General features: G+C 47.1%; 4 protein-coding genes, 7 long non-coding RNA genes and 1 other non-coding gene across 19 annotated transcripts; 1 reads left to right on the top strand and 11 right to left on the bottom strand.

The window, feature by feature from the left end:
* Window positions 1-8466: 8466 nt before the first annotated feature.
* On the bottom strand, window positions 8467-23294 carry LOC121545162. Its single transcript, XM_045224915.1, has 3 exons — window positions 22581-23294; window positions 21406-22448; window positions 8467-8538 (listed from the first exon to the last, which is right to left on the bottom strand). Exons 1-3 carry the CDS (start codon window positions 23236-23238, stop codon window positions 8467-8469), a joined length of 1773 nt encoding a protein of 590 aa, XP_045080850.1. The 5' UTR covers window positions 23239-23294.
* A 2149-nt stretch (window positions 23295-25443) lies between these two features.
* On the top strand, window positions 25444-25514 carry trnag-gcc. The gene has a single exon. It is a non-coding gene; the product is annotated as a tRNA-Gly (tRNA).
* A 2881-nt stretch (window positions 25515-28395) lies between these two features.
* LOC121581644 lies at window positions 28396-48588 on the bottom strand. The gene is made up of 11 exons (XM_045224914.1): window positions 48457-48588; window positions 48151-48254; window positions 47923-48049; window positions 47555-47768; window positions 46787-47368; window positions 46397-46609; window positions 30457-30737; window positions 29998-30260; window positions 29521-29778; window positions 28775-29342; window positions 28396-28731 (listed from the first exon to the last, which is right to left on the bottom strand). Exons 1-11 carry the CDS (start codon window positions 48586-48588, stop codon window positions 28396-28398), a joined length of 3078 nt encoding a protein of 1025 aa, XP_045080849.1.
* On the bottom strand, window positions 33031-39272 carry LOC121581645. 4 transcript variants are annotated; one of them, XM_045224647.1, is made up of 11 exons: window positions 38664-39272; window positions 38214-38583; window positions 37974-38061; window positions 37319-37887; window positions 36780-37142; window positions 36444-36634; window positions 36016-36352; window positions 35235-35859; window positions 33850-35126; window positions 33373-33468; window positions 33031-33333 (listed from the first exon to the last, which is right to left on the bottom strand). In XM_045224647.1, exons 1-9 carry the CDS (start codon window positions 38975-38977, stop codon window positions 34945-34947), a joined length of 3039 nt encoding a protein of 1012 aa, XP_045080582.1. In that variant the 5' UTR covers window positions 38978-39272; the 3' UTR covers window positions 33031-33333; window positions 33373-33468; window positions 33850-34944. The 4 variants fall into 4 exon arrangements, with proteins under 4 accessions (XP_045080582.1, XP_045080583.1, XP_045080581.1 ...); XM_045224648.1 differs by having other exon boundaries at window positions 33920-35126; XM_045224646.1 differs by having other exon boundaries at window positions 34598-35126.
* LOC121580638 (E3 SUMO-protein ligase KIAA1586-like) lies at window positions 40220-46374 on the bottom strand. 4 transcript variants are annotated; one of them, XM_045224649.1, is made up of 4 exons: window positions 44710-46374; window positions 42150-44670; window positions 41236-41701; window positions 40220-41133 (listed from the first exon to the last, which is right to left on the bottom strand). In XM_045224649.1, the coding sequence occupies exons 2-4, from the start codon at window positions 42157-42159 to the stop codon at window positions 40878-40880; spliced, it is 732 nt and encodes a 243-aa protein (XP_045080584.1). In that variant the 5' UTR covers window positions 42160-44670; window positions 44710-46374; the 3' UTR covers window positions 40220-40877. The 4 variants fall into 4 exon arrangements, with proteins under 4 accessions (XP_045080584.1, XP_041751554.2, XP_041751557.2 ...); XM_041895620.2 differs by lacking the exons at window positions 40220-41133; window positions 41236-41701 and having other exon boundaries at window positions 42523-44670; window positions 44710-44805; window positions 45188-46374; XM_041895623.2 differs by lacking the exons at window positions 40220-41133; window positions 41236-41701 and having other exon boundaries at window positions 42523-44670; window positions 44710-44805; window positions 45258-46374.
* Window positions 48589-51778: 3190 nt separating the features above from the next.
* LOC123492375 lies at window positions 51779-53085 on the bottom strand. Its single transcript, XR_006661748.1, has 2 exons — window positions 52587-53085; window positions 51779-52178 (listed from the first exon to the last, which is right to left on the bottom strand). It is a non-coding gene; the product is annotated as an uncharacterized LOC123492375 (long non-coding RNA).
* A 271-nt stretch (window positions 53086-53356) lies between these two features.
* Window positions 53357-55343, bottom strand: LOC121580640. Its single transcript, XR_006003112.1, has 4 exons — window positions 55096-55343; window positions 54029-54117; window positions 53630-53776; window positions 53357-53509 (listed from the first exon to the last, which is right to left on the bottom strand). It is a non-coding gene; the product is annotated as an uncharacterized LOC121580640 (long non-coding RNA).
* A 20106-nt stretch (window positions 55344-75449) lies between these two features.
* On the bottom strand, window positions 75450-76843 carry LOC123492374. Its single transcript, XR_006661747.1, has 3 exons — window positions 76389-76843; window positions 75717-75914; window positions 75450-75612 (listed from the first exon to the last, which is right to left on the bottom strand). It is a non-coding gene; the product is annotated as an uncharacterized LOC123492374 (long non-coding RNA).
* Window positions 76844-104280: 27437 nt separating this feature from the next.
* Window positions 104281-104955, bottom strand: LOC123492373. Of its 2 annotated transcripts, none has more exons than XR_006661745.1 (3): window positions 104858-104955; window positions 104547-104656; window positions 104281-104383 (listed from the first exon to the last, which is right to left on the bottom strand). It is a non-coding gene; the product is annotated as an uncharacterized LOC123492373 (long non-coding RNA). The 2 variants fall into 2 exon arrangements; XR_006661746.1 differs by having other exon boundaries at window positions 104547-104653; window positions 104858-104907.
* A 7819-nt stretch (window positions 104956-112774) lies between these two features.
* On the bottom strand, window positions 112775-113104 carry LOC123492372. The gene is made up of 2 exons (XR_006661744.1): window positions 113072-113104; window positions 112775-112973 (listed from the first exon to the last, which is right to left on the bottom strand). It is a non-coding gene; the product is annotated as an uncharacterized LOC123492372 (long non-coding RNA).
* Window positions 113105-117756: 4652 nt separating this feature from the next.
* Window positions 117757-118086, bottom strand: LOC123492371. Its single transcript, XR_006661743.1, has 2 exons — window positions 118054-118086; window positions 117757-117955 (listed from the first exon to the last, which is right to left on the bottom strand). It is a non-coding gene; the product is annotated as an uncharacterized LOC123492371 (long non-coding RNA).
* A 19232-nt stretch (window positions 118087-137318) lies between these two features.
* On the bottom strand, window positions 137319-138597 carry LOC121580653. The gene is made up of 3 exons (XR_006661742.1): window positions 138255-138597; window positions 137586-137783; window positions 137319-137481 (listed from the first exon to the last, which is right to left on the bottom strand). It is a non-coding gene; the product is annotated as an uncharacterized LOC121580653 (long non-coding RNA).
* Between the last annotated feature and the right edge of the window lie 3864 nt (window positions 138598-142461).

Here is a 142461-nt window from a genome sequence, read left to right as displayed (position 1 = left end):
GTCGTGCACAAGAGGCCGCCATTGTGAACATGGTTTTGGCCAATAATTGTATCAGGCTACGAGAAATCCAAGCCAATATCATCAATGATGACAATATTTTCAATAACATCCAACGAGTCTCTCTGTCAACATTAGGTCGAATCCTAAAGAAAAATCAAATATACATGAAGCAACTGTATCGGGTACCATTTGACAGAAATTCAGAGAGAGTGAAACATCTGCGCAATGAGTATGTGGAGGTATGCATTGTTCATCTGACTATGGTGTGGTATCATGCACTGCTCACAAAAAAAATACTGTGCTATAGATATTGAATAGCATCCTATTTTCTTTACAGTTTTTTTGGATTGCTTACACACTAAAATTAAAAGTAGTACACTATTAGCAAAACGATTAGTTACCGGAGTGTAACTCCAGTTCTATGAGTGGAGCGGAGCCCCATAGGGGAGCTCTGCTCCTAGTGGTTTACCCTCTGCCCTAGCCTCTTAAGGCCCAAGCTGTTTTTTTACATGCATTTTTTATTTCTCTTTGCTATTTGGGCTTATTGGAACCTAATTAGAATAAAAACTAAGTATCATCTTTTGATATGATGTACTTTTAGAGAAAAATGATGTCCACATATGTGGATTCATGGTCCGAATTTCCATAAAACACAAAGTCACCTTTGTGTAATAGAATGAAAAACTCTTCATTTCTGCCTTGAACACAGCAGTTTTTTTCCTGACTGTTTTTTAATGTATTAATAACACATACACATATTTTTTGAACATAATATGGAAACATTGCATTTTTGCCCATTTTGGACAGTTAAAAATAGTGTTTGGAACATTTGATATGCTGCAAAATAGTTGCAGGATGACATTGTATGTCTGTAACAAAATATAAAACATTCAAAGCATTTTAAATAGTCACTCTTGCATTAGGCTACTAATGTGTTTTGAACATCATAGTGAAAAAAAGAAAAAATAGTAGGTGAGTAGCTCATGTGACATTTTGCATTGGTAATGTAAAAAAGGGAACATGTTAAAGGCTGCGATAACTGAGCACTGAAGGACCAGGCCTGCTTTCAGAGGCCCAGAGGTCACCTGATTGATTGACCTTCACTGAGTCGGAGAACATGGAGGAACCAAGGAACATGTACACACCTTGAGAATCACTGCCATCACTTATGTGTGAAAGGCTGAGTAACAGTTGCGCTCGGTTTGCAAGCACAAGAACACTTTGCAGGTCATACAACGCACTCGGGTTCTTCCAGTGCAGCCTAGTTGTCTGCAGCGCATTGCATTCTTCAGGCCGATCATCTCTGGGAGGTGGGCATTAGCCCTCCTACGGACCGAGACATGGGGCAACTCTGTCACGTGACGTTTCACTCCCTGGTTTGAATCTTCCTCTGACTGTGTCGAAAGGTCTGCATCTGCACCGTGATGCTGGGCCAAGAGGATCTTAACCACTTCCATGCGGAACTGAAGGAACTGGATGGGTCTTGTCTTTGGTCCAGCACATATTGCATGGTCTTTTCGGTAGAGTAGCCAGCTGTTGGCTAAAGCCAGATCCGTGAAGTGCATTACCATCCGCATTGTCCACTTCTTAGTACGGGTGCTCATGCGATAGTAACTTATCATTCTATCCATCAAATCAACTCCACCCATCTTGATGTTGTACTCACGGACAATGCTTGGTCGCGAGACAGTGACATATTGTTTCACTTTCTTGTCCCAGCGCTGGCAGGTGTCTTCAGGCTGTGTACCATGAACAACAGACATCAGCAATACTGGTTTGTTGTCGTACCACTTCACTACACACAACTTTCCATCTTCAGCGGAAACTTCTGATGAGGTACCTCTTCCTGCGTTTTTCATGGCTTTGTCACTGGGTAACTTATGCTTCGCTTCAGCGAGTCGGTTCTTCATTATTGTACCAGTCATGTACAGCTCTTTCTCCATCATTCGTTGCGCACCTTTGATGGTGGTGAAGAACCGGTCACAATACACCTTTGTGTCACGATGCAGAGTTTGGCACAGACGCTCGATGACTAAGCTTCCCAAACTCAGGCCCTCTGGTTCTTCGACCTTCTCAATCAGTGAACCTGTGCCTTGATACAGCTCAAAGTCAAGCACAATGCCATCTGCTGTAGCACAAACAAAGTTCTTTATGCCAACTGGGTTTGGCTTCATTGGCAGATATTGTCTGCACGGACAGGCTCCTGTGAAAGGAATCATCTGCTCATCAATAGATGCGCAATCAGGTCGATTCAGAGACAAGCAGCCTTGCAGAATCCGATCCAGAAAAGGCCTCACCTTCCAGAATTTGTCCAACATTCTCAGGTCTTCTGGCACATCATGATCAATAACCACTTTTATTGCTCCCCTCAGTTTGAAGAATCTGGCACGTGTGAATTTGTCAGTGATGGCAGTGATTTTCAAGGCTTTGGACCAGTACATCCTAATGGTTGGGTATCGGATGCAGGACATCAAAATACAGGCACCAAAAAAGTGGTAAACCTCATCTACTGTCATGTTAAGTGGCTCCCCACTCTTATACAGTGACATATTAGAGCATTCTGCAATCGTCATCATCAAATCTCTATCTATGTACTGTTCAAAATAGTCTAGTGGGGTCCAGCCATGTCTGTCTAGATCAGTTTCGTCCTGATGCTGATACTGTCACGATCGTCTTGTAGCGAAGTAGACCAAGGCGCAGCGTGTGAAACAAACATGACTTTATTTAATTAAAGTTTCTAAATACAAACAAAACACGATTCGTGAAGTCCACGGTTAAACATACCGACACGGAACAAAAACCCACAACACCCAAGGGAAAACATACAGTTTAAATATGGCTCCCAATCAGAGACAACCAGCCGACAGCTGACACTCGTTGCCTCTGATTGGGAGTCACACAGGCAAACAGACATAGAACAACTTAGAATACCCAACATAGAAAACGAACACATAGAATGCACACACCCTGGCTCAACATATAGAGTCCCAGAGCCAGGGTGTGACAGTACCCCCCCCCTAAAGGCGCGGACTGCGACCGCGTCTAAACAAAACCCCAAACAGGGGAGGGCTGGGTGGGCATTCCTCCTCGGAGGCGGCTCCGGCTCCGGCCTTGACCACCACCCCTCCATAATACCCCCCGTAGCGCCCCCTGGTCCGGTCTGACCCCGCTGGCTGGATCTGGACTGGACATTGACGGAGCGGATTGCTTACGCTCCGTTGTGGAGCAGCTGACCGGTCTTACCAGGCTGACGACTCGCACCCCTGGCTTGGTGCGAGTGGCAGGAACGGGGGCAGGAGGGACCAGGCTGACGACTCGCCCCTGGCTGGTGGAGTGGCAGGAACAGGCCGGGCCGGGCTGGCGACGCGCACCGTAGGTTTGGTGCGAGTGGCAGGAACAGGCCGGGCCGGGCTGGCGACGCACACCGTAGGTTTGGTGCGTGGAGCAGGGACAGGCCGGGCTGGGCTGGCGACGCACCCGTAGGCTTGGTGCGTGGAGCAGGGACAGGCCGGGCTGGGCTGGCGACGCACACCGTAGGTTTGGTGCGTGGAGCAGGAACAGGCCGGGCTGGCGACGCACACCGTAGGTTTGGTGCGTGGAGCAGGAACAGGCCGGGCTGGGCTGGCGACGCACACCGTAGGTTTGGTGCGTGAGCAGGAACAGGCCGGGCAGGGCCGTCGACGCACACCGTAGGCTTGGTGCGTGGAGCAGGGACAGGCCGGGCTGGGCTGGCGACGCACCCCGTAGGCTTGGTGCGTGGAGCAGGAACAGGCCGAACCGGGCTGTGGAGACGGATAGGAGACCTGGATTGAAGAGCGGCCACCACCCGTCCTGGCTGAATGCCTACCCTCACACGCTCTGTGTGTGGCATCCGCACAGGACGTACAGGGCTGTGTACCCGTACTGGCATAACAGCACGTGACACTGGAGCAGGAAATCCGGGACCGCGGAGAGGCATTGGAGACCACGAGCGTTGAGCCGGCACACTCCGTCCTGGCTGCATACCCACCTTCGCACGACACGTGCGGGGTGGTCGTACAGGACTATGCCGGACTACTCGTGGCACAGTACGCCGCTCCGCATACCGCGGAACCTGCCCCGTCCCATGCTGCCATGCCTGAGCACGGGAAGTTGGTTCCGCTCTCCATCCAGGCTCCGCGAACCTGCCTTCTGGCCCCCCAAACCCGGTGGCCTCCTCTCCAAATCGCCCTGTGGCAGCCTCCTGCTGCCCAGCCGCCCATGGCGTGTGCCCCCCCCTAAAAATTTTTTTGGGTTGCCTCTCGACTGTCCAACGCTGACACTGCTTACGCCGTTGCTCCTCTCTCCGTCGCCTCTCAATTGTCTCACTCCATGGCCGGCGATCCATCCCGGCCAGGATCTCCTCCCAGGTCCAGGACCCCTGCCCGTCCAAAATCTGTTCCCACGTCCAGGCTGCCGATTCCTGGACACGCTGCTTGGTCCTTTTAAGGTGGGTTTTTCTGTCACGATCGTCTTGTAGCGAAGTAGACCAAGGCGCAGCGTGTGAAACAAACATGACTTTATTTAATTAAAGTTTCTAAATACAAACAAAACACGATTCGTGAAGTCCACGGTTAAACATACCGACACGGAACAAAAACCCACAACACCCAAGGGAAAACATACAGTTTAAATATGGCTCCCAATCAGAGACAACCAGCCGACAGCTGACACTCGTTGCCTCTGATTGGGAGTCACACAGGCAAACATAGACATAGAACAACTTAGAATACGCAACATAGAAAACGAACACATAGAATGCACACACCCTGGCTCAACATATAGAGTCCCAGAGCCAGGGTGTGACAGATACTCTGCCAGGTTTGGCGTCAATGGAGTAGCCTTCCAGCGTAGTCCACGTCCTGCACAACCAGAATCAGAATAAAAATAGTATTTATTGTAGGAAGTTACATTTTTACCCATGTAAGCAATTGAGGTGTATTGGTGCATAAAATACTTGAATCTGTGTGGAAGTTTATATGAAATTTGAAGATTTACCCTCAAGTTGTGAAGGCCAAAACTAATAACAATTACCTTGTTCAGTCTCCCTTTTTTCTTTTTTTTTGTTTGGCTGGTCTTGGTGTTGGCTCTTCCAAGTCATCTTCTGAGCTATCAGCCTCAATCTCTTGACTTTGACGGCGACGTCTGAGAGTGCGGGATGAACCTGTACCTGTGCCTGTACCTGTCTCTGTCCCTGTCCATGAACCTGTCAACAAGTTTTGTAAATAAGCATTTTGCTTCCAATCCTTCACATAGCCCTAAGGCCCTAACTGCATAAAATAAACAAATATCTACTGTGTCTTGGCTAACCATTATCTGCACTGTGGTCAGTGGGCTCAGGAATGGGGTCCTCATCATCACTACTGTGCTCACTGCTGCTTTCCTCCTGTGGTGATGGTTGGTAATTGCCATCCAGGATAGGATCATCGTTGTCAGACACGTCCAAATCTGAGTTGTTTCCATCAATTAACCCAAGTAGCTCCAATGCTCTTTGCAGAGAAAAACGCTCTGGAAATAAAAACATGATAAAATCAAATACAAATTAATTTCATTTATGTATGTAGGTTTGCATTATTAATTTGTTATTTATTCCAATGGGATAATATGCAAGCTAATTTACATGTGCACATTTTTACTAGCATATTACATTTTTACTAACATTTTCAACACAACTAATTTAAGATGTATGTATGTATTTAGTGATTTAATTGTTATTTATTTCATTGGGACCATGTACAGCTTTTTAGCTGCATCAGAGCTAGCTTTTTTCCCATTTTACGTGTGTGCATGTTTACAAGCATATTAGCTGTTTCGAGGAGCCTCAGTCCATAAGTACACTTACGTGTACTTCATGTTTAGCGACCTACAAAGTTGCTAGTTTTACACTTTTTTTTCAAATTTGCATGTCATGACAAATATACAAGGCTTTTATAAATATCTAAATCAGAATAAGCCATGAAATATGACAGAACTTCTTACCTGGTCGACGTTTGTGTATGGAGCTACCACTTGAATCTTCCCTTGTGTTCGCCGCCATTTTGAATTTTGACCGTAGTGTGTTATAAACTTCTGACACCACCAGATGGCAGTGTAAGTACCCCCATACGTGTCCGTAACACCACCAATTCAGCAGTGAACACAATTGTGGACATAAGAGCTAAAAAGTGCTGTCCACGTATGTGACCACTAAGCCCTAGTCACAGCAGAAGGCAGGTGGCCACATCGTGGCCGGCGTTCTCCGCCATTTTTCTTGCCCTCCCAAACGTCATTGGGAATGGAAAGGCATCCCGAGTGGCCAGTTGGTCCACCACTCCCTCCATAGTCATGGAGCCCTTCAGGATCCACCCGTCAGGCTTGGTCAGAGACCTCATTCCTCAAAATGGAATTAATTCCTTTGGCGCTTTCCACAGGTCTCCCAGGAGGACGGTGAACAATTCCACACCAACAAGTGACGGCGCTGCGCCTAAGGTCTCGGTCAGGGGGAAGACCCGCTTGATGTTGGCTTTAAGCAATTCATCTCTTGTCCAGTTTCCCAGTGGTGGAGGTCCGTCTCCCACAGAGGTACTGTTGAAGGGAGCCAAACCCAGGAACCCCCGATAGTGGATGAGGCTTTTGGGGTTCACCGAGCACGTCCCCAAGGAAGCACTGTACTGGTAGTCCAAGGGGGACAGTGGATGTCCATAGACTAGCTCCTCCATGGCCAGTTCAGCCTGGTAGGCCTTCCAGGAGGCAGCATAGCCTCCATCCCCTTGTTTCTGTCAAAACAGTTCCTCAGGACAGTGGTGAGGTGACCCGTCGTTTCTGCCAACACCTTTACCAGCCCCCCACCCCTTGCCTATCAACAAATGGCAGGACCACAGGCTGGGACCGGAGAAGCAGATCAAGGGCTGCAGGGACTAAAAAGTCTGCAGGGACAATGACTTGGGGAAGGGTGTCTTCCTTCCCTAGGTACACGACCTGCTCAATCCTGATCTTGAGCTGGCCCATGTTCTCCATTTTGAACCTGAGGTCATCCATGTGGTCCATGTAGGACAATGCCCTGGAATGCATGGCTTTCTGGGTTTGGTGGTGGGCAAGGCCACATGTTGCTATTGCTCCACTCACTGGGTGTTTGCAGGATATTTTCATGTGGACGTGTGGTGACACCGTGTACAGCTGCACAAATCTCAGTTGGCCAGACTTGAATAAGGCCAGGATGGGGCGTTTCAGGTCCATGGCCTTGCCTTGTTGTCCAAAGTGCTCTGGAAGTTGGTTGCTTCGTGGATGGATAGTGTGGTAAACAAGCGTCCCGCCCACCCTACAAGGTTTTGTAGGCCGTACCTGGACCACAACATGTGGGTGTTGGGGTCCTTTGCCTTTACCATGCATCCGGCATGGATGGTCAATGCGGTCACGTGCTGCATGTCAATGAAGTCCAGTGCCACCGGTGCCTCGTCCGAACTTGGTCAGTGTGACCATAATCAACAGATGGTCATCTGTACTGTGTGCGCTGGCGATGGCAGTGTCCAACAACCCCAACACAAACGGCAGGTCCTGTTGGAGGACATTCATTTTGGCAGTGTTGGCCAAACACTGCTTCTGCATCATCGGCCTTTGGATGTCAGCAGCATCCAACGCTGTAAACCGCATCCTGAACTGGACAGTGACCTCATCCAGTGTCTCTTTGGCCATTTCCAAAAGATTTGGATTGGGCTTGGTGGTGCTCTTAGAAACAGCGGTCAAGTTCAGGACGTAGCCACCGTCCACGTAGGCAATCACGCAGCCAAAACAATTTTTGATTGCCCTCAAGGCGTCCGCACGGAGCACTGCGAGGTTGACATGTTTTTTTATGACGTGGTATTGAGGAATCATGTGATTCTTGAACTCGGGAAGCATGTCTTGATAGCTGTTGTGCTTTCGAGTTTCACCGCAAATGACGCTCCGCAGCTGCTCTGCCTTTTATAGGGGCGGCCAAAGTCTGAAATTTTTTTTTTGAAAGACTATGGAATTTGCATTATAATGCCTCAAGCGTAGGTGGGAAAATTACGGGACCGAGTCCACGGGGGTGGGGTCGCTCCGACATTCCGTTCCGGAGATAGAGCCGGGCTGTAAAACACGCCAATTTTAACAGACTCAACAGACCAGAACGGGGTTTGGAAATTCTATGGGAGGTGTTACAGGCTTTGGTTGGTGTTACACATGTGCTGGCTTGTCATCTTGTTAGTCAGAAGGTGTTTCACCTGTGCTGTCACTGAGGATATTTAAGAGCGGCTGGCCCAGTGCTCCAGTTGATTTCAGAGATGTGGAGGGTTAACACCTTTAGTTGGCTCTCCCTATTTTAAACAGTCCTTTATCTGACCTTCCTTGATTTTTGTTTGCGTCCTATTTTAATTTTATTTCCCTCTTGGGGAAATTTAGTGGGCTCTCATGGTGGGTGTCTTTCAGGTCCCAGTTGTTGGTAGTCAACTATCAGTGGACACCCCCATGAGTGTCTTTCAGAACTCCTTCTAGAACCCCTTTGTTCCCCCTTTTGGTTTCTTGCTGGGGAACGTAACATGGGGGCTTGTTTCACATGAGTATGGTAGTCGCTCTAATCACCTACTCTGAAGCTCTGCTGTGCCCAGATGAGTACTCAAAAGACCCTTGTGGTAGTGGTGTACGACTCTTGGATTTTTGGAGTCGACTCAGACTCGTGGTTGGAGTACTCTTGCTCGACTCCCAAAACACGCTGAAACGGATGCGCACACACACCACCTCATTATTGCGGAGTCCTACTAGGAAGACTACATCATTCTAGAGGACTGACATGAACATGACGCTGCCCATTTGTTCATCAATTTAATCCTAGGTGATTTCTAGGAACTACAATATTTCAGTGTTATTTCTGCTGGGCACAGCCTTAAAAGGATCCCATGGCATGATGCGGCGCAATCTACGCTGATAAGCCTATTCTTTGCCATGGTTCTGGAATTATTATCCGAGCATGTGCATTATTACAGAGGATGATTCACACAGGCTGTCTTTCCAAACTGCCCCCTGTCATTCATTTTTTTCGAATTGAATTGACCCTTATGACGGAAGCCTGGAGGTTTTTATTCTAGGCGTGAAGATATTTCAACGTCATGTCCAGATGAGAATAGGCTACACTGATAACTCGTGCTAGGCTGCCAAATATATATACAGTGGGGGAAAAAAGTATTTAGTCAGCCACCAATTGTGCAAGTTCTCCCACTTAAAAAGATGAGAGAGGCCTGTAATTTTCATCATAGGTACACGTAAACTACGACAGACAAAATTAGAAAAAAAAATCCAGAAAATCACATTGTAGGATTTTTTATGAATTTATTTGCAAATTATGGTGGAAAATAAGTATTTGGTCAATAACAAAAGTTTCTCAATACTTTGTTATATACCCTTTGTTGGCAATGACACAGGTCAAACGTTTTCTGTAAGTCTTCACAAGGTTTTCACTCACTGTTGCTGGTATTTTGGCCCATTCTTCCATGCAGATCTTCTCTAGAGCAGTGATGTTTTGGGGCTGTCGCTGGGCAACACGGACTTTCAACTCCCTCCAAATATTTTCTATGGGGTTGAGATCTGGAGACTGGCTAGGCCACTCCAGGACCTTGAAATGCTTCTTACGAAGCCACTCCTTCGTTGCCCGGGCGGTGTGTTTGGGATCATTGTCATGCTGAAAGACCCAGACACGTTTCATCTTCAATGCCCTTGCTGATGGAAGGAGGTTTTCACTCAAAATCTCACGATACATGGCCCCATTCATTCTTTCCTTTACACGGATCAGTCGTCCTGGTCACTTTGCAGAAAAACAGCACCAAAGCATGATGTTTCCACCCCCATGCTTCACAGTAGGTATGGTGTTCTTTGGATGCAACTCAGGATTCTTTGTCCTCCAAACACGACGAGTTGAGTTTTTACCAAAAAGTTCTATTTTGGTTTCATCTGTGTCAAGGCGTGCTGAAGGTGGGTGTGGTGTATGAATCATGCGCAGGACGCAGAGGCTCAGTCCAAAGGCTTTAGTGCAATATATATCAAAGACGGAAGCACAATAAGCCCGAAGGCGAATACACGGCGCACACAGGCGACAAAACAAACGGCGCACAAACATGTGCAACATAACCTCTCCAAAACACTGGAGGTAAAAAGTAGCTCCAAACACTAAACAGAAGCGCAATCACACACAACGACAAGCACACACAACGAGAACTAAATAGGACACTAACGAGGACTAACAAGACACAGGTGTACAACATCCAGACAAAACCAAACGAACATGAAACAGATCGGTGGCAGCTAGTACTCCGGGGACGACGACCGCCGAAGCCTGCCCGAACCAGGAGGAGGAGCAGCCTCGGCCGAAACCGTGACAATCTGACCATATGACATTCTCCCAATCCTCTTCTGGATCATCCAAATGCACTCTAGTAAACTTCAGACGGGCCTGGACATGTACTGGCTTAAGCAGGGGGACACGTCTGGCACTGCAGGATTTGAGCCCCTGGCGGCGTAGTGTGTTACTGATGGTAGGCTTTGTTACTTTGGTCCCAGCTCTCTGCAGGTCATTCACTAGGTCCCCCCGTGTGGTTCTGGGATTTTTGCTCACCGTTCTTGTGATCATTTTGACCCCACAGGGTGAGATCTTGCGTGGAGCCCCAGATCGAGGGAGATTATCAGTGGTCTTGTATGTCTTCCATTTCCTAATAATTGCTCCCACAGTTGATTTCTTCAAACCAAGCTGCTTACCTATTGCAGATTCAGTCTTCCCAGCCTGGTGCAGGTCTACAATTTTGTTTCTGGTGTCCTTTGACAGCTCTTTGGTCTTGGCCATAGTGGAGTTTGGAGTGTGACTGTTTGAGGTTGTGGACAGGTGTCTTTTATACTGATAAGTTCAAACAGGTGCCATTAATACAGGTAACGAGTGGAGGAGACAAGAGCCTCTTAAAGAAGAAGTTACAGGTCTGTGAGAGCCAGAAATCTTGCTTGTTTGTAGGTGACCAAATACTTATTTTCCACCATAATTTGCAAATAAATTCATTAAAAATCCTACAATATGATTTTCTGGATTTTTTTCCCCTCAATTTGTCTGTCATAATTGACGTGTACCTATGATGAAAATTACAGGCCTCTCTCATCTTTTAAGTGGGAGAACTTGCACAATTGGTGGCTGACTAAATACTTTTTTCCCCCACTGTATATATAGCGACAAAGTCGCTAAGTTGGCAACACTGTATGCATAGATAATAAACAGAGAGTAGCAGCAGCGTAAAAGAGGGAGTGGGGTGACAATGCAAATAGTCAGGGTAGCCATGATTAGCTGTTCAGGAGTATTATGGCTTGGGGGTAGAAGCTGTTAAGAAGCCTTTTGGACCTAGACTTGGCGCTCCGGTACCGCTTACCGTGCGGTAGTAGAGAGAACAGTCTATGACTAGGGTTACAAGTAAAAAGAACACTAGCATAGGCTAGCATTATGCCTGTTGTGACTGTATTATTGACAAGTCCTTCGTGAGCTAGCCAGCTAGTTGACGTTAGCTCACGGTTTGAGTAGTCATACTTTTTCACACGATGACATGCTAGCTAGCTAACGTTAGCCCACCAGGGCAGGAAATTAGCTAGCTACATCTCACCTGGTCGGCTCTAGTTAGGCCCCTTGGTTGGCTACATTAGTTAACGTTGCACCGTAGCTCACCGTGTAATAGTCAGACTTTCCCAACAGGCAGTGACATGCTAGCGAATATGCCTAACGTTAGCGATTAGCGCTAACTAGCGAATGTTAAATATCCCTGCCCTGGTGGGCTAACATTAGCTAGCATGTCACCACGTATAAATTACACGAACGGTGAGCTAACGTTGGCTGGTTAGCTCACAAAGGACTTGAGAGCTAAATGTTTTCCTCATACAAAACACAGAAACGGTTTTGTTCCACGAGTGCATCTTTTGTACATGACTCATCAAATGACCTGTAAAGTAAGTTAGAAATGTCAGCAGGGATGGAAATGAAGCTAGCCCGAGGCTAGTACTTTTCAGACTGGGCTAGTAAGACAATGTGCCAAACTAGCCTGACCCAGCAGTGAAATGTAATTACTGTTTTTAGAAGGGCATTTGGGAATCTGCTACTTAATAGCTACGAAAAAGTGTCTTGCTTCTGACCAGCAGCTTTAATGTCTTCTGACCAGCAGCTTTAATTGTCTTCTGACCAGCGCTTTCGGTTTGGAGAAGGGCGGGTTGGCTGTGTGAGAAAAACGTCCACTAGAACGGCGCTTGATAAAGCAGAATATCACGGCTGCCCAGTGAATGAGGCGATTGGCAAAAAAGCTCTAGAGGTTGTTGCAGAGAAAAAGGTCACAATGTAGAACTGGCGCCAGCGCAGGATGCAGCGTTGTCTTTTCCCTTTCATGTGGCTCTTCGACGCCGATTCACCCATGCTTGCAATGTCAAAATCTGACGCATTTTATAAGTATAACTTATATTACATGACTTTTCTATTGTCTGAAATTGCATTATCACATTGACAGTCCTGTTTGCTCGCTGGAGGAATCTTGTTAGTAAATTAGAATAACACATTTCACATTGAAAGGATATTATGCGTGTCCCAATCACAAATTAGATAGGGACCATAAATCACATTTCTATAGCTGCATGGATTATTTGGAACAGGGGAATTATTTTCCAAGGGTATAATAGCTGTCAAGTGTTCCCTTGCGGTGGGAAAGATAGACTAATGAAAAATAGGTGTAAACTATGTGTCATCCTATGAAGTGAACGTTATGTTGCATATCCCTATCTGATATAATTTATTTTAGCGCAGAGTTTTTAAACCCAGAGGCCCAACATGCCGATACATCCAGGAACGCATAGCGCAACAGGCGAAACAGGCGAAACAGACCAGACCAGGGTTTGGAAATTCTATGGGAGGTGTTACAGGCTTTGGTTGGTGTTACACCTGTGCTGCCTTGTCATCTCGTTAGTCAGAAGGTGTTTTCACCTGTGCTGGCACTGAGGATATTTAAGAGCGGCTGGCCCAGTGCTCCAGTTGACTTGAGAGATGTGGAGGGTTAACACCTTTAGTTGGCTCTCCCTATTTTAAACAGTCCTTTATCTGACCTTCCTTGACTTTGTTTTACTCAACTTTTTGGTTTGCGTCCTATTTTTAAGTTTGGTGTGGGTTTTTATTTTATTTCCCTCTTGGGGAAATTTAGTGGGCTCTCATGGTGGGTGTCTTTCAGGTCCCAGTTGTTGGTAGTCAACTATCAGTGGACACCCCCATGAGTGTCTTTCAGAACTCCTTCTAGAACCCCTTTGTTCCCCCTTCTGGTTTATTGCTGGGGAACGTAACAAAATAGGGGCTTGTTTCACATGAGTATGGTAGTCACTCTAATCACCTACTCTGAAGCTCTGCTGTGCCCAGATGAGTACTCAAAAGACCCTTGTGGTAGTGGTGTACGACTCTTGGATCTTTGGAGTCGACTCAGACTCGTGGTTGGAGTTGAAAGGAATTTTACTCTTGCTCGACTCCCAAAACACGCTGAAACGGATGCTCACACACACCACCTCATTATTGCGGAGTCCTACTAGGAAGACTACATCTGTGTTCTAGAGGACTGACATGAACATGACGCTGCCCATTTGTTCATCAATTTAATCCTAGGTGATTTGTAGGACCTACAATATTTCAGTGTTATTTCTGCTGGGCACAGCCTTAAAAGGATCCCATGGCATGATGCGGCGCAATCTACGCTGATAAGCCTATTTTTTTGCCATGTAGCCCTATTCAGACGGGTATTACTAGAGACATTGTTTCTGGAATTATTATCCGAGCATGTGCATTATTACAGAGGATGATTCACACAGGCTGTCTTTCCAAACTGCCCCGTCATTCATTTTTTCCGAATTGAATTGACCCTTATGACGGAAGCCTGGAGGTTTTTATTCTAGGCGTGAAGATATTTCAACGTCATGTCCAGACGATAATAGGCTACACTGATAACTCGTGCTAGGCTGCCAAATGTACAGGTCTCCCCATAATATTTAAATTGATGTGCGATAATCATTATTTTAGCAATCCGTGGTAGATGTCCTTCCTAATAACAATGCCCCCCCACCCTGCAGATTTTGATTTGCTGAACTGTATTTGCACTTGACTGTTTATGGATGAGAAGGTGAACTTGCCACTTCCAGAAAGTTTAGTGGGGATGCTGCTTTGCCATTTATTGCTTAGATCCTATAGGTTCACTCCAACCCTAATCTAGTGCATCTGTTTTAATAATTAGCTGGTTGATAAGCAAATCCGGTTAGGTACAGCTGGGGTTGGAGAGAACCTACAGGAAGGTAACTAAGTACAGGGTTGGAGAGCCCTGACCTAGGACATCAACAGCCAGCCAGGGTTTTATTAAATAAGCTTATAGATGGGCACAATACTTTTTCTTGCACGTTTAGGGCTAATTAAACTGACACATTTGGCGACGTTAAACTTCACTGGCGCCAGGAAGAATAGCTTAGCGATACTCATTGATAGCCTGCCTAATACTGTAGTTTCCTTACAAGTTTTGCACGTTATTTGATACTAAAAACAAGCGTAAGCACATGGAATTTGTGTCAATGAGGCATTCACCCATAGGCTTTAAACCGTGAACATGCTTGAACTAAACTGAATGGAAAATAACTCATTACATAGTACATTTACAGAAGCCAATAACAATTAGCCTAGACGTCAATTAAAGTAAAGTTATCATCAGGGTGAGAAAAGGGTAAACAGTGAAATGTATGCAGGGCTGTGTCACGCTCGTTTTTAGACTGCTCGGACCAAGGTGCAGCATGGTATGCGAACATTTTAATATAACTGAATACAGATCAAAACAAACTAACGTAAAGTTCTGCACGCTACACAGCTGCTAACCAGAAACAAGAGCCCACAAACTAAGGTAGGAAACTAAGGTAGGAAAATGGCTGCCTAAGTATGATCCCAATCAGAGACAATGATCGACAGCTGCCTCTGATTGGGAACCACACCCGGCCAACATAGAAACACAAAACCTAGAATGGACACCCCAAATCACACCCTGACCTAACCAACTAGAGAATAACAGGGATCTCCAAGGTCAGGGCGTGACAGGGTGTGAGGATTGTCCGACTGATTAAAAATGGTAAGATGACAGACTACTACAGTCAGGATAGTATAGCTGTTATCCTAACATACCTAAGACATTTAGCACAGTCTTCAATACATTCGATTAATCAAGAGTCAATGACTTGACACCATTATGGTAATTGAAACTGCCATTACCTATCAGGAAAAGCTGCAGAGTAAGGCTTTGTCTTAATGCCACTGATGATAAACACCAACGTTTTGTGTCAATTCCTTTGTCGTCAATATAATTGTTAACATTGTCTGTAGAAGTTGCAGAAACTAAGACCTACTGTAGCTATGTAGGCTACCAATTGTCACTCATCAAATAACAAAAAAACAGACTGACGGTATGAGAATACATTGGTCATATTATAAATTAAACTACCAGATACATTTCTCTAAGAAATGTGAAAACAAAGATATAGAGTTAGGCTGCAAATGGGCTTGACAGGCCTGGAGTTACATTTCAACAGTCAGACCACCTACAACAAAAGAAACCCCAACCAAACATAATGATAGTTACCGGAGTTGTAACTCCAGTTCTATGAGTGGAGCTCTGCTCCTATTGGTTTACCCCACTGCCTAGGCAGTGAACAGCCTGAGACCACACTATGCACACACCTGCAGCCAATAGGAGTACAGGTGTCCCTATAAGAGGGGACGCTTCCCCTCCAGTGTTGCCAATTTAGCGACTTTGTCGCTATATTTAGCGAGTATTCAGACCCCTCTTGTGACACATTTTTCAAAAAATCGACTAGCACCATAACTTTTTCTGGTGTTTATAGGAGACTTTTGGAGACTGTGACATGAAAGCACGTATCGTTCTTACTCTTCTCAACGAGCAGCCGGTGCTGCCGTGGGCCCCGCCCCCGTCCCAAAGCACTCACAGGCGGCCCAGTCCTCGTGCTGCAGTCGGAGCAGGAGACGTTCACCCCTCCGCGTCCAGACTGCAAATTAAATTAATTAAATTAATTGTACATGCGGGAAGTCGCCACTGGCTGATCCAGCCCTGGCTTACATTCAGGGCGGGATGTAAATGTAAAATGTGGTCTAAAATAAATAATTGCGCAAAAATAAATCACTGCATTTGACTCACACAGCCTCAGTCACTTACTCACCTCGTCCACTGTGTATGTGTGTGTCTCTCTGTGACATAAGCTAAACATCTAGCTGGCTAGCTCATCCTGTCTCAGTCTAAACTAACTAAGTCGCTCTGACTAAACTGTACACTCAAATACAGAAAGTTGGAATCAAACCCTGAATTCAAAGGCTGGTTGAAGCCATTTATTGGAGATGATACACGGGCATACTGCCTGTATTGTAAGGCTGATTTCTATGCCAAACTTAGTGATGTAAAAAAACATGACAACTCAAAAACATACTCAAAAGGCAAAGCCTTATAACGATAGTTACCGGAGTGTAACTCCAGTTCTATGAGTGGAGCGGAGCCCCATAGGGGAGCTACGTTCCAATTGGTTTACCCACTGCCCTAAGGCAGCATCAGCCTGAGACAAAATTATGCACACACCTGCAGCCAATAGGAGTACAGGTGTCCCTATAAGAGGGGATGCCTCCCCTCAATCAGCCTCCAGAGATATTTATCTTCACCGAGACTACACAGCAAAAAGTCCAGTGTTGAATTAACTCCCACAGAGTTGATTTCAACACTTTTTGAGGGTTTATATAGGTCCACACTCTCCAGAGTTAAATTAACACTTTCAAAATAGTTACATTTAACACTCTGCAGAGTTCCCCTTTTATCTTGCAAAAGAGTAAAAAAGTATCGCTAAGGGATAAAAAAATAAATAAAATAAAAAACTAACACTGTTCAGAGTTCATTTTTAAAAACAATTTGTGTAGTGTTAATTTAGTGTCAGTTATCAACACTGAAATTTTTTTTTAATTATTTTTTAATTTATTCAATATTATTTATTAATTTAATATATACTTATATTAATAAGAATTAATCACAAACAATCGTTGTCAAACATTTATTTGTGCCTTTTCTCCCTTGCAGTCAGTTGAATTAAAACATTGTGAATGAAGGTATAATGTACATACTTTCATCTGAAACATTGTATGAGCTTTGAATATCAAACGGTTTATGAAATTTAAGCTCACATTTTTAGTAGACGTCTTTCCGCACTTCGTAATACTCTGAATGCATGATGATGGTCATCAAAATTCTCTGTAAATAGCTTGTTTGTAAAAAAAATTTTTTATCTTCAACCAAAAGTAGACTTGCATGTCTTCTTCCATTACACTGCAAATAACTAGTCCAGCTTTATACTCTACACCATCTACTTTAACCCAACTAGTTGAGAAAACATATTTTGACAAGATCGTTTCAAGCATTTCATTGTTGACGACGTTCTCATCTCTGAAGAGAAAATATTTTAATTGGCCCATACTCATTTTGTTTGAGGGTGAAGGTTTCCCAGTGATAAGCAATGGCCATCTGATGCTTTTTTAGCAAGTGATTTGGTTATGTTTTTGAAATGTTTAAAACAATCTTTAAACAGCTTGTGTTTGGCCTCAAACCTCATACACCACGTATATAATAAGGGGCCAATTTCCCTTATAGAAGATGGGTAATGGATCATAAAATGATGCTTAGGTATCAAGTTTCTATGTGGATACAAGTGCTTAAATAGTTTGTGGTGGTCAACAATCAAATGCTTTAAATATATTGTCATACCTAGAGTGAGAGCAACCGTAACAAATTCCAGGTTTCGTTTCCTGCAGGGGATGTTTTTCACAAATAATAATAATAATATGCCATTTAGCAGACGCTTTTATCCAAAGCGACTTACAGTCACAAGACACAATGTCTGAATAGAATTCAAACCAATGCCATTGCCAACACTCTCATTTACATTTACGTCATTTAGCAGACACTCTTATCCAGAGCGACTTACAAATAGGTGCATTCACCTTATAGCCAGTGGGATAACCACTTTACAATTTTTTTGTTTTTTGTAGGATGATTTTTTTTCATTCTAAAAATCCACAATCAAAACCATAAATCCTGGAAAGCAAGTCCTGTTCTGACAAAGTGTTGTGTGAGATATCCAAAAAGCAATTTGATCTCATACTGAACCACACCCTGTCACAAGCCGGGCTTGAACTTCGGTCTCAGATGTGGAGAGCTGGGGGTTCTACCCCTTAGCCACAGAGGAGGTGTTGTAGGACCCAAATGAAACACCCAAGGCAATACTCCAGGCAAGTAGATTTAATGTACCAAAACAGGAGGCAAAACAAAACAACTCCACGAGGGGAGAAAAACAAACTAAAGATAACTTCGAACAGCTTACTAGGACAGACACGGTGGGACAAAGCAGGAGACACATAGCCAGGACTCAATAACCAAGTGACACACAAGGGGAAAACACACAGCTAAAATACTAAAGGGGAAACAAGGCACAGGTGACCTGGATCAAACTAATGAGGACACACGAGGAAGAACTAAGGCAGAGGGGAACACAGCTGACCTCTAGAGGCCCGGAGACAAACAGGAGGCAGGAAGCTGACACACCCTCAAGAAGATCATGCATGATATCAAATGAATAGTTATTACAAACATGGAAATACTTCAATGAATTAAGTGTAGATCTTTTTTTCAAACCATAAAGTGACTTCAATTGTGTGTTTTCCTGGAGAGACTGGCAATGCATTTCAAACATATATTTTCCACGAAGGATCACCTTAGGATCATCCTCACTGTATACCGTTTGTTTGATTGTGAAGAATGATTGTCAAAGGCGACAGAAATGACGGCTACTGAATGACTCATTAAATCCAAGAATTGTGTGCATCCCTAGATTATCTCCAGTGATCTGACAGATTGTACCATATACCTGCTCATCTGAAAATGGAAGACTTAGCCCTTGGCTTTCTAGTTTTTTCAAATCATTTATCAACGGTTCTAGTATAACATCAAAACGACTAGTTACCGGAGTGTAACTCCAGTTCTATGAGTGGAGCGGAGCCCCATAGGGGAGCTCTGCTCCTAGTGGTTTACCCTCTGCCCTAGGGCAGAACAGCCTGAAGCAAAATTATGCACACACCTGTCAGCCAATGGGAGCACAGGTGCCCCTATATAAAGGGACCCGTTCCCTCAATCTGCCTCCCGAGATATTATCTTCAGCGAGACTAGAGAGGGTCGGCAGGGCCTTAAGTCCTATGGGGCTCCGCTCCACTCATAGAACTGGAGTTACACTCCGGTAACTAGTCGTTCTATATCGTGGAGCTCCGCCCCCATAGGGGAGCTCTGCTCCTAGTGGTTTAAGGCGGAGCGAAACGCTCCAAAATGTACTCCCTGCCGAGCCTAACACTTCCCATTAAAAAATGAAAAAAGGTCAAGCCCAGCAATGGCTGCAACCAATTCCCGCAGTACTGCGACTAAGAAACCCATCAGGGCGTCACAATATACCGCGTCATCGGTTATAGACCCGCCCCATCTAGCTCAATGGCAATGCCAATGGCTATTGGGCAGATCATCAGAATAGAAGCCATGCTAATCTGTACTAGCAGATAGCCGTGCCTCAATATTCTGTGACAACGCTATCGTCCACTAATGGAATAACATAAATGTCATTCTACATTATGTGTCCAATAGACCGCCTTACTTATTCAATGAATTCCATAGAATAGTAGGCAGGGACAAAAAATATCAGTCATACTAAACTGAACCTCAGATAGATGACCTCACATTCTGTCCACTCAATACATGTCTCTACCATACTGACACGGTCAGTCAGGAGACATGCCGCAAAATATGCCTTTTCATCCAAAGCGGACCTGATAGAGACCTGTCTATCGTCCTGCTTCTCTCTCCTCCATCTCAAGATTCTCTTTCAGCTGCGCTGAGTGCAATCGAGCTTGAGAGTTAAAAAAGCTTATTCTTGCCATAACAAGTTTTCCTCACCAAAGCGGACCTGATTGGAGCCTGTCCAAGGTCCTGCTTTTGACCTCTCTTTCCATCTCAAAATCGCCTTTCAGCTCTACTGAATGCCGACCGAGCTAAAGAGTTAGGAAACATGTCCATCCAAAATATGTTACTTCTAATAAAAGCGGATTTATGAACATGGTCACAATCCTGCTTTCCTTCTCTGTGGCCAGTCGCGTATAGCTGTAACAGCCGTTTTGTCGAAACAGCGCCACTGAATCAGTGTGTGGCCGAAAATATATTACATCCGTAGTGGTTTAGGACTACCATAGAGAATGAATGGGAAACGCTTTAGGGCTCTTTTTATTTTTTTCAGGCTGCCTTTTTCTTGAAACGCTTTTATTGGGGGTTCAATTCTAAACAAGGAAACTGTATTCTGATATTTTTTCCCCATGTATTGGGGAATTGAATGATAGATTATAATTAGATTTTGTCACTATTGGTTTTATTTGATCATGCAGTGTATTTTCCCAAGCCCAAAACACAGTGTACTTGAAGTGTATTACTTGGAACGTTTATATTGTACCTTTGTACACTAAATAGTTATATTTACTATACTATTTAGTATAAGTATAATTCAGTGTTTTAATATAGACCCACTTTTACTTGCTATTTTTGTATACTGATAACATATGATTGATGAATAATATTTCAGAACATTGATAATATACTCCAAATGTATTCAAAATATTATACATTCCCCATCTTATTTCAGGTGTACTAGTTTATATCCAGTGTATTAAAATAATAGTATTTTGTAATGGGATTTTCTGCTTTTGTGAAAGTGTTATTTTAAAGACCAAATTACTTCATTCATTTATGCTGATGTGAAATTAATTTAAAGATAACACCTTTCAAAATAATTAACACATTTATGTACTGCACATATTCTACCATAAGATTTTCCTCTTCAGTTAAAGATTGCAGTGGATTATTCTTACTTATCAGCCCTACCTGTTGAGGAAACAAAAGTACTTCATCCGATGACCTGGTAAAAACCTTCTTCAGCCCTGCAGTCGACTTGAATGCACAGACCAGCCTTTGACCTCCTTGCCAATCTTAACTTAGATTTAGGGTTACACAAACCAAACTTTTCTGTCAGTTGATTTTTCATGTACCTTGTGCCACAATGTAATTATAAGCAACCCTGTCTGACTTCATGTACAGTATGTTCAATATGTAAACATGAATTAAAGGCAAGAGAATTGTATTGAACTTCAAAATTGTTTTATTAAAAGATTATGGCCATTTTGTTTGTTTGTGTGTGTGTGTGTGTGTGTGTGTGTGTGTGGATGCGTGTGTGTGTGTGTAAATCAACATTTCCTCTTTTCATCCATCTTTTCTTTTCATCATGATAAAAAGCAGATGCCTGGAACTCCTTCCAGGTCATTTCTTTCTCCATACCCTTGGCCTGGTAGAGGGAGAACAGCTTGGCAGGACAATAAATATATTTCCCTGCCACTCCGGGGAACCCTGTGTGAATGTGAGGACTATTAGGGCCCTGTTTTAGTTCCAAATGGCAGAACCTGCACAAACGGCCAGAGGGTACCACATCTGCTGACTTCCTCTTTTGTTTGTCCTTCTGTTGTTCCACTTTCTGTTTTATGGATTCAAGTTCTTGTTGAAAGAAGGGTGTTGACATGAAATCCTCAAAAGACATTTTGGGGTTTGTGAGGCCCTCTGCTCCATATGTTTTAAATACTTTTGTGGAGCAGTAGAAGTACCTAACATGCCCACTCTGATAAAAATAATGAATTGAGGAGCCATCATTCATGTAACGGGACTTGGGTTGGCCACATGAAAGGCAGGTTTTTGTCATTTTTTTCTTTTGCTGCTGTTGTTGCTCTGACTGTTGCTGCTTTTCCATCAGTCCCAAAACAATTTTCTCTATGGCAGCTTCAGTAAGAGGAGCATTTTGTGTGGGCAGTGCGGGTGGGTTCACAACTGCAGGTGGGAGTGCTGTTACAGGGACACAGGTTGTGTCACTACCCATGGTTAAGTGCTGCCACAGTTGTTGGGTCTCCAAGAGCTTTTCAGGACTGGTGTTAAGGGAGGAACTGGTGTTTTTTAATTTGGCCAGGTGTTTAATATACCTTCCAATGTGGTGTTTGGTGGTTGGGTGAAGCAGGCTGTTGGGGTCTGCACATGAACTTTGCACCATGGAAGCATAGTCAAAGTCCACCAGTTTCAGCATGTCCTTCTGTCCATGATGCCTGGCAAGCAGACCATCAATAGCCACCCTCATTGGGCCAGGCCACCGATTGTGGTCCAACACAAAGACCCGGCCACCAGTCTTGATAGGCCCCGTGCGTGCACTTCTTGGTGAGGCGGTCATAGGCAGTGGAGGTGTGCAGGGCAGATCTGAAAGAGAGGAACAGTTCTTCAGTGAAAGTAATTATGCAGAATGCATGTGTCTGCAAGCATATTTAGGTGCGTGTGACTGAGTTAGTGTGAGAGAGATATGCCTATGTTTGTGGTATTATTCTGAATTACCTATGTCCATCTGGGGCTCCTCAGTGCTTTCTCTCTTTAAAGCCTCAGTAGCAGGAGCTGCAGAATCAGGAAATCTGACAGTCGGCGGCAGCTGTGTTGCTGAGGGTTGACATTTCTCAACAGGGAGAGGGGTCAGGAATACGGACATGTCTGTCCTCTTCTGAGATCTGTGCTTTTCCCAGTCGAGAGGAACAGCACGGCACCCTTGCTCAACGTACTCGAGTCCAAACCTCTCTCCCGTGTCCCTGTTGGAGACTTGTAGTGCTGGATATTTGGCGCTCCCCGTCACATTCACAGAGGCCATGTTCAAGTCTGTGATCAGTAGTGGGTCAAACACTGCAGGCAAAACCACACCCGGCTGTTTGAGATCCACCAATCTCTGGAAATTCCAGCGTGCCACACCAGTCATACCCTGGGCCTGAAATAACTCTGGGGAGACTTTGTTCCCAGTCACCCACTGAGCCTGGTGGAAGTGGTAGCCCTCTTGCTGTGAAGTGCCTCTGATTGGAATCCACACGGGCACAGATGCCCCTTCACCCTGGACATGGTTGAGTTGCAGCGTGCCACCGTATCTGTACAGAATCCCATCCTCCCGTTCTGGGTCACTGAGACAGCCCCTCAGCATGTGGACTCGCTGGATCCTCCAGGCTTTCAGCATGGACGGTTTGAAGAGAGGGATGTCATTTACATCTTTTAACAGGTGGAAGTGAAGGAGAACTTTAAAAACATTAAAAACATTAAAATGTTCACCTCCCCGTCGGGGAATTGAACCCCGGTCTCCCGCGTTTGGCAGTCCTTACGAATTAGAAGCTGTTGTGTGTCTGACGTAGCTAAAACCGCTAATGTAACAAAACGTAAAATGCTCGGATCAAATGCTGAAATGTAAAAGAAATTCACCAATCAGAAAAAGTAAATAAGGCTCAGATGAGTTGTTCCCGGGTGTTTGTTGTGGTTCGTTGTAATTCGGCTATTATCTTCGCCACCTCTTGCGTAAAACCTGCCACAGCGCCTTCGGAGGGCATACGTGGCCATACATATATTGCATCCGTAGTGGTTTAGCACTACCATAGGGAATGAATGGGAAACGCTTTAGGGCACTTTAGTTATAGAATCCTCGGCTCCCGCGCGGGAGGCCCGGGTTCGATTCCCGGCCAATGCATGTTCCATTTTAGGGCGGCAGGTAGTGTTGCCAATTACAATCCCGAGTCTTGACTGGAAGAATCTGTCGGCAAGTGAGCTTGCAATCGGAGGGTTGCTGGTATCAAGTTCTAGGTGCCATTGCTCCCTTGAGCAAGGCACCTACCCCCCCCCACAACAACTACTCCACGGGCACCTAGTGCAACAGCCCCCTGCTCCACCCTCTCCCAACTGTATATACAGTCTCTCTTTGGGCTAGAGCGGAAGCCAAATTCTCTTTGGACCTTGTGTACACGGTAGTGTTGCACGGTGTACCCGAAACATAGTTTTTTTCCCCGATACTAGACAACAGTTTGTTCATCGGATTTTTGTTACTTTCGGTACTTCTGTCAATTGTGTCTCGTGGATCAAGGCTCCCTGTCTTTCCTCCTGAATGATGTCATCACTGGTTAAAGAGACAGTGCGCAGTTTGATAAAATAAGCTACTTCTATGCAAATGTTGTTGATCAGTACAATAAGTCCCAAATGGAAGGTAACCAGACTGTTTGTCATCTGTAGCCCCATGAAATCTGCCAAAACAAGCTCAATAACTCAATGCATGCATGCACTACTATTGAATATGCATTCACCTGTATTTTGAATAGGCCTAAGCTACATAGCGGTTTACCATTCAAATAAATGATTACAATTATTTGATGTAGTTAGATTGGTAAAAACAAAGTCAAATTGACTGTATCTTTGATTCATTAATGCATACATGGCTGCCTCTGACAAATGTTGATGTAAAAAAGTATAATGTAATGTGATGTTGAGCTCAAACAATGTATAAAGATTGAAGCGCATTAGCTGAGTTTATCTGTCAGGATCAAGTGCCATTCTGTGACTTTGACTAATATGCCTTTTTTTTGCCGTGGTATTGAGTATCGTGATACTAAACGTACAATTCTGGTATCGTGACAACACTCGTACAAGGAACTTCAGGTATACACAGATAGTTTCTAGTCTACTCTTAAAGCTAGTGTTTTGTTTGCAAGTGTATACATAGTTGCTGTTTTTATTATTCTTAACCAAGCAAACCCTGCAATGTTTCAAAAGGATCTATGCACTGGTCGGGAATAGAACCCGGGCCCTGCGTGGCAGGCGAGAATTCTACCACTCAACCACCCATGCTTGAGATGGGCTATATTTTGAACATTGCACATGTGCCCCTGCATATCCTTCACATCACAGGAGGGGTGAAATGAACAGAAATAGAATCTAGAGCCGAGTGTTAACAATTTAGCAACTATTTGGCAAGTTTTCAGTTTTCTCCAGCAACTGTTTGTGAAAGAGCCTAATGACAAATTCAGCTACTATCAAGCTGCCTTCCAGTTGTCTCTAACGTTTTATAGCATTTAGGGACTTTTCACACAGCTGTCTGTGCAATAGTCACAGCAACGGTGCACACACAGGCAGAGAAGCACAAGGGGAGAGGGGAGGAGGGTAAGATGGAATCTAGCAACTTTAGCGACAGATCAAGCAGCCAATAGCACTTTTTGCTGCTAAATAGTTGGCAACATAGAGTGGAATGAAGAGAAGAGGGAAGAAGATTGAAGGGTAGGAAAAACAGGCACAATGGAGCTTGATTGTTGTCTGATAATTGGAGTCTTCTGTATTGTTCAGTCACTCCATCAACTTGTTTAGTCACTCCATTGAGTCGGGTAACCCCCTTTGAATTGCTATCAAAGCATTGGTGGTTCAGTGGTAGAATTCTCGCCTGCCACGCGGGAGGCCCGGGTTCGATTCCCGGCCAATGCATGTTCCATTTTAGGGCGGCAGGTAGTGTTGCCAATTACAATCCCGAGTCTTGACTGGAAGAATCTGTCGGCAAGTGAGCTTGCAATCGGAGGGTTGCTGGTATCAAGTTCTAGGTGCCATTGCTCCCTTGAGCAAGGCACCTACCCCCCCCACAACAACTACTCCACGGGCACCTAGTGCAACAGCCCCCTGCTCCACCCTCTCCCAACTGTATATACAGTCTCTCTTTGGGCTAGAGCGGAAGCCAAATTCTCTTTGGACCTTGTGTACACGGTAGTGTTGCACGGTGTACCCGAAACATAGTTTTTTTCCCGATACTAGACAACAGTTTGTTCATCGGATTTTTGTTACTTTCGGTACTTCTGTCAATTGTGTCTCGTGGATCAAGGCTCCCTGTCTTTCCTCCTGAATGATGTCATCACTGGTTAAAGAGACAGTGCGCAGTTTGATAAAATAAGCTACTTCTATGCAAATGTTGTTGATCAGTACAATAAGTCCCAAATGGAAGGTAACCAGACTGTTTGTCATCTGTAGCCCCATGAAATCTGCCAAAACAAGCTCAATAACTCAATGCATGCATGCACTACTATTGAATATGCATTCACCTGTATTTTGAATAGGCCTAAGCTACATAGCGGTTTACCATTCAAATAAATGATTACAATTATTTGATGTAGTTAGATTGGTAAAAACAAAGTCAAATTGACTGTATCTTTGATTCATTAATGCATACATGGGTGCCTCTGACAAATGTTGATGTAAAAAAGTATAATGTAATGTGATGTTGAGCTCAAACAATGTATAAAGATTGAACCGCATTAGCTGAGTTTATCTGTCAGGATCAAGTGCCATTCTGGAACTTTGACTAATATGCCTTTTTTTTACCGTGGTATTGAGTATCGTGATACTAAACGTACAATTCTGGTATCGTGACAACACTCGTACAAGGAACTTCAGGTATACACAGATAGTTTCTAGTCTACTCTTAAAGCTAGTGTTTTGTTTGCAAGTGTATACATAGTTGCTGTTTTTATTATTCTTAACCAAGCAAACCCTGCAATGTTTCAAAAGGATCTATGCACTGGTCGGGAATAGAACCCGGGCCCTGCGTGGCAGGCGAGAATTCTACCACTCAACCACCCATGCTTGAGATGGGCTATATTTTGAACATTGCACATGTTGCCCTGCATATCCTTCACATCACAGGAGGGGTGAAATGTACAGAAATAGAATCTAGAGCCGAGTGTTAACAATTTAGCAACTATTTGGCAAGTTTTCAGTTTTCTCCAGCAACTGTTTGTGAAAGAGCCTAATGACAAATTCAGCTACTATCAAGCTGCCTTCCAGTTGTCTCTAACGTTTTATAGCATTTAGGGACTTTTCACACAGCTGTCTGTGCAATAGTCACAGCAACGGTGCACACACAGGCAGAGAAGCACAAGGGGAGAGGGGAGGAGGGTAAGATGGAATCTAGCAACTTTAGCGACAGATCAAGCAGCCAATAGCACTTTTTTCTGCTAAATAGTTGGCAACATAGAGTGGAATGAAGAGAAGAGGGAAGAAGATTGAAGGGTAGGAAAAACAGGCACAATGGAGCTTGATTGTTGTCTGATAATTGGAGTCTTCTGTATAAAAATGGGGCAAAAGGGACTGCTAGGGGGGAGAAGGAAAAAGAGGGGGGGGGGGGGGGGAAAGAGAAAAAACGGAAAGAGAAAAGGAGAAAAACAAACAATTTGTCATGTTTTTTTCTCCACTCACAACGCCTTTAAAGTTATTTTCACACGCATGTGCGCTTATTTTTATCACTTTTATCGACAACATTGACACTTTGTCTCCTGCGGGATTCGATCCGACGACGCTGTGCACCGTGGCAGCATGCACCAATACCATGCATTAACATAATTTTTCTTTCGTATAACGTGTATATTGCTTGTATTAAGTGAGTTGTGTGAATATTGCATGTATTGTTTAAAAGCAGCCAGAACCAAAATCATTGTGTGTGTGTTAACATACTTGGCCAATAAATCTGATTTTGATGTAATTAAAGTGCTATGTGTCATTCATCCTGATTAGGGGGTTAGTTGTCCCAGATATATATATATATATTTAGCAACTGTCCCAGACTGCGGGGGACCAGAAGTGGGTGAACAACCTGAACTTGTTCTTCAACAGGTTTGATCAGCCCCTACCCCGGCTGCTGCACACCTCAGGTGCACCCCCAGAACACTGCCCTACCCCCATCTCCACAGCACTCAGGTCACAGACCCCCACCGCTTTGGCTTCTCCTGCCCCATCCCTTTCATCTCACCTCTTACCCTCAGCTCCACCCCCTCTCAACACCCCCTACAACATCAAACACTGGTGAGAAAAGAGGTCAGGAAGATCAAAGCAAGAAAGTATGTATTTTCATTGGCAGAGGGCTTTCCAGGAGTGCTGATATTTAATAACAGCACTGGTAGCCTACTTAGTTACTTTGCAAGAGTTCTAGGAATAAAGTATAGGAGGTATGGCAGAAAAACAATCCAGAAGTCAAAATTTGAGAAACTTTGGTCAGTTTATTAAACCTGAAAGTATATATTTAGCAAATATATACATCTTTATTTTTTTGTTGTTTTCTTTTTTAGAACACCATGCAATGCACAAACACAGAAATGAAAAACATAACTATATACAATACTTTACTATCTACACATTATTATACAATTTGACAAACTTTGGTCACTTTATTAAACCTGAAAGTATATATTTAACAAATATATACATCTATTTTTTTTTTATTGAATTTTTTAGAACACAGAAATGAAAAACTTAACTATATACAATACTTAACTATTTACACATAACTATTATATACAGTATTTATTTATTCATACATTTTCCTTTATTTCCCACTGGCAAGACTGGTCAACTGGTCCTTCCACTCTGCCAGGGTGAGTCCTGAGGCTGGACAGTACCACCGCCCCTTCAGCTGGGTGTGACCCGTACTTTTGTTTTTCCCCTGCCCACACTGCTTGCAAATGTACTGGTAGGTATCCCTGAACTTCTTGCGTGGAGGTTCACCCCTAGCCATCAGCTCCTCGTTCTCCTGGGCAGCTTTTTTCTGTCTCCACGTACGTTGCCTTGGCTGAACAGAGGTGCCAGGTGGTGGAGGGGCCAGGTACAGTGGATGGTCAGCAGGTGGCTGGAAGGGGGGAGGTGGCTGGAAGGGGGGAGGTGGCTGGAAGGAGAGAGGTGGCTGGAAGGGGGGAGGTGGCTGGTACGAAGGCCAGGCAGGAGATGGTGGTGGTGGCAGGTAATCCTGCTGGTACGAAGGCCAGGCAGGAGATGGTGGTGGTGGCAGGTAATCCTGCTGGTACGAGGGCCAGGCAGGAGATGGTGGTGGTGGCATGTAATCCTGCTGGTACGAGTCCCAGGCAGGAGATGGTGGTGGTGGCAGGTGACCCTGCTGGTACGAGGCCCAGGCAGGAGATGGGGGTGGTGGTGGTGGCAGGTGACCCTGCTGGTACGAGGCCCAGGCAGGAGATGGGGGGTGGTGGCAGGTTACCATGCTCATACGAGGCTGAGCCAGCAGAACCAGGCCATACGTATGACCCAGGCTGGTAGTGCTGTGCCAAGGCAGAACGAACACTATGCCGAGGGCGTATCACTGCCTCACCCTCCCGGTTCTCTGGCTCCTCAAACACCATAGCCTCATGCCCATGCTGCACAGGAGCAGCCGGAAGAGTCTGGGCTTCAGGGAGTGAGTCCTTGGCCAGTTCAAACCGTTTGGGGAGTATGGTGCCCTGCAGCAGCATGTCCCTGTCCTTCCTCTTATCCCTCCTAAGCAGCCTAAAAGACAAAAATGCATACAGTAGCTTCAGTTAGTTCTTTTATACATAGTAGCCTATCCTCCTATGTTTAGTATTTTCTAACAAGCAAGCAGTTGAAGGTTTTTCTTGCAGTTTAAAAATATAATAATATAATGTCATTGTATAGGAAAGGTGCACACGTAAAAAACAAGACTCACCAAGAAGAGATTGTTGTGTTGTTTACTGGTATCAGAACCACGTTGGTCTTCTCCAGAACAACCCTGCTGTCCTCCAGCAGCTGTTTAAGATGGCTGTAGGCCACCACAATGGACTGTGGGATGGGCAGAGTTCTACTCCTTGTGTCCTTGGGCCTGTTTGGTGCTTGCTGAAACTCTTTTAAAAGTCTCAGGCAAACACATTCGCTGACCCTGTGGACTTCGGGGTCCTGGGCTGCCTGCCCGTGAGTCATGAACAGTCTGTGGGAAAGAAGGATGATATGGTCCGGACTTTAAACAAGGCTGTAAACAAAAAATAATAATAATAGCAACAACCTGTCACCTGTGAACAGCCCAATTTACCCCCCACAAACTAATATAATCACAAAATATTTTTTTCAATCCTGGTTTGACGCAGTACAGCCTTCTGATTCAATGATTTGTAATGAACCAAAATGATTAAGAATTGTGTCAAATCACCTCTCTGCCGCCTGCTGTCCAGGAGCAGAGCCACTCGGCTTCCTGGGCGCTCTCCAAGGTCCTGCCACGGTCTTCTTCCTCGCTTTCTGGCCGAACCTCAAAGGTTCCTTGTCCATAGCAGGGAGAGCCATGTAAAGATGGACTATGTCAGCCTCCTCTTTTGATGACAAGGCAGTGATGGTTCGGTTCAGGCCAACCAGGTAGGCTGCCAGGTCATCAACCGCATCCCAGCCCAAGACACCTCTGGAATCACATCGGCTATTCTGAAAAGTGAAAATCATGAAAAAAACACATGTAAATAAATGTGTAAATTTCTTTGAACTATTTGAGCAATGTTGACCTTTTTCTCTCTCCATAAAACGTAATACTTGACGTTTTACTTGACAAACGTATGATACTTGTGGCATATCATTAGCGAACTTGTTACATATCTTGTTTTTGAGAAAGGTGTTACATTACCTGGTCTGATGTGCTGTCTTGTGTGTCGTCTTCCTCCACAATGATGTCCTCATCCAGGGATCTGGGTCCACTGTCACCCTCCAGTGTCACCTGGGCCTCCACGGCACATATTGGAGGATCAGGATCACCTACCCTAAGGTCAGCTACCTGGCACACCGTGACGTCAGGTTCACCCCCGTCGTCCTCGAGCTCCTCTGTGGGGATCTCTGGCAGCTGCTGTGGAACCAGCAGGTCGCCTCTATTGGACTGGGCCAACAGGTACTCCACAGCAATGCGCTCGCCTGTAACACATAGTGTTTAAACACATAGTTAAAGAAGAGGAAAGGACACAAACACAGACACAGACACATCTCCTACATGTAGAGCCCGATCTTCACTCCCACGTCCTCTGAGGAGGGGTGGAGGTGGCAGAGAAAAGAAAAGTGGGAGAGGAAGTAATACTCAAATGCTCAGTGCTGATCTGAGAGCAGTGGTGTAGTGGTCCCTGGAGAAGTGGGTATACTCTCAGTATTCACCTTTTTTTTTTTAAGTAGTCCAGAAAAAAGCCCTGTTTTAGAAACAGTGACATGTAAGACTATGATTTAGTTTACCCAAAAATATGTAATTTCTACTTGCACACTATTATAAAATGATCATGACTTGATTAGGAGCAGTTTGTAGTTACTACTGGTCACAAGAGCAGCCTGGATGAATGTAAAATGTATTTATCATGAGGCAAACAGGAAATGGTGTTTCGATTATTTTTGCACATTTATTTAAATAAAATACTTCAAATCTGAAGGTGACAATGCATCCTTGTTCATATTGCTATATGCTTTGTTTTGAACATGTTCATTTACCGGTAAATCATTCAACAAAATATGTTACAACAATATTTAGTTAACAATTAACAAAAATATATGCATTAACAACACATCAACAGTGATATACTCTCTCAACCCAGCACTGGGTTTCTGACCTTGCTCATACTACAGTATATTCCAGACAAATTTGCTTTCTGCAGGAGCTTTCACACTGCACTGTCTAGAACGCACCGAAGAGGCAGCACGATGGCTCTTCAACCAGGTCCTTGTATATTTTCTAGGATCAAACTTGGAAGTTGGTGGGCCGTTGATATTAATCATCATCAAGTTTGATATGTTTGAGATCAGAAGGACAGCCCTCTTGTCTGAGCTTATATTGTTCATAAGGCTAAAATTCCTCTCACACTCTGCTGTACCGACAGGGAATGTTTTCATACAGTTCATAAGTGGTTTTAGGTCCTTGGGCTCACTACTGGGCTCTTCCAGTAGGTCCCGCATCCCATTCAGTGCTTGGTCTGTGCACAAGTTAAATCGCTTGCACAGTCGCTTAACTTGTTCTTCACCATGGCGGATGCTGGGCTTTGATGGCCACTTACTCTGATCAAGGATGCTGAGGTCCATGATGGTCTCATCTTCAAAAGACAAGCGTTTCTCCAGATTGTTCACAAGGCTTTGTAAGAACTGGCCTGGATTGATAGACTTCAGCTTTGCATTTGTTTTCAGGGCTATAGACCGATACTCCCCAGTCTGTTTTGCTTCTAAAGCCTCACTATATTTCTCACCTGGACTCTCTTTGAATGACTGGATCACTCTGATTGAGCGTTTCAGCAGATGCTCTGCTCTGAGGAGCGTTATAGAACGAGACTGAAGCTCCTGTGACAGGAGACTTAGTTCATGGAGAGTGTCGTACATGAGGCCAAGGTCACAAATGAATTCTGGACTTTGAACACGGTCTAACAAACCTCTGTACATCTGCCTCTCTTTGGTGGACCTCATCTCATCACTGCAAGCATTTTTAAAGTGCTGCACAAGAGCTCCCAGGGATGTCCAAACAGCACGAACAGTCCGAAAGCTACTGGCCACCCAGCGTACATCCAAGATTCTGCCAATGCGAAGAAGTTGTGAGCCTACTTCAGCTGCTGCATTAACAAGTTCACGTTCATTTTTGTTTGACACACTATACAGAGAGTATAGCTTCTGGATAAAAGTTTTAAAGTGATTGACAGAGTTTACCTCATCAACTGCATCTGACACAGCAAGTTCAAGTCTATGGTTCATGCAGTGCCATACAAAAAGCTTTGGGAATCTCAAAGTCAGTCTGGTTGCTACTCCTGACTTCTTTCCTAGCATGACACTGGCTCCATCAGATACAAATGTTACCCAGTTTTCATGAAGCCACTCTTCTGTAAAGCCAGCATTAGTTAAACAGGTGAGTAACGCCTGTAATATGCCATCTGCTCTCTGATTTTCCAGTTCAACAAGTTCCAGGAATATGAACTCAGGGCTTTCTTCTTGAATTGATGCTTTAATAGAAACTGTCATGACAGCTTTGTGACTTAAAGAAGATGCCTCGTCAATTAGGACAGCTAACTTACTGGATGATGCTATAATGCTACTGATGATTTTGCTCTGCATCTCACTAGCAACATGTTGTATTATTTGTGTTGCACTGTAACGTGAATGAAGTATTGAGCCCATTTTTACACCATTCAGTTCCTGCAGCTCAATGAGGCTCTCATGGTCAGAAAAGGGTCGGTTCTTTTTGGCCAGATGGCCAGATGGTAGGCTGTTCGAAACACAGCTTCAGTTTCCTTCATGTAGGACTCAGTCATAGTCTCCACTGCATTCTCAATGGCAGCTTCTTTCTGTTGCTCTGCCACCTTCACAGCCTGAGTGTGGGCCTTGGACAACGCATGTTTCCTCACCTTATTTCTCAAGATTGACAAACTTGTTGTTCTACTTCCCTGGCCAGACACTTGAATTTCAAAGTTCATCCATTCTCTTGAGAGCGATACACCTTGTCCTTGCTCCTTGTCGATCCCAATGGAGTTCACACTGCTACAGACCAGACATCCTGCGAAGTTACCCAAACTAGCAATCTACCTAAACTTACCCAATTTTTTGTTTTTGGATCCCAACCAGGGGTTCTTGGATTTGAAGTCTTCTGTTTGTTTAGCACTCCACAGGTCTGGCCAGTCATTATTGATGTCTACAGACAACAACAAAACTAATTATGCATCTCCCTGTCTCTCTCTCTCTCACACACTTACACACACACACACACACACACACACACACTACTGTGATCACAATAGTCATCAGCAAGACATGGGTCCCCCTCTTTACATTAACAATCTGCATAACCAAGTGGAAATATTTTCAGCAAGTGAAGCTGAAGCATACAGGAGATTAGTGAGTGAAATACTTGGGAGAGTTTATTTAACAAAAAAACAACAAATTTAACACAAAATGTTATATAACAGTAGCATTGTAAAAAACAAACATGGATACAGACAAAATAAATAGAAGGGCAATAAAATAAATAACATCACACAGAAATTCAAAATGAGGCTTAATCTGTCAAAATCACCTTTTGTTACAGTGTGAGGCTTCACTTTTCAATAAACTGGAGATGCAATTTACTGCCTGTGTGTTCTGACCTGGTGGTGGTAGACTGGATCCTTCTCTATGCTCACACTGACTTGCCTGGCTAGCTCCCGGTTGAGAGCTGCCAGGGCTGCTGGTTTTAGGGGTGGGGTCTGCCTGGGCCTGATCTGGGCCTGATTTGTGCCTCTTTACAAAAAAAGTCTGCAATATCTCCCTTCCTTTTCATGGTTACCTGTCCCTATACAAAATAAGACAGCCTGATTAGACCTCAATATTGTTTTAGGCTGAATCTTAAACTATTTGTCCCCATTCTTGTGTTTTAACTTACTTAAAAATCAACTACCAGCTTAGCTACTATGCAATTAAACTAGATCATATAGGTTAGTTAGGGCTAAGTAACTTGGCTAATGTTATAATTTAGGGCTTAGTAACTTGGCTAACGTTATAATTTAGACCTTTACAATAATAAACAAGCTTCATAAACATTGAGATAATCAGTTTCATCAGTCTGGTATGAAATTCTTATGAACTGGGTTGATTAAACACTTACTGAAAACCAACAATGCCCCGGTTTCCCCACATTATCCCAATCTACGTAGCTAGCTTCATAACGTTAGCCGACTCGCACTAACTATTGGCGGCAACATCTCTTCTCCTCTAAATGTGCAGTCACTGGCAATTTGCCAGTAGTTTAAAATAATGATTCATTTGGAAACCACCTTAAAACTTACCTCAGAATGATGTCTTCCATCAACTGGGGTGGCACACCGCCGCTTGTGTCCTTTCTTCATCCGTTGTTTGGTCTGCTGCCGTTATCGTAGTCAAGTGGCACCGGCACCTGAGTTTTTTTTTTTTTTTTCACTGGCACCTGAGGTATTAGCGATATTTTCCTCGGCATGACCCGCCCTACTCTGCCTCTGATTGGCTCATCAGTCCTCATGCCTAAAGTTAACCAATCTAATCAGTGAAAGCAGCGAGTACCAGCCAATTAGAGGCAGAGGAGGGTGGGTCATGGCTTCACTATCCCCGAGGAAGAAAATAGGCAATCTGACTCACAGATATTACTGAATGATGCGCATCAGGGGGGATTTAGAAGTGGGTATACGCAATGCTGACTGAAAAATAAGTAGGTATACGCCGTATACCAGCGTATACCCTGGACTACACCTCTGCGCGCCACCCTATACATGTTCATGTCTGGTGGATCCTGGATGCACTCCAGGTGTCGCTGCTGGCCTGCCCACATCTCATCAATGGCCTCTGTAAATACATACATACATGCATGCATACAGTGAGTTATGTTCACTTTGTATGCAACTCTATCCGTATCAATGTTGTAATAACTTTTTTGAATGAGGTCTTTTATACCAGGTGTTTTGAAAAGGCTCACTCCGCTCTCGTCCAGCCCTGCGGGACCTTTCAGCTCCTCAATGGCCAGATGGATGAGCCGGAATGTTTCCTGAGCTCCCAGTGTGACCCTTCGCACGTGGTGTTTGAGGTGCTCCCTGGTAATGTAGAGGCGGACAATATCCTCATCTGACACAGTCATCAGCGTTGCCGGGTCCTTGGCTCTCATGGCCTTGATGAGCAGCTCCAGGTCTGAGCGGTTATAGGCCAGCACTCCCCCAGCTAGCGCAGACTTGAATGCAGCATACTTCGAGTGGGACTCTGTGCGTATGGCTGCATCAAACCGGTGGATCCAGTGAAAGATGTCCAGACGCACAACCATCCCGTTGTCCACCCAAGGCTGGAACAAAATCCCCAGCGCTGTTGGGCCCTGCGCACGGCAACACCCACGGTCCACGTATATAATTTTTGGGACTGGTTGATTGGCCAGCCGGAACCTCTCCATGACCCCAAGGCACATCGGTTTCAGCTTCTCTGTGGACTCCTCACAGGTCAGCACAAATGAAACTATCTGGGAGTGCTCGTTTCCGATGCTGGTGAACCACTCAGCTGAGCCTCCACCCTCCCCAGACAGCTTCTTCACCACCTAAAACATGTCAAGTGTGCATAATGAGATAACCTGTTAGATTTTATTGATATGTGATTTTTCTTAATCACTTTACAACAATGTGAAAATGGGTTCAATTTAAAACTTAATAAAAAACCAAACAATACTGCAAGATGTTTTGCATGATTTACATACTTTCTTGGTGGAATCCATTTTCAGCACAGTGCCAAAAGTGGAGAGGATCTGGCTCCGGTAATCCTGCACGTTGTTGGCCTCCGCCAGCAGGAAGGCGTGGCGCAGGAGCCGCGCGGAGGGGAGCTCTCTTGGAGGAGGTGGAGCCTGGAAAGTGTGCCTTAGTGCAGAAACGATCCCTCCAGGTTTCACGACAGTCATGAGGAGTGTGGTGTACAGGTCCTTACGCTGAAGGTACTCTTCAACGTGGTTCTCCTGTATCTGCCGCCACACCTTGACCATGGTGTTCCCTTCCGTCCGGTCCCTCAGAAGGCGCACAACAGTCCTATCCACGCCACGCCTATAAGTAGAGTCACAATCAATATGTTCAGGTGGATTTGAGTGACACTTCCAGGTCTGTCAAACGCACACATTATGTTCAGTATACTCACTTGCTGGTGAGGATGGCAGGGAACATAGCTTGGTGAGCCTCGCTAAGCTGGGACAAAATAGCGGCATCCCACGCAAGCCACCGACCCATTGTGCCACCTTCTCCGCTTCTGGCCGCTTTTGTACATGGTCCACAGCACAGGACCTCAGTGAGCATGGTGTACCAGGTGGACACGTCACAGATGTGACGTACCTAAAGTACATATGGGGAGAAAATCTTATTAAAAAAAAGGCCAATAGCAGGATATGGCTTTCTGTGCTCTTTTTTTGTCTTGCATGTTTACATACATAGTAATAAACTAATGTAAAAACTCTAACAAAGGTGAAGTGAGTTATACCCGGTGGTGATAGCCAGACTTGTAGAGGTGCACGTTCCGTCCTCTACCCAGACACTGATCCCCTCGAGGACACTTCAGGGAGTACCTCCACACTCCAACAGGACGCCACACAAAAACACGACTCCGAAAAAACTGTTGTGGAGTTGGCGGGGCACCCCTGACGTAGCCGGGAGGTTCTTCTGGGTAAAACCACATGCGGTCCGATTTCATCACCCGTCGCCTCCTGAACAGACCACTTTTGTCCTTATAGATTTGAACGGGTGTGAACAGCCCTCTTTCATTGTGGTCTTTGAGCCAGGAAATGTCTGCAGATGGGATGCCATTGGGGTTTTCCCACAGACGCACCCAACCCTCTAGCTCCACCTGCAACACACAACACATACAAAACACACTTAGTTATTACTTATTATTTTACATTACTTTGGTTAGTACAAATGAATGTCAAAACATACAACCAATTAAAAAAAAAAAAAAAAACCAACATGTTAAACAAATTGTTCTCCTTGACATTGTTTGCATATAATGTGAATTTTACTTACAGGGGAGTCACTCAGAGGTGATTCCGTGGGAAAAGGCTGACCCTCATGATCCTGTGCTGTGGACGGGGACTCTGTGAGTTGGCCAGGGGGCTCGGGCTGTTTGGGCCGGACAGGGGGCTCGGGCTGTTTGGGCCGGACAGCGGGCTCGGTCTGCTTGGGCCGGACAGGGGGCTCGAGCTTCTTGGGCCGGACAGCGGGTTCGAGCTTCTTGGGCCGGACAGCGGGTTCAAGCTTCTTGGGCCGGACAGGGGGCTCGGGCTGCTTGGGCCGGACAGCGGGCTCGGGCTTCTTGGGCCGGACAGCGGGCTCGAGCTTCTTGGGCCGGACAGCGGGTTCAAGCTTCTTGGGCCGGACAGGCGGCTCGGGCTGCTTGGGCCGGACAGCGGGCTCGGGCTTCTTGGGCCGGACAGCGGGCTCGGGCTGCTTGGGCCGGACAGCGGGCTCGGGCTTCTTGGGCCGGACAGCGGGCTCGGGCTGCTTGGGCCGGACAGGGGGCTCGGGCTTCTTGGGCCGGACAGGGGGCTCGGGCTGCTTGGGCCGGACAGGGGGCTCGAACTGTTTGATTGTGTCTGTGGGAATTTTCCAAACAAAGTTGTTTTGTATAATTTTTAAATTTTTTACGGTTTCATGTCTGTTTACTCTGTAACTCCCCTACCTTCAACAGCCTGGCTTGCAGCTAACAGTTCACTGTCGTCCCCTGGCCATGATGAAGGATCACACTTGGAGGTGCTTGCCTGCGGTTGCTGGACAACAAAATTTATTGTAACTATATAGATTTTATGATGTACCAGCTTTTAATTATCAAAAGCAAACAAAAACATTTAGTGATTAAAATATCTCTAATATGAAAATAATTTACCATGCTATTCTGCTCTTCCCATTACATACAACTTACTTGCTCCTTGTCAACAATATATTTCCTGAACCGCTTCATCTGCACACTTGTGATGTGGGTCACTGGTGTGTGCAGCCACCTCCTCACAGAACTGTATGCTTTCTTTATTATCTCCTTCTCCTCCTCACTGAATAGCTCTGGCCTGTCCTTTTGGGTGGGGTACTTGCTGTAGAGAGTCCACATCTCCTGAAAGGTGCTTTCCTCAAACCCTCTCTGACCGTAAATACACCTGTCGATGTTGGCCTCCAGGAGAATGCAGACTTGTGGGAAACTCTCTGCATATTCATTGAGGTAGTCTTTCACTCCCTGGTTCACTCTCTCTCCCTCCCTATGTTGAGTGGTCTCCTCTGATCTGTGCTTGTCAAGTATACTGCCATTTATTATAAGCATGCCATTAAAATTGTATAATAAATGCATTGCCTCCAATGGTATTAAATATAATATACTTACTACTTCAAGTAGCCCACATCGTTTTCCACAAGCCAGTGAAAAGATGCGTTTTCATACTGGCCAAATGGTATCACCAGCTTTCCCAGGCACAGCTGACGCGAAGGAGTGTGGATACCCTCCGCTCGAAGGAGCTTCTCTGCATGAGCCAAGGCTGTAGCCTGGTTCCGCAGCTCCTGTGGAGGTTTGGGAAAGAGCATCCTTTTCTCCCGATAGTAACGGGCCTCTTTTGTCGCCACCAATACGGCCTGCTGACGATATGGAGGGGCATCTGGGTTGATTACGCGGATTACTGGGCTCGCCATCTTCATTGACATACAAAACTGACAGTGACAGTAAACTCAGCAAGATCGTAACAGTGGGTCTCCGAAATGGCTCGATCAAGAGAAAAACTAGACCAATTCGCACAAAACAAAAACGTTGGTTAAGGTCTCCAAGGGTCTCAGATAACTTCCACCAAATCCCAAGACAATGAATGATATACGAATAAAGTAATGAGCGAAAGTCGGGTCCAAATACGGGGCTAATGCGATTTTTGCGAGGCTGCTAATGAGATTTTTTTTCAAGTGACGCAAGCGACTGTAAACAGTTACGCGTTCTGATTGGTCTAGAGTCTACAGTGACTGTAGACTCTAGACCAAACAGAACGCGTAACTGTCTACAGTCGTTGCGCTACTGTAGACTCGACCCCTATGGGGGGGGATGCGCCGTAGAGTAGTGCAATTGCCCCTGATCGTGATTGGCTGGAAGTTTGGAGCGTGGGCTAAGTAATTATATGGTGTTTGTCAGTGTGTGAGTTAAACAGAATTAATTGAACTTCAGGACAGATTGAACTGATAGATGGCAATAACTGCTTCCATGCCTCCTATTTAGTTTTTTCCCAAGGAATTTAATGTTGTTTTGTGGCTTTACCTTTTCTACTAAAATATGTGCAAAATGATCTGATTTCATTGTGCTATTGGCACATTTCCTTACCTCAGTTACTTTATCTGTGTCTTTATGTTTTGATACATACAAATATAACCCCATTGTTCAATTCATTAATTGATATTCCACAACTGTTACTGTAGCACTGACCACTTTAATGAATAAAGTGCATGTATATTGGGGAACACTTATAAAAAACACAGCACTACAGTGTAGACAATATAAGTTAGACAATATAAAATGTCATAAAATCAAAGCCTATTTACCATATGTACAATGCAACCGTCCCATATTTACAGATTTATTACAACATATTTATATTACTACAACTTGTCAACAACAGAGGTGAAGTGTTCGTAGCTGCTGTACACTTTGTTGTCCAGACCTTTTGATGGGGACATCATATTTGTAGGGCAGAAACTGTTTTTTTTGTATTTTTATGTCCCTGGGTTGTTTGGCCACAGAGTGTACAGACAGGGAGATTTTGCACCCTTGACACTTTGGCTCCTACTTCTGAGGAGTGTTCCTTATGCTTCCGCTTGAATTGCGTAGCTCTTGCCCAGAATGAAGTACTACTGTGTGCTGTGCCAATTGTAGTAGGCATTTTGGGCAGAGTTGGAGGGACTGATTTAGGTGGACCATCAATCCCTGGATTTGCCTCACTAGCAGGCATTATGGGCCATGTGGAGGGGCCAGCAATTCCTGGGGTTGCTGTAGATGCAGAGAGGGAGGGCACAGGTCTGTTGATGGTAGAGGGGGCGTTGGGTTTTCTCACTGGTGGTGGCAGTAGCAAATGTGGCATCGGTGGCTGAGGCCGGGAGAGTGGTGCCATCATATCTGTCCTTCCCTTTAACACCTTGGTCCCTGCTGTGCTGGGTGTGGGCACATATTCCATCAGGGGGTAGTCTGGTGGAGGGAGGACTGCAGGCTGATGTGGTGCTGGTGGAAGGTCTGCAGATGAGATGGAGGTGGTCTTAGTGATGGTGGAGGGCTGTTTTGTGGCGTGCAAGTTGAGGAGCCTCTCTTGGCGACGGATAAAGTCCTGCACAGTCTTGCTGTTAATCTTGGGTAGAGGAATGCCTGCTTTGCACAGGACTGGATCCTCCACTAAAATCCGGTGCTGGACTCGCTCGTACGCCTTCAAGAGGGTTCTCTTCTCAGGACTGTTGCGAGAGCCTTGAGGTGAGCGCAACCACAACAGTTTCACCAGCGTGTACATCAGCCTGTTGTGCTGAGCACTGATGTCCTGTTGCGCTGGTGCGTAGCGCTTGGCCATCTTTACCCTCTGTATCAGAGCAGCGTCAACAAGATCGTCCCTTTTTGTGCGGCAGTAGAGGGTGTTGCCCCAGTGTGTTCTGTACAACTGGTTGAACTTTTGTGGCTGCTTGTCATGCTCCTCCACGGCATTCCAGGCTTTAAGGACCTGGTTTCTCTGCTCGGTGGTGAGTGACAGCTTTTCTTCTGCCAGGCCAATCTCCACCAGCACAGAGCAGAACATTTCCAACTTAGGAAAGCCAGGAAGAGGGTTTGGACTGCAGGCATCCTCCTGTAAAAGAAAAAGCCATATGAATGTGGTAAGTTCAAATATGTTGTCTTTTTCAGTAACTGGTGCATTGTATTTCATTCTAGCAGACACACGGCTACTCACAAAGGCCGGAGGGTGAACAGTGGCGGTTTCGTCGCTGGTGAGTGTGATGTGGGGCAGGACGGCATCCAGCGCACGGTCGTGTGCCTCCACATCGCTCTGGTACGCCTCGTCTGCGTCATCTGGATCAGGCTGCCCAGGTCGGAGCACCTCCTCTTCTGGACCAGGTCCATCGTTGACAATGTCCTGAAGAGAGAAGGGCCCAGATTCCCCGTGCTCTGGCTGAACAGGTACTCCAACCCGAGCAGCTCGTTGGAAGAGACATCAGCAGGGGCCCGGAAATTCTCCTCCACAGTCTCTCCGAACAGCTGCTGACAGCGAGCGTTGAGGCGATCAATCAGCGGCGCCGAATAGGTCCTGTGGTGCCGTCCTTTGCCACCAAACACGGCATCCCCGCTCCTGTCAGAGTTCCACCGTGCAATGCCACTGATCAGGTAAACCTGATAGGGCCGTGCTGCACAGTGGGGACCTGAAAATCAAAATTGAAGGTATTATACAACAGTTAGTTCCACTTTTTCAACTAATTAGTTTGATTGGACAATGGGCATTCCATGAGTTCCTATATTGAGCGTTACTGCACGGGGACTTTTAACTACATGTATCACTCCGCTTTACAGGTGTTCTAATAAATGTTTTGTTTGTGTTGCTTGGCAAAAGTCAAGTCCGAAGTCCAGTTGCAGATCTTTTTGTGTTGGCGGAGGAAAATAAATGATTAAAAAAAAGAAACAAATCATAATCTGTTGTGGCTTATTACTGTTAACTAATAAATGGCAATTGTAGAATGGTTGTATTAAAGCTATATCCAAATCACAGCTGTGATATATTCAGTACAATCGCACCCCCTCTCCTGTCATTATTGCTTAATGACAGGGTCACATATTTAATTTGTTACAAGTATAGAGAATACACCTGTGTACCTGGAATCATGTTCGGCAGAGCTTTGTGGAATCCTTCCAGGCTGTTGCTTCCACGCAGACATTTGTAGTAGGGTAGGTCCACATTGTTAATGGTTGTGGTACGCGCCACCAGTGGTGTAGTGGTCCCTGGAGAAGTGGGTATACTCTCAGTATTCACCTTTTTTTTTTTAAGTAGTCCAGAAAAAAGCCCTGTTTTAGAAACAGTGACATGTAAGACTATGATTTAGTTTACCCAAAAATATGTAATTTCTACTTGCACACTATTATAAAATGATCATGACTTGATTAGGAGCAGTTTGTAGTTACTACTGGTCACAAGAGCAGCCTGGATGAATGTAAAATGTATTTATCATGAGGCAAACAGGAAATGGTGTTTCGATTATTTTTTGCACATTTATTTAAATAAAATACTTCAAATCTGAAGGTGACAATGCATCCTTGTTCATATTGCTATATGCTTTGTTTTGAACATGTTCATTTACCAGTAAATCATTCAACAAAATATGTTACAACAATATTTAGTTAACAATTAACAAAAATATATGCATTAACAACACATCAACAGTGATATACTCTCTCAACCCAGCACTGGGTTTCTGACCTTTGCTCATACTACAGTATATTCCAGACAAATTTGCTTTCTGCAGGAGCTTTCACACTGCACTGTCTAGAACGCACCGAAGAGGCAGCACGATGGCTCTTCAACCAGGTCCTTGTATATTTTCTAGGATCAAACTTGGAAGTTGGTGGGCCGTTGATATTAATCATCATCAAGTTTGATATGTTTGAGATCAGAAGGACAGCCCTCTTGTCTGAGCTTATATTGTTCATAAGGCTAAAATTCCTCTCACACTCTGCTGTACCGACAGGGAATGTTTTCATACAGTTCATAAGTGGTTTTAGGTCCTTGGGCTCACTACTGGGCTCTTCCAGTAGGTCCCGCATCCCATTCAGTGCTTGGTCTGTGCACAAGTTAAATCGCTTGCACAGTCGCTTAACTTGTTCTTCACCATGGCGGATGCTGGGCTTTGATGGCCACTTACTCTGATCAAGGATGCTGAGGTCCATGATGGTCTCATCTTCAAAAGACAAGCGTTTCTCCAGATTGTTCACAAGGCTTTGTAAGAACTGGCCTGGATTGATAGACTTCAGCTTTGCATTTGTTTTCAGGGCTATAGACCGATACTCCCCAGTCTGTTTTGCTTCTAAAGCCTCACTATATTTCTCACCTGGACTCTCTTTGAATGACTGGATCACTCTGATTGAGCGTTTCAGCAGATGCTCTGCTCTGAGGAGCGTTATAGAACGAGACTGAAGCTCCTGTGACAGGAGACTTAGTTCATGGAGAGTGTCGTACATGAGGCCAAGGTCACAAATGAATTCTGGACTTTGAACACGGTCTAACAAACCTCTGTACATCTGCCTCTCTTTGGTGGACCTCATCTCATCACTGCAAGCATTTTTAAAGTGCTGCACAAGAGCTCCCAGGGATGTCCAAACAGCACGAACAGTCCGAAAGCTACTGGCCACCCAGCGTACATCCAAGATTCTGCCAATGCGAAGAAGTTGTGAGCCTACTTCAGCTGCTGCATTAACAAGTTCACGTTCATTTTTGTTTGACACACTATACAGAGAGTATAGCTTCTGGATAAAAGTTTTAAAGTGATTGACAGAGTTTACCTCATCAACTGCATCTGACACAGCAAGTTCAAGTCTATGGTTCATGCAGTGCCATACAAAAAGCTTTGGGAATCTCAAAGTCAGTCTGGTTGCTACTCCTGACTTCTTTCCTAGCATGACACTGGCTCCATCAGATACAAATGTTACCCAGTTTTCATGAAGCCACTCTTCTGTAAAGCCAGCATTAGTTAAACAGGTGAGTAACGCCTGTAATATGCCATCTGCTCTCTGATTTTCCAGTTCAACAAGTTCCAGGAATATGAACTCAGGGCTTTCTTCTTGAATTGATGCTTTAATAGAAACTGTCATGACAGCTTTGTGACTTAAAGAAGATGCCTCGTCAATTAGGACAGCTAACTTACTGGATGATGCTATAATGCTACTGATGATTTTGCTCTGCATCTCACTAGCAACATGTTGTATTATTTGTGTTGCACTGTAACGTGAATGAAGTATTGAGCCCATTTTTACACCATTCAGTTCCTGCAGCTCAATGAGGCTCTCATGGTCAGAAAAGGGTCGGTTCTTTTTGGCCAGATGGCCAGATGGTAGGCTGTTCGAAACACAGCTTCAGTTTCCTTCATGTAGGACTCAGTCATAGTCTCCACTGCATTCTCAATGGCAGCTTCTTTCTGTTGCTCTGCCACCTTCACAGCCTGAGTGTGGGCCTTGGACAACGCATGTTTCCTCACCTTATTTCTCAAGATTGACAAACTTGTTGTTCTACTTCCCTGGCCAGACACTTGAATTTCAAAGTTCATCCATTCTCTTGAGAGCGATACACCTTGTCCTTGCTCCTTGTCGATCCCAATGGAGTTCACACTGCTACAGACCAGACATCCTGCGAAGTTACCCAAACTAGCAATCTACCTAAACTTACCCAATTTTTTGTTTTTGGATCCCAACCAGGGGTTCTTGGATTTGAAGTCTTCTGTTTGTTTAGCACTCCACAGGTCTGGCCAGTCATTATTGATGTCTACAGACAACAACAAAACTAATTATGCATCTCCCTGTCTCTCTCTCTCTCACACACTTACACACACACACACACACACACACACACACTACTGTGATCACAATAGTCATCAGCAAGACATGGGTCCCCCTCTTTACATTAACAATCTGCATAACCAAGTGGAAATATTTTCAGCAAGTGAAGCTGAAGCATACAGGAGATTAGTGAGTGAAATACTTGGGAGAGTTTATTTAACAAAAAAACAACAAATTTAACACAAAATGTTATATAACAGTAGCATTGTAAAAAAACAAACATGGATACAGACAAAATAAATAGAAGGGCAATAAAATAAATAACATCACACAGAAATTCAAAATGAGGCTTAATCTGTCAAAATCACCTTTTGTTACAGTGTGAGGCTTCACTTTTCAATAAACTGGAGATGCAATTTACTGCCTGTGTGTTCTGACCTGGTGGTGGTAGACTGGATCCTTCTCTATGCTCACACTGACTTGCCTGGCTAGCTCCCGGTTGAGAGCTGCCAGGGCTGCTGGTTTTAGGGGTGGGGTCTGCCTGGGCCTGATCTGGGCCTGATTTGTGCCTCTTTACAAAAAAAGTCTGCAATATCTCCCTTCCTTTTCATGGTTACCTGTCCCTATACAAAATAAGACAGCCTGATTAGACCTCAATATTGTTTTAGGCTGAATCTTAAACTATTTGTCCCCATTCTTGTGTTTTAACTTACTTAAAAATCAACTACCAGCTTAGCTACTATGCAATTAAACTAGATCATATAGGTTAGTTAGGGCTAAGTAACTTGGCTAATGTTATAATTTAGGGCTTAGTAACTTGGCTAACGTTATAATTTAGACCTTTACAATAATAAACAAGCTTCATAAACATTGAGATAATCAGTTTCATCAGTCTGGTATGAAATTCTTATGAACTGGGTTGATTAAACACTTACTGAAAACCAACAATGCCCCGGTTTCCCCACATTATCCCAATCTACGTAGCTAGCTTCATAACGTTAGCCGACTCGCACTAACTATTGGCGGCAACATCTCTTCTCCTCTAAATGTGCAGTCACTGGCAATTTGCCAGTAGTTTAAAATAATGATTCATTTGGAAACCACCTTAAAACTTACCTCAGAATGATGTCTTCCATCAACTGGGGTGGCACACCGCCGCTTGTGTCCTTTCTTCATCCGTTGTTTGGTCTGCTGCCGTTATCGTAGTCAAGTGGCACCGGCACCTGAGTTTTTTTTTTTTTTTTTTTCACTGGCACCTGAGGTATTAGCGATATTTTCCTCGGCATGACCCGCCCTACTCTGCCTCTGATTGGCTCATCAGTCCTCATGCCTAAAGTTAACCAATCTAATCAGTGAAAGCAGCGAGTACCAGCCAATTAGAGGCAGAGGAGGGTGGGTCATGGCTTCACTATCCCCGAGGAAGAAAATAGGCAATCTGACTCACAGATATTACTGAATGATGCGCATCAGGGGGGATTTAGAAGTGGGTATACGCAATGCTGACTGAAAAATAAGTAGGTATACGCCGTATACCAGCGTATACCCTGGACTACACCTCTGTCTGAGAGCTATCTCACCAGTAGGTTTTCCAGGTGGGGTGAATTCTGGAACCAGAGAACAACCAAGGACCCGCTGGCTCATGCTGTTTAGGTGAGACATCAAGCGAACATCAAATGTCCTCAGGGTTGATGCCCCCACCACAGCTACAGCTTCCTTTGCCCGGTTCATGTTCCACCTCGATACCCCCTCCAGCATGTACATTTGTGTGTGCAATGCATTGCATCGAAAGCCTAAGAAACAAAATACTCAGGTTAGGTCAACCATTATTATGAAGTCAATACATATTAACACCTATTAAATACAAAGTGACAATTACATTGTTATTTGAATAATTCAAGTGCATACTATGTCATAACACAGACTTTTTTTTAAGATCAGCATACGGCAAGTTAACATTTTGAATTTACCTGGAACAAAAGCACACTGGTGGCGGTGAAAACTCTCGAGGGAGGAGGACCCCCTCCCACACCTGAGGACGTCAAGGACTTTGCCACCCTTCTGCAGTGTCCCTGTCTTTGTGTACAACTCCACCCCTGCAGGGTCCTGGATGCACTCCAGGTGCTTCTGCTGCACCTCCCACACATGGTGCATGCTGTCAGGGTTCACTAGACGCAGCCCCGTGGTGTCAGTCAGCTCCCACATCGATTCGAGCAGCCCCGAAATCATGACCCGGATTTCCTCCACTGCACGGGTCCTCCGCCTGCAGTGCTTTGCCATTTCACCAGTGCTGATACTGGCCAAGAGCAGTGCCTCAGTGGGAGCATTTCCGCCATGGCTGCTCTTCCACTCCCCTTTCTTGGCCTCCTTAAGCCGTTGCACATCCTCCTGATCCCACTCAAAGATACAGGCGGAAAGTTTGGAGCAAAAGGTACCGTAGAGAGGGTGGTGCTCAGTAGTGAGGCCGCAGTTAAACCTTCGCATGAAGTGGAAGACGTCTAAACGGACGACAAACTTCCATGGTCGAAAGAGTCTCAGCACTGACGACACACCTGTGAAAGACAAACATTGATTATTACAGACGTGATCATCTATTTTTTGGGCAATTACATTACATTGTTAGTTTATAGATTACTATCACCATTTTTCTCTTTTTTTAACATCATAATTAACTTTAGTTAATTACATACTGTAATCTGCAATGTATATTTCATAAAGTAACAATTTCAGCATCCCACCTGACTGGCTGCAGCAGTCCCGGTCAACATAGATAGCCTCAGGCTCAGCTTGTCCAGCATTCTCATAACGTGTGACGATGCCCTGGCACAACTCTTCCAGCCCTGCACCTTCACCTGTCGTCAGAACACTGTTCAGAACCTGGCCAAGCTCGTTGCCGATGTTGGACATCCATGCAGCGGTGTCCCCTATACTGCCAGCCAGCTTCTTGGTGATCTGAAAAACAAACAAAAACAGAACGTTCTAAAAAAAACTGTACAAACTTACTAAAATTAATACTATTTCATCATTAGGATGATAAAGTAAACTATTTATATCCATTCCAATTGGTTAACATCAGAGTAAATAAAATTAATGCTAAAACCCTCACCTTCTTTGTAGAGTCCATCTTCAGAATTCTACCATAGGTAGAGGTGATCACCCCCTTCATCTCTTCCAGGTGGCTGAGGATGTCGTTGGAGTGGACCGTCTCAAACCACTGGGCAAGTGGAAGGGGCCTGAAGGGTGGAGGAGGAAGGTGGACAGCTGCAGAAGAGACGAAGGTAGCCATCTTCAAATGAAGCTCACAGTCAGACAGGTAGCGGATGGTCTGACGTGCCCACTCTCGCTGTGTGCTTCCTCTACTGCAGACTGGAGGTAGGAGGAACTGTTCCCACTGGTCCTTGGCTTCAGGAAAGTCATACACTTCCTATCCAGGGCTAGCTGTGTAGTGAGGACAGCGGGAAACAGGCTCCTATGTGCCACATCCAGTTGAGCAAGGATTTCCTGGCTCCATGGGCAGACCGGCAGCATACACTTGCTGCAACGTGGATAGTCCCCTCCCACAAGGTAGTAGCGGGTATCCACATCTATCACCTCCCTCACCTTCGGGTAGATCCCTGAGTGGTGCATTTTCCGGTCACACCGCGTGCATTTCAGAGGAATCCCCCACATCCTCATTGGTGCCCAGAGGAACATCCTCTGCCGGAAGTGCCACCCGGGCTCGGGGAGGAGACGGTTTGTGCTGCAGTGGTGGATGAAACCAGCACGCCTCCATTTTCTGCCTCAGCTGACCTGTAGGCTCATAGAGGACCTTGGCAATCCACACCCGATCTGCTGGCTGTATAACCTTTTTGAATTGATTGGGGAGAAAAGCTTCCCAATCAATGGAAGCTGGCCTAAGTGGAGTTTGAGGAGTGTGGCGTGGCGTGCTGGAGCAACCTGTTGGAGGAGGGAGCAGAGACGTAGTTGTCGGCGGAGATGGTGTGGGCTGTAGAGATGGTGTGGCCGTTAGCCGTGGAGATGGTGTGGGCCGCGGAGATGGTGTGGTCCACGGAGATGGCGTGGCCGTTAGCCGTGGAGATGGTGTGGGCCTTGGAGATCTTGGAGATGGTGTGGGCCTTGGAGATGGTGTGGGCCTTGGAGATGGTGTGGGCCCTGGAGATGGTGTGGGCCGCGGAGATGGTGTGGGCCGCGGAGATGGTGTGGGCCATGGAGATGGTGTGGGCCCTGGAGATGGTGTGGGCCCTGGAGATGGTGTGGGCCGCGGAGATGGTGTGGGCCGCGGAGATGGTGTGGGCCCTGGAGATGGTGTGGGCCCTGGAGATGGTGTGGGCCGCGGAGTTGGTGTGGGCCGCGGAGATGGTGTGGCCGTTAGCCGCGGAGATGGTGTTGGCCGTGGGGATGGTGTGGTGGAGCTACCTGTTGAAGTTGGCGATGGAGGTTGAGCCAACCAGGATAAATAATGGAACTGTTCTATATGCTCCAACAGGCCAACAGAACCTTGGACCTTGGCCCCACAGGTGTCACATGTCTCCTCTACATGGCGGTCAGAAAGGTGCATGGAGAATTTTTCTGCCTTCACAACCTGATTGCACTGACAGCACTTTACTGTTCTGTCTGCACTGGTGCCTCCGCCTGCCTGCCTTGAGCCTCCACCTGCCTCATAGGAGCCTCCACCTGCCTGACTGGAGCCTTCTCCTGCCTGACTGGAGCCTTCTCCTGCCTGACTGGAGCCTTCTCCTGCCTGACTGGAGCCTTCTCCTGCCTGACTGGAGCCTTCTCCTGCCTGACTGGAGCCTTCTCCTGCCTGACTGGAGCCTTCACCTGCCTCACAGGAGCCTTCTCCTGCCTGCCTGGAGCCTCCACCTGCCTCACAGGAGCCTTCTCTTGCCTGCCTGGAGCCTCCACCTGCCTGCCTGGAGCCTCCACCTGCCTCATAGGAGCCTCCACCTGCCTCATAGGAGCCTCCACCTGCCTCTGATGCATCTGACTGAAGGGGGGAGGCAGGATTTCAAGTACAAAAGAGGCTCATGCTACTTGTAATAAATAATTTCACCAATGATCCTACACTGTTAGTTTTATCCAAATTTGTGCACATAGGGTATGATCCATCAAATAATCGACTTCATGCTACAGCAACTTATCATCACTTAAATGAAATAAATCATCATATAACCTACCTTATGGAACCCACAAGAGCATTTTAGGTGTCTCCCGAACAGATCCACCTTACTCTTGCTCTGCAGCGGGCAAGCATCTATACACTCCAGGGCTCTTTTCCATTTCTTACCACCGGGCCTTTTGCCTGTGGAAAACTGGTAGCTACCCTGGGCATACTTTTGGCAGATGTCTCTCCAGTATGAGTCTGGCTTCCCCGTCTTGGTCATATCTGCAAACATGAGCTAAGTTAGACTAAACGACCAAGTTCTCTGTTGTGATTACATTCTCAATCAATTTAGCATAGATGTACAGTCGTGATAGTTTGCTCTGGCTATGGTACAGTAATACCAGGTCCATACCATTTTATAAAATTAATACTTCCATAGAATAATATGCTTGTACTCCAACACGTCAACTTAATTTTGTTATCTCAACAACCTGGTCAAAGTATCATCAATGTAGTCATATTTTGTACTTCTGAGGTCAAATTAAAGTCAGCGGAAAAGTTGCATCTCACAGAGGGGACTGTACTATGGGGGGCAGCGAGTCTACATCGACAATTTAAATACCAGGACCGACATAAAAACATGTACATTCAAATCGTACGTCCATGGAATAATTTGCCTGTACATATCGATATTATTTTTTTTGTTACGCTGACAAAGACCAAGTAACTACTCAATTTAGCATTGATGTATCTACTGTCTACTGTACGCGTACTGTACCACTACGTTCAGCGGATAAGTTACAGACAATAAGAATACGTTTATCGAGACAGTTAGTCTACATCGGTCAATCAACATAATTCAGAAATACATGTCGCTTATACATATAATTTGCATTTACATACCTATTTTTCTGTTGTTCTTTTCTTTTGTACGTCTTAAAAAAAGTTCTGTGCAGTACTGGCTCTTTCACTCAGCGCGCTGATTTGTAGTCTTCTGCAGTTTTACGTCACGTCAAAATGGGGCAAAAGGGTCACGTGACCCCTAGACCCACCTCTGTTCAGAATGGTTCGAAATGTGTTCGGAATTAGCAGTTGTTCAGAATATTTTCCTAATGTGGTTCGGATATTGTTAAGATGTATTTGCAGTCCAATTCTTGGCGGGTACGGCCACAAGCGAGTCTGCTTGGCGCTTAACAGCCGCACCAATTCCATCAGCTGGGCCCTTCCCATGTCCGGCCTCCAGAAAATTCCAGGTCACCTTTTTGAATCCTAGCTCATATGGTACTTTGCTCAGGAAAAAAAAGTTCTTTTTTGACCTATACTGAGTGGTTGGGCCATCACTTATGACATGCAGGGTGGTTGCAGCTGTGTTTTGTTGTTTGAGGTAGGGAAGCACTTTTTTGTAGTGGCCCTACTGTTATCGTCGCGTTCTAAAAACTTTATCTTTTCCTTCACTTCTTGGCTGACTCTGTTTCGTTGTGTTTTGCGGGTGTATTTGAGTTTGTCGGCCCTTGTCATGTTTGTCCTGATTAGTTTTGTAGAGAATCCAAACTCCTTCTTGGCCATGGTGACCAGGCGGTATTTTTTTAAGATCTTGCCAGCCACAAGTTTGGAGATCAGTTGCCGAGCTTTACGATTGTCAACATTCTGATACTTTTTTCTTATTTCTGACATAATGGTGTTATGGAATAGGAGTGTCTTCTTTAATTGCTTGCTTTCTTGCTGCATCTGTTGCTTTGTTTTCATTTTAGGTGACTCTAGGATCCCCAGGTTCTTCAGTCGATTACTTATTTTTTTGTATTTTTCAACTTTTCTGAGGGCATCCTCAAGCTTTTGTTTAATGTCATTAAGATCTCTGTACACCTTTGCTTTTGCCTTCGCAACCTTTTTTCTCCCTCTTTTCCTCTGTGGAGTTCTCTCTGGTGTAGGCTCACACAGCTGAGGTGTTTCAGGGATGTCTTCTGCATTAACACTCATGTTGTCTGGTGATGGTGGTGGTGTTGTATGTGCCATGAAACTATTCACTGCTGAGACCATTTTCCATTTCCTACGTCTGTTTCGTTGAGAAATTCGCCACGGTCTTCTCATTTTTCGTTGTTCTCTTTTCGCATTTCTGTCACAGATTTAACAACACCTTGTTGCTTTTTCTTCAGGTATCTTTCTCTGTCCTTCTTGAGGGACTCTGCATATTTAAGTGGATCTGATTTTATTCTTTCTCTGTATGATCTTGACCTCTGTGCTGTGGTATTGCTTGCCATCTTAAAGAAAGAGCCAAGACATCATGTCAAACCTACTTATCTATTGTTCTCTTATTTACCAACAATATTGTAATATTGTTAAAACTGTTTTTGAATTTAGTATCAGTATTATAGCCCAAATAATTTGCTGTTTAGCACGAACAATGTCATTTCCACCACAACCTGTCTTTACCACCACAATGAACACCGTGGTGGAAATGACTGTGGTGGAAATGACATTTCCCCAATTTCCCTCTAAAATCTCATGCTATGTTAGCCTGCTAATATTAGTTTTAGAGTTAGCATTAAATATACACAAATTACACATTATTAAATTAAATGTATCCAGTTATTTTTACGTCCATGTGAAATATGAGCTGTTTGGAAATGACGACCAATAAACATACTCTCAGTTTTACTCATATTTACCTTGATTTTTCTTCTTTTCATTACCCCCTGTAGAGGACACCATTTCATCCAGCCATGTGTTCCACTGTGGAGTTTCTGTTGCTATGGTTACTAAATATACAAACCTAAAACACTGATCCCAGGATTCTATTTTGTACAGTGTGGTGGAAATGACAGTGACCCCAAGGGACAAGGGTTCTATTTATGAAAAATATAGGAAAATGTGAATATGTATCACAATATATAATATGTAGAATTGAAATAAATGGTATTTTATCATTTGTACTTGAAATCTACATTATTTAAATATTTAATTTAGAATTAAGCGAGGTTGAAGATACAAAGTCTGGCTTAGGGACAGAGGGAAAACAGTAAAAACCATGCATAAAAGGCCTCATATTATATAATAAAAAGAATGATTGAGCCATGATACATTTTTTATAAGTTCCCCTTAGGGTGGAGTAAGTATGACAAAAACAAAAAAGAAGAAATGTTTTTTAGTTTTTATTATTTCATCCAGGGACAAGAAATGTACCATAGTTAAAGAATCACCCCTATATGCTTAATGCTTACCCATGTGTTTCTGTCATCTCAGCAGCAAGTATGTTGATCATCTGTCTTCTGGTGGCATCTGTCAGAGATTTGGTTTTTCCATACTCTTGCATAATGCGTTCACCACCAGGCTTTGATGTTAGGATTTTTTCAAATGTGCTTTCCGTAATTGTAAAACAATATGTAATGCTGTCACATGATGAAACAACATTCAGATTGGACTTAACAGCAATGTTCACCACTTACTGCTTTTGCCTCATAGTTTATGTGGCATGGCCTTTTAGGCTGGCTTCCTTCGCCAGCCGCTACTTCTTCAACATCGTCACACACAGTGAAATTCAGAATGATGGTGTCATCAGATGTACCCGAGCATGATGATGAATGAGAGGTATCTGTTCATTATGAAATTTGTGCAAAACATAGAAACATATTACAATAAACTGTTATTTTTAAGACAATAAAGGTTCTCATTCTGGCCTTCAAACTAAAAAACTAATTGAATGAATGAATACCAAGTCCATTGCCCAGCATGATTCTGAAAGTTCCAGGTGACTCCTTTACTAATTCTTCAAAAACATCTGAGTCAACTTCTGTGTCAGACTGGTCATACACCTTAATGTCTGGCTTTCTGCTTTCTGGTATGTTGAATTTTAGACACACTGTTAAAAAAAGAAGAAAAAAAAGAAAAACATGCATTCCCTTCTCACAAGAATCCAAGTTCATACTTAAGGTTGCCTCATGTGTTCACAAAATGATGAAAGACAAGGATCTGCACCTGGTTTTATGTTACTGAAAATATAAAGCACAGCAGAAATGACTATAGACCTAAATAGATATCATAAGATAATAGCTTAATGCTGTATTATTTTGTCATTAGGGTGATATGTATTGCTTTAACCTATTATACCTACCTTCTTTCAAGAAAGCATTGAATGTCAGCTCAGACAGCTTGACGTATTTCTGCTCTTCCCCGAGCTGAACACGCAACAGCATTTTGCCTCTGTTAACAAAGAAAATATATATTCAAAATCATCATTTAGTGCTGGTTCAACTAAGCGTTAGCTAACTATCCATTTATCTCAGTAGTACTAGCTACGCAATGCACTATGCATTACTTAGACGTTACACTGCAATTACAAAGGCTGAAGTAGACAAAGTTGTGCTGGTTGAATATAACGTTAAGCTGCCATTTTCTGCAGCAAATGGGTGTAGGCTAGTTCAAGTTTAGAGGCACATTGTCCCATTAGCTACCAAATAACTAGCTATGTGTCAAAGTTAGCTAGCTCATTAGCCATTTTAGTTCGAACAGTAGCTAACCATTAAAATGGTTAAGCAATGTTAAACAAACCCGTCATGCAAATCAGTGATCTAAGTTATCGTTTTATAACACCAACATTAGCTGGCTAACTATCAGAAGCATGCTAACATTACCGTTATATATAGCTTTATAAAAAACAGTTAACGTTAGTGTAAGGAAGCCTGGGAAGCTATACAATAACGTTAGCTAACAATACTATCTGTATAAATGTTTTGTTGTTAGCGAACGTTATTTTACGTATTTACCATTCTGACAAACTTCATTCGTGAAAATATTGCAACACAAAGAAAGACAGTTACCGATACTGATTGCAAGCTAGCTAACCGCATGACAAGCACAATCTGCGCTCATGCCAAACGGTGGTGTCCTTCAAACGAACTGATTAGCTAAGTTAACGTTACCTATTTTTAGCCATATGAAACAGCAAGCCATTCACAAAAATATCAAACATATTCCATGGGTATATCATATAACAGTTATTACTGTCAACCATCTGAACTTACAAGCTAATTTAGCTGGCTGATGACGAGGTCACTGCAAGGGGGACCGCCGCATGGAACTCGTGAACTTAAAATATGACCTTGACATCAGCACAACTCTAAAATTATGTAAAGTTAAAAAATACCGGTTTGGTGTTGAAAAAACGGGGATGTAACTTACCTAGCAATATCTGTGGCCTAGCTACTCCTTCGCAATCTTCCTCCACCAACGTACGTGCCAAACTTCAGCAAAGCAGAGTGGCGGGTATTCATCACTGCTGTAGAGTTGAAATTGTCACTGCGTATCTGCAGATTTTTACACTCACTTTTAACTCCACTGATAGAGCAACTTTACTCTCAAAAATGTTGAAAATACTCTATCTGGGTTAAAATAACTTTACTCTGAAATATTAACACCCCATTTTTTACTGTGTATAATGTACATACTTTCATCTGAAACATTATATGAGCTTTGAATATCAAACGGTTTATGAAATTTAAGCTCACATTTTTTGTAAACATCTTTCCGCACTTCGTAATACTCTGAATGCATGATGATGGTCATCAAAATTCTCTGTAAATAGCTTGTTTGTCCAAAAAAAACATCTTCAACCAAAAGTAGACTTGCATGTCTTCTTCCATTACACTGCAAATAACTAGTCCAGCTTTATACTCTACACCATAGGTCACTAACAGGCGGACCGCGGTCCGGATCCGGACCCAGAAGCCGTCCCATACGGAATATGCACAGCTTTTGTAGTCTTTACGGTACTCGTTTTGTGAATGAGGAAACTCACCGACCAATTGCATGTGAGTTAAGCGATCCCACGTGATACCACTCAGCCAATGAAGTCTTTGCATTCCTGCCGGTAAACATTGGGACTCTACAGTGCAGACAGATGAGAGTTTTAGAGGCAAGTTACCAAGGAAAAGAAAGTCGGATTAAAAAGATAGCGATATATGTAGAAAACAAAGGGAGCGAAAACAGACGAATGAGACGGAGAAAGGGAACGAAACAGACGAGTGAGAAACAGACGAATGAGACGGAGAAAGGGAGAGATACAGACGAGTGTGCCGGAGAAAGCTGAGGAAAATACGAGTGAGACGGAGAAAGTTGACGAAAATATGAGTGAGACGGAGAAAGGGAGCGAAACAGACGAGTGAGGCAGAAAAAGGGTAACAGTTAGAGAAAATAAGGAACAAATGGCACTCTCTAAAAAAAGAAAAGTGGACAATGAACACAGAGCATTTAATCCAGAATGGACAGACTCATTTCTGTTCATACTTCCCAATGGGAGCACTAAACCAGTGTGTCTCATATGTGCAGAAACCGTGGCACTTATTAAAAGTGGCAATGTGAAACGCCATTATGAGACAAAACATAAAGGTTTTGAACAAACGTACCCACTCAAATCTGAATTGAGATCACAGAAAGTAAGTAGTCTCAGAGCCCAATATGACCAGTCCACCAGGATCCTGAGCAACACATTCACTGCCCAACAACGTGCTCTTGAGTGTTCCCTCAGAGTTTCTTGGATTTTGGGTAAACACAAAAAGCCATTTACAGATGGAGGGGTTGTCAAAGAATGCATGAGTGCAGTAGCTGAAACACTACTTGAGGGAAAACAAAAAAATGAGCTTTGTGATAAAATAAAGCAAATTCCCATGTCAGCATCATCTGCCACAAAGAAAAGTGAAATATTAACTCAGGATGTGCTAACCCAGCTAGATGAAGCCATGCATAAGGCACCATGTGTAGGCTTAGCTGTGGATGAGTCCACTGACATATGTGACAATGCTCAGCTGTTAGTGTTTGCCAGGTTTTTCAACACAGCCCAGAAAACGATTAGTTACCGGAGTGTAACTCCAGTTCTATGAGTGGAGCGGAGCCCCATAGGGGAGCTCTGCTCCTAGTGGTTTACCCTCTGCCCTAGGGCAGAACAGCCTGAAGCAAAATTATGCACACACCTGTCAGCCAATGGGAGCACAGGTGCCCCTATATAAAGGGACCCGTTCCCTCAATCTGCCTCCCGAGATATTATCTTCAGCGAGACTAGAGAGGGTCGGCAGGGCCTTCAGTTCTATGAGTGGAGCGGAGCCCCATAGGACTTGAGTTACACTCCGGTAACTAATCGTTCTATATCGTGGAGCTCCGCCCCATAGGGGAGCTCTGCTCCTAGTGGTTTAAGGCGGAGCGAAACGCTCCAAAATGTACTCCCTGCCGAGCCTAACACTTCTCATTAAAAAATGAAAAAGGTCAAGCCCAGCAATGGCTGCAACCAATTCCCGCAGTACTGCGACTAAAAAACCCATCAAGGCGTCACAATATACCGCGTCATCGGTTATAGACCCGCCCCACCTAGCTCAATGACAATGTCAATGGCTATTGGGCAGATCAATAGAATAGACGCCATGCTAATCTGTACTAGCAGATAGCTGTGCCTCAATATTCTATGACAACACTATTATCCACTAATGGAATGACATAAAATGTCACTCTACATTATGTGTCCAATAGCCCGCCTTACTCACTCAATGGAACCCAGAGATTAGTAGGCAGGGACAAAATATACCAGTCATACTAAACTGAACCCTCAGATAGATGACCTCACATTCTGTCCACTCAATACATGTCTCTACATGCTGACACTGTCAGCCAGAAGAGATGCCACAGACAAAAGAGTTAGAAAACATGCCCATAATATGTTACTTCTAATAAAAGCGGACTTATGAACATGGTCACAATCCTGCTTTTTTTCTCTGTCCTGCTCATGATCTCCCTTCAGCCACGCTGAGTACAGACCGAGCCAAAGAGTTAGAAGACATATCCAACAGATAGAAACGGATAAAAGGAGACGGTGTCGACCATGACGCTGCTCTACAAATATCCTCTACCTCTGTTCCTCTGAAGAGGGCAGTAGAAGCTGCCACTCCACGAGTGGAGTGCGCTCTAATACCCTGAGGCGGTTGTTGCCCCGCCGCCTCGTACGCCGTCTCAATGCCTTCACAAAGCCAATGAGACAATCGCTGTTTTGAAAGTGGTCTACCCAATGCAGCCGCACCGTGACACACAAACAGCTGAGGCGATGACCTAACCGCCGCTGTGCGCCTAACGTAACACGCCAAAGCGCGTACTGGGCACAAACAATGAAGCTTTTCCTCACTCCTCTCCCCATGGGGAGGGGGATGAAAAGCCCACAATTCCACGATCTGTGATCTATATGCACTGTTAATAACCTTCGGCACAAATGCCGGGTTAGGACGTAACACCGCTCTGCTCAGATCGCCATTAATGGCAAGGCAGTCAGGTCTCGTCGACAGTGCACACAAATCACTGACTCGTTTAGCGGTAGTCAAGGCGAGCAACAGCGCCGTCTTGATAGACAGCATCTTGAGGGGTATTTGATTCAATGGCTCGAACGGCGACTTACATAGCGCTTCGAGAACCAGTGCCAAATCCCATTTGGGCAGCGTAGCTCTAGGCCTTGGCCTAAGCCGTTGCGTTCCCAATAGGAAACGTTTCACTAATGGGTGACTGAACACACTTTTTCCGTTAAACCCTTCATGACCAGCTGAAATTGCCGCTGCAAACACTCGGATGGTGGAGGGCGATTTCTGCTTATCAAACAGACTGTAGGAATGAGAGCACACTCTCTACCTGACAGCTCATGGGGTCTACGTCCTGTGTATCACACCATCGTGAGAAAACGTTCCATCTGTTGGTATACACCCTAGAAGTGGAACTGGCTCTTGCGCCCTGTATTGTTCTGATCACTGCATCAGACAACCCACGGCGCTTCAAACTGTCCCATTCAGGAACCAAGCCTTCAGTGGTTGGCCGATTATGGGCCATTGCCCTATCGAGCCTCCCGCCTGAGTCAACGCGTCTCGTCGATGTGGAATTGGCCAGGGTGGCGCAATCAACATCTGACTCATCTCTGCAAACCACGGAGCCCCCGGGCGATCGGGCGCTATCAGTATCACTGACAGCTCCTCTGACCTCACCCTGGCTAACAGTGGGAGAATGCAAGACAGCGGAGGGAATGCATACAGGAGAACTTTCGGCCACGGGTAGTGCGCGAATGCGTCTCTTCCCAATGGCGGTTCGTCCTGGTTTCTCAGAGAGAACCATAGGAGACACTGCGCGTTCATACGTGACGCGAACAGGTCCACCTCGGCTCTCCCGAATTGTTCCCAAATTTGTAGAACAATGTCCGGGTGCAGACACCACTCGTCGTCTCGAGGACCCCCTCTTGACATGAGGTCTGCCCCTACGTTCAAGTAGCACGGAATGTGTGCTGCTCTCAACGAGCGAAGGTGCTTGTGAGCCCACAGCCACAATTCCACTGCCGCCCGATGAAGGGCAGGAGACCTGACCCCTCCCTGGCGGTTTATGTGAGCCACTGTGGTTCGGTTGTCTGACCAGACCAACACATCGCGACCCCGAAGGGTAGACGCGAAGTGGGTCAAGACCAGTCGCACCGTTTCCAACTCTAGGAGGTTGATGTGACGACCTGATTGAGGCCATGCACCTCCTATCGCTTGAGACTGACATGTCCCTCCCCATCCAGTCAGAGAGGCATCTGTAAACACTGGAATGTAGGATGACACCTTGCCCATCGGGACTCCGTGCGTGAGAACGCACGGATTCCGCCAATAGTCCAGGTCTGCTCTTAGCGAGAGAGGAACCACCACCAACCGATGACGTTGACGCACTGGGTCTAGTCTTAGTTGGGCGAACCACCGCTGTGTTCTGCGCATATGCAGAAGCCCTAGCGGGACCACAGAGTGAGCTGCCGACATGAGACCCAAAAGTGACATGATCGATAGCGCCGTTACTGTGTGATTCGGACGACACTTCCTCAGGGCTAGTAACAATGCTGCCCTTCGAGGGTCCGAAATTCGCGCCCTCATCATTAGTGTCTAGCTGTAGTCCCAGGTAGACAATCTGATGACTGGGCCAGGGTGCGCTCTTTTTCCAATTCACAGCGAACCCCAGACGCGTGAGATGAGTCACTGTCTGTGTCGTGTGTGTGAACGCCAGCTCTGCTGACGGGGCGAGAACCAGCAGGTCGTCTAGGTAGGCTAATATCCTTATCCCCTGACGACGCAGCGGTTCCAATGCCGCCTCCACACATTTGGAAAATGTTCGAGGTGCCAGGGCGTACCCAAACGGCATCCTCGTGAACTCGTACGCCACCCCTTGAAAGGCGAACCGCAGAAACTTTCTGTGACGTGATTGTATCGGCACATGAAAGTACGCGTCCTTTAGGTCTATGCTTGTACAAAAATCTCCCTTCTGGACACATTCCAGTAGGCGTTTTGTCGTCAGCATTCGGAAGGGCCGTTTGGTTATGCTCTCGTTGAGAATGCGTAAATCCAAAATCGGCCTCACTCCCCCCGTCTTTTTGGGCACTAGGAAATAGGGCGAGTACAGCCCCTTGTTCCTTTGCTCTTGGGGAACTACTGTGACCGCCTCCTTCGCCAAAAGTTCCGTAATCTCTGACCTTTAACCGAACCGAACTTTCATGTAACCCAAACCGAACCTTCTTGGAACTCAGACCGAACCGTCAGTAAACTGTGGTCACTTCCTCCTAACCAAAGTCAGGGCTTCGTTCAAACAGTATGGCTCACCAATGGCGCTACCTCCAAGCTTAACTTAGAGGCGCTTCTACCATCATACTGCCCCATTAGACCATAGGTCCAACTGGGTCTCCTCGCCGAGGCCAGGGGTTTCGTTCAATGGTGGGGGTTCTGGGATTCTCCTGATCAAGGTCAGGGCAGCGTTAGGGACAAGTGGTGAAAGTACCTCTATACCAGCAGGCACTCCTCAATAGTCGCCTACTGAGCCTAAGGATGATCATCTTCGCTCTCCTCATCCGAGCTCACCACCTTCCCATCAATTCTATAGAAGTCCCTGAGGACATCTAGGGAGTACAGGAGAGCCCTCCTGCTGAATAGCTTGGCCAATCGCTCCCTCCGCGAACGATTCACCCCCAAGTTCTCCAGCAGCCTCTCATTTCTGGTTGGCCACTTCCCTCGGGCTCCCAGTGGAAAGCCAAACACTTTAACCTTCCTCACCTTCAGGGCAACCATGATGTATCGAGCAATCGGGGTGTACCTAGCGACTTTCTCAGCAGCCGCGAACTCTAAGGTTTTAGAGTCCATCTCGTACCGCACTGTAACATCCACCACCAAAGCAGTACCATTTTTCACGAACACCAGGTCTGGACGTCGCAAAGCCCCGGCATGGGTTCTACAACACATTTCTCTGGTGACGATCCATCCGGCGCTTTCGGCTTCATTTGTTAACAGGTCACACAGTTTGTTATGTCGCGAGATGCGACTATCCTTCACTGCAGGACACTTTCCGAGAACGTGCGAGCAAGACTCAGTACCAGATAGACAGTGGCGGCAGACAGTTGGAATGTCTTTCCTCCCCCTGGCCAGTGCCTCTCGGGTTGGGTATACATTGGCTCTCAGCTGGAGACCTGCAATATAGTATCTCTGCTTAAATCCAACCTTAGCTGGATTTTTCAACCAGTGATTGCTGTTTCTGTCTCCTGCGAATGCCTGTACTCCCTGCGCTGTCAGGTTCTGCCATCTCTGAAACTCTCCTTGCCTCCAGTCTGGCTGACTGGGTTCTTCCTTGTTGGCGTCACTAAGCTGGCGGGGTCTGTACTCCGGACAGCACCCTCCTTCGATGTTTCTAGGGGAGGCAAACTTGCCTTGTCCCCGCCAGCTCTCAGCTCTCAGCCACATCCCGAGGTACTTTTCCGGTTTTACCACCCTGCGGGTGACTATCCGAGTAATGTCATCCTGCGAATGCCATAATCGGTAGACCCTTCTGGCCTGGATAGATGGGATCTGACAGGCTAACTTTACGATATCCAGCCCTCCGTCCTGGCATCTCGAGTAAAGAAGCCCATCACAAGTAGACTGTGGAAGGTGTAACCATACCTTCACCGCCTTCCTGATCATCCCATCAAGTACATGAAGGATTTTTGGCCCTGACCCGCCGTTGTCCGCCTGATAAACCATCCTCGGGACCGCATAGTTGTTTAACATCCTCACCTTCTGTGAAGGCTTCAGCGGAGACCGCCCAATCGAGCTAATCCAGTCACGAAGTCGCTCGACAGGTTCTGGTTCTATAATGCCTTGCCATGGACCCACTCTCAACCCAAGGTACTCGACCGACTCTGCTGGCCCGACCATGTGTAGCTCAACGCCACTCATTATCCAGGGCCTACAAGAGTTTATCGAGAACACTCCTCGAATTTTCTGAGTAAGGAAACCGTGACACTTGTTGGGCTGGACCCTCAGCCCCGTCAGTCGGCAGAATTTTTCCAGAATTTTGATGTTTTTCGCCATGCCATCCCACGAACTGCTCACCAAGACAAGATCATCAGCAAAAGCCAGGGTTGTGATCTGACGATCATCCAACTTGTACCCCGAGCCGATACGTTCGAGCGTTTCTATCATTGGATCAAGGGCTAAGTTGAACAGCAGCGGCGACAACGGATCGCCCTGCTTCACCCCTATCCTCACGTCGATGGGAGGGGACTGCTCCCCATCGACCGTAATCATTGTCGTAACGTCGGTGTACGAGTCACCTATGATTCTGACGATGTGTTCATCCAGTCCTCTCTGCCTCAGCACCTCCAAGATGTGCAGATGACTGATAAAGTCAAATGCACGCGCAAAGTCCACCAACACCACGGCCAACATCTCGCCACTCGCCCTACTTTCCTTCAACAACCCTCCCAGGATCATTAAGTTTTCCGAACATCCAGGTGAGGAAGTAAATCCTCTCTGTCGCGGGTTGATGGGACACGCCCGCGCCAGCCTGTTTGTAAGGATGCGAGAGTATAGCCTCAATACCAATGACCCGATGGTAAGTGGCCTCCACCCAGACGCCTGGGTGCGCAAAGCTGGGTCAGAGGTTTTGGGTATCAAAGTGGTCCTGCACTTCTTGAATGGCTCAGGCAGGGTACCCGATGTCAACCATACAGAAAAAGTACGACCAAGTTTCGCACCGGTGGGATCCCACTTCTGTAATGCCGTCTTAGTGATCCCATCTGGCCCTGCTGCCGTTCCAGTTTTAATATTCCCAAGGTTTTCGCATACCTCAGCCGCTGAAATGAGTGACCCGAAGACACCATTGTCCGCTTTTCCCTCCGAGCAAAACTGACCAAGACCATGGAACTTTTCAGTCACTCTCCACCGATTTTTGAATGCCGAAGCAATCTCAACCGGCGGGCGAGCATCCGACCTGTCCCCACTGCCATCTAGAATAATTTTTGCCAAAGTGGATCTTTTGTACTTATACAATTCCTGTATCCTTCGGTATTCTATTGTCCTTGGCACTATCCTTCTTTCACTTGGCAGTGTGGCCTTGGGCTTCACCGAACGGTCCAGTAGACTCCGGCACCCGGGTTTCCTTCCCAACAACTGTTGCAGCTCCAGGGCGGACGAATTGAGCAAGGCAGGATCTTGCTCCACCCCCCTTAGGGATAGGGTGACTTCTCCAATTCTTACACCATCATCGGTACCACCGCTCAGAAGCTCCTTCCGAAGGATATCACGTATCCCGCTTTGGGGTGTTGATGGTGTAGTCGGCTTGGACAGCATACTGATGGGATTTCTCCCACCAGCTGCTTCCTGAAGAATGCCACTTGGCGGCCCTCTCAGCCCCAGTTTTCGTCTTTTATGCCTCACCTGTTCTAGAGATTTACCCAACTTCATCGCCATCTTACTGTTCATGTACTTATCCCCAGCCAACTCGTAGCTCATTCGAGTTAATTCGTTTAACTCCCATGCCTTCCATCCTCTACCATCATCCACTTTCACCTTTTGGATTGCTGCCTTCTCCCCCTCATTTTCTTGGCAATAAAGAGCTACGTGTTTGTGTCGTTTGTGTTGGGTCAGCCCCATTGCAGTCGTGAACCCTCTTTCACATAGACCACAGACCCAGTCATAGCCAGCCTCCAAACGGGTCTCTACCGGTCCCTTGCACTTAGGGACATGGCAGGAAATGGAGTGGCAGTTGTTATTTGACTTGCCACACTTTCGACACACATACACAACCGAGACGCTTGAGTGTTTCACCGCGAAATGCTTCACCACTTCGCCGACCGTCTTAAGTTGTGTTCCACATAACTCGCAGCTCAGTTCTACGACAGGGAGTGATATCAGCAGGGTACTAGTGGTTGATGGCCTCTCCGATCCTTCAGCTGGGGTAGCACATTTTTCTCTCCCAAAATCTCCATTGACAGGCTGTGGTGGCGTCACGACACTGCTGCCCCCATCCCGCGATGCTAGAGCAGGTGTCTTTAATTTGCCGACACACTGAGGCGCCAGTGAGCCCACGTCCCCCCTCGCGTCCGCGGTATCGGGGGGATCTGGGTCCACGGTCTGAGGTTTACTGTGGAGGGCCACGGGTCGAATAGATGTTTTCTTAGGGTAGGGAGCACCCCTGTGGTGCTCCTCTCCCAGCGGTTCGGAGCCCCGAAACCGCCATTTTGCCGCCTTAGCTTTTCGATTCGTACTCTCGTTATTCTCACATCGCTCCTCCAAGCTTTGCTGCTCACATCCATGCCCTTGGGGTAGCACGGATGGATCCATGGTTGATAACCCAGTCTGGACCCTCTGGGGTGGGAAAGCCTTCGAACTCATTCCCTGGTCTTCTAGTGGTTAGGATTCGGCCACCACTAGATAAATATGAATTCGTTTTTCCCACTAACCCAGTTTCTTGGGTTTATTCTTTGAGACAAGCATATGCTACTGGCAGGATCAACCAGGTAGCCCCTCACAACGTAGAAGTTGTACCTGGGTGCGCTAAGCGGAAGACGGCCCGGGCACGGCCCTATCCCGTCAGGGGAGGAGGCCCGGTCGCAATCCACCGCACACCCAGCGGGAGGCCCTGAACTGCCCGCGGCCGGGGGCCGCGAGTGCCTGGGCGCCGCTCGAGAGGTCTCTTTTCTAGCTGGAGGGTTTAGTAGGAACCGCACAACCGAGCCAACATCAGGGTGTGAGAAGCACGTGTCTCTGGCGCCGGTACGTTGCAGGGTGGACATCACTCCTGGCATCGCTGCCTGGGTGAGCCACTCCCCGCACCGGAACACCAACGTAGGGCCACTGGGTCAGACGGGTCGTCTTGGTATCGCTCAGCGAGGCTCGGCTGGAGCATATCGGGGAAGCGGGGTGAACCGTCTCCGAAAGGGGCTCCACCGATAGAGGCGAATCCACATGGGGCTACTTTGTCTGGCGTTTTCATCACCGTTTCCACCACTCCCCTGAACGGGGGTGGGGTCCGATGGAATTGGAGGGCATAACCCTTCTCTAACGTCTGTTCTAGCCAGCGTGAGAGGGTACAGCTTCGTTGCCACTGCCAGCAATGCAGAGAAAGCGGGTGCGCACGAAGCTGTGGTGCGTCCAGTAGGAAGGACCTGTATTCCTCTATGGCCCTCGCCGCCGCTATTCCCCAGCACTGGGTTGGTGGAATAGCCCAAGGCGGGCCCCCCTTGAAAGGGAGAGGACACATCAGCTCGTTCTGGGTGAGTCGGGGGCTTTGATACGTTAGTTACGACCGTAACTCCAGTAATCTTGCCCTCCGTGAACGCAGCACGGTTCTGAACTGCACTGGCTGAGGCATTGGCCTGAGACAGAGCGCTCTCACCGGAAAGCGATTGCGTCATCGTGTCATTGTCTGACTGAGACTGCTGCTTGGAATGAGACTCATCCTTTACAGAACTCAACAGGATCTGAAAGGTGTGATCTCTGGCTGATACCACACGGTGGTGCCACAATGCCTCTTTACTGGTCTTAGGCTGCTGTTCAACGTGTGGTGAGCTGCGCTCAGAGCCATGGGCATTGATACGTTCAGAATAAGCCGGAGGCGTCCATACCTTGGTTATACCTGTAACCCCGGTATTCCCGCTCTCCGTGAACGTCGCACGGGTCTGATCTGCGCTGACTGAGGTATTAGCCTGCAGCAAGGCGTCATTCCCGGCTAGCGGCTGCGCCTTTATGTCGCATTGGGACAGAGACGACTGCCTGCTATGTGAGACCTTTACTACAGAGCTCCTAGGAGTCTGTAGTAAGAGATCTTTATTAGGTGAGCTAAGGCTGCGCCTTGCTACCTTTACCCTTTTCCTCTCCTGAACGCGCTCAGCTACGCACTCTTGGTGGGTTGAGCTACACTCAGGATGGTGAGGGAGAAACATAGAACGTGAAGTGTTCTGTACCTTATGGAATAAATGTCCTTCTTTGACAATGTCAGTGAGAACCAGCTCTTTATTCACATAATCAAAAACACCCTCCACGCCCTGAACAGTGGGGTGGGGGGGAACAGTAGGCTCATCTGCGTCACACGCCGGGCCATCTTCCGTTCTCTCCCCCTCGCCTCGTCATAGATGCCGCCTTTTGTGGGAGACCTTCTGGTGCTGCCAGGCTGGCTTGGTGACGACCTCTGTTGCCAGCGGGACCTTCGCTGCCACCGTCGCTGCTGGAGGGGCCGAGCCCGCTCTCCTGCCGCCTGTGGTGGGCGCCTGTCGCCTGGCCCGTCGCCTCCCAGTAGCCCTACTGGGGGCGTTCGAGGTGGATGGATTGGCTGGGGCTCTGCTGGCCTTCATCGCTAAAGGCAGATGTTTTGCCAGGTGCCTCCTCTCCTCGTCCAACCTGGCGATACGCTCGGTTGCGTCCTTCACTGCGAGGCCAAATAGGCCCTCGCTGGAGACGGGGGCGTTGAGCAGTGATGCCCTATCGGTCTCCTTCATGGCTGTCATTGACAGCCAGAGGTGCCGCTCTGTGACCACCGAGGTGGCCATGGTCCTGCCCGCGCATATGGCTACCGCCTGCGTCAGGTGGAGGATGGCTCCGGAAATCCTAGAGGCCTCCTCCACTTCCTCGCTGGTCATCTCAGACCTTCCCGTTGTGAGACGGGATAGGGAGGCCGCGAGGAGGGCGATGTTGTTCGCCGCTGCTACGCTCTGGGCTCCCAGCGTAAAGGATTTCTCAGCCAATTGTGCTGTGAACCTGTCCTTTTGCGCTGGCAGAGTGGCCTTCTTGGAGGCTGCCCAGGGACTCGAACCCGGCACTAAGAACGCCGTCATGGCGCCTTCGAGCCTAGGGATTCCCTTAGCTGCCCACTCATAACCGTTCACTCTGGTGAAAGGAGTATACGCTCTGGCCGGCGAACGCGCCGCCAGAGGTGTTCCCCACGAGCCCTCGACATACTTGCCAAGAGAGGGCAAGGCTGGAGCCATTGGCTCAGCTGCTCTCCTCGGCTTGGAGTAAGGGCCGCCTTCCATCTGGTCCACCTCCATAGGGAGGGGAACTGGAGGCAGCGCAATCTCGAGTCGGGTGGCCGCCTTCTCAATGAGTTCGGGAAAGTCCGAACGCAGAGAGGCTGCCGCGAGGACAGGGCTTCTGACCTAACAGAGCCCATGTCGTCATCGCACAAAGACCCTTCGGACCTCGCGCTCTCCGATGGAAAGGGGGTCTTGAAGGCAGGCGCCAGAGGTCTGGATTGTCCCACTGGGATATCCATCTCGGCGCCCTCTTTGTCATCCTCCGATTCCGCACTGTCCGACGATGCCTCTGAAGCAGAGGCGAGTGTGGACAGTACATCATCAAGAGGGACGTCCTCCTTAAAAACGCCCATCGCTGCTTCCTCTCCTTCACAGGAAGGAGGGCGCAGGAGGCGCAATTAGGAGGGTTGTCGAGACCGTCCTTGGCATGCTGCGGCCCCAAACACACGAAACAAAGGTCGTGGGGGTCCGTGGTAGCCATGGTGGTGCACCGACACAGGGCCCTTAAAAGGGCCTTTGGGGGTGGGAAATTCCCTGGTGTGCTCATCTTAGAAGACGTTGACGGCTGGCAGTCAACGACGAAATTCTTCCTGAGTCTTCGTAGGCTTCTTCACTCTAGTCTTCGTAGGCTTCTTCACTCAAGATAATGGGAGGCAGATTGAGGGAACGGGTCCCTTTATATAGGGGCACCTGTGCTCCCATTGGCTGACAGGTGTGTGCATAATTTTGCTTCAGGCTGTTCTGCCCTAGGGCAGAGGGTAAACCACTAGGAGCAGAGCTCCCCTATGGGGCGGAGCTCCACGATATAGAACCAGCTCTTTATTCACATAATCACAAAACACTCCCTCCACGCCCTGAACAGTGGGGTGGGGGGGAACAGTGGGCTCAATTGCGTCTTGCGCCGAGCCGTCCTCCGTCCTCTCCCCCTCGCCTCGTCATTGGTGCCGCCTCTTCTGGGAGACCTTCTGGTGCTGCCAGGTCGGCTTGACGGTGACCTCCCTCGCCGGCGGAACCGTCGCTACCACTGTCGCTGCCGGAGGGGCCGAGCCCGCTCGCTTGCCGCCTGTGGTGGACGCCTGTCGCCTGGCCCGTCGCCTCCCTGTAGACCTACTGGGGGCGTTGGAGGTGGACGGAATAGCTGGGGCTCTGCTAGCCTTCATCGCCAGCGGCAGATGTTTGGCTAGGTGCTTCCTCTCCTCATCCATTTTAGCGAAACGCTCTGTTGCATCCTTCACAGCGACCCCAAATAGGCCCTCGCTGGAGACAGGAGCGTTGAGCAGCGAGGCCCTGTCAGTCTCCTTCATGGCCGTCATGGAAAGCCAAAGGTGACGCTCTGTGACCACCAAGGTGGCCATGGTTCTGCCTGCGCATATTGCTACAGCCTGTGTCAGGTGAAGGATGGCTCCGGAAATCCTGGACGCCTCCTCAATTTCCTCACCGGTCAACTCCGACCTACCCGTTGTGAGACGGGATAGGGAGGCCGCGAGGAGGGCGATATTGTTCGCCGCTGACACGCCCTGGGCTCCCAGCGTGAAGGACTTCTCGGCCAGCTGTGCTGTAAGCCTGTCCTTTTGCGCCGGTAGGGTGGCCTTCTTGGAGGCTGCCCAGGGACTCGAACCCGGCACTAGGTACGCCGTCATTGCGCCTTCGAGCCTAGGGATTCCCTTTGCTGCCCACTCATGACTGGCCACTCTGGTGAATGGGATGTACGCTCTGGCCGGCGAACGCGCCGCCAGAGGTGAGTCCCATGAGCCCTCGACATATTTGCCAAGGGAAGGCATGGCTGGAGCCATCGGCTCAGCCGCCTTCCTTGGCTTGGAGTAGGGGCCGCCTTCCATCAGATCCACTTCCACAGGGAGGGGAACTGGGGGCAGCGCTATCTCCAGTCGATTGGCAGCCTTCTCAATGAGTTCGGGAAAGTCCGAACGCAGAGAGGCCGCCGCGAAGGACAGGGCTTCTGATCTAACAGAGCCCGTGTCGTCATCGCCCAAGGAGCCCTCAGACCTCGCGCTCTCCAAAGGAAAGGGGGTCTTGAATGTCGGCGCCAGAGCTCCGGATTGTCCCACTGGGATATCCATCTCTGTGCCCTCCTTGTCGTCCCCCGAGCCAGCACTGTCCGAAGACGCCTCTGAAGCAGAGGCGAGAATGGACAATACATCCTCTAGGGGGATGTCCTCTCTAAAAAACGCCCAACGCCGCTTCCTCTCCTTCATAGGGAAGGAGGCGCAGGAGGCGCAGTTAGGAGGGTTGTCGAGACCTTCCTTGGCATGCTGCGGTCCCAAGCACACGAAACAAAGGTCGTGGGGTCCGTAGATGCCATGTCAGTACATAAATGCCATGTCAGGGTAAACCACTAGGAGCAGAGCTCCCCTATGGGGCGGAGCTCCACGATATAGAACCATACTTGTGCAGATATTGTGTGTGAAAAAGTGTTACCAAATGAATGTTCATCAAAACCTAATTAAATTTTGGGGGAAAGTTTCTTACAACAAAAATAAAGAGCCAATTTTGTGAATTCCACGTTTGGAGCCAGTCGCTTTTTTGAAAATGTGTTGCCAGAGGAGTCTGAATACTCGCTAAATATAGCGACAAAGTCGCTAAGTTGGCAACACTGTATGCATAGATAATAAACAGAGAGTAGCAGCAGCATAAAAGAGGGAGTGGGGTGACAATGCAAATAGTCAGGGTAGCCATGATTAGCTGTTCAGGAGTCTTATGGCTTGGGGGTAGAAGCTGTTAAGAAGCCTTTTGGACCTAGACTTGGCGCTCCGGTACCGCTTACCGTGCGGTAGCAGAGAGAACGATTAGTTACCGGAGTGTAACTCCAGTTCTATGAGTGGAGCGGAGCCCCATAGGGGATCTCTGCTCCTAGTGGTTTACCCTCTGCCCTAAGGCAGCAACAGCCTGAGACAAAATTATGCACACACCTGCAGCCAAGAGGAGTACAGGTGTCCCTATAAGAGGGGATGCCTCCCCTCAATCAGCCTCCCGAGATATTTATCTTCAGCGAGACTAGAGAGGGTCGGCAGGGCCTTAAGTCCTATGTTTAGTCGTGCACAAGAGGCCGCCATTGTGAACATGGTTTTGGCCAATAATTGTATCAGGCTACGAGAAATCCAAGCCAATATCATCAATGATGACAATATTTTCAATAACATCCAACGAGTCTCTCTGTCAACATTAGGTCGAATCCTAAAGAAAAATCAAATATACATGAAGCAACTGTATCGGGTACCATTTGACAGAAATTCAGAGAGTGAAACATCTGCGCAATGAGTATGTGGAGGTATGCATTGTTCATCTGACTATGGTGTGGTATCATGCACTGCTCATAATGTTCTGTCACAAAAAAAATACTGTGCTATAGATATTGAATAGCATCCTATTTTCTTTACAGTTTTTTTGGATTGCTTACACACTAAAATTAAAAGTAGTACACTATTAGCAAAACGATTAGTTACCGGAGTGTAACTCCAGTTCTATGAGTGGAGCGGAGCCCCATAGGGGAGCTCTGCTCCTAGTGGTTTACCCTCTGCCCTAGCCTCTTAAGGCCCAAGCTGTTTTTTTACATGCATTTTTTATTTCTCTTTGCTATTTGGGCTTATTGGAACCTAATTAGAATAAAAACTAAGTATCATCTTTTGATACGATGTACTTTTAGAGAAAAATGATGTCCACATATGTGGATTCATGGTCCGAATTTCCATAAAACACAAAGTCACCTTTGTGTAATAGAATGAAAAACTCTTCATTTCTGCCTTGAACACAGCAGTTTTTTTCCTGACTGTTTTTTAATGTATTAATAACACATACACATATTTTTTGAACATGTTTTGACTATCGGAGAGTAAAAATAATATGGAAACATTGCATTTTTGCCCATTTTGGACAGTTAAAAATAGTGTTTGGAACATTTGATATGCTGCAAAATAGTTGCAGGATGACATTGTATGTCTGTAACAAAATATAAAACATTCAAAGCATTTTAAATAGTCACTCTTGCATTAGGCTACTAATGTGTTTTGAACATCATAGTGAAAAAAATAAAAAATAGTAGGTGAGTAGCTCATGTGACATTTTGCATTGGTAATGTAAAAAAGGGAACATGTTAAAGGCTGCGATAACTGAGCACTGAAGGACCAGGCCTGCTTTCAGAGGCCCAGAGGTCACCTGATTGATTGACCTTCACTGAGTCGGAGAACATGGAGGAACCAAGGAACATGTACACACCTTGAGAATCACTGCCATCACTTATGTGTGAAAGGCTGAGTAACAGTTGCGCTCGGTTTACAAGCACAAGAACACTTTGCAGGTCACTACAACGCACTCGGGTTCTTCCAGTGCAGCCTAGTTGTCTGCAGCGCATTGCATTCTTCAGGCCGATCATCTCTGGGAGGTGGGCATTAGCCCTCCTACGGACCGAGACATGGGGCAACTCTGTCACGTGACGTTTCACTCCCTGGTTTGAATCTTCCTCTGACTGTGTCGAAAGGTCTGCATCTGCACCGTGATGCTGGGCCAAGAGGATCTTAGCCACTTCCATGCGGAACTGAAGGAACTGGATGGGTCTTGTCTTTGGTCCAGCACATATTGCATGGTCTTTTCGGTAGAGTAGCCAGCTGTTGGCTAAAGCCAGATCCGTGAAGTGCATTACCATCCGCATTGTCCACTTCTTAGTACGGGTGCTCATGCGATAGTAACTTATCATTCTATCCATCAAATCAACTCCACCCATCTTGATGTTGTACTCACGGACAATGCTTGGTCGCGAGACAGTGACATATTGTTTCACTTTCTTGTCCCAGCGCTGGCAGGTGTCTTCAGGCTGTGTACCATGAACAACAGACATCAGCAATACTGGTTTGTTGTCGTACCACTTCACTACACACAACTTTCCATCTTCAGCGGAAACTTCTGATGAGGTACCTCTTCCTGCGTTTTTCATGGCTTTGTCACTGGGTAACTTATGCTTCGCTTCAGCGAGTCGGTTCTTCATTATTGTACCAGTCATGTACAGCTCTTTCTCCATCATTCGTTACGCACCTTTGATGGTGGTGAAGAACCGGTCACAATACACCTTTGTGTCACGATGCAGAGTTTGGCACAGACGCTCGATGACTAAGCTTCCCAAACTCAGGCCCTCTGGTTCTTCGACCTTCTCAATCAGTGAACCTGTGCCTTGATACAGCTCAAAGTCAAGCACAATGCCATCTGCTGTAGCACAAACAAAGTTCTTTATGCCAACTGGGTTTGGCTTCATTGGCAGATATTGTCTGCACGGACAGGCTCCTGTGAAAGGAATCATCTGCTCATCAATAGATGCGCAATCAGGTCGATTCAGAGACAAGCAGCCTTGCAGAATCCGATCCAGAAAAGGCCTCACCTTCCAGAATTTGTCCAACATTCTCAGGTCTTCTGGCACATCATGATCAATAACCACTTTTATTGCTCCCCTCAGTTTGAAGAATCTGGCACGTGTGAATTTGTCAGTGATGGCAGTGATTTTCAAGGCTTTGGACCAGTACATCCTAATGGTTGGGTATCGGATGCAGGACATCAAAATACAGGCACCAAAAAAGTGGTAAACCTCATCTACTGTCATGTTAAGTGGCTCCCCACTCTTATACAGTGACATATTAGAGCATTCTGCAATCGTCATCATCAAATCTCTATCTATGTACTGTTCAAAATAGTCTAGTGGGGTCCAGCCATGTCTGTCTAGATCAGTTTGGTCCTGATGCTGATACTGTCACGATCGTCTTGTAGCGAAGTAGACCAAGGCGCAGCGTGTGAAACAAACATGACTTTATTTAATTAAAGTTTCTAAATACAAACAAAACACGATTCGTGAAGTCCACGGTTAAACATACCGACACGGAACAAAACCCACAACACCCAAGGGAAAACATACAGTTTAAATATGGCTCCCAATCAGAGACAACCAGCCGACAGCTGACACTCGTTGCCTCTGATTGGGAGTCACACAGGCAAACATAGACATAGAACAACTTAGAATACCCAACATAGAAAACGAACACATAGAATGCACACACCTGGCTCAACATATAGAGTCCCAGAGCCAGGGTGTGACAGTACCCCCTAAAGGCGCGGACTGCGACGTCGTCTAAACAAAACCCCAAACAGGGAGGGCTGGGTGGGCATTCCTCCTCGGAGGCGGCTCCGGCTCCGGCCTTGACCACCACCCCTCCATAATACCCCCGTAGCGCCCCTGGTCCGGTCTGACCCCGCTGGCTGGATCTGGACTGGACATTGACGGAGCGGATTGCTTACGCTCCGTTGTGGAGCAGCTGACCGGTCTTACCAGGCTGACGACTCGCACCCCTGGCTTGGTGCGAGTGGCAGGAACGGGGCTGAACCAGGCTTACGACTCGCACCCTGGCTTGGTGCGAGTGGCAGGAACAGGCTGGACCAGGCTGGCGACTCGCACCCCTGGCTTGGTGCGAGTGGCAGGAACAGACCGGGCCGGGCTGGTGACTCGCACCCCTGGCTTGGTGCGAGTGGCAGGAACAGGCCGGGCCGGGCTGGCGACGCGCACCGTAGGTTTGGTGCGAGTGGCAGGAACAGGCCGGGCCGGGCTGGCGACGGAGCAGGGACAGGCCGGGCTGGGCTGGCGACGCACCCCGTAGGCTTGGTGCGTGGAGCAGGGACAGGCCGGGCTGGGCTGGCGACGCACACCGTAGGTTTGGTGCGTGGAGCAGGAACAGGCCGGGCTGGCGACGCACACCGTAGGTTTGGTGCGTGGAGCAGGAACAGGCCGGGCTGGGCTGGCGACGCACACCGTAGGTTTGGTGCGTGGAGCAGGAACAGGCCGGGCAGGGCCGTCGACGCACACCGTAGGCTTGGTGCGTGGAGCAGGGACAGGCCGGGCTGGGCTGGCGACGCACCCGTAGGCTTGGTGCGTGGAGCAGGAACAGGCCGAACCGGGCTGTGGAGACGGATAGGAGACCTGGATTGAAGAGCGGCCACCACCCGTCCTGGCTGAATGCCTACCCTCACACGCTCTGTGTGTGGCATCCGCACAGGACGTACAGGGCTGTGTACCCGTACTGGCATAACAGCACGTGACACTGGAGCAGGAAATCCGGGACCGCGGAGAGGCATTGGAGACCACGAGCGTTGAGCCGGCACACTCCGTCCTGGCTGCATACCCACCCTCGCACGACACGTGCGGGGTGGTCGTACAGGACTATGCCGGACTACTCGTGGCACAGTACGCCGCTCCGCATACCGCGGAACCTGCCCCGTCCCATGCTGCCATGCCTGAGCACGGGAAGTTGGTTCCGCTCTCCATCCAGGCTCCGCGAACCTGCCTTCTGGCCCCCCAAACCCGGTGGCCTCCTCTCCAAATCGCCCTGTGGCAGCCTCCTGCTGCCCAGCCGCCCATGGCGTGTGCCCCCCCCTAAAAATTTTTTTGGGTTGCCTCTCGACTGTCCAACGCTGACACTGCTTACGCCGTTGCTCCTCTCTCCGTCGCCTCTCAATTGTCTCACTCCATGGCCGGCGATCCATCCCGGCCAGGATCTCCTCCCAGGTCCAGGACCCCTGCCCGTCCAAAATCTGTTCCCACGTCCAGGCTGCCGATTCCTGGACACGCTGCTTGGTCCTTTTAAGGTGGGTTTTTCTGTCACGATCGTCTTGTAGCGAAGTAGACCAAGGCGCAGCGTGTGAAACAAACATGACTTTATTTAATTAAAGTTTCTAAATACAAACAAAACACGATTCGTGAAGTCCACGGTTAAACATACCGACACGGAACAAAAACCCACAACACCCAAGGGAAAACATACAGTTTAAATATGGCTCCCAATCAGAGACAACCAGCCGACAGCTGACACTCGTTGCCTCTGATTGGGAGTCACACAGGCAAACATAGACATAGAACAACTTAGAATACCCAACATAGAAAACGAACACATAGAATGCACACACCCTGGCTCAACATATAGAGTCCCAGAGCCAGGGTGTGACAGATACTCTGCCAGGTTTGGCGTCAATGGAGTAGCCTTCCAGCGTAGTCCACGTCCTGCACAACCAGAATCAGAATAAAAATAGTATTTATTGTAGGAAGTTACATTTTTACCCATGTAAGCAATTGAGGTGTATTGGTGCATAAAATACTTGAATCTGTGTGGAAGTTTATATGAAATTTGAAGATTTACCCTCAAGTTGTGAAGGCCAAAACTAATAACAATTACCTTGTTCAGTCTCCCTTTTTCTTTTTTTTGTTTGGCTTGGTCTTGGTGTTGGCTCTTCCAAGTCATCTTCTGAGCTATCAGCCTCAATCTCTTGACTTTGACGGCGACGTCTGAGAGTGCGGGATGAACCTGTACCTGTGCCTGTACCTGTCTCTGTCCCTGTCCATGAACCTGTCAACAAGTTTTGTAAATAAGCATTTTGCTTCCAATCCTTCACATAGCCCTAAGGCCCTAACTGCATAAAATAAACAAATATCTACTGGGTCTTGGCTAACCATTATCTGCACTGTGGTCAGTGGGCTCAGGAATGGGGTCCTCATCATCACTACTGTGCTCACTGCTGCTTTCCTCCTGTGGTGATGGTTGGTAATTGCCATCCAGGATAGGATCATCGTTGTCAGACACGTCCAAATCTGAGTTGTTTCCATCAATTAACCCAAGTAGCTCCAATGCTCTTTGCAGAGAAAAACGCTCTGGAAATAAAAACATGATAAAATCAAATACAAATTAATTTCATTTATGTATGTAGGTTTGCATTATTAATTTGTTATTTATTCCAATGGGATAATATGCAAGCTAATTTACATGTGCACATTTTTACTAGCATATTACATTTTTACTAACATTTTCAACACAACTAATTTAAGTATGTATGTATGTATTTAGTGATTTAATTGTTATTTATTTCATTGGGACCATGTACAGCTTTTTAGCTGCATCAGAGCTAGCTTTTTTTCCCATTTTACGTGTGTGCATGTTTACAAGCATATTAGCTGTTTCGAGGAGCCTCAGTCCATAAGTACACTTACGTGTACTTCATGTTTAGCGACCTACAAAGTTGCTAGTTTTACACTTTTTTTTCCAAATTTGCATGTCATGACAAATATACAAGGCTTTTATAAATATCTAAATCAGAATAAGCCATGAAATATGACAGAACTTCTTACCTGGTCGACGTTTGTGTATGGAGCTACCACTTGAATCTTCCCTTGTGTTCGCCGCCATTTTGAATTTTGACCGTAGTGTGTTATAAACTTCTGACACCACCAGATGGCAGTGTAAGTACCCCCATACGTGTCCGTAACACCACCAATTCAGCAGTGAACACAATTGTGGACATAAGAGCTAAAAAGTGCTGTCCACGTATGTGACCACTAAGCCCTAGTCACAGCAGAAGGCAGGTGGCCACATCGTGGCCGGCGTTCTCCGCCATTTTTCTTGCCCTCCCAAACGTCATTGGGAATGGAAAGGCATCCCGAGTGGCCAGTTGGTCCACCACTCCCTCCATAGTCATGGAGCCCTTCAGGATCCACCCGTCAGGCTTGGTCAGAGACCTCATTCCTCAAAATGGAATTAATTCCTTTGGCGCTTTCCACAGGTCTCCCAGGAGGACGGTGAACAATTCCACACCAACAAGTGACGGCGCTGCGCCTAAGGTCTCGGTCAGGGGGAAGACCCGCTTGATGTTGGCTTTAAGCAATTCATCTCTTGTCCAGTTTCCCAGTGGTGGAGGTCCGTCTCCCACAGAGGTACTGTTGAAGGGAGCCAAACCCAGGAACCCCCGATAGTGGGTGAGGCTTTTGGGGTTCACCGAGCACGTCCCCAAGGAAGCACTGTACTGGTAGTCCAAGGGGGACAGTGGATGTCCATAGACTAGCTCCTCCATGGCCAGTTCAGCCTGGTAGGCCTTCCAGGAGGCAGCATAGCCTCCATCCCCTTGTTTCTGTCAAAACAGTTCCTCAGGACAGTGGTGAGGTGACCCGTCGTTTCTGCCAACACCTTTACCAGCCCCCCACCCCTTGCCTATCAACAAATGGCAGGACCACAGGCTGGGTCCGGAGAAGCAGATCAAGGGCTGCAGGGACTAAAAAGTCTGCAGGGACAATGACTTGGGGAAGGGTGTCTTCCTTCCCTAGGTACACGACCTGCTCAATCCTGATCTTGAGCTGGCCCATGTTCTCCATTTTGAACCTGAGGTCATCCATGTGGTCCATGTAGGACAATGCCCTGGAATGCATGGCTTTCTGGGTTTGGTGGTGAGCAAGGCCACATGTTGCTATTGCTCCACTCACTGGGTGTTTGCAGGATATTTTCATGTGGACGTGTGGTGACACCGTGTACAGCTGCACAAATCTCAGTTGGCCAGACTTGAATAAGGCCAGGATGGGGCGTTTCAGGTCCATGGCCTTGCCTTGTTGTCCAAAGTGCTCTGGAAGTTGGTTGCTTCGTGGATGGATAGTGTGGTAAACAAGCGTCCCGCCCACCCTACAAGGTTTTGTAGGCCGTACCTGGACCACAACATGTGGGTGTTGGGGTCCTTTGCCTTTACCATGCATCCGGCATGGATGGTCAATGCGGTCACGTGCTGCATGTCAATGAAGTCCAGTGCCACCGGTGCCTGCGTCCTTTTGTCCGAACTTGGTCAGTGTGACCATAATCAACAGATGGTCATCTGTACTGTGTGCGCTGGCGATGGCAGTGTCCAACAACCCCAACACAAACGGCAGGTCCTGTTGGAGGACATTCATTTTGGCAGTGTTGGCCAAACACTGCTTCTGCATCATCGGCCTTTGGATGTCAGCAGCATCCAACGCTGTAAACCGCATCCTGAACTGGACAGTGACCTCATCCAGTGTCTCTTTGGCCAATTCTTTGTATTTGGCCATTTCCAAAAGATTTGGATTGGGCTTGGTGGTGCTCTTAGAAACAGCGGTCAAGTTCAGGACGTAGCCATCGTCCACGTAGGCAATCACGCAGCCAAAACAATTTTTGATTGCCCTCAAGGCGTCCGCACGGAGCACTGCGAGGTTGACATGTTTTTTTATGACGTGGTATTGAGGAATCATGTGATTCTTGAACTCGGGAAGCATGTCTTGAGTAGTGCGCTATAGCTGTTGTGCCTTCGAGTTTCACCGCAAATGAAGCTCCGTAGCTGCTCTGCCTTTTATAGGGGCGGCCAAAGTCAGAAAAAAAAAATTGAAAGACTATGGAATTTGCATTATAATGCCTCAAGCGTAGGTGGGAAAATTACGGGACCGAGTCCACGGGGGTGGGGTCGCTCCGACATTCCGTTCCGGAGATAGAGCCGGGCTGTAAAACACGCCAATTTTAACTTCTCAGGGGTAGGTGGGAAAATTACGGGACCGAGTCCACGGGGAGGGAGGGGTTTAAACAGACTCAACAGACCAGAACGGGGTTTGGAAATTCTATGGGAGGTGTTACAGGCTTTGGTTGGTGTTACACATGTGCTGGCTTGTCATCTTGTTAGTCAGAAGGTGTTTCACCTGTGCTCACTGAGGATATTTAAGAGCGGCTGGCCCAGTGCTCCAGTTGATTTCAGAGATGTGGAGGGTTAACACCTTTAGTTGGCTCTCCCGATTTTAAACAGTCCTTTATCTGACCTTCCTTGATTTTTGTTTGCGTCCTATTTTAATTTTATTTCCCTCTTGGGGAAATTTAGTGGGCTCTCATGGTGGGTGTCTTTCAGGTCCCAGTTATTGGTAGTCAACTATCAGTGGACACCCCCATGAGTGTCTTTCAGAACTCCTTCTAGAACCCCTTTGTTCCCCCTTTTGGTTTCTTGTTGGGGAACGTAACATGGGGGCTTGTTTCACGAGTATGGTAGTCGCTCTAATCACCTACTCTGAAGCTCTGCTGTGCCCAGATGAGTGCTCAAAAGACACTTTTGTGGTAGTGGTGTACGACTCTTGGATTTTTGGAGTCGACTCAGACTCGTGGTTGGAGTACTCTTGCTCGACTCCCAAAACACGCTGAAACGGATGCGCACACACACCACCTCATTATTGCGGAGTCCTACTTGGAAGACTACATTTGTGTTCTAGAGGACTGACATGAACATGACGCTGCCCATTTGTTCATCAATTTAATCCTAGGTGATTTCTAGGAACTACAATATTTCTGTGTTATTTCTGCTGGGCACAGCCTTAAAAGGATCCCATGGCATGATGCGGCGCAATCTACGCTGATAAGCCTATTCTTTGCCATGGTTCTGGAATTATTATCCGAGCATGTGCATTATTACAGAGGATGATTCACACAGGCTGTCTTTCCAAACTGCCCCCTGTCATTCATTTTTTTCGAATTGAATTGACCCTTATGACGGAAGCCTGGAGGTTTTTATTCTAGGCGTGAAGATATTTCAACGTCATGTCCAGATGAGAATAGGCTACACTGATAACTCGTGCTAGGCTGCCAAATATATATACAGTGGGGAAAAAAAGTATTTAGTCAGCCACCAATTGTGCAAGTTCTCCCACTTAAGATGAGAGAGGCCTGTAATTTTCATCATAGGTACACGTAAACTATGACAGACAAAATTAGAAAAAAAAATCCAGAAAATCACATTGTAGGATTTTTTATGAATTTATTTGCAAATTATGGTGGAAAATAAGTATTTGGTCAATAACAAAAGTTTCTCAATATTTTGTTATATACCCTTTGTTGGCAATGACACAGGTCAAACGTTTTCTGTAAGTCTTCACAAGGTTTTCACTCACTGTTGCTGGTATTTTGGCCCATTCTTCCATGCAGATCTTCTCTAGAGCAGTGATGTTTTGGGGCTGTCGCTGGGCAACACGGACTTTCAACTCCCTCCAAATATTTTCTATGGGGTTGAGATCTGGAGACTGGCTAGGCCACTCCAGGACCTTGAAATGCTTCTTATGAAGCCACTCCTTCGTTGCCCGGGCGGTGTGTTTGGGATCATTGTCATGCTGAAAGACCCAGACACGTTTCATCTTCAATGCCCTTGCTGATGGAAGGAGGTTTTCACTCAAAATCTCACGATACATGGCCCCATTCATTCTTTCCTTTACACGGATCAGTCGTCCTGGTCCCTTTGCAGAAAAACAGCACCAAAGCATGATGTTTCCACCCCCATGCTTCACAGTAGGTATGGTGTTCTTTGGATGCAACTCAGCATTCTTTGTCCTCCACGACGAGTTGAGTTTTTACCAAAAAGTTCTATTTTGGTTTCATCTGTGTCAAGGCGTGCTGAAGGTGGGTGTGGTGTATGAATCATGCGCAGGACGCAGAGGCTCAGTCCAAAGGCTTTAGTGCAATATATATCAAAGACGGAAGCACAATAAGCCCGAAGGCGAATACACGGCGCACACAGGCGACAAAACAAACGGCGCACAAACATGTGCAACATAACCTCTCCAAAACACTAGAGGTAAAAAGTAGCTCCAAACACTAAACAGAAGCGCAATCACACACAACGACAAGCACACACGAGAACTAAATAGGACACTAACGAGGACTAACAAGACACAGGTGTACAACATCCAGACAAAACCAAACGAACATGAAACATAGATCGGTGGCAGCTAGTACTCCGGGGACGACGACCACCGAAGCCTGCCCGAACCAGGAGGAGGAGCAGCCTCGGCCGAAACCGTGACAATCTGACCATATGACATTCTCCCAATCCTCTTCTGGATCATCCAAATGCACTCTAGTAAACTTCAGACGGGCCTGGACATGTACTGGCTTAAGCAGGGGGACACGTCTGGCACTGCAGGATTTGAGCCCCTGGCGGCGTAGTGTGTTACTGATGGTAGGCTTTGTTACTTTGGTCCCAGCTCTCTGCAGGTCATTCACTAGGTCCCCCCGTGTGGTTCTGGGATTTTGCTCACCGTTCTTGTGATCATTTTGACCCCCACAGGGTGAGATCTTGCGTGGAGCCCCAGATCGAGGGAGATTATCAGTGGTCTTGTATGTCTTCCATTTCCTAATAATTGCTCCCACAGTTGATTTCTTCAAACCAAGCTGCTTACCTATTGCAGATTCAGTCTTCCCAGCCTGGTGCAGGTCTACAATTTTGTTTCTGGTGTCCTTTGACAGCTCTTTGGTCTTGGCCATAGTGGAGTTTGGAGTGTGACTGTTTGAGGTTGTGGACAGGTGTCTTTTATACTGATAAGTTCAAACAGGTGCCATTAATACAGGTAACGAGTGGAGGAGACAAGAGCCTCTTAAAGAAGAAGTTACAGGTCTGTGAGAGCCAGAAATCTTGCTTGTTTGTAGGTGACCAAATACTTATTTTCCACCATAATTTGCAAATAAATTCATTAAAAAATCCTACAATATGATTTTCTGGATTTTTTTCCCCTCAATTTGTCTGTCATAATTGACGTGTACCTATGATGAAAATTACAGGCCTCTCTCATCTTTTAAGTGGGAGAACTTGCACAATTGGTGGCTGACTAAATACTTTTTTCCCCCACTGTATATATAGCGACAAAGTCGCTAAGTTGGCAACACTGTATGCATAGATAATAAACAGAGAGTAGCAGCAGCGTAAAAGAGGGAGTGGGGTGACAATGCAAATAGTCAGGGTAGCCTAGCTGTTCAGGAGTCTTATGGCTTGGGGGTAGAAGCTGTTAAGAAGCCTTTTGGACCTAGACTTGGCGCTCCGGTACCGCTTACCGTGCGGTACCAGAGAGAACAGTCTATGACTAGGGTTACAAGTAAAAAGAACACTAGCATAGGCTAGCATTATGCCTGTTGTGACTGTATTATTGACAAGTCCTTCGTGAGCTAGCCAGCTAGTTGACGTTAGGTCACGGTTTGAGTAGTCATACTTTTTCACGCGATGACATGCTAGCTAGCTAACGTTAGCCCACCAGGGCAGGAAATTAGCTAGCTACATCTCACCTGGTCGGCTCTAGTTAGGCCCCTTGGTTGGCTACATTAGCTAACGTTGCACCGTAGCTCACCGTGTAATAGTCAGACTTTCCCAACAGGCAGTGACATGCTAGCGAATATGCCTAACGTTAGCGATTAGCACTAACTAGCGAATGTTAAATATCCCTGCCCTGGTGGGCTAACATTAGCTAGCATGTCACCACGTATAAATTACACGAACGGTGAGCTAACGTTGGCTGGTTAGCTCACAAAGGACTTGTGAGCTCAATGTTTTCCTCATACAAAACACAGACACGGTTTTGTTCCACGAGTGCATCTTTTGTACATGACTCATCAAATGACCTGTAAAGTCAGTTAGAAATGTCAGCAGGGATGGAAATGAAGCTAGCCCGAGGCTAGTACTTTTCAGACTGGGCTAGTAAGACAATGTGCCAAACCAGCCTGACCCAGCAGTGAAATGTAATTACTGTTTTTAGAAGGGCATTTGGGAATCTGCTACTTAATAGCTACGAAAAAGCGTCTTCCTTCTGACCAGCAGCTTTAATGTCTTCTGACCAGCAGCTTTAATGTCGCCTTTCGGTTTGGAGAAGGGCGGGTTGGCTGTGTGAGAAAAACGTCCACTAGAACGGCGCTTGATAAAGCAGAATATCACGGCTGCCCAGTGAATGAGGCGATTGGCAAAAAAAGCTCTAGAGGTTGTTGCAGAGAAAAAGGTCACAATGTAGAACTGGCGCCAGCGCAGGATGCAGCGTTGTCTTTTCCCTTTCATGTGGCTCTTCGACGCCGATTCACCCATTCTTGCAATGTCAAAATCTGACGCATTTTATAAGTATAATTTATATTACATGACTTTTCTATTGTCTGAAATTGCATTATCACATTGACAGTCCTGTTTGCTCGCTGGAGGAATCTTGTTAGTAAATTAGAATAACACATTTCACATTGAAAGGATATTATGCGTGTCCCAATCACAAATTAGATAGGGACCATAAATCACATTTCTATAGCTGCATGGATTATTTGGAACAGGGGAATTATTTTCCAAGGGTATAATAGCTGTCAAGTGTTCCCTTGCGGTGGGAAAGATAGACTAATGAAAAATAGGTGTAAACTATGTGTCATCCTATGAAGTGAACGTTATGTTGCATATCCCTATCTGATATAATTTATTTTTGCACAGAGTTTTTAAACCCAGAGGCCCAACAGGCCGATACTTCCAGGAACGCATAGCGAAACAGACTCAACAGACCAGACCAGGGTTTGGAAATTCTATGGGAGGTGTTACAGGCTTTGGTTGGTGTTACACCTGTGCTGCCTTGTCATCTCGTTAGTCAGAAGGTGTTTTCACCTGTGCTGGCACTGAGGATATTTAAGAGCGGCTGGCCCAGTGCTCCAGTTGACTTGAGAGATGTGGAGGGTTAACACCTTTAGTTGGCTCTCCCTATTTTAAACAGTCCTTTATCTGTCCTTCCTATTTTAAACAGTCCTTTATCTGACCTTCCTTGACTTTGTTTTACTCAACTTTTTGGTTTGCGTCCTATTTTTAAGTTTGTGGGTTTTTATTTTATTTCCCTCTTGGGGAAATTTAGTGGGCTCTCATGGTGGGTGTCTTTCAGGTCCCAGTTGTTGGTAGTCAACTATCAGTGGACACCCCCATGAGTGTCTTTCAGAACTCCTTCTAGAACCCCTTTGTTCCCCCTTCTGGTTTCTTGCTGGGGAACGTAACAAAATGGGGGCTTGTTTAACATGAGTATGGTAGTCGCTCTAATCACCTACTCTGAAGCTCTGCTGTGCCCAGATGAGTGCTCAAAAGACACTTGTGGTAGTGGTGTACGACACTTGGATCTTTGGAGTCGTCTCAGACTCGTGGTTGGAGTTGAAAGGAATTTTACTCTTGCTCGACTCCCAAAACACGCTGAAACGGCCTCGCCAGCCTTTCGCCCTTCCGCCACAAGGTCAAGCCCTTCTCCTCCTCACTCGGCTTGACCCAGTCGAGGAGGCGAATGAGATCTGTTAGGGATCTCCTGGCGATGGCTCCTGGACACGCTGCTTGGTCACATCTTGGTGGGATTTTCTGTCACGATCGTTGACACATGATGAAGCGGACCAAGGCGCAGCGTTGAACGTGAACATATTTATTTAATAAATGATCACACGACCAAAACAACAAAACGATGACGTGACAGTCAATGGTCAATAAACAAACCAAACACGAACAAAATCCCACAAACCCGAATGAAAAACAGACAGTTTAAATATGGCTCCCAATCAGAGACAACCAATGAACAGCTGACACTCGTTGCCTCTGATTGGGAGTCACTAAGGCAAACATAGAAAACAACAAACCAGAACCCCCAACATAGAAACACACCACATAGAACAAACACACCCTGGCTCAACAACTTGAGTCCCATAGCCAGGGTGTGACAACTAGGAAGACTACATCATTCTAGAGGACTGACATGAACATGACGCTGCCCATTTGCTCATCAATTTAATCCTAGGTGATTTGTAGGAACTACAATATCTTAAAAGGATCCCATGGCATGATGCGGCGCAATCTACGCTGATAAGCCTATTCTTTGCCATGTAGCCCTATTCAGACGGGTATTACTAGAGACATTGGTTCTGGAATTATTATAGAGGATGATTCACACAGGCTGTCTTTCCAAACTGCCCCCTGTCATTCATTTTTTTCGAATTGAATTGACCCTTATGACGGAAGCCTGGAGGTTTTTATTCTAGGCGTGAAGATATTTCAACGTCATGTCCAGACGATAATAGGCTACACTGATAACTCGTGCTAGGCTGCCAAATGTACCGGTCTCCCCATAATATTTAAATTGATGTGCGATAATCATTATTTTAGCGATCCATGGTAGACGTCCTTCCTAATAACAATGCCCCCCCACCCTGCTGATTTTGATTTGCTGAACTGTATTTGCACTTGACTGTTTATGGATGAGAAGGTGAACTTGCCACTTCCAGAAAGTTTAGTGGGGATGCTGCTTTGCCATTTATTGCTTAGATCCTATAGGTTCACTCCAACCCTAATCTAGTGCATCTGTTTTAATAATTAGCTGGTTGATAAGCAAATCCGGTTAGGTACAGCTGGGGTTGGAGAGAACCTACAGGAAGGTAACTAAGTACAGGGTTGGAGAGCCCTGACCTAGGACATCAACAGCCAGCCAGGGTTTTATTAAATAAGCTTATAGATGGGCACAATACTTTTTCTTGCACGTTTAGGGCTAATTAAACTGACATATTTGGCGACGTTAAACTTCACTGGCGCCAGGAAGAATAGCATAGCGATACTCATTGATAGCCTGCCTAATACTGTAGTTTCCTTACAAGTTTAGCACGTTATTCGATACTAAAAACCAGCGTAAGCACATGGAATTTGTGTCAAGGAGGCATTCACCCATAGGCTTTAAACCGTGAACATGCTTGAACTAAACTGAATGGAAAATAACTCAAATTACATAGTACATTTACAGAAGCCAATAACAATTAGCCTAGACGTGAATTAAAGTAAAGTTATCATCAGGGTGGGAAAAAGGTAAACAGTGAAATGTATGCAGGGCTGTGGGTGTGTCACGCTCGTTTTTAGACCAAGGTGCAGCATGGTATGCGAACATTTTAATATAACTGAATACAGATCAAAACAAACGAACGTAAAGTTCTGCACGCTACACAGCTGCTAACCAGAAACAAGATCCCACAAACTAAGGTAGGAAAATGGCTGCCTAAGTATGATCCCAATCAGAGACAATGATCGACAGCTGCCTCTGATTGGGAACCACACCCGGCCAACATAGAAACACAAAACCTAGAATGGACACCCCAAATCACACCCTGACCTAACCAACTAGAGAATAACAGGGATCTCCAAGGTCAGGGCGTGACAGGGTGTGAGGATTGTCCGACTGATAAAAAATGGTAAGATGACAGACTACTACAGTCAGGATAGTATAGCTGTTATCCTAACATACCTAAGACATTTAGCACAGTCTTCAATACATTAGATTAATCAAGAGTCAATGACTTGACACCATTATGGTAATTGAAACTGCCATTTCCTATCAGGAAAAGCTGCAGAGTAAGGCTTTGTCTTAATGCCACTGATGATAAACACCGTTTTGTGTCAATTCCTTTGTCGTCAATATAATTGTTAACGTTGTCTGTAGAAGTTGCAGAAACAAAGACCTACTGTAGCTATGTAGGCTACCAATTGTCACTCATCAAATAACAAAAAAACAGACTGACGGTATGAGAATACATTGGTCATATTATAAATTAAACTACCAGATGCATTTCTCTAAGAAATGTGAAAACAAAGATATAGAGTTAGGCTGCAAATGGGCTTGACAGGCCTGGAGTTACATTTCAACAGTCAGACCACCTACAACAAAAGAAACCCCACAAAAGAAACCCCAACCAAACATAATGATAGTTACCGGAGTTGTAACTCCAGTTCTATGAGTGTAGGTCTGCTCCTATTGGTTTACCCCGCTGCCTAGGCAGTGAACAGCCTGAGACCACACTATGCACACACCTGCAGCCAATAGGAGTACAGGTGTCCCTATAAGAGGGGACGCTTCCCCTCCAGTGTTGCCAATTTAGCGACTTTGTCGCTATATTTAGCGAGTATTCAGACCCCTGTAGTGACACATTTTTCAAAAAATCGACTAGCACCATAACTTTTTCTGGTGTTTATAGGAGACTTTTGGAGACTGTGACGTGAAAACACGTATCGTTCTTACTCTTCTCAACGAGCAGCCGGTGCTGCCGTGGGCCCCACCCCCGTCCCAAAGCACTCACAGGCGGCCCAGTCCTCGCGCTGCAGTCGGAGCAGGAGATGTTCACCCCTCCGCGTCCAGACTGCAAATTAATTGTACATGCGGGAAACTGCTGCTGGCTGATCCCGCCCTGGCTTACATTCAGAGCAGGATGTAAATGTAAAATGTGGTCTAAAATAAATCACTGCATTTGACTCACACAGCCTCAGTCACTTACTCACCTCGTCCACTGTGTGTGTGTGCCTCTCTGTGACATAAGCTAAACATCTAGCTGGCTAGTTCATCCTGTCTCAGTCTAAACTAACTAAGTCGCTCTGACTAAACTGTACACTCAAATACAGAAAGTTGGCATCAAAACCTGAATTCAAAGGCTGGTTGAAGCCATTTATTGGAGATGATACACGGGCATACTGCCTGTATTGTAAGGCTGATTTCAATGGCAAACTTAGTGATGTAAAAAAACATGACAACTCAAAAACATACTCAAAAGGCAAAGCCTTATAACGATAGTTACCGGAGTGTAAGTCCAGTTCTATGAGTGGAGCGGAGCCCCATAGGGGAGCTACGTTCCAATTGGTTTACCCACTGCCCTAAGGCAGCATCAGCCTGAGACAAAATGATGCACACACCTGCAGCCAATAGGAGTACAGGTGGCCCTATAAGAGGGGATGCCTCCCCTCAATCAGCCTCCAGAGATATTTATCTTCACCTAGACTACACAGCAAAAAGTCCAGTGTTGAATTAACTCCCACAGAGTTGATTTCAACACTTTATGAGGGTTTATATAGGTCCACACTCTACAGAGTTAAATTAACACTTTCAAAATAGTTAAACATTTAACACTCTGCAGAGTTCCCCTTTTAACTTGCAAAATAGTAAAAAAGTAACACTAAGGGATTAGACAACTAACACTGTTCAGAGTTAATTTTTAAAAACAATTTGTGTAGTGTTAATTTCACTCCCTAAAGTGTCAGTTATCAACACTGATTTTTTTTTTAAATTAATTAATTTAATATATACTTATATTAATAAGAATTAATCACAAACAATCGTTGTCAAACATTTATTTGTGCCTTTTCTCCCTTGCAGTCAGTTGAATTAAAACATTGTGAATGAAGGTATAACGTACGTACTTTCATCTGAAACATTGTATGAGCTTTGAATATCAAACGGTTTATGAAATTTAAGCTCACATTTTTAGTAGACGTCTTTACGCACTTCGTAATACTCTGAATGCATGATGGTCATCATAATTCTCTGTAAATAGCTTGTTTGTAAAAAAAAAAAATTGATCTTCAACCAAAAGTAGACTTGCATGTCTTCTTCCATTACACTGCAAATAACTAGTCCAGCTTTATTATCTACACCATCTACTTTAACCCAACTAGTTGAGAACATATTTTGACAAGATCGTTTCAAGCATTTCATTGTTGACGACGTTCTCATCTCTGAAGAGAAAATATTTTAATTGGCCCATACTCATTTTGTTTGAGGGTGAAGGTTTCCCAGTGATAAGCAATGGCCATCTGATGCTTTTTTAGCAAGTGATTTGGTTATGTTTTTGAAATGTTTAAAACAATCTTTAAACAGCTTGTGTTTGGCCTCAAACCTCATACACCACATATCTAATAAGTGGCCAATTTCCCTTATAGAAGATGGGTAATGGATCATAAAATGATGCTTAGGTATCAAGTTTCTATGTGGATACAAGTGCTTAAATAGTTTGTGGTGGTCAACAATCAAATGCTTTAAATAAATTGTCATACCTAGAGTGAGAACAACCGTAACAAATTCCAGGTTTTGTTTCTTGCAGGGGATGTTTTTCACAAGACACAATGTCTGTATAGAATTCAAACCAATGCCATTGCCAACACTCTCCAAAATAATCTGTAGGACGATTTTTTCATTCTAAAAATCCACAATCAAAACCATAAATCCTGGAAAACAAGTCCTGTTCTGACAAGGTGTTGTGTGAGATATCCAAAAAGCAATTTGATCTCATACTGAACCACACCCTCAAGAAGATCATGCATGATATCAAATGAATAGTTATTACAAACATGGAAATACTTCAATGAATTAAGTGTAGATCTTTTTTCAAACCATAAAGTGACTTCAATTGTGGGTTTTCCTGGAGAGACTGGCAATGCATTTCTAACATATCTTTTCCACGAAGGATCACCTTAGGATCATCCTCACTGTATACCGTTTGACAATCATTCTTCACAATCAAACAAAGGCGACAGAAATGACGGCTACTGAATGACTCATTAAATCCAAGAATTGTGTGCATCCCTAGATTATCTCCAGTGATCTGACAGATTGTACCATATACCTGCTCATCTGAAAATGGAGGACTTAGCCCTTGGCTTTCTAGTTTTTTCAAATCATTTATCAACGGTTCTATAACATCAAAACCATACTTGTGCAGATATTGTGTGTGGAAAGTGTTACCAAATGAATGTTCATCAAAACATAATTTAATTTTTTGGGAAAGTTTCTTACAACAAAATAAAGAGCCAATTTTGTGAATTCCACGTTTGGAGCCAGTCGCTTTTTTGAAAATGTGTTGCCAGAGGAGTCTGAATACTGGCTAAATATAGCGACAAAGTCGCTAAGTTAACAACACTGTATGCATAGATCATAAACAGAGAGTAGCAGCAGTGTAAAAGAGGGAGTGGGGTGACAATGCAAATAGTCAGGGTAGCCATGATTAGCTGTTCAGGAGTCTTATGGCTTTGGGGTAGAAACTGTTAAGAAGCCTTTTGGACCTAGACTTGGCGCTCCGGTACCGCTTACCGTGCGGTAGCAGAGAGAACGATTTAGTTACCGGAGTGTAACTCCAGTTCTATGAGTGGAGTGGAGCCTGCTCCTAGTGGTTTACCCTCTGACCTACGGCAGAAACAGCCTGAAGCAAAATTATGCACACACCTACAGCCAATGGGAGCATAGGTGCCCCCTATATACAGGGACCCGTTCCCTCAATCTGCCTCCCGAGATATTATCTTCAGCGAGACTAGAGAGGGTCGGCAGGACTTATCAGCGAGACTAGAGAGGGTCGGCAGGGCCTTAAGTCCTATGGGGCTCCGCTCCACTCATAGAACTGGATTTACACTCCGGTAACTAGTCGTTCTATATCGTGGAGTTCCGCCCCATAGGGGAGCTCTGCTCCTAGTGGTTTAAGGCGGAGCGAAACGCTCCAAAATGTACTCCCTGCCGAGCCTAACACTTCCCATTAAAAAATGAAAAAAGGTCAAGCCCAGCAATGGCTGCAACCAATTCCCGCAGTACTGCGACTAAAAAACCCATCCGGGCGTCACAATATACCGCGTCATCGGTTATAGACCCGCCCCATCTAGCTCAATGGCAATACCAATGGCTAGTGGGCAGACCATCAGAATAGAAGCCATGCTAATCTGTACTAGCAGATAGCCGTGCCTCAATATTCTATAACAACATTATCGTCCACTAATGGAATGACATAAAATGTCACTCTACATTATGTGTCCAATAGACCGCCTTACTCACTCAATGGAACCCAGAGATTAGTAGGCAGGAACAAAATATACTAGTCATACTAACTGAACCATCAGATAGATGACCTCACATTCTGTCCACTCAATACATGTCTCTACCATACTGATACTGTCAGTCAGGAGACATGCCACAAGATATGCTTTTCATCCAAAGCGGACCTGATAGAGACCTGTCTATCATCCTGCTTCTCTCTCCTCCAACTCAAGATTCTCCTTCAGCTGTGCTGAGTACAATCGAGCTTGAGAGTTAAAAGCTTGTCCTAGACATAACAAGTTTTCCTAACCAAAGCGGACCTGATTGGAACCTGTCCGAAGTCCTGCTTTGTCCATTCTTTCCTAGCTCAAAATCGCCTTTCAGCTCTGCTGAATGCCGACCGAACTAAAGAATTAGAAAACATGTCCATCCATAATATGTCTCTTCTAATAAAAAGCGGACTTATGAGCATGGTCACAATCCTGCTTTCTTTCTCTGTTTTTCTCAAGATCTCCCTTCAGCCACGCTGAGTACAGACCGAGCCAAAGAGTTAGAAGACATATCCAAGAGATTAGTAGGCAGGGACAAAATATACCAGTCATACTAAACTGAACCTCAGATAGATGACCTCACATTCTGTCCACTCAATACGTGTTTCTACATGCTGACACTGTCAGCCAGGAGACATGCCACAGAATATGCTCTTCATCCAAAGCGGACCTGATAGAGACCTGTCTATCGTCCTGCTTCTCTCTCCTCTACCTCAAGATTCTCCTTCAGCTGTGCTGAGTGCAATCGAGATTGGAGTTAAAAGGCTTATCCTTGACATAAGTCTTCCTAACCAAAGCGGACCTGATTGGAACCTGTCCAAGGTCCTGCTTTGTCCTCTTTTTCTAGCTCAAGAACGCCTTTCAGCTCTGCTGAAAGTCGACCGAACAAAAGAGTTAGAAAACATGTCCATAATATGTTACTTCTAATAAAAGCGGACTTATGAACATGGTCACAATCCTGCTTTCCTTCTCTATTCTGCTCATGATCTACCTTCAGCCACGCTGAGTACAGACCGAGCCAAAGAGTTAGAAGACATATCCAACAAATAGAAACGGATAAAAGGAGACGGTGTCGACCATGACGCCGCTCTACAAATATCCTCTACCTCTGTTCCTCTGAAGAGGGCAGTAAAAGCTGCAACTCCACGAGTGGAATGTGCTCTAATACCCTGAGGCGGTTGTTGCCCCGCCGCCTCGTACGCCGTCTCAATGCCTTCACAAAGCCAATGAGACAATCGCTGTTTTGAAAGTGGTCTACCCAATGCAGCCGCACCGTGACACACAAACAGCTGAGGCGATGACCTAACCGCCGCTGTGCGCCTCACGTAACACGCCAAAGCGCGTACTGGGCACAGACGAAGCTTTTCCTCACTCCTCTCCCCATGGGGAGGGGGATGAAAAGCCCACAATTCCACGATCTGTGATCTATATGCACTGTTAATAACCTTCGGCACAAATGCCGGGTTAGGACGTAACACCGCTCTGCTCAGATCGCCATTAATGGCAAGGCAGTCGGGTCTCGTCGACAGTGCACACAAATCACTGACTCGTTTAGCGGTAGTCAAGGCGAGCAACAGCGCCGTCTTGATAGACAGCATCTTGAGGGGTATTTGATTCAATGGCTCGAACGGCGACTTACATAGCGCTTCGAGAACCAGTGCAAATCCCATTTTGGCAGCGTAGCTCTAGGCCTTGGCCTAAGCCGTTGCGTTCCCAATAGGAAACGTTTCACTAATGGGTGACTGAACACACTTTTTCCGTTAAACCCTTCATGACCAGCTGAAATTGCCGCTGCAAACACTCGAATGGTGGAGGGCGATTTCTGCTTATCAAACAGACTGTAGGAATGAGAGCACACTCTCTACCTGACAGCTCATGGGGTCTACGTCCTGTGTATTACACCATCGTGAGAAAACGTTCCATCTGCTGGTATACACCCTAGAAGTGGAACCGGCTCTTGCGCCCTGTATTGTTCTGATCACTGCATCAGACAACCCACGGCGCTTCAACCTGTCCCATTCAGGAACCAAGCCTTCAGTGGTTGGCCGATTATGGGCCATTGCCCTATCGAGCCTCCCGCCTGAGTCAACGCGTCTCGTCGATGTGGAATTGGCCAAGGTGGCGCAATCAACATCTGACTCATCTCTGCAAACCACGGAGCCCCCGGGCGATCGGGCGCTATCAGTATCACTGACAGCTCCTCTGACCTCACCCTGGCTAACAGTGGGAGAATGCAAGACAGCGGAGGGAATGCATACAGGAGAACTTTCGGCCACGGGTAGTGCGCGAATGCGTCTCTTCCCAATGGTGGTTCGTCCTGGTTTCTCAGAGAGAACCATAGGAGACACTGCGCGTTCATACGTGACGCGAACAGGTCCACCTCGGCTCTCCCGAATTGTTCCCAAATTTGTAGAACAATGTCCGGGTGCAGACACCACTCGTCGTCTCGAGGACCCCCTCTTGACATGAGGTCTGCCCCTACGTTCAAGTAGCACGGAATGTGTGCTGCTCTCAACGAGCGAAGGTGCTTGTGAGCCCACAGCCACAATTCCACTGCCGCCCGATGAAGGGCAGGAGACCTGACCCCTGCCTGGCGGTTTATGTGAGCCACTGTGGTTCGGTTGTCTGACCAGACCAACACATCGCGACCCCGAAGGGTAGACGCGAAGTGGGCCAAGACCAGTCGCACCGTTTCCAACTCTAGGAGGTTGATGTGACGACCTGATTGAGGCCATGCACCTCCTATCGCTTGAGACTGACATGTCCCTCCCCATCCAGTCAGAGAGGCATCTGTAAACACTGGAATGTAGGATGACACCTCCGCCAATAGTCCAGGTCTGCTCTTAGCGAGAGAGGAACCACCACCAACCGATGACGTTGACGGGCGAACCACCGCTGTGTTCTGCGCATATGCAGAAGCCCTAGCGGAACCACAGAATGAGCTGCCGACATGAGACCCAAAAGTGACATGATCGATAGCGCCGTTACTGTGTGATTCGGACGACACTTCCTCATGGCTAGTAATAATGCTGCCCTTCGAGGGTCCGAAGTTCGCGCCCTAATCATTACAGTGTCTAGCTGTAGTCCCAGGTAGACAATCTGATGACTGGGCCAGGGTGCGCTCTTTTTCCAATTCACAGCAAACCCCAGACGCGTGAGATGAATCACTGTCTGTGTCGTGTGTGTGAACGCCAGCTCTGCTGACGGGGCGAGAACCAGCAGGTCGTCTAGGTAGGCTAATATCCTTATCCCTTGACGACGCAGCGGTTCCAATGCCGCCTCCACACATTTGGAAAATGTTCGAGGTGCCAGGGCGTACCCAAACGGCATCCTCGTGAACTCGTACGCCACCCCTTGAAAGGCGAACCGCAGAAACTTTCTGTGGCGTGATTGTATCGGCACATGAAAGTACGCGTCCTTTAGGTCTATGCTTGTACAAAAATCTCCCTTCTGAACACATTCCAGTAGGCGTTTTGTTGTCAGCATTCGGAAGGGCCGTTTGGTTATGCTCTCGTTGAGAATGCGTAAATCCAAAATCGGCCTCACTCCCCCCGTCTTTTTGGGCACTAGGAAATAGGGCGAGTATAGCCCCTTGTTCCTTTGCTCTTGGGGAACTACTGTGACCGCCTCCTTCGCCAAAAGTTCCGTAATCTCTGACCTCAGAGCGGCTACTTTGTCTGGCGTTTTCATCACCGTTTCCACCACTCCCCTGAACGGGGGTGGGGTCCGATGGAATTGGAGGGCATAACCCTTCTCTAACGTCTGTTCTAGCCAGCGTGAGAGGGTACAGCTTCGACGCCACTGCCAGCAATGCAGAGAAAGCGGGTGCGCACGAAGCTGTGGTGCGTCCAGTAGGAAGGACCTGTATTCCTCTATGGCCCTCGCCGCCGCTATTCCCCAGCACTGGGTTGGTGGAATAGCCCAAGGCGGGCCCCCTTCGAAAGGGAGAGGACACATCAGCTCGTTTTGGGTGAGTCGGGGGCTTTGATACGTTAGTTACGACCGTAACTCCAGTAATCTTGCCCTCCGTGAACGCAGCACGGGTCTGAACTGCACTGGCTGAGAGACAGAGCGCTCTTCCCGGAAAGCGATTGCGTCATCATGTCATTGTCTGACTGAGACTGCCGCTTAGCATGAGACTTATCCTTTACAAAACTCAACAGAATCTGAAAGGTGTGATCTCTGGCTGATACCACACGGTGGTGCCACAATGCCTCTTTACTGGTCTTAAGCGGCTGTTCAACGACACACTCAATGTGTGGTGAGCTGCGCTCAGAGCCATGGGCATTGATACGTTCAGAACAAACCGGAGGCGCCCATACCTTGGTTAAACCTGTAACTCTGGTATTCTCGCTCTCCGTGAACGTCGCACGGGTCTGATCTGCGCTGACTGAGGCATTAGCCTGCAGCAAGGCGTCACTCCCGGCTAGCGGCTGCGCCTTCATGTCACATTGGGACAGAGGCGACTGCCTGCTATGTGAGACCTTTACTACAGAGCTCCTAGGAGTCTGTAGTAAGAGATCTTTATTAGGTGAGCTAAGGCAGTGCCTTGCTACCTTTTCCCTTTTCCTCTCCTGAGCGCGCTCAGCTACACACTCTAGGTGGGTTGGGCTACGCTCAGGATGGTGAGGGTGAAACATAGAACGTGAAGTGTTCTGTACCTTATGGAATAAATGTCCTTTTTTGACAATGTCAATGAGAACCAGCTCTTTATTCACATAATGAAAAAACACTACCCTCCACGCCCTGAACAGTGGGGTGGGGGGGAACAGTAGGCCCTTCTGCGTCACGCGCCGGGCCATCCTCCGTTCTCTCCCCCTCGCCTCGTCAGAGATGCCGCCTCTTGTGGGAGACCTTCTGGTGCTGCCAGGCTGGCTTCGTGACGACCTCTCTCGCCGGCGGAACCGACGCTGTCACCGTCGCTGCTGGAGGAGCCGAGCCCGCTCTCCTGCCGCCTGGGGTGTGCGCCTGCCGCCTGGCCCGTCGCCTCCCAGTAGTTCTGCTGGGGGCGTTCGAGGTGGACGTGCTGGCTGGGGCTCTGCTGGCTTTCATTGCTAACGGCAAATGCTTAGCCAGGTGCCTCCTCTCCTCGTCCAGTTTAGCGATCCTCTCGGTGGCGTCCTTGACGGAGAGGCCAAATAGGCCCTCGCTGGAGACGGGTGCGTTGAGCAGGGACGCCCTATCGGTCTCCTTCATGGCTGTCATGGACAGCCAGAGGTGCCGCTCCGTGACCACTGAGGTGGCCATGGTCCTGCCCGCACATATGGCAACCGCCTGCGTCAGATGGAGGATGGCTCCGGAAATCCTCGAAGCCTCCTCCACTTCCTCGCTGGTCATCTCGGACCTACCCGTTGTGAGACGGGATAGGGAGGCTGCGAGGAGGGCGATGTTGTTCGCCGCCGCTACGCTCTGGGCTCCCAGCGTGAAGGATTTCTCAGCCAATTGGGCTGTGAACCTATCCTTCTGGGCTGGCAGGGTGGCCTTCTTGGAGGCTGCCCAGGGACTCGAACCCGGCACTAGGAACGCCGTCACGGCGCCCTCGAGCCTGAGGATTCCCCTACCTGCCCACTCATAACCAGCCACTCTAGTGAATGGGGTGTACGCCCTGGCTGATGCCTCTGAAGCAGAGGTGAGTACGGACATTGCATCATCAAGAGGGACATCCTCTTTGAAAAACGCCCAGCGCTGCTTTCTCTCCTTCATAGGAAGGAGAGTGTAGGAGGCGCAATTAGGAGGGTTGCCGAGACCATCCTTGGCATGCTGCGGCCCCAAACACACGAAACAAAGGTCGTGGGGGTCCGTGGTTGCCATGGAGGTGCAGCGGCACAGAGCCCTGAAAAGGGCTTTTGGGGGTGGGAAATTCCCTGGTGTGCTCATAGTAGAAGACGTTGACGGCTAGCAGTCAACGGCGAAATTCTTCCTGAGTCTTCGTAGGCTTCTTCACTAGTCCAGTCGCTGAAGATAATGGGAGGCAGATTGAGGGAACGGGGTTCCTTATATAGGGACACCTGTACTCCTATTGGCTGTAGGTGTGTGCATAATTTTGCTACACGCTGTTATGCCCTAGGGCAGAGGGTAAACCACTAGGAGCATAGCTCCCCTATGGGGCGGAGCTCCACGATATAGAACCCCAACCAAACATAATGATAGTTATCGGAGTTGTAACTCCAGTTCTATGAGTGGAGCTCTGCTCCTATTGGTTTACCCCACTGCCTAGGCAGTGAACAGCCTGAGACCACACTATGCACACACCTGCAGCCAATAGGAGTACAGGTGTCCCTATAAGAGGGGACGCTTCCCCTCCAGTGTTGCCAATTTAGCGACTTTGTCGCTATATTTAGCGAGTATTCAGACCCCTCTAGTGACACATTTTTCAAAAAATCGACTAGCACCATAACTTTTTCTGGTGTTTATAGGAGACTTTTGGAGACTGTGACGTGAAAGCACGTATCATTCTTACTCTTCTCAACGAGCAGCTGGTGCTGCCGTGGGCCCCACCCCCGTCCCAAAGCACTCACAGGCGGCCCAGTCCTCGCGCTGCTGTCGGAGCAGGAGATGTTCACCCCTCCGCTTCCAGACTGCAAATTAATTGTACATGCGGGAAGCCGCCGCTGGCTGATCCCGCCCTGGCTTACATTCAGGGCGGGATGTAAATGTAAAATGTGGTCAAAAATAAATCACTGCATTTGACTCACACAGCCTCAGTCACTTACTCACCTCGTCCACTGTGTGTGTGTACCTCTCTGTGACATAAGCTAAACATCTAGCTGGCTAACTGATCCTGTCTCAGTCTAAACTAACTAAGTCGCTCTGACTAAACTGTACACTCAAATACAGAAAGTTGGAATCAAACCCTGAATTCAAAGGCTGGTTGAAGCCATTTATTGGAGATGATACACGGGCATACTGCCTGTATTGTAAGGCTGATTTCTATGCCAAACTTAGTGATGTAAAAAAACATGACAACTCAAAAACATACTCAAAAGGCAAATCCTTATAACGACTAGTTACCGGAGTGTAACTCCAGTTCTATGAGTGGAGCGGAGCCCCATAGGACTTAAGGCCCTACCGATCCTCTCTAGTCTCGCTGAAGATAATATCTCGGGAGGCAGATTGATGGAACGGGGTTCCTTATATAGGGACACCTGTACTCCTATTGGCTGTAGGTGTGTGCATAATTTTGCTTCAGGCTGTTCTGCCCTAGGGCAGAGGGTAAACCACTAGGAGCATAGCTCCCCTATGGGGCTCCGCTCCACTCATAGAACTGGAGTTACACTCCGGTAACTAGTCGTTCTATATCGTGGAGCTCCGCCCCATAGGGGAGCTATGCTCCTAGTGGTTTAAGGCGGAGCGAAACGCTCCAAAATGTACTCCCTGCCGAGCCTAACACTTCCCATTAAAAAATGAAAAAGGTCAAGCCCAGCAATGGCTGCAACCAATTCCCGCCGTACTGTGACTAAAAACCCCTTGGGCGTCACAATATACCGCGTCATTGGTTATAGACCCGCCCCATCTAGCTCAAATGGCAATGCCACTGGCTAGTGGGCAGATCATCAGAATAGACGCCGTGCTAATCTGTACCAACAGATAGCCGTGCCTCAATATTCTGTGATAACACTATCGTCCACTAATGGAATGACATCAGTCATTCTACATTAAGTGTCCAACAGACCGCCTTACTCACTCTATGAATCCATAGATTAGTAGGCAGGAACAAAATATAAAGGTCATACTATCTGAATCAGATAGATGACCTCACATTCTGTCAGTTCAATACATGTCTCTATGTACTGACCCTGAGTCAAGAGACATGCCACCGATAGCCTTTCATCCAAAGCGGACCTGATAGAGACCTGTCTATCGTCCTGCTTCTCTTTCCTCTAGCTCAAGATTCTCCTTCAGCTATGCTGAGTGCAATCGAGCTTGAAAGTTGAAAAGCCTATTCCTGACATAACACGCTTTCCTAACCAAGGCGGACCTGATTGGAACCTGTCCCAGGTCCTGCTCTGTCCTCTCCTTTCTAGCTCAAAATCGCCTTTCAGCTCTGCTGAATGCCGACCGAGCTAAAGAGTTGGAAAAACCGTGCCATAATATGTTCCTTCTAATACAAGCGGACTTATGAACATGGTCACAATCCTGCTTTCTTTCTCTGTTACTTTCTCAAGATCTCCCTTCAGCCACGCTGAGTACAGATCGAGCCAAAGAGTTAGAAGACATATCCAACAGATAGAAGCGAATAAAAGGAGACGGTGTCGACCAAGACGCCGCTCTACAAATATCCACTACCTCTGTACCTCTGAAGAGGGCAGTAGAAGCTGCTACTCCACGAGTGGAATGCGCTTTAATACCCTGAGGCGGTTGTTGCCCCGCCGCCTCGTACGCCGTCTCAATGCCTTCACAAAGCCAATGAGACAAACGCTGTTTAGAAAGTGGTCTACCCAATGCAGCCGCACCGTGACACACAAACAGCTGAGGCGATGACCTAATCGCTGCTGTGCGCTCAACGTAACACGCCAAAGCGCGTACTGGGCACAGACAATGAAGCTTTTTCTCACTCCTCTCCCCATGAGGAGGGGGGATAAAAAGCCCACAATTCCACGGTCTGTGATCTATATGCACTGTTAATAACCTTCGGCACAAATGCCGGGTTAGGACGTAACACCGCTCTGCTCAAATCGCCATTAATGGCAAGGCAGTCGGGTCTCGTCGACAGTGCACTCAAATCACTGACTCGCTTAGCGGTAGTCAAGGCGAGCAACAGCGCCGTCTTGATAGACAGCATCTTGAGGGGTATTTGATTCAATGGCTCGAACGGCGACTTACATAGCGCTTCGAGAACCAAAGCCAAATCCCATCGGGGCAGCGTAGCTCTAGGCATTGGCCTAAGCCGTCAGCGTTCCCAATAAGAAACGTTTCACTAATGGGTGACTGAACAGGTTTTTCCCGTTAAACCCTTCATGACCAGCTGAAATTGCCGCTGCAAACACTCGAATGGTGGCGGGCGATTTCTGCTTATCAAACATAAACTGCAGGAATGAGAGCACACTCTCTACCTGACAGCTCATGGGGTCTACGTCCTGTGTGTTACACCACTGTGAGAAAACATTCCATCTGCTTGTGTACATCCTGGAAGTGGAACTGGCCCTAGCGCTCTGTATGGTTCTGATCACTGCATCAGATAACCCACGGCGCCTCAACCTGTCCCGTTCAGGAACCAAGCCTTCAGTGGTTGGCCGATTATGGGCCACTGCCCTATCGCGCCTCCCGCCTGGCTCAACGCGTCTCGTCGATGTGGAATTGTCCAAGGTGGCACAATCAACATCTGACTCATCTCTGCAAACCACGGAGCCCCCGGGCGATCGGGGCGCTATCAGTATCACTGTTAGCTCCTCTGATCTCACCCTGGCTAGCAGTGGGAGAATGCAAGACAGCGGAGGGAATGCATACAGGAGAACTTTCGGCCACGGGCAGTGCGCGAACGCGTCTCTTCCCAATGGCGGCTCGTCCTGTTGTCTCAGGGAGAACCATAGGGGACACTGCGCGTTCACACGTGACGCGAACAGATCCACCTCGGCTCTCCCGAATTGTTTCCAAATTTGGAGAACAATGTCTGGGTGCAGACACCACTCGTCGTCTCGAGGACCCCCTCTTGACATGAGATCTGCCCCTACGTTCAAGTAGCCCGGAATGTGCGCTGCTCTCAACGAGCGAAGGTGCTTGTGAGCCCACAGCCACAATTCCTCTGCCGCCCTGTGGAGGGCAGGAGACCTGACCCCTCCCTGGCGATTTATGTGAGCTACTGTGGTCCGGTTGTCTGACCAAACCAACACATCGCGACCCCGAAGGGTAGACGCGAAGTGGTTCAAAACCAGTCGAACCGTTTCCAACTCCAAGAGGTTTATGTGCCGACCTGATTGAGGCCATGCACCACCTATCGCTTGAGACTGACATGTCCCTCCCCATCCAGTTAGACAGGCATCTGTATACACTGGAATGTAGGATGACACCTTGCCCATCGGGACTCCGTGCGTGAGAACGCACGGGTTCCCTCCAATAGTCCAGGTCTGCTCTTAGCGAGAGAGGAACCACCACCAACCGATGACGTTGACGCACTGGGTCTAGTCTTAGTTGGGCGAACCACCGCTGTGTTCTGCGCATGTGCAGAAGCCCCAGCGGTACCACAGAGTGGGCTGCCGACATGAGACCCAAAAGTGACATGATCGATAGCGCCGTTACTGTGTGATTCGGACGACACTTCCTCAGGGCTAGTACCAATGCTGCCCTTCGAGGGTCCGAAATTCGCGCCCTCATCATTAGTGTCTAGCTGTAGTCCCAGGTAGACAATCTGATGACTGGGCCAGGGTGCGCTCTTTTTCCAATTCACAGCGAACCCCAGACGCGTGAGATGAATCACTGTCTGTGTCGTGTGCGTGAACGCCAGCTCTGCTGACGGGGCGAGAACCAGCAGGTCGTCTAGGTAGGCTAATATCCTTATCCCTTGACGACGCAGCGGTTCCAATGCCGCCTCCACACATTTGGAAAACGTTCGAGGTGCCAGGGCGTACCCAAACGGCATCCTCGTGAACTCGTACGCCACCCCTTGAAAGGCGAACCGCAGAAACTTTCTGTGGCGAAATTGAATCGGCACATGAAAGTACGCGTCCTTTAGGTCTATGCTTGTACAAAAGTCTCCCTTCTGGACACATTCCAGTAGACGTTTTGTCGTCAGCATTCGGAAGGGCCGTTTGGTTATGCTCTCGTTGAGAATGCGTAAATCCAAAATCGGCCTCACTCCCCCGTCTTTTTGGGCACTAGGAAATAGGGCGAATAGAGCCCTTTGTTCCTTTGCTCTCGGGGAACTACTGTGACCGCCTCCTTCGCCAAAAGTTCCGTGATCTCTGATATCAGAGCGGCTACTTTGTCCGGCGTTTTCATCACCGTTTCCACCACTCCCCGAAACGGGGGTGGGGTCCGATGGAATTGGAGGGCATAACCCTTCTCTAACGTCTGTTCTAACCAGCGTGAGAGGGTACAGCCGTTGCCACTGCCAGCAATGCAGAGAAAGCGGACGTGCACGAAGCTCTTTTACGTCCAGTAGGAAGGACCTGTATTCCTCTATGGCCCTTGCCGCCGCTATTCCCCAGCACTGAGTTGGTGGAATAGCCCAGGGGGGGCCCCCCTCGAAAGGGAGAGGAAACATCAGCTGGTTCGTGAATCGGAGGCCTTGATACGTTAGTTACGCCCGTAACTCCAGTAATCCGGCCCTCCGTGAACGCAGCACGGTTCTGAACTGCGCTGTCTGAGGCATTAACCTGAGACGGCGCGCTCTCCCCGGATAGCGATTGCGTCATCACGTCATTGTCTGACTGAGACTGCCGCTTGCCATGAGACCCATCCATTACAGTACTCATCTGAGTCTGAAAGGTGTAATCTCTGACTGGTACCACACGGTGGTGCCATAACACCTCTTTACTGGTCTCATGCGGCTGCTCAACAACACACTCAGTGAGTGGTGGGCTGCGCTCAGAGCCCTGGGTATTGATACGTTCATGATAGACCGGAGGCGTCCATACCTTGGTTACACTTGTAACTCTGGTATTCCCGCTCTCCGTGAACGTCGCACGGGTCTGAACTGCGCCGGCTGAGGCATTAGCCTGCAGCAAGGCGTTCTTCCCGGCTAGCGGCTGCGCCTTCATGTCACATTGGGACAGAGACAGCTGCCTGCTATGAGAGACCTTTACTACAGAGCTCCTAGGAGTCTGTAGTAAGAGATCTTTGTTAGGTGAGCCAAGGCAGTGCCTTGCTACCTTTACCCTTTTCCTCTCTTGAGCGCGCTCAGCTACACACTCTAAGTGGGTTGAGCTACACTCAAGATGGTGAGGGAGAGACATAGAACGTGAAGTGTTCTTAACCTTATGGAATAAATGTCCTTCTTTGACAATGTCAGTGAGAATCATCTCTTTATTCACATAATTATAAAAACAGCCCTCCACGCCCTGAACAGTGGGGTGGGGGGGAACAGTAGGCCCCTCTGCGTCACGCGCCGGGCCGTCCTCTGCTCTCTCCCCCTCGCCTCGTCAAAGATGCCGCCTCTTTTGGGAGACCTTCTGGTGCTGCCAGGCTGGCTTCTGGACGACCTCTCTTGCCGCGGAACCGACGCCGTCACCGTCGCTGCTGGAGGGGCCGAGCCCGCTCTCCTGCCGCCTGGGGTGTGCGTCTGTCGCCTGGCCCTTCGCCTCCCAGCGGATTTACTGGGGGCGTTAGAGGTGGACGGGTTGGCTGGGGCTCTGCTGGCCTTCATTGCCAGCGGCAAATGCTTCGCCAGGTGCCTCCTCTCCTCGTCCAGCTTGGCGATGCGTTCTGTGGCGTCCTTCACGGCGAGGCCAAACAGGCCTTCGCTGGAGACGGGGGCGTTGAGCAAGGATGCTCTGTCGGTCTCCTTCATAGCCGTCATCGACAGCCAGAGGTGCCGCTCCGTGACCACCGAGGTGGCCATGGTCCTGCCCGCACATATAGCAACCGCTTGCGTCAGGTGGAGGATGGCTCCGGAAATCCTGGAGGCCTCCTCCACTTCCTCGCTGGTCATCTCAGACCTGCCCGTTGTGAGACGGGACAGGGAGGCCGCGAGGAGGGCGATGTTGTTCGCCGCCGCAACGCTCTGGGCTCCCAGCGTGAAGGATTTCTCAGCCAACTGGGCTGTGAACCTGTCCTTCTGTGCTGGCAGGGTGGCCTTCTTGGAGGCTGCCCAGGGACTCGAACCCGGCACTAGGAACGCCGTCATGGCGCCTTCGAGCCTGGGGGATTCCCCTAGCCGCCCACTCATATCCAGCCACTCTGGTGAATGGGGTGTACACTCTGGCCGGCGAACGCGCCGCCAGAGGTGCCCCCCACGAGCCCTCGACATATTTGCCAAGAGAGGGCAAGGCTGGAGCCATTGGCTCAGCCGCCCTTCTCGGCTTGGAGTAGGGGCCGCCCTCCATCAAATCCACCTCCATCGGAGGGGGAGGTGGGGGGCAGCGCAATCTCCAGTCGAGTGGCCGCCTTCTCAATGAGTTCGGGGAAAGTCCGAACGCAGAGAGGCAGCCGCGAAGGACAGAGCCTCTGACCTAACAGAGCTCATGTCTTCCTCGCACAGGGAACCTTCAGACCTCACGCTTCCCGATGGAAAGGGGGTCTTAAAGGCTGGCGCCAGAGCTCTGGATTGCCCCACTGGGACATCCGGCTCGGCGCTCTCCCTGTCATCCTCTGATTCCGCACTGCCCGCTGATGCCTCTGAGCCAGAGGCGAGCACGGACATTGCATCATCAAGAGGGACATCCTCCTTGAAAAACGCCCAGCGCTGCTTTCTCTCCTTCATAGGAAGGAGAGCGCAGGAGGCGCAATTAGGAGGGTCGCCGAGACCATCCTTGGCATGCAGCGGTCCCAAACACACGAAACATAGGTCGTGGGGGTCCGTGGTTGCCATGGAGGTACAGCGGCACAGGGCCCTGAAAAGGGCCTTTGGGGGTGGATAACTTGGCGTGCTCATTTAGAAGACGTTGACGGCTGGCAGTCAACGACGAAATTCTTCTTGAGTCTTCTAGGCTTCTTCACTCTAGTCCAGTCGCTGAAGATAATGGGAGGCAGATTGATGGAACGGGGTTCCTTATATAGGGACACCTGTACTCCTATTGGCTGTAGGTGTGTGCATAATTTTGCTTCAGGCTGTTCTGCCCTAGGGCAGAGGGTAAACCACTAGGAGCATAGCTCCCCTATGGGGCGGAGCTCCACGATATAGAACTAATACCAATGAATTATAACAAATACACTCTATACTTGGTTTTAGCAATGTATTACATTAGTAACACTATTTCATAATACATCCTACCTGAACTGTTAAAAGGATTTCGAGATGATCTCACAACCACACACTTGAGCCTAGGAAGAAATACAAACACAGGCCTGGTTAGCATCATGATAACACACTCACATTATGTTGTTTAGCATTGTTCGTTTCACGCTAGCACACACGTACACACAGCTCGATAACGTATAATATTTACTGTGTAAGGCAGACACTTATTGAAATAAGTATACTCACAGTACGCACTTGCATTACCGGCGAACAGCGAAAACTCATGGACCTTCCTCCACCGTCAATGTCCCGGGCAAACATGCATTATGGGAAATGTAGTTCATCCAGGAAACCTGCTGATAACGTTACACCGTTGTAAGATGAAGTAACGTAACGTATTTGTCACATATTTAACAACTTCTAAAGTTACAATTACTTGGATTTTTAAACTATTTACAACAAATATTCACTGTGCACATTGTACAAATGCATTCCCAGTTCCACATTTAAGACTATCGAAATTCAATTAAAACAAAAACAACATTAGAGTTACTTACCAAATCAGAGGTGATGATAAGATGGCGCTTAAGAAAATGAAGGCAATAAGACTAATGATAAAAACGGAGGTGGTGGTTTCAAGCGGGCAGCATAAAAGTGCGCATTGCAAACAAATTAAAACAAATTAAACTGTGTTCCACATCCCAAACATCCCCGCATCAAGGCAAATTCAAGATGGCTGACTCAGCTTTCCTGAGGGAGAGATGACCCACCCACCAGAACGTCATGACGTCGATAACGTCATGACACTACCTAAACTTTTTGAGCGTTCCACACAAATTACCTATAACATATTGAGCCCTCTTCAATTAAAGTGGCATAAATCTCAACAGAGCTCAATACTTTATAGTTTGGTCAACTGCATAACGACATTTGACTGTTATGACCTTATTACTTATGAGCTAGTACAACTGTTTGGGATTACAGTGTAGGGGAGCTACGTTCCAATTGGTTTACCCACTGCCCTAAGGCAGCATCAGCCTGAGACAAAATGATGCACACACCTGCAGCCAATAGGAGTACAGGTGGCCCTATAAGAGGGGATGCCTCCCCTCAATCAGCCTCCAGAGATATTTATCTTCACCTAGACTACACAGCAAAAAGTCCAGTGTTGAATTAACTCCCACAGAGTTGATTTCAACACTTTATGAGGGTTTATATAGGTCCACACTCTACAGAGTTAAATTAACACTTTCAAAATAGTTAAACATTTAACACTCTGCAGAGTTCCCCTTTTAACTTGCAAAATAGTAAAAAAGTAACACTAAGGGATTAGACAACTAACACTGTTCAGAGTTAATTTTTAAAAACAATTTGTGTAGTGTTAATTTCACTCCCTAAAGTGTCAGTTATCAACACTGAAAACATTTTAAAATTAATTAATTTAATATATACTTATATTAATAAGAATTAATCACAAACAATCGTTGTCAAACATTTATTTGTGCCTTTTCTCCCTTGCAGTCAGTTGAATTAAAACATTGTGAATGAAGGTATAACGTACGTACTTTCATCTGAAACATTGTATGAGCTTTGAATATCAAACGGTTTATGAAATTTAAGCTCACATTTTTAGTAGACGTCTTTACGCACTTCGTAATACTCTGAATGCATGATGATGGTCATCATAATTCTCTGTAAATAGCTTGTTTGTCAAAAAAAAATTGATCTTCAACCAAAAGTAGACTTGCATGTCTTCTTCCATTACACTGCAAATAACTAGTCCAGCTTTATTATCTACACCATCTACTTTAACCCAACTAGTTGAGAAAACATATTTTGACAAGATCGTTTCAAGCATTTCATTGTTGACGACGTTCTCATCTCTGAAGAGAAAATATTTTAATTGGCCCATACTCATTTTGTTTGAGGGTGAAGGTTTCCCAGTGATAAGCAATGGCCATCTGATGCTTTTTTAGCAAGTGATTTGGTTATGTTTTTTAAATGTTTAAAACAATCTTTAAACAGCTTGTGTTTGGCCTCAAACCTCATACACCACATATCTAATAAGTGGCCAATTTCCCTTATAGAAGATGGGTAATGGATCATAAAATGATGCTTAGGTATCAAGTTTCTATGTGGATACAAGTGCTTAAATAGTTTGTGGTGGTCAACAATCAAATGCTTTAAATAAATTGTCATACCTAGAGTGAGAGCAACCGTAACAAATTCCAGGTTTTGTTTCTTGCAGGGGATGTTTTTCACAAGACACAATGTCTGAATAGAATTCAAACCAATGCCATTGCCAACACTCTCCAAAATAATCTGTAGGACGATTTTTTCATTCTAAAAATCCACAATCAAAACCATAAATCCTGGAAAACAAGTCCTGTTCTGACAAGGTGTTGTGTGAGATATCCAAAAAGCAATTTGATCTCATACTGAACCACACCCTCAAGAAGATCATGCATGATATCAAATGAATAGTTATTACAAACATGGAAATACTTCAATGAATTAAGTGTAGATCTTTTTTCAAACCATAAAGTGACTTCAATTGTGGGTTTTCCTGGAGAGACTGGCAATGCATTTCTAACATATCTTTTCCACGAAGGATCACCTTAGGATCATCCTCACTGTATACCGTTTGACAATCATTCTTCACAATCAAACAAAGGCGACAGAAATGACGGCTACTGAATGACTCATTAAATCCAAGAATTGTGTGCATCCCTAGATTATCTCCAGTGATCTGACAGATTGTACCATATACCTGCTCATCTGAAAATGGAAGACTTAGCCCCTTGGCTTTCTAGTTTTTTCAAATCATTTATCAACGGTTCTAGTATAACATCAAAACCATACTTGTGCAGATATTGTGTGTGGAAAGTGTTACCAAATGAATGTTCATCAAAACATAATTTAATTTTTTGGGAAAGTTTCTTACAACAAAATAAAGAGCCAATTTTGTGAATTCCACGTTTGGAGCCAGTCGCTTTTTTGAAAATGTGTTGCCAGAGGAGTCTGAATACTGGCTAAATATAGCGACAAAGTCGCTAAGTTAACAACACTGTATGCATAGATAATGTTGATGAAACAAGTTTACTGGAGAACGGAGACCAAGTAGAGACTTTTGGACAAGGTGGATAATTGTATAATATAAGGCAGTTTATTCAGAGGTAAAGATATCTGAAATCGCGTGCACGGACCCGTTCGTCAACCTCGTAGGGAGATATCTGAGAGCGAGCCCCTAAACATTGTGTGCTGACATTTTATACAATAAAATAAAGTAGGTTGATTCTAGTAGTTCTGATCTTCTGATTGGTCCTGATGAGTTGGTCGAGGTCACCTCCATTGCATTGGCTCTGAGTCGGGTTTTCTGTCTTCAGATGTTCAGCCTAAGAGAAGGGGGTTTTTGTGTGTGTGTCCTTAACAATGATGATGTGTGTGTATGTGTGTGTATGTGTGTGTGTGTGTATGTGTGTGTGTATGTGTGTGTATGTGTGTGTGTGTGTGTGTGTGTGTGTATGTGTATGTGTGTATGTTTAACAATGATGATGTGTGTGTGTGTGTGCGTGTGTGTGTATGTGTGTGTATGTTTAACAATGATGATGTGTGTGTATGTGTGTGTATGTCCTCAGAGCAATAACTCGTGAGTTTGGGAGAACTGAGAGACCTATGGCGTGGGTGTTGTCCATAGCCACCTGCTGATAAGGCCGACAAGATAGAAGTCTTTGTGCATTGTATTAAATCCAAAGGCCCAACACAAGATGGGTTATGCACAAGATTTTAGTCAGACCAAGCTATAACATAATATATTTACTACGACAAATCCCTCTCTTCACGTCTCCCCAGAGACGTGACCAAGTAACAGTAAAGAAGGAAAACTTAAGACGTGACACAAGCTAACAGTGTAATTGGCAAAATAGGGAAAACTTTATCAGAAGATAAAGTTTTGATTCCCCCTCTTCACGTCTCACAAGAGACGTGACAAAAAAGCTTAAATGCTATTCATCATCCAGATATCCTTGGTCAGCATCGTCAATAGCAAGCAAAGGAAACATCTGACCGTTATCTGCAGGATGTGGATCAATAGCGGTGGTTATAATCCTGGTTGTCAGCGTCCGTATGCATGGAATGCAACAGCATCCACAAAGCACTAGAATTGCAGCAAAATTAAGATGGATACAAGTATAGAAGAAACAAGCGTTTTATATTTACCAAACGCATCCATCCAAGAGTCCCACATTGAAGTGTCCACCCCTGAGTGGCTCTTCATCTTACCATTAAGAGTTTGTAACCCTTCCAGGGCAATTATCAAACTGCCATCTGTGGCTGTATTGTTGGGAATAAAGGTACAACATTGTTCACCAAACATAGCACATACTCCTCCTTTTTCAGCCAGGAGCATGTCGACAGCAATACGATTTTGGAAAGCCATGAGAGAGGTTGCAGCCAACTGGCCATGCACCGCCTCAAAACCTTGTTGTGTCCAATTGCCTAATTTTTAACATTAATGTATGCAGTTAATTCTATCAACGTTTTTATTAATAGTACAACAGTCAGCACCCAAAAGGACGAGCCCCCAAAAGCTGTACTCCATGTCAAGGACAGTTTCACAGACAACAAAGAGAGAGTGTTCTTATCAGCCTGTTATGTGAAACAATCCATATCAGTAGTGCTCCTCCTTAATGCATTCCTTCCAAGCTATTCATCACATACAGATCCAAAAAAATAAAACCCAACAATTTTATGGTGTCACTCTAAACTGAGTATAATCACCCTTAAGAATAACAGGATATGGAAATTAAATCACAACATTTAATGTTAATAGAAAATAAAAATAATAATTTTAACCCTCTATTCCTCCCCTACACCTAACATGTACTGAGTTGGCTACCAGCCACCCAGGAATCCTTTACCTTCACATCAGGGAGAATAAACAATCACAGTGGTTAGTAAAAACATAAGGTAATAAATGAGCAAGAACTGAAAATAAATGCGTGTATGTATTTTACTAGGCAAAACATGGATCATCCAGCTTGGTCTCAGAGTCAGTAGCAGAGTCACCTGCATCATCCTGGGCCGGTAACAACAGCATCATACCTGACGCCTGCACCACTCCTACCACTGACCTCCTGAGACAAGGGACGATGCAAGCAGCACAACACATTAACAGCAAAAACACAATTACTAGGGTCAGAAATCCAGTAACCACCATAGAAGAGTACTCACCAAACCAGTCACTCAGCCAGGAAATAAGGCAACATCCACAAAGAACAAGTATACCCATAGAGGCCATAACTTCACCCAGAATAGTCACAACAATAGTTTTCCATTTACCAAATATGTTATCAAACCAATCGTTTATGGAGCTATCAATACCAGAGTTCTCAACCAGTTCGTTCGCCAGCGTGGTGATGGTCACTCAAGCGCTTTGGTCACAGGCCCGTCCGGTGCTATATTGTTGGAGATGAAAGTACAACACATATATCCAAACAGAACACAAACCCCGTCCCGCTCAGCCAAAAGCATATCTAAAGCTATTCTATTCTGCCATGTCATTAAGCTAGTTGCCGCTGTCTGCTCAGCTAATCCCTTTATTGCATCACGAGTGTGGTTTATAAATATTTTGCTGGTTATATTAAATATAATTTATCCAATCTACATTTTTATTAATTGTTGACCATCAGAAAATACTTGATTCAAACTCAGCTGCGATCTGATTGTGGATCCCATCAATATATATCCTTTCATCAAAGGCTCCCGGGAGGAGGTCCTACTTTCTATGTGACAACTCACCAGTCTCTGACACGTTTGATTGTTTGCGTATGTAGGTGAGTTCACAATCAGTTATCACCACACATCCATCAGATGTCAGCACGGGCCTGGTTTTGGCTCCTATAATCCTCTTGCTGCAACAAAGAGGAGAGATTAGACTAGAAAAACAATTTAGAATCCCCTGTGACTTCAAACTGAGGCAACCCAGGTCGGGATGACTTTGTTATCGGGGAAACAGATAGTGCAAGTTACCATAAGACTCTTTCACCACATTCCCAGGTGGCTTGCATGGAGGAAAAACCTGACAGAGAGTTAAAGCCTGTCAAGGGGAACGGAGTAGTTGTTAACCCTGGTTTGGCTGTCCCACAGGCAAAACAGTCTTCTTTAGACATAGTTGTTGCCGTATACTGAATCCATTCCAACCACAGGTTAAGATTTCTATACCCCGTTTCCACCTGTACTACTTCCTCCAGGTCTATAGTTTTGCACTATCTTTATCACAGCCCCGGTCTCACTACCTCCCTCAGAGAGGTTTACTCTAGAATTTCCCCTTTCCCTACGTCTAGCTGTCTCCTATGCTTTTTCAACTTGTGTTAGGTTAACTACCACTTCTGGCTGAAACAGGAGGGTCCGTGTGTGTTAGGAATATGGCCCCCACAATCAGACAGCTACCTACCGTCGGGAGACCTGTGAATCCCCACCCTTGCCCTGAGAACATGTCAGATGCCAGAGGCCAACCCATTGCTTTACCTTCTATCGAACTCACACAGGGATGATCAGACAGGGTAAGGGAATCTTCGTTAAGGAGGCAACCCCGGACCATAGTGGTGATCGGATCTTTCTCCTAACTCTGTGTTTGTTCGTCAGGTGTAGCTGGTTTTGTACAGTGTGTGACATGCACCCAGATGGATCTCTCAGCTATTCTGCTGGCAAAGGCAGTACTTGGTAGGGCCCTTCCCGCCAGGCCTGATTCAGTCTCCTGGTTAGATAGAGTGGGTCACCTTCTCCTTTAGTTCACCTGTGGGGCACAAAACCTCTGACATACAGGTGTGGTTAGTAAACTATCATACATGTTTTTTTAAAAGTATTTTGTCCTCTCCTTCGTATATATTTAATATTTAATCCAACCATCCCCCTCTTTGACACATGATTTGGCCATGTGTCAATATTACCACCTACCTAAACAATCACTTTAGTTAATATCGGTATTTCATTATCCAATTGCCATTCCTCCACTCTCTCTTCTGTTATTTATGGTTCAAATCAAATATATTATTACCAAATTATAATCTTCTGCACAATTTTCACAGTACTATAAATTACCCTCAACTTAGTAAAATAAACTATGCTAAAATCTTCCTCTCATGCCTTTAGAATGTACTAGTGTGGATGATTAATTAACACCAGAATGTTAAAACAGAGTTCAGAGGCCATTGAAGTCATTTAACGAACTATTTAATCCCATAGTATACTAAACAATTACCATTATTCTAAATATTTCATAAATGTTAGTTATCCCAAGTGTTCATTAAGTCCTCATGACATTCATTCTCATAAGAAATCATATATACCCCAAACTCAGCCAAAACCTAAAAAATCCATAAAATTCACTGTGTGCACCTTTAAGACCTATAAGCCTTGACCTGCTGAAAACCCTCCAAAATTGAAACAACAAGACTTTATTAACATCATACTAGGTGTGTTGTTTTCTATTTGTAAATCCCAATTAAAAAACAACAACCAAATAGCCAGGCCTTGATTTGGTAGTTCACTTTTATGACCTAAATACGGCCTAACTTCACTACTGCTCCCCTAGCCCTTGGCAACATTCCAACGAGATGAGCTAATCTCTTTCTCCTGGTTATCCCCAGTCTTAACCCATCAATAATTGTTTGTATCAATCTAATTCCTCATAACTAATCTATAAAACCACTCAAAATTCCTCGAGTATACAATTATTATTTAATTGATTACCCTAACTCTGCTACATGTACCAAACATTTATATTTTCCCGCTAAACCATTTCAGTTCGCTATTCAATTTATTTAACTGTTCTCTCTGATTATGCCCTAATTAATAAAACAAATACTTGCTATCGTTGATTAGCATACATTTAATAATGTTCCTACCATCTGAACTGTACTGTCTCTCACCCTCCCCTTGCTCCTTCGGGGAGAGCGCATGGTAACCTTATAACATATTTTCATAGACTTTTCTAGAATACTTCTATTTAAGCTATCTAATTCAACCTTTCACATCCACATAGTAATCTAGGTATATAGCCCCACTGCGAAAGCTTTGTCTACTGTCCCTACCTGTGTTCGAACCAGGGACATCGCCAGTCACTCCACACCCTCTACGATTCTCACAAAGTAAATACTTTCACGTCGCACATCCAGCCACGTCATCACCCCCGTCTAGCCAGCCCTTCCGTCTCAAACACCCTAGTAGCCTAAATAAAACACACTCTAACAGCGTTCTGCATTTTCCTCTATCATCGGGTTTAAGAACTAACGTAACAACATTAACTATTCTCTATTGCTGTAGTAACGTCTTGTTTGGTTCAGTTTATTTATTACGGAGTGTCCATAATACTATAATAATACATAATCGAATTCCCCTCATGCATACAGATTTCACCTTATGTTAGATTAGGTGGGGACTCAGGCGCAGAGACGGACACACGGACAACGAGGGTGAATATGATGTTGTTTTATTCAGGGGGTTTTGGCAGAGAGGAGTAGTGCAGGGTGGAGCAGCTACAGACCGGGGTAGGAGCTGCGTGGTGAGGAGAGCCAGTAGCACCGAGAGCTGGATGCCGAGGAAAACAGACAACTGGTGAGCGGGTTGCGGCGTGGGAGTGGCAGGCAGGCAGGCAGCAGGAATCGACGGGATCTGGTCGAAGAAGAAAACAGGTTACAAACTTGGCAGAAACAACTATAAAGCTAAGAGAGTAACAACTAAACTGAGACTCCTGTACGGAGCCAAGTTACCACAGGTGGTGAAGGAACGAACTGGCGCTGGAGAGGTGTCCAGCCCGGGTAGATAACTGCTTGTAGATTGGTGACAATGAGCCGCAGCTGGATGTAACTGATCTTGTGAGTGAATGGCCACGCCCCCTGACCTAGATCCTCTGACTGGGCTGCACAGCAGGGGGAGACAGACACAAACAACACACACACAGGGAAAAAGGGAAACAGAAAACAAGAGGGAACAAGAACAACAGTGCCGAACCGTAACAGTACCCCCCCCTCAACGGGCGCCACCCGGCGACCCCCCCGGCTTGTCAGGGTGGTCCCTATGGAAGTCAGCCACCAGCTGCGGGTCCAGTATAAACCGCCGGGGAATCCAGGACCTCTCCTCGGGACCATATCCCTCCCAGTCCACCAGGTACTGAAAACCTCTACCACGCCTCCGGACGTCCAGCAGTCTCCGCACCGTGTAGGCTGGATGGTCGTCAATAATACGCGGTGGCGGAGGGGGATCCACCGGCGGACACAAAGGGCTGGAGGAGACCAGTTTAAGCTGGGACACGTGAAATGTAGGATGGACTCTCATGGCCTGGGGAAGCTTCAACCGAACAGCCGAAGGGTTGATGATGGAGTCGATCACGAAAGGACCCAAATACCGGGCGACAGCTTACGGGAGTCCGTGCGTAGAGGGATGTTGCTGGAGGAGAGCCAGACTCGCTGACCAGGCTGGAACTGGGGAGCGACTATCCGGTGTCTGTCCGCCACTCTCTTGTTGCGCTCTGCTGTCCGTAGAAGGGCCTCACGGGTGTCCACCCACACCTTGCGGCAGCGACGAAGGTTATCCTGAACTGATGGGACGGCTAACTCCTTTTCCTGAGACGGGAACAATGGCGGTTGGTATCCCAAAGCCGCCTCAAATGGTGAGAGACCAGTGGCAGATGAGGTGAGGGAATTGTGGGCATATTCGACCCACGGGAGGTGTTTGGCCCAGGTGGACGGGTTCTGGGATGTCACACAGCGTAGAGCAGCCTCCAGGTCCTGATTGGTCCTCTCAGTCTGGCCATTGGACTGGGGATGGAAACCTGATGAGAGACTGACAGAGGCACCCAGAGCAGAACAAAACTCCTTCCATACCCGAGAAATGAACTGTGGACCTCTATCGGACACTATGTCCACAGGTATTCCATGGGGACGGAATACATGTAGGACCAAGAGGTCGGCCGTCTCACTGGCAGACGGTAATTTTGGTAATGCAACAAAATGGGCAGATTTAGAGAATCTGTCCACGATGGTGAGTATGGTGTCATTACCTTCCGACATAGGAAGTCCAGTGACGAAGTCCAAGGCCACGTGAGACCAAGGACGACTCGGGACTGGGAGAGGCCGCAGCAGGCCCGAAGGAGCCCGGTGGGAGGCCTTATTTTGGGCACAGATGGAACAGGCCGCCACGTACTCCCGGACGTCAGCCTCAACAGATGGCCACCAAAAGTGCCTCTTCAATAGCGACAGTGTACGGTTCATACCAGGGTGGCAGGAGAAGCTCGAGGTGTGGATCCAGTTGAGCACTTGCGGCCGCACGGCTGCGGGAACATAGAGAAGGTCGGAGGGACCATCGGCCGGTCCAGGTTCCGACTCTTGAGCCGATCGGACGAGGGACTCGATTTCCCAGTGAACAGCCGCCACCAAACAGGAAGCGGGCAGAATAGGTTCAGGATTGCTGGAGTCTTCATTGTCTGTAAACTGGCGAGAGAGAGCATCAGGCTTGACATTGCGTGTGCCAGGACGGTATGTTAAAGTAAACTTGAACCTGCTGAAAAACAGGGCCCATCTGGCCTGACGGGAGTTTAGCCTCTTGGATGACTGGATGTAAGCCAGGTTCTTGTGGTCTGTCCAGACTATGAAGGGTTGCTCTGCTCCGTCCAGCCAGTGCCTCCACTCCTCCAATGCCAACTTAACAGCAAGCAACTCCCGGTTACCCACGTCGTAGTTCTTCTCCGCAGGGGTCAACCTCCTCGAGAAAAAGGCCACAGGATGGATCTTCTGGTCCGTGGAGGAACGTTGTGACAGGACAGCCCCCACCCCCGAATCAGAGGCGTCCACTTCCACAATAAACTGCAAACTAGCATCTGGATGAATAAGAACAGGTGAGGTGGTGAATAGTTCCTTCAGTGTACTCACGGCTGACTCGGCCTCCGGTGTCCACAGGAATGGCACCTTAGGGGAGGTGAGCTTGGTCAGGGGGGCAACCACTTGGCTGAAACCCCTGATGAAGCGTCGGTAGAAGTTGGCGAAGCCCAGGAAGCGTTGTAGCTGCTTCCGGGACGTGGGTGTGGGCCACTCCGCAACTGCTCTGATCTTGTCAGGGTCTGGTGACACTTGTCCCCGCTCGATAATAAAACCCAAAAAGGGGACGGACTGCCGGTGGAACTCACACTTTTCTGCCTTCACATATAGTTTATTTTCCATGAGGCGTTGGAGAACCAGACGGACGTGGGAGATGTGTTCATCCTGTGACTTAGAGAATATAAGAATGTCATCCAAATAGACAAACACAAAACGGTGTAGAAAATCCCTCAACACATCGTTAACCATGGCCTGAAACACTGCTGGGGCGTTAGTGAGACCGAATGGCATGACTAGGTATTCAAAATGTCCGAGAGGGGTATTGAACGCAGTTTTCCATTCGTCTCCCTGCTTGATCCTAACGAGGTGGTAAGCGTTACGCAGGTCGAGTTTGGTAAACACGGTAGCTCCATGAAGGGGTTCAAAAGCTGAGTTGATGAGAGGCAGGGGTACGTATTTCTGACTGTGATGTTATTAAGTCCTCTGTAGTCAATGCAGGGGCGTAATGTTTTGTCCTTCTTCTCAACAAAAAGAACCCCGCCCCAACAGCGGAAGATGAGGGACGAATGAGGCCAGAGGCTAGAGAGTCGCCTATGTAGGTTTCCATAGCTTCTCTCTCAGTACGGGACAGATTGAAAAGCCGACTGGATGGCAAAGGGGCTCCAGGCAGTAACTCAATGGCGCAATCGTATGGCCTATGAGGTGGTAGTGAAAGTGCTTTGGACTTGCTGAATACCTCGGCCAGGTCCAGGTACTCGTCAGGGACTGAAGAGAGGTCTGGGGGTTTGACAGGGGATGCAGGGGAACCTACAGAGGGCGGAATAGCCGACCCAAGGCAAGCATAATGGCAGTGAGTGCTCCAACTGTGTATCTTGTGGTTTTGCCAGTCAATATGGGGGTTGTGAAGGCTAAGCCAAGGGAAACCGAGGATAAGAGGGGAGGCAGAGGAGGAGACTACTTTAAACTGGATGGTTTCTTTGTGATTGCCTGACAGTATGAGAGAAACGGGGACAGTTTGGTGGGTGATGTTGGCAAACTGATGACCGTCAATAGCGGTTACTGTAATAGGCTTAGGCAGGGGCTTAACAGGGATCTCAGCCTGAGTAACCAGGTCAATGTCCAGGAAACTATCCTCAGCACCAGAGTCAATGAGAGCAGCTAAAGGGAGAGACAGATTCCTGAACTGGACTGTAGCTGGGATAACTAGACGGGGTGCTGTGGGCATGGAGTCAGGTGTAACACTTGCAAGTACGCCCACGTGTACCTGCAAGCTTTGTCTTTTGGGGCGAACCGGACAGTTAACCAGAAAATGAGTGCGGTCCCCACAGTACACGCACTCACCAGCCCGCATGCGCCGTTCCTTTTCGGCAGGGGACAGACGAGCACGGCCCAGCTGCATGGGCTCGTCCAGTTCCGTGGAGGGATCCGCTGAGGTGTATGGGCGGTGTCCGAGTGGTGGTGTTGCTCGGGTTGCAGAAAGCGAGGGCCCCCCGCCTGCAGTGCGGACCCGACCGCTCCTCTCCTGTCTCCTCTCCCGTAGCCTGTTGTCTATACGGGTAGCAAGAGAAACGAGAGAATGAAGGTTAGCAGGCTCCTCACGAACAGCTAGTTCATCCTTAATTGTGTCACTCAAACCGTTAACAAACGCTCCCTGAAGAGCGTCGTCATTCCACTTGGAATCGGCTGCCAAGGTCCAAAAATCAATGGCGTATTCAGCCACGCAACCCATGCCCTGTCGTAGCTTCAATAGTCTCTTTGTGGCGGTCCCGGCATGGTCCGGGTGATCAAACACAATCTCCAATTGAGAGGAAAAATCGTCAAACGACAGGCTGGCAATCTGCTGAGTAGAATAAGCCGCTTCTGCCCAAATCAAAGCTTTGCCCCTTAGTAACCCCAGAGCGTAATGTACCTTTGAGGATTCCGTGGAGAACGACAGGGGCTTCTGTTTGAACACCAAGCGGCACTGAAGCAGGAAACCACGGCATTTGTTCAGGTCCCCGGTAAAAGGTTCGGGTGAGGTCGTAGGGGGTTCCCCGAAGGGCAGGAGCGAAAACCGAGCCTGGAGCAACTGTAGGAGGAACAGGCGGAGGAGAAGCAGAGGGAGGAAGAGTAGTGAGTGTTACCAGGTTAGCTACCTGAGAGGTGAGCTGAGATACTTGATCCAACAACCGCTGGTTGTTATCCAATAGAGACCCGATGAGTTGGTCGTGTTGTCCCAATAACATTCCCTGTGAATGGAGGGCGCGTTGTACGCCATCACCCGTTGTTTCATGTGGCGTCTCTGCTGAGTCCATGTATGGCCAGTTCGTTCTGTTAGATTAGGTGGGGACTCAGGCGCAGAGACGGACACACGGACAACGAGGGTGAATATGATGTTGTTTTATTCAGGGGGTTTTGGCAGAGAGGAGTAGTGCAGGGTGGAGCAGCTACAGACCGGGGTAGGAGCTGCGTGGTGAGGAGAGCCAGTAGCACCGAGAGCTGGATGCCGAGGAAAACAGACAACTGGTGAGCGGGTTGCGGCGTGGGAGTGGCAGGCAGGCAGGCAGCAGGAATCGACGGGATCTGGTCGAAGAAGAAAACAGGTTACAAACTTGGCAGAAACAACTATAAAGCTAAGAGAGTAACAACTAAACTGAGACTCCTGTACGGAGCCAAGTTACCACAGGTGGTGAAGGAACGAACTGGCGCTGGAGAGGTGTCCAGCCCGGGTAGATAACTGCTTGTAGATTGGTGACAATGAGCCGCAGCTGGATGTAACTGATCTTGTGAGTGAATGGCCACGCCCCCTGACCTAGATCCTCTGACTGGGCTGCACAGCAGGGGGAGACAGACACAAACAACACACACACAGGGAAAAAGGGAAACAGAAAACAAGAGGGAACAAGAACAACAGTGCCGAACCGTAACACCTTATGCCATTGAAATGCCAAATAAACCATAATAGTTCAATGGAGCCCCCTATTGGCTCTCCCCTACCTATACATTACTTCTACAACCACTTTAGTTATGGTCCGATTACAAATTAAACCTTATCACATGATCAAACAACGCCACAACCTTAAACTCATATGGGGCGGCAGGCAGCTTAGTGATCAGTAGCGCCGCGCCAAGAACCGAGAGGTCGCCGGTTCCAATCCCCGAGCCGACCAGGCGAAAAATCTGCCGATGTGCCCTCGAGCAAGGCACTCAACCCCAATCGCTCCTGCAAGTCGCTCTGGACAAGAGCGTCTGCTAAATGACTCAAATGTAATGTAAAAGAACAACACCTCATAAGGAGTGCCCAGCAGGAGTCCAATTCCTATCAGAAAACATACATACAAACATTCAGACACTCCCAATCTCTCCCAGGGGGAAAAGGTTCTTCTTCACCCTGAGTGAGATTGTTGTTCCCATAAGGGTTTCTTCATTGTGTTGTCAGGATTGGTTCTCGCTGCTCAAATCAGCCCTGACTTCTGTCAGTGATCTAGAAGGAGTGGGGGCTGGTGTGCAATGAGTTAGATGGTGTCAGTGTGCGCCTAATTTACCTCTGACCTGGACTGAGTGTGAAGTAACCTCCTTCACTTCGTACGGTCCAGTCCACCTGGGTTCCAGCCACTTTCTCTTGTGGACTTTAACCCTCACCCAGCCTCCCACGTTTACCTTCAGTGTCAGCGTACTTCCCGACAGCTCCCCCTCTTTGGCCTTCTGCGCCTGAGAAGAGAGTGCTGCAGAAAATTCCGTCAATTTCTTCACATAATCAGTCATTTCTATCTGTTGTACATCAAGGGCGGGCATATGACCTCCCTCCCTTGGTGGACCTGGCATTACTCTCCCTGTCATTCGTTGTTCTATGTATTCATTGAATTTGGGTATGGTTATGTTTGGTCCTGCCATCTTGCTTTCTCTATCTTGGATGTATTATCGGTATCAAATACAGACTTATCTCATGTATGACACCCTCATATATAAAGAGGCTAATTTATATAATTTGTAATGCAATTATTATCATAAGAATCAGAATTCCAGTCACATATACCAATGCAGTAATCTCTACACACAGCACACACCACGCTTTAGTTATCTCACGCTTGTTCTAGAATCATGCACAACTTCAATATCAGTCTCCCCAGTCCCCGGTTCCTGAAACCCTAGGTCAAATTCACTCAATTCCACAGATTGGTGTTCGGTCTCATAAGTCTCACTATAACTTCCCATCATCCATTACACGTTATAATACATAAAAACACAGACACGTTAAAATATAAACACAGCAAAACAAAACTGCCAATTAGAATACAATACCTTAAAAAATTTTGGTTACCAGAGCGTCCTAAAACATAGTCTCAGTTCAACTGCCACCCTTCACACAACCTTATACTTATGTGAAGTCACAGAAGCAACTGGATCCCTATCAAAGGATTTTCTTTAGACAACTCAATCACTAGGAAAGACTTAATCTCAGCTTAATTGTACCTTTCACACAACCATTTATATGGAACGTTTTAAGTGTGAAATCACAGAGATAACTGGCATCCCCGGGAATTTAATACCTCTGGTCAATTTTCGGTGATTCTCCCCACCTAATGTCTAGAACTCTGCCACAGTTAAACTTCTACCTCCTCGCAACCTATAGGGTAGGACCTCCCCTAATAGGATTTATGCAAAAGGTCTCAGTTCAAACTGGGTCCCTTTAGGAATCTAGTTGTGGGTCAAATCTTATCCACCAATGCGTCAATCCGTAGTTCGACACATTCTGGATACGTTTATCTTTATTCCTTATTCCTTATTCCTTAATTCCTTAGTATATAACACAGTACCAGATATCTCATGTATGCCTTAATTCATTAGGATGGAAAATTATTTAACAAGTATTCATTCTCACGCTCAGTACTACTGATCATAATTTGGTATTGGTCTATAATACAATATGCAAGATTTCGTTTTAACAGGCTCTGCATACCTTTTTAGAAGAGCGCGCTCTGATCAGGTTTCCTGAGCCAAGACGAATAATTGATTTCTCCAGGATTTTCAGGTCACTCTTCCGTCTGTTTTTAGATCGATGATTTGCCTTTTCCTCTCGCACCAACTTTTAGATCGAATTAAAAACCATTCGGCACCACTCCCGCTCTATCCTGTATTTTTGATCTAGATATTCATTAAACTTGAGTTTTGGGACGGTAGTGGTTGCCATGGTTATACAGTTTTTTTTAGACTATCTTGGTGCACTTAGCCCGTCACTGGCCGAAACCAGCAATGTATTCTTGGCGCTGACTCAGACTTATCTCTGATGTCCCACCCTCGTACACAAAGAATGTTCAATACTTTTTTCTTAGGAATTATTTTGCAAAAGGTATTATTGTTTTTCAATTATTCGAATTATTATATATTTTCCCAAAAGGTATCAGAACCGCCCTTTTGGAACAATACATTAACAAACCCGAGCGCTCCCAAAACAATCATCAATTTAATCCCAGGAATTATTTTGCAAAAGTTATTATTGTCTTTCAGGTACTCGAGCTATTATATACTTTCCCAAAAGGTATCAGAATCGCCCTTTTGGAAGAATACATTAACAAACCCAAGCGCTCCTAAAATAATTATCAATCTAATTCTAGGAATTTATTTAGCAAAAGTTATTATTGTTTTTCAGGTATTCGAGTTATTATATATTTTCCCAAAAGGTATCAGAATCGCCCTTTTGGAAGAATATATTAGCAAACTCGAGCGCTCCTAAAATAATTATCAATCTAATTTTAGGAACTAAGGAAATACCAACTTCCACAAGAGGGAAAAAGTTCAAGTCAGCTTTTAGCGCAGCGGCTACATAACAAGCAAAATAGGACTCCGTGGTCCTCTTAAAAGTTATCAACTAGTTAGTCTCATGAAACGGCCAATCTTACACAACATTCAGGTTATCATTTCAACAATTACATTTTCATTACATATCAGCATCAACACACGAATTCAGTTTAAGTTCCTCACAGTACATATAGTTGAGTGCCACGTCAACCAAATTGCCCGACTATCTGAACTTGTATTTTTATTTTTATTTTTTTGATTCTCCTCAAGGAGACTCCCAGTCGTTTAAACCATTCAACTGGCGTCTAGTCGGGAGAACCTTTTCTGGACTTGGATTCTCACGGAATTAACTCAACCCGACTATCTGAATCTTTTTATCAAGTCACCAGATCCTTCTCTTGTGGATCAAATAAAAGGGTCCATCGCTTGTGGACCAAAACCTCTGTAATAGGCTCCTCACTAGAAAGCCGCATTTCAACAGGAAAAAAACCACTGTAACTAGACTTCTTCTCTTAGAGTCACATTTCAACAGTAAAAACCTAAGATTTCAGATATCGACAGTAAAAATAAAAGGGTCCATTTCTAGTGAACCAAACCTCTGTAAATAGACTCCTCACTAGAGAATCACAATTCAACAGCAAATAAAAGTCGGTCCTCCTCTTGTGAACCACTGTAACTAGACTCCTCTCTAGAGAGTCACATTTCAACAGTAAAAACCTAAAGAATTCAGATATCTTTACATATGTGCCTTTTGAGTCATAATAGATATGTTATAAATTTCACAGTAATCCATACTCACCCCCAGTACTACTGATCATAATTTGGTTTATCCTACAATACAATATGCAGATTTTGTTTTAACAGGTTCTGCTTACCTTTGTATTGACGTCCGTTTAGATCAGTTTCCTGAGGCGAGCTGGATTCCCGGCTGCTCCTGCGGACAGGTCACCCGTCCTTTCAGATCCGTCTCTTACTTGTCTCCTGTCTCTATCAACTTTTATGGACCGAATTCAGAGTTAGAAAACCATCCTCTGCTACCAAGTTTGTTGATGAAACAAGTTTACTGGAGAACGGAGACCAAGTAGAGACTTTTGGACAAGGTGGATAATTGTATAATATAAGGCAGTTTATTCAGAGGTAAAGATATCTGAAATCCGCGTGCACGGACCCGTTCGTCAACCTCGTAGGGAGATATCTGAGAGCGAGCCCCTAAACATTGTGTGCTGACATTTTATACAATAAAATAAAGTAGGTTGATTCTAGTAGTTCTGATCTTCTGATTGGTCCTGATGAGTTGGTCGAGGTCACCTCCATTGCATTGGCTCTGAGTCGGGTTTTCTGTCTTCAGATGTTCAGCCTAAGAGAAGGGGGTTTTTGTGTGTGTGTGCTTAACAATGATGATGTGTGTGTATGTGTGTGTATGTGTGTGTGTGTGTATGTGTGTGTGTATGTGTGTGTGTGTGTATGTGTGTGTATGTGTGTGTGTGTGTGTATGTGTGTATGTGTGTGTGTGTATGTGTGTATGTTTAACAATGATGATGTGTGTGTGTGTGTGTGTATGTGTGTGTATGTTTAACAATGATGATGTGTGTGTATGTGTGTGTATGTCCTCAGAGCAATAACTCGTGAGTTTGGGAGAACTGAGAGACCTATGGCGTGGGTGTTGTCCATAGCCACCTGCTGATAAGGCCGACAAGATAGAAGTCTTTGTGCATTGTATTAAATCCAAAGGCCCAACACAAGATGGGTTATGCACAAGATTTTAGTCAGACCAAGCTATAACATAATATATTTACTACGACAATAATAAACAGAGTAGCAGCAGTGTAAAAGAGGGAGTGGGGTGACAATGCAAATAGTCAGGGTAGCCATGATTAGCTGTTCAGGAGTCTTATGGCTTTGGGGTAGAAGCTGTTAAGAAGCCTTTTGGACCTAGACTTGGCGCTCCGGTACCGCTTACCGTGCGGTAGCAGAGAGAACGATTTAGTTACCGGAGTGTAACTCCAGTTCTATGAGTGGAGTGGAGCCTGCTCCTAGTGGTTTACCCTCTGACCTACGGCAGAAACAGCCTGAAGCAAAATTATGCACACACCTACAGCCAATGGGAGCATAGGTGCCCCCTATATACAGGGACCCGTTCCCTCAATCTGCCTCCCGAGATATTATCTTCAGCGAGACTAGAGAGGGTCGGCAGGACTTATCAGCGAGACTAGAGAGGGTCGGCAGGGGCCTTAAGTCCTATGGGGCTCCGCTCCACTCATAGAACTGGATTTACACTCCGGTAACTAGTCGTTCTATATCGTGGAGTTCCGCCCCATAGGGGAGCTCTGCTCCTAGTGGTTTAAGGCGGAGCGAAACGCTCCAAAATGTACTCCCTGCCGAGCCTAACACTTCCCATTAAAAAATGAAAAAGGTCAAGCCCAGCAATGGCTGCAACCAATTCCCGCAGTACTGCGACTAAAAACCCATCCGGGCGTCACAATATACCGCGTCATCGGTTATAGACCCGCCCCATCTAGCTCAATGGCAATACCAATGGCTAGTGGGCAGACCATCAGAATAGAAGCCATGCTAATCTGTACTAGCAGATAGCCGTGCCTCAATATTCTATAACAACATTATCGTCCACTAATGGAATGACATAAAATGTCACTCTACATTATGTGTCCAATAGACCGCCTTACTCACTCAATGGAACCCAGAGATTAGTAGGCAGGAACAAAATATACTAGTCATACTAACTGAACCATCAGATAGATGACCTCACATTCTGTCCACTCAATACATGTCTCTACCATACTGATACTGTCAGTCAGGAGACATGCCACAAGATATGCTTTTCATCCAAAGCGGACCTGATAGAGACCTGTCTATCATCCTGCTTCTCTCTCCTCCAACTCAAGATTCTCCTTCAGCTGTGCTGAGTACAATCGAGCTTGAGAGTTAAAAGCTTGTCCTAGACATAACAAGTTTTCCTAACCAAAGCGGACCTGATTGGAACCTGTCCGAAGTCCTGCTTTGTCCATTCTTTCCTAGCTCAAAATCGCCTTTCAGCTCTGCTGAATGCCGACCGAACTAAAGAATTAGAAAACATGTCCATCCATAATATGTCTCTTCTAATAAAAAGCGGACTTATGAGCATGGTCACAATCCTGCTTTCTTTCTCTGTTTTTCTCAAGATCTCCCTTCAGCCACGCTGAGTACAGACCGAGCCAAAGAGTTAGATATAGAAACGGATAAAAGGAGACGGTGTCGACCATGACGCTGCTCTACAAATATCCTCTACCTCTGTTCCTCTGAAAAGAGCAGTAGAAGCTGCTACTCCACGAGTGGAGTGCGCTCTAATACCCTGAGGCGGTTGTTGCCCCGCCGCCTCGTACGCCGTCTCAATTCCTTCACAAAGCCAATGAGACAATCGCTGTTTTGAAAGTGGTCTACCTAATGCAGCCGCACCGTGACACACAAACAGCTGAGGCGATGACCTAACCGCTGCTGTGCGCTCAATGTAGCACGCCAAAGCGCGTACTGGGCACAGACAATGACGTTTTTCCTCACTCCTCTCCCCATGGGGAGGGGGATGAAAAGCCCACAATTCCACGATCTGTGATCTATATGCACTGTTAATAACCTTCGGCACAAATGCCGGGTTAGGACGTAACACCGCTCTGCTCAGATCGCCATTAATGGCAAGGCAGTCGGGTCTCGTCGACAGTGCACACAAATCACTGACCCGCTTAGCAGTAGTCAAGGCGAGCAACAGCGCCGTCTTGATAGACAGCATCTTGAGGGGTATTTGATTCAATGGCTCGAACGGCGACTTACATAGCGCTTCGAGAACCAAGGCCAAATCCCACTTGGGCAGCGTAGCTCTAGGCCTTGGCCTAAGCCGTTGCGTTCCCAATAAGAAACGTTTCACTAATGGATGACTGAACACGTTTTTCCCGTTAAACCCTTCATGACCAGCTGAAATTGCCGCTGCAAACACTCGAATGGTGGAGGGCGATTTCTGCTTATCAAACAGACTGCAGGAACGAGAGCGCTCATGGGGTCCACGTTCTGTGTGTCACACCATCGTGAGAAAACGTTCCATCTGCTGGTATACATCCTAGAAGTGGAACTGGCTCTTGCGCCCTGTATTGTTCTGATCACTGCATCAGACAACCCACGGCGCTTCAACCTGTCCCATTCAGGAACCAAGCCTTCAGTGGTTGGCCGATTATGGGCCATTGCCCTATCGAGCCTCCCGCCTGAGTCAACGCGTCCCGTCGATGTGGAATTGGCCAAGGTGGCGCAACCAACATCTGACTCATCTCCGCAAACCACGGAGCCCCCGGGCGATCGTCCTCTGACCTCACCCTGGCTAGCAGTGGGAGAATGCAAGACAGCGGAGGGAATGCATACAGGAGAACTTTCGGCCACGGATAGTGCGCAAATGCGTCTCTTCCTAGTAGCGGTTCGTCCTGTTCCCTCAGAGAGAACCATAGGAGACACTGCGCGTTCACACGTGACGCGAACAGGTCCACCTCGGCTCTCCCGAATTGTTCCCAAATTCTTAGAACAATGTCCGGGTGCAGACACCACTCGTCGTCTCGAGGACCCCCTCTTGACATGAGGTCTGCCCCTACGTTCAAGTAGCCCGGAATGTGCGCTGCTCTCAACGAGCGAAGGTGCTTGTGAGCCCACAGCCACAATTCCACTGCCGCCCGATGGAGGGCAGGAGACCTGACCCCTCCTGGCGGTTTATGTGAGCCACTGTGGTTCGGTTGTCTGACCAAACCAACACATCGCGACCCCGAAGGGTAGACGCGAAGTGGGTCAGGACCAGTCGAACCGTTTCCAACTCTAGGAGGTTGATGTGACGACCTGATTGAGGCCATGCACCTCCTATCGCTTGAGACTGACATGTCCCTCCCCATCCAGTCAGAGATGCATCTGTAAACACTGGAATGTAGGATGACACCTTGCCCATCGGGACTCCGTGCGTGAGAACGCTCGGGTTCCGCCAATAGTCCAGGTCTGCTCTTAGCGAGAGAGGAACCACCACCAACCGATGACGTTGACGCACTGGGTCTAGTCTTAGTTGGGCGAACCACCGCTGTGTTCTGCGCATGTGCAGAAGCCCCAGCGGGACCACAGAGTGGGCTGCCGACATGAGACCCAAAAGTGACATGATCAATAGCGCCGTTACTGTGTGATTCGGACGACACTTCCTCAGGGCTAGTAACAATGCTGCCCTTCGAGGGTCCGAAATTCGCGCCCTCATCATTACAGTGTCTAGCTGTAGTCCCAGGTAGACAATCTGATGACTGGGCCAGGGTGCGCTCTTTTTCCAATTCACAGCAAACCCCAGACGCGTGAGATGAGTCACTGTCTGTGTCGTGTGTGTGAACGCCAGCTCTGCTGACGGGGCGAGAACCAGCAGGTCGTCTAGGTAGGCTAATAGCCTTATCCCCTGACGGCGCAGCGGTTCCAATGCCGCCTCCACACATTTGGAAAATGTTCGAGGTGCCAGGGCGTACCCAAACGGCATCCTCGTGAACTCGTACGCCACCCCTTGAAAGGCGAACCGCAGAAACTTTCTGTGGCGTGATTGTATCGGCACATGAAAGTACGCGTCCTTTAGGTCTATGCTTTTACAAAAGTCCCCCTTCTGAACACATTCCAGTAGGCGTTTTGTCGTCAGCATTCGGAAGGGCCGTTTGGTTATGCTCTCGTTGAGAATGCGTAAATCCAAAATCGGCCTCACTCCCCCCGTCTTTTTGGGCACTAGGAAATAGGGCGAGTATAGCCCCTTGTTCCTTTGCTCTCGGGGCACTACTGTGACCGCCTCCTTCGCCAAAAGTTCCGTAATCTCTGACCTCAGAGCGGCTACTTTGTCTGGCGTTTTCATCACCGTTTCCACCACTCCCCTGAACCGGGGTGGGGTCCGATGGAATTGGAGGGCATAACCCTTCTCTAACGTCTGTTCTAGCCAGCGTGAGAGGGTACAGCTTCGTCGCCACTGCCAGCAATGCAGAGAAAGCGGGTGCGCACGAAGCAGTGGTGCGTCTAGTAGGAAAGACCTGTATTCCTCTATGGCCCTCGCCGCCGCTATTCCCAAGCACTGGGTTGGTGGAATAGCCCAAGGCGGGCCCCCCTTGAAAGGGAGAGGAAACATCAGCTCGTTCTGGGTGAGTCGGGGGCTTTGATACGTTAGTTACGACCGTAACTCCAGTAATCCTGCCCTCCGTGAACGCAGCACGGGTCTGAACTGCGCTGGCTGAGGTACTGGCCTGAGACAGAGCGCTCTCCCCGGAAAGCGATTGCGTCATGTCATTGTCTGACTGAGACTGCCGCTTAGAATGAGACTTATCCTTTACAGAACTCAACAGAATCTGAAAGGTGTGATCTCTGACTGACACCACACGGTGGTGCCACAATGCCTCTTTACTGGTCTTAAGCGGCTGTTCAACGACACACTCAATGTGTGGTGAGCTGCGCTCAGAGCCATGGGCATTGACACGTTCAGAATAATTCGGAGGCGTCCATACCTTGGTGGTATTCCCGCTCTCCGTGAACGTCGCACGGGTCTGATCTGCACTGACTGAGGCATTAGCCTGCAGCAAGGCGTCATTCCCGGCTAGCGGCTGCGCCTTCATGTCGCATTGGGACAGAGGCGACTGCCTGCTATGTGAGACCTTTACTACAGAGCTCCTAGGAGTCTGTAGTAAGATATCTTTATTAGGTGAGCTAAGGCTGCGCCTTGCTACCTTTACCCTTTTCCTCTCCTGAGCGCGCTCAGCTACACACTCTAGGTGGGTTGAGCTACACTCAGGATGGTGAGGGAGAAACATAGAACGTGAAGTGTTCTGTACCTTATGGAATAAATGTCCTTCTTTGACAATGTCAGTGAGAACCAGCTCTTTATTCACATAATCAAAAACACCCTCCACGCCCTGAACAGTGGGGTGGGGGGGAACAGTAGGCTCATCTGCGTCGCACGCCGGGCCATCTTCCGTTCTCTCCCCCTCGCCTCGTCATAGATGCCGCCTTTTGTGGGAGACCTTCTGGTGCTGCCAGGCTGGCTTGGTGACGACCTCTCTTGCCGGCGGGACCGTCGCTGCCACCGTCGCTGCTGGAGGGGCCGAGCCCGCTCTCCTGCCGCCTGTGGTGGGCGCCTGTCGCCTGGCCCGTCGCCTCCCTGTAGCCTTACTGGGGGCGTTCGAGGTGGACGGATTGGCTGGGGCTCTGCTGGCTTTCATTGCCAGAGGCAGATGTTTTGCCAATTGCCTCCTCTCCTCGTCCAATTTGGCGATTCGCTCGGTCGCGTCCTTCACAGCGAGGCCAAATAGGCCCTCGCTGGAGACGGGGGCGTTGAGCAGTGATGCCCTGTCGGTCTCCTTCATGGCTGTCATGGACAGCCAGAGGTGCCGCTCCGTGACCACTGAGGTGGCCATGGTCCTGCCCGCGCATATGGCTACCGCCTGCGTCAGGTGGAGGATGGCTCCGGAAATCCTGGAGGCCTCCTCCACTTCCTCGCTGGTCATCTCAGACCTACCCGTTGTGAGACGGGATAGGGAGGCCGCGAGGAGGGCGATGTTGTTCGCCGCCGCTACGCTCTGGGCTCCCAGCGTAAAGGATTTCTCAGCCAATTGTGCTGTGAACCTGTCCTTTTGCGCTGGCAGTGGCCTTCTTGGAGGCTGCCCAGGGACTCGAACCCGGCACTAAGAACGCCGTCATGGCGCCTTCGAGCCTAGGGATTCCCTTAGCTGCCCACTCATAACCGTTCACTCTGGTGAAAGGAGTATACGCTCTGGCCGGCGAACGCGCCGCCAGAGGTGTTCCCCACGAGCCCTCGACATACTTGCCAAGAGAGGGCAAGGCTGGAGCCATTGGCTCAGCTGCTCTCCTCGGCTTGGAGTAAGGGCCGCCTTCCATCTGGTCCACCTCCATAGGGAGGGGAACTGGGGGCAGCGCAATCTCGAGTCGGGTGGCCGCCTTCTCAATGAGTTCGGGAAAGTCCGAACGCAGAGAGGCTGCCGCGAAGGACAGGGCTTCTGACCTAACAGAGCCCATGTCGTCATCGCACAAAGACCCTTCGGACCTCGCGCTCTCCGATGGAAAGGGGGTCTTGAAGGCAGGCGCCAGAGGTCTGGATTGTCCCACTGGGATATCCATCTCGGCGCCCTCTTTGTCATCCTCCGATTCCGCACTGTCCGACGATGCCTCTGAAGCAGAGGCGAGTGTGGACAGTACATCATCAAGAGGGACGTCCTCCTTAAAAAACGCCCATCGCTGCTTCCTCTCCTTCACAGGAAGGAGGGCGCAGGAGGCGCAATTAGGAGGGTTGTCGAGACCGTCCTTGGCATGCTGCGGCCCCAAACACACGAAACAAAGGTCGTGGGGGTCCGTGGTAGCCATGGTGGTGCACCGACACAGGGCCCTTAAAAGGGCCTTTGGGGGTGGGAAATTCCCTGGTGTGCTCATCTTAGAAGACGTTGACGGCTGGCAGTCAACGACGAAATTCTTCCTGAGTCTTCGTAGGCTTCTTCACTCTAGTCCAGTCGCTGAAGATAATGGGAGGCAGATTGAGGGAACGGGTCCCTTTATATAGGGGCACCTGTGCTCCCATTGGCTGACAGGTGTGTGCATAATTTTGCTTCAGGCTGTTCTGCCCTAGGGCAGAGGGTAAACCACTAGGAGCAGAGCTCCCCTATGGGGCGGAGCTCCACGATATAGAACCAGCTCTTTATTCACATAATCACAAAACACTCCCTCCACGCCCTGAACAGTGGGGTGGGGGGGAACAGTGGGCTCAATTGCGTCTTGCGCCGAGCCGTCCTCCGTCCTCTCCCCCTCGCCTCGTCATTGGTGCCGCCTCTTCTGGGAGACCTTCTGGTGCTGCCAGGTCGGCTTGACGGTGACCTCCCTCGCCGGCGGAACCGTCGCTACCACTGTCGCTGCCGGAGGGGCCGAGCCCGCCGCTTGCCGCCTGTGGTGGACGCCTGTCGCCTGGCCCGTCGCCTCCCTGTAGACCTACTGGGGGCGTTGGAGGTGGACGGAATAGCTGGGGCTCTGCTAGCCTTCATCGCCAGCGGCAGATGTTTGGCTAGGTGCTTCCTCTCCTCATCCATTTTAGCGAAACGCTCTGTTGCATCCTTCACAGCGACCCCAAATAGGCCCTCGCTGGAGACAGGAGCGTTGAGCAGCGAGGCCCTGTCAGTCTCCTTCATGGCCGTCATGGAAAGCCAAAGGTGACGCTCTGTGACCACCAAGGTGGCCATGGTTCTGCCTGCGCATATTGCTACAGCCTGTGTCAGGTGAAGGATGGCTCCGGAAATCCTGGACGCCTCCTCAATTTCCTCACCGGTCAACTCCGACCTACCCGTTGTGAGACGGGATAGGGAGGCCGCGAGGAGGGCGATATTGTTCGCCGCTGACACGCCCTGGGCTCCCAGCGTGAAGGACTTCTCGGCCAGCTGTGCTGTAAGCCTGTCCTTTTGCGCCGGTAGGGTGGCCTTCTTGGAGGCTGCCCAGGGACTCGAACCCGGCACTAGGTACGCCGTCATTGCGCCTTCGAGCCTAGGGATTCCCTTTGCTGCCCACTCATGACTGGCCACTCTGGTGAATGGGATGTACGCTCTGGCCGGCGAACGCGCCGCCAGAGGTGAGTCCCATGAGCCCTCGACATATTTGCCAAGGGAAGGCATGGCTGGAGCCATCGGCTCAGCCGCCTTCCTTGGCTTGGAGTAGGGCCGCCTTCCATCACATCCACTTCCACAGGGAGGGGAACTGGGGGGCAGCGCTATCTCCAGTCGATTGGCAGCCTTCTCAATGAGTTCGGGAAAGTCCGAACGCAGAGAGGCCGCGCGAAGGACAGGGCTTCTGATCTAACAGAGCCCGTGTCGTCATCGCCCAAGGAGCCCTCAGACCTCGCGCTCTCCAAAGGAAAGGGGGTCTTGAATGTCGGCGCCAGAGCTCCGGATTGTCCCACTGGGATATCCATCTCTGTGCCCTCCTTGTCGTCCCCCGAGCCAGCACTGTCCGAAGACGCCTCTGAAGCAGAGGCGAGAATGGACAATACATCCTCTAGGGGGATGTCCTCTCTAAAAAACGCCCAACGCCGCTTCCTCTCCTTCATAGGAAGGAGGGCGCAGGAGGCGCAGTTAGGAGGGTTGTCGAGACCTTCCTTGGCATGCTGCGGTCCCAAGCACACGAAACAAAGGTCGTGGGGGTCCGTAGATGCCATGTCAGTACATAAATGCCATGTCAGGGTAAACCACTAGGAGCAGAGCTCCCCTATGGGGCGGAGCTCCACGATATAGAACCATACTTGTGCAGATATTGTGTGTGAAAAAGTGTTACCAAATGAATGTTCATCAAAACCTAATTAAATTTTGGGGGAAAGTTTCTTACAACAAAATAAAGAGCCAATTTTGTGAATTCCACGTTTGGAGCCAGTCGCTTTTTGAAAATGTGTTGCCAGAGGAGTCTGAATACTTGCTAAATATAGCGACAAAGTCGCTAAGTTGACAACACTGTATGCATAGATAATAAACAGAGTAGCAGCAGCGTAAAAGAGGGAGTGGGGTGACAATGCAAATAGTCAGGGTAGCCATGATTAGCTGTTCAGGAGTCTTATGGCTTGGGGGTAGAAGCTGTTAAGAAGCCTTTTGGACCTAGACTTGGCGCTCCGGTACCGCTTACCGTGCGGTAACAGAGAGAACGATTAGTTACCGGAGTGTAACTCCAGTTCTATGAGTGGAGCGGAGCCCCATAGGGGATCTCTGCTCCTAGTGGTTTACCCTCTGCCCTAAGGCAGCAACAGCCTGAGACAAAATTATGCACACACCTGCAGCCAAGAGGAGTACAGGTGTCCCTATAAGAGGGGATGCCTCCCCTCAATCAGCCTCCCGAGATATTTATCTTCAGCGAGACTAGAGAGGGTCGGCAGGGCCTTAAGTCCTATGTTTAGTCGTTGCACAAGAGGCCGCCATTGTGAACATGGTTTTGGCCAATAATTGTATCAGGCTACGAGAAATCCAAGCCAATATCATCAATGATGACAATATTTTCAATAACATCCAACGAGTCTCTCTGTCAACATTAGGTCGAATCCTAAAGAAAAATCAAATATACATGAAGCAACTGTATCGGGTACCATTTGACAGAAATTCAGAGAGAGTGAAACATCTGCGCAATGAGTATGTGGAGGTATGCATTGTTCATCTGACTATGGTGTGGTATCATGCACTGCTCACAAAAAAAATACTGTGCTATAGATATTGAATAGCATCCTATTTTCTTTACAGTTTTTTTGGATTGCTTACACACTAAAATTAAAAGTAGTACACTATTAGCAAACGATTAGTTACCGGAGTGTAACTCCAGTTCTATGAGTGGAGCGGAGCCCCATAGGGGAGCTCTGCTCCTAGTGGTTTACCCTCTGCCCTAGCCTCTTAAGGCCCAAGCTGTTTTTTTACATGCATTTTTTATTTCTCTTTGCTATTTGGGCTTATTGGAACCTAATTAGAATAAAAACTAAGTATCATCTTTTGATATGATGTACTTTTAGAGAAAAATGATGTCCACATATGTGGATTCATGGTCCGAATTTCCATAAAACACAAAGTCACCTTTGTGTAATAGAATGAAAAACTCTTCATTTCTGCCTTGAACACAGCAGTTTTTTTCCTGACTGTTTTTTAATGTATTAATAACACATACACATATTTTTTGAACATGTTTTGACTATCGGAGAGTAAAAATAATATGGAAACATTGCATTTTTGCCCATTTTGGACAGTTAAAAATAGTGTTTGGAACATTTGATATGCTGCAAAATAGTTGCAGGATGACATTGTATGTCTGTAACAAAATATAAAACATTCAAAGCATTTTAAATAGTCACTCTTGCATTAGGCTACTAATGTGTTTTGAACATCATAGTGAAAAAAAGAAAAATAGTAGGTGAGTAGCTCATGTGACATTTTGCATTGGTAATGTAAAAAAGGGAACATGTTAAAGGCTGCGATAACTGAGCACTGAAGGACCAGGCCTGCTTTCAGAGGCCCAGAGGTCACCTGATTGATTGACCTTCACTGAGTCGGAGAACATGGAGGAACCAAGGAACATGTACACACCTTGAGAATCACTGCCATCACTTATGTGTGAAAGGCTGAGTAACAGTTGCGCTCGGTTTGCAAGCACAAGAACACTTTGCAGGTCATACAACGCACTCGGGTTCTTCCAGTGCAGCCTAGTTGTCTGCAGCGCATTGCATTCTTCAGGCCGATCATCTCTGGGAGGTGGGCATTAGCCCTCCTACGGACCGAGACATGGGGCAACTCTGTCACGTGACGTTTCACTCCCTGGTTTGAATCTTCCTCTGACTGTGTCGAAAGGTCTGCATCTGCACCGTGATGCTGGGCCAAGAGGATCTTAGCCACTTCCATGCGGAACTGAAGGAACTGGATGGGTCTTGTCTTTGGTCCAGCACATATTGCATGGTCTTTTCGGTAGAGTAGCCAGCTGTTGGCTAAAGCCAGATCCGTGAAGTGCATTACCATCCGCATTGTCCACTTCTTAGTACGGGTGCTCATGCGATAGTAACTTATCATTCTATCCATCAAATCAACTCCACCCATCTTGATGTTGTACTCACGGACAATGCTTGGTCGCGAGACAGTGACATATTGTTTCACTTTCTTGTCCCAGCGCTGGCAGGTGTCTTCAGGCTGTGTACCATGAACAACAGACATCAGCAATACTGGTTTGTTGTCGTACCACTTCACTACACACAACTTTCCATCTTCAGCGGAAACTTCTGATGAGGTACCTCTTCCTGCGTTTTTCATGGCTTTGTCACTGGGTAACTTATGCTTCGCTTCAGCGAGTCGGTTCTTCATTATTGTACCAGTCATGTACAGCTCTTTCTCCATCATTCGTTGCGCACCTTTGATGGTGGTGAAGAACCGGTCACAATACACCTTTGTGTCACGATGCAGAGTTTGGCACAGACGCTCGATGACTAAGCTTCCCAAACTCAGGCCCTCTGGTTCTTCGACCTTCTCAATCAGTGAACCTGTGCCTTGATACAGCTCAAAGTCAAGCACAATGCCATCTGCTGTAGCACAAACAAAGTTCTTTATGCCAACTGGGTTTGGCTTCATTGGCAGATATTGTCTGCACGGACAGGCTCCTGTGAAAGGAATCATCTGCTCATCAATAGATGCGCAATCAGGTAGATTCAGAGACAAGCAGCCTTGCAGAATCCGATCCAGAAAAGGCCTCACCTTCCAGAATTTGTCCAACATTCTCAGGTCTTCTGGCACATCATGATCAATAACCACTTTTATTGCTCCCCTCAGTTTGAAGAATCTGGCACGTGTGAATTTGTCAGTGATGGCAGTGATTTTCAAGGCTTTGGACCAGTACATCCTAATGGTTGGGTATCGGATGCAGGACATCAAAATACAGGCACCAAAAAAGTGGTAAACCTCATCTACTGTCATGTTAAGTGGCTCCCCCACTCTTATACAGTGACATATTAGAGCATTCTGCAATCGTCATCATCAAATCTCTATCTATGTACTGTTCAAAATAGTCTAGTGGGGTCCAGCCATGTCTGTCTAGATCAGTTTCGTCCTGATGCTGATACTGTCACGATCGTCTTGTAGCGAAGTAGACCAAGGCGCAGCGTGTTGAAACAAACATGACTTTATTTAATTAAAGTTTCTAAATACAAACAAAACACGATTCGTAAAGTCCACGGTTAAACATACCGACACGGAACAAAAACCCACAACACCCAAGGGAAAACATACAGTTTAAATATGGCTCCCAATCAGAGACAACCAGCCGACAGCTGACACTCGTTGCCTCTGATTGGGAGTCACACAGGCAAACATAGACATAGAACAACTTAGAATACCCAACATAGAAAACGAACACATAGAATGCACACACCCTGGCTCAACATATAGAGTCCCAGAGCCAGGGTGTGACAGTACCCCCCCCCTAAAGGCGCGGACTGCGACCGCGTCTAAACAAAACCCCAAACAGGGGAGGGCTGGGTGGGCATTCCTCCTCGGAGGCGGCTCCGGCTCCGGCCTTGACCACCACCCCTCCATAATACCCCCGTAGCGCCCCTGGTCCGGTCTGACCCCGCTGGCTGGATCTGGACTGGACATTGACGGAGCGGATTGCTTACGCTCCGTTGTGGAGCAGCTGACCGGTCTTACCAGGCTGACGACTCGCACCCCTGGCTTGGTGCGAGTGGCAGGAACGGGCTGAACCAGGCTGACGACTCGCACCCCTGGCTTGGTGCGAGTGGCAGGAACAGGCTGGACCAGGCTGGCGACTCGCACCCCTGGCTTGGTGCGAGTGGCAGGAACAGACCGGGCCGGGCTGGTGACTCGCACCCCTGGCTTGGTGCGAGTGGCAGGAACAGGCCGGGCCGGGCTGGCGACGCGCACCGTAGGTTTGGTGCGAGTGGCAGGAACAGGCCGGGCCGGGCTGGCGACGCACACCGTAGGTTTGGTGCGTGGAGCAGGGACAGGCCGGGCTGGGCTGGCGACGCACCCCGTAGGCTTGGTGCGTGGAGCAGGGACAGGCCGGGCTGGGCTGGCGACGCACACCGTAGGTTTGGTGCGTGGAGCAGGAACAGGCCGGGCTGGCGACGCACACCGTAGGTTTGGTGCGTGGAGCAGGAACAGGCCGGGCTGGGCTGGCGACGCACACCGTAGGTTTGGTGCGTGGAGCAGGAACAGGCCGGGCAGGGCCGTCGACGCACACCGTAGGCTTGGTGCGTGGAGCAGGGACAGGCCGGGCTGGGCTGGCGACGCACCCCGTAGGCTTGGTGCGTGGAGCAGGAACAGGCCGAACCGGGCTGTGGAGACGGATAGGAGACCTGGATTGAAGAGCGGCCACCACCCGTCCTGGCTGAATGCCTACCCTCACACGCTCTGTGTGTGGCATCCGCACAGGACGTACAGGGCTGTGTACCCGTACTGGCATAACAGCACGTGACACTGGAGCAGGAAATCCGGGACCGCGGAGAGGCATTGGAGACCACGAGCGTTGAGCCGGCACACTCCGTCCTGGCTGCATACCCACCTTCGCACGACACGTGCGGGGTGGTCGTACAGGACTATGCCGGACTACTCGTGGCACAGTACGCCGCTCCGCATACCGCGGAACCTGCCCCGTCCCATGCTGCCATGCCTGAGCACGGGAAGTTGGTTCCGCTCTCCATCCAGGCTCCGCGAACCTGCCTTCTGGCCCCCCAAACCCGGTGGCCTCCTCTCCAAATCGCCCTGTGGCAGCCTCCTGCTGCCCAGCCGCCCATGGCGTGTGCCCCCCCCTAAAAAAATTTTTGGGTTGCCTCTCGACTGTCCAACGCTGACACTGCTTACGCCGTTGCTCCTCTCTCCGTCGCCTCTCAATTGTCTCACTCCATGGCCGGCGATCCATCCCGGCCAGGATCTCCTCCCAGGTCCAGGACCCCTGCCCGTCCAAAATCTTTTCCCACGTCCAGGCTGCCGATTCCTGGACACGCTGCTTGGTCCTTTTAAGGTGGGTTTTTCTGTCACGATCGTCTTGTAGCGAAGTAGACCAAGGCGCAGCGTGTGAAACAAACATGACTTTATTTAATTAAAGTTTCTAAATACAAACAAAACACGATTCGTGAAGTCCACGGTTAAACATACCGACACGGAACAAAAACCCACAACACCCAAGGGAAAACATACAGTTTAAATATGGCTCCCAATCAGAGACAACCAGCCGACAGCTGACACTCGTTGCCTCTGATTGGGAGTCACACAGGCAAACATAGACATAGAACAACTTAGAATACCCAACATAGAAAACGAACACATAGAATGCACACACCCTGGCTCAACATATAGAGTCCCAGAGCCAGGGTGTGACAGATACTCTGCCAGGTTTGGCGTCAATGGAGTAGCCTTCCAGCGTAGTCCACGTCCTGCACAACCAGAATCAGAATAAAAATAGTATTTATTGTAGGAAGTTACATTTTTACCCATGTAAGCAATTGAGGTGTATTGGTGCATAAAATACTTGAATCTGTGTGGAAGTTTATATGAAATTTGAAGATTTACCCTCAAGTTGTGAAGGCCAAAACTAATAACAATTACCTTGTTCAGTCTCCCTTTTTCTTTTTTTTGTTTGGCTTGGTCTTGGTGTTGGCTCTTCCAAGTCATCTTCTGAGCTATCAGCCTCAATCTCTTGACTTTGACGGCGACGTCTGAGAGTGCGGGATGAACCTGTACCTGTGCCTGTACCTGTCTCTGTCCCTGTCCATGAACCTGTCAACAAGTTTTGTAAATAAGCATTTTGCTTCCAATCCTTCACATAGCCCTAAGGCCCTAACTGCATAAAATAAACAAATATCTACTGGGTCTTGGCTAACCATTATCTGCACTGTGGTCAGTGGGCTCAGGAATGGGGTCCTCATCATCACTACTGTGCTCACTGCTGCTTTCCTCCTGTGGTGATGGTTGGTAATTGCCATCCAGGATAGGATCATCGTTGTCAGACACGTCCAAATCTGAGTTGTTTCCATCAATTAACCCAAGTAGCTCCAATGCTCTTTGCAGAGAAAAACGCTCTGGAAATAAAAACATGATAAAATCAAATACAAATTAATTTCATTTATGTATGTAGGTTTGCATTATTAATTTGTTATTTATTCCAATGGGATAATATGCAAGCTAATTTACATGTGCACATTTTTACTAGCATATTACATTTTTACTAACATTTTCAACACAACTAATTTAAGTATGTATGTATGTATTTAGTGATTTAATTGTTATTTATTTCATTGGGACCATGTACAGCTTTTAGCTGCATCAGAGCTAGCTTTTTTCCCATTTTACGTGTGTGCATGTTTACAAGCATATTAGCTGTTTCGAGGAGCCTCAGTCCATAAGTACACTTACGTGTACTTCATGTTTAGCGACCTACAAAGTTGCTAGTTTTACACTTTTTTTTCAAATTTGCATGTCATGACAAATATACAAGGCTTTTATAAATATCTAAATCAGAATAAGCCATGAAATATGACAGAACTTCTTACCTGGTCGACGTTTGTGTATGGAGCTACCACTTGAATCTTCCCTTGTGTTCGCCGCCATTTTGAATTTTGACCGTAGTGTGTTATAAACTTCTGACACCACCAGATGGCAGTGTAAGTACCCCCATACGTGTCCGTAACACCACCAATTCAGCAGTGAACACAATTGTGGACATAAGAGCTAAAAAGTGCTGTCCACGTATGTGACCACTAAGCCCTAGTCACAGCAGAAGGCAGGTGGCCACATCGTGGCCGGCGTTCTCCGCCATTTTTCTTGCCCTCCCAAACGTCATTGGGAATGGAAAGGCATCCCGAGTGGCCAGTTGGTCCACCACTCCCTCCATAGTCATGGAGCCCTTCAGGATCCACCGTCAGGCTTGGTCAGAGACCTCATTCCTCAAAATGGAATTAATTCCTTTGGCGCTTTCCACAGGTCTCCCAGGAGGACGGTGAACAATTCCACACCAACAAGTGACGGCGCTGCGCCTAAGGTCTCGGTCAGGGGGAAGACCCGCTTGATGTTGGCTTTAAGCAATTCATCTCTTGTCCAGTTTCCCAGTGGTGGAGGTCCGTCTCCCACAGAGGTACTGTTGAAGGGAGCCAAACCCAGGAACCCCCGATAGTGGATGAGGCTTTTGGGGTTCACCGAGCACGTCCCCAAGGAAGCACTGTACTGGTAGTCCAAGGGGGACAGTGGAGGTCCATAGACTAGCTCCTCCATGGCCAGTTCAGCCTGGTAGGCCTTCCAGGAGGCAGCATAGCCTCCATCCCCTTGTTTCTGTCAAAACAGTTCCTCAGGACAGTGGTGAGGTGACCCGTCGTTTCTGCCAACACCTTTACCAGCCCCCCACCCCTTGCCTATCAACAAATGGCAGGACCACAGGCTGGGACCGGAGAAGCAGATCAAGGGCTGCAGGGACTAAAAAGTCTGCAGGGACAATGACTTGGGGAAGGGTGTCTTCCTTCCCTAGGTACACGACCTGCTCAATCCTGATCTTGAGCTGGCCCATGTTCTCCATTTTGAACCTGAGGTCATCCATGTGGTCCATGTAGGACAATGCCCTGGAATGCATGGCTTTCTGGGTTTGGTGGTGGGCAAGGCCACATGTTGCTATTGCTCCACTCACTGGGTGTTTGCAGGATATTTTCATGTGGACGTGTGGTGACACCGTGTACAGCTGCACAAATCTCAGTTGGCCAGACTTGAATAAGGCCAGGATGGGGCGTTTCAGGTCCATGGCCTTGCCTTGTTGTCCAAAGTGCTCTGGAAGTTGGTTGCTTCGTGGATGGATAGTGTGGTAAACAAGCGTCCCGCCCACCCTACAAGGTTTTGTAGGCCGTACCTGGACCACAACATGTGGGTGTTGGGGTCCTTTGCCTTTACCATGCATCCGGCATGGATGGTCAATGCGGTCACGTGCTGCATGTCAATGAAGTCCAGTGCCACCGGTGCCTCATCCTTTTGTCCGAACTTGGTCAGTGTGACCATAATCAACAGATGGTCATCTGTACTGTGTGCGCTGGCGATGGCAGTGTCCAACAACCCCAACACAAACGGCAGGTCCTGTTGGAGGACATTCATTTTGGCAGTGTTGGCCAAACACTGCTTCTGCATCATCGGCCTTTGGATGTCAGCAGCATCCAACGCTGTAAACCGCATCCTGAACTGGACAGTGACCTCATCCAGTGTCTCTTTGGCCAATTCTTTGTATTTGGCCATTTCCAAAAGATTTGGATTGGGCTTGGTGGTGCTCTTAGAAACAGCGGTCAAGTTCAGGACGTAGCCATCGTCCACGTAGGCAATCACGCAGCCAAAACAATTTTTGATTGCCCTCAAGGCGTCCGCACGGAGCACTGCGAGGTTGACATGTTTTTTTATGACGTGGTATTGAGGAATCATGTGATTCTTGAACTCGGGAAGCATGTCTTGAGTAGTGCGCTATAGCTGTTGTGCCTTCGAGTTTCACCGCAATTGACGCTCCGTAGCTGCTCTGCCTTTTATAGGGGCGGCCAAAGTCTGAATTTTTTTTTTGAAAGACTATGGAATTTGCATTATAATGCCTCAAGCGTAGGTGGGAAAATTACGGGACCGAGTCCACGGGGGGTGGGGTCGCTCCGACATTCCGTTCCGGAGATAGAGCCGGGCTGTAAAACACGCCAATTTTAACAGACTCAACAGACCAGAACGGGGTTTGGAAATTCTATGGGAGGTGTTACAGGCTTTGGTTGGTGTTACACATGTGCTGGCTTGTCATCTTGTTAGTCAGAAGGTGTTTCACCTGTGCTCACTGAGGATATTTAAGAGCGGCTGGCCCAGTGCTCCAGTTGATTTCAGAGATGTGGAGGGTTAACACCTTTAGTTGGCTCTCCCTATTTTAAACAGTCCTTTATCTGACCTTCCTTGATTTTTGTTTGCGTCCTATTTTAATTTTATTTCCCTCTTGGGGAAATTTAGTGGGCTCTCATGGTGGGTGTCTTTCAGGTCCCAGTTGTTGGTAGTCAACTATCAGTGGACACCCCCATGAGTGTCTTTCAGAACTCCTTCTAGAACTGTTGGGTTTTATTTTTCTCATAATTGGATCTGTATGTGATGGATAGCTTGGAAGGAATGCATTAATGAGGAGCACTGTACTGATATGGATTGTTTCACATAACAGGGTGGGGAACGTTGGGGGTAGGACAGATAAGACTTGTGTTTCTTGCAGATGCGAACACTCTCTCTTTGTATTCTGTGAAACTGTCCTTGAACATGGAGTACAGTGGGATGATGTCTTTCTGGGTGCTGACTCCGCAGGTTATCATAGCAACTATGTCTAGTAACAAATGGAGTGCCGAGGAGTTGGGCCCACCCCTGCGCCAACGGATTGGCTGGACCACACTCAGTCCTTTGCTCTGGTTGGCCAACAGAAGAAGTGGAGGATTTCTGTCAGAGTATTTTAAGAAGAACTTAGAACAATGGATTAGTTAACTGAGTGCCCTGCGTGGTATTTCAGTGGACCCGTATATACGAACCTTCATACTTATCATACATACATTTTGCATATAATAAATTAAGCTTGGATTGAAGATCTCTTGATTCTTATTCCAATACCAGATTTGAATTACGCAATTTCTAACAATTGGTGACCTCCGACTGTGATCTGGTAGCGGAACTTCACTTCGCTGGAATTCACCCAGCCTATTGGACATCACTGTCATCGAACCGTGTTTCACAAATTGCCCGGGCTTCTATAAAGGTAAGCAAAACACCTATTGTAATATAACTGAAGTTTTGCACATTGGCTTTATCCAAATTAATTTTGTGAAGCACCTGTTTGATGTAAGTGAACCCTATTCTACTATAAATAACAATTACAGTATACTATTTCGATTTCATAATATACTATGCAAATGTTTGATAATTGTGATGGTTAAACCCATGGGAGTGTGACGCTATGACTGAGGCTCATAGGAGGCACTTTAAAGTAGATTAGACAGTGCGACGCTATGACTAAGGCTCATAGGAGGTACTTTAAAATAGTTTAGACAGTGCGACGCTATGACTAAGGCTCATAGGAGGTACTTTAAAATAGATTAGACAGTGCGACGCTATGACTAAGGCTCATAGGAGGTACTTTAAAATAGTTTAGACAGTGCGAGCTATGACTGAGGCTCATAGGAGGTACTTTAAAATAGTTTAGACAGTGCGAGCTATGACTGAGGCTCATAGGAGGTACTTTAAAATAGTTTAGACAGTGCGAGCTATGACTGAGGCTCATAGGAGGTACTTTAAAAGTAAGACAGTGCGAGTGTTGTCGTATGCATGAGAGTGTGAATGACAAACCTGTATACTTTGTTAGAAAACTAATTGGAAGTTAAAACGTCTGTGGCTGTCCAAACTGTGTAATTTGGGGATAACTGTTGGGTTCGTGATTGTTTAAACCATATAACCCATCAATAACAATTGGGAACATAAAGCTAAAGTGATTAATTGTGTGACTGAACTGGTTTTGAATAGTTGTGTTGAAACAATTTGGTTTATTATTTGATTCAGTGTTTGATGTTTGACATAGCATAATACTGGTTCTAGGTGTTTGGGTTGAAGCTTTTTGGTTTATTATTTGATTTAACGTTTGATGTTTGACCCTGCAAAATACTGGTTAAACAATTAGACTGAAATAATTCGGTTTATCGTTGAAATATAAATATGCACCAACTTTAACTAATTAGG

Source organism: Coregonus clupeaformis, chromosome 14 (genome assembly GCF_020615455.1).
Source record: "Coregonus clupeaformis isolate EN_2021a chromosome 14, ASM2061545v1, whole genome shotgun sequence".
In the NCBI taxonomy this organism is placed as follows: domain Eukaryota; kingdom Metazoa; phylum Chordata; class Actinopteri; order Salmoniformes; family Salmonidae; genus Coregonus; species Coregonus clupeaformis.
Note: the sequence above shows the minus strand (reverse complement) of the source record. Positions and strands in the feature narration are given on the sequence as shown.

Excerpts from the sequence above, each read along its gene's own strand:
- LOC121581644 (XM_045224914.1), bottom strand. The coding sequence starts at position 48,588 with ATGGAGGCGTGCTGGTTTCATCCACCACTGCAGCACAAACCGTCTCCT. Across the intron at positions 47,369-47,554 it reads GGACTGCTGCAGCCAGTCAG|GTGTGTCGTCAGTGCTGAGA; the intron begins GTGGGATGCTGA and ends TGTCTTTCACAG. Across the intron at positions 30,738-46,396 it reads CCCACCTGGAAAACCTACTG|GCGAGCGCATTGCTGTGGAG; the intron begins GTGAGATAGCTC and ends TATGTGTTACAG.
- LOC121581645 (XM_045224645.1), bottom strand. The coding sequence starts at position 38,977 with ATGTCAATGAAGATGGCGAGCCCAGTAATCCGCGTAATCAACCCAGAT. Across the intron at positions 36,635-36,779 it reads AGTCTGGCTATCACCACCGG|GTACGTCACATCTGTGACGT; the intron begins GTATAACTCACT and ends TATGTACTTTAG. Across the intron at positions 35,860-36,015 it reads AAATGGATTCCACCAAGAAA|GTGGTGAAGAAGCTGTCTGG; the intron begins GTATGTAAATCA and ends GACATGTTTTAG.
- LOC121580638 (XM_041895620.2), bottom strand. The coding sequence starts at position 44,294 with ATGGGCTCAATACTTCATTCACGTTACAGTGCAACACAAATAATACAA.
- LOC121545162 (XM_045224915.1), bottom strand. The coding sequence starts at position 23,238 with ATGCTGAAAGCCTGGAGGATCCAGCGAGTCCACATGCTGAGGGGCTGT. Across the intron at positions 22,449-22,580 it reads GGAGCCCCAGATGGACATAG|ATCTGCCCTGCACACCTCCA; the intron begins GTAATTCAGAAT and ends CCTCTCTTTCAG. Across the intron at positions 8,539-21,405 it reads GATGGATGAAAAGAGGAAAT|CAAGAAACCAAAAGGGGGAA; the intron begins GTTGATTTACAC and ends TACGTTCCCCAG.